This window comes from Adiantum capillus-veneris, chromosome 2 (assembly GCF_014529385.1).
Source record: "Adiantum capillus-veneris isolate H3 chromosome 2, ASM1452938v2, whole genome shotgun sequence".
Lineage (NCBI taxonomy): Eukaryota > Viridiplantae > Streptophyta > Polypodiopsida > Polypodiales > Pteridaceae > Adiantum > Adiantum capillus-veneris.
In genome coordinates, this window is record NC_140932.1 from 116255191 (window position 1) to 116377844 (window position 122654).

The 122654-nt window shown below is 42.8% G+C and overlaps 1 protein-coding gene, 1 long non-coding RNA gene and 1 pseudogene across 7 annotated transcripts; 1 reads left to right on the top strand and 2 right to left on the bottom strand.

Moving 5' to 3' along the window:
- The first annotated feature begins 11618 nt into the window (after positions 1–11618).
- LOC147463436 (uncharacterized) lies at positions 11619–79497 on the top strand. Of its 5 annotated transcripts, XR_015185137.1 has the most exons (5): positions 11619–11969; positions 21514–21667; positions 21820–21864; positions 52526–52719; positions 53212–53226. It is a non-coding gene; the product is annotated as an uncharacterized LOC147463436 (long non-coding RNA). The 5 variants fall into 5 exon arrangements; XR_015185136.1 differs by lacking the exons at positions 52526–52719; positions 53212–53226 and adding an exon at positions 78843–78995 and having other exon boundaries at positions 11650–11969; XR_015185138.1 differs by lacking the exons at positions 52526–52719; positions 53212–53226 and adding an exon at positions 75052–75069 and having other exon boundaries at positions 11650–11969.
- LOC147463437 (uncharacterized) lies at positions 11978–79144 on the bottom strand. 2 transcript variants are annotated; one of them, XM_086488825.1, is made up of 22 exons: positions 78914–79144; positions 78706–78774; positions 78333–78470; positions 77674–77791; positions 77451–77533; positions 77290–77385; positions 76672–76840; positions 76442–76584; positions 53924–54010; positions 53619–53804; positions 53252–53419; positions 21693–21813; positions 21541–21610; positions 21189–21276; positions 20943–21063; positions 15777–15970; positions 15610–15709; positions 15367–15519; positions 15027–15129; positions 14305–14466; positions 14019–14164; positions 11978–12519 (listed from the first exon to the last, which is right to left on the bottom strand). In XM_086488825.1, the coding sequence occupies exons 1-22, from the start codon at positions 79142–79144 to the stop codon at positions 12305–12307; spliced, it is 2961 nt and encodes a 986-aa protein (XP_086344951.1). In that variant the 3' UTR covers positions 11978–12304. The 2 variants fall into 2 exon arrangements, with proteins under 2 accessions (XP_086344951.1, XP_086344956.1); XM_086488830.1 differs by lacking the exon at positions 11978–12519 and adding an exon at positions 12959–13860.
- A 2778-nt stretch (positions 79498–82275) lies between the features above and the next one.
- On the bottom strand, positions 82276–119263 carry LOC147463438 (uncharacterized; annotated as a pseudogene).
- Between the last annotated feature and the right edge of the window lie 3391 nt (positions 119264–122654).

Consider the following 122654-nt stretch of genomic DNA (forward strand, 5'->3'; position numbering starts at 1 on the left):
TGCTGCTCGCTTTCTTGGGCGGAGGACAGGCAGTCTGGCTGTGGTTGTGTCCATCTTTTCATTGGGCACAGGCCAAGCTGCCTGTCCTCTGTCCAATAAATTTTTTTTCTGTTACGATCGTCGCTATGCCCGTCGCTACAGTCATCGCTAAGATCGTCAGAATATGCGTCGATTAAAGTACCTTTCGACGCGCATATCGACGCATATAGTGACGATTTCGTAGGGATGCGTATATCGACGGGCATAGCGACGGAATGCGTCGATATGAGCGTCGAAGGTCCCCTTTTTTGTTGTAGTGGTTCAACCAAGCAAACCACATCTTGATAGGGGAATATATACTTGGGGGGACACCCATAAATATGTTAATATAGCATGTGATTAACATACATAAGGGTACCAACAAAGGAGGTTTACACATATTGAGATTAGGAAAAGCTCAAGGAAAAGGATGTTTTTGGCCTGCCCAAAGGGCAAAGGCTATAGAGATCACTTCTCTTTTTGCTGACTAAAATAGGAATAAAATTCAGTTGTATTTTTAAGTTTTTTTTTTAAAAAAAAACTGCTGATTGGTTGAAATAAGATAGTGGACACTCATTAAAATGAATAGTGTGTACATCCAATGATGAACATGTCTTGAGGTTTGAAATACGGAATGAATGCTACTAGTGACTTTAGGGATACATCATACCAGCTGATTTTTATTCATAAAATGGTTCAGTAGTGAGAGGTTGAAAAGGTAAGTATTATAGTTGGCTCCCCAAATTAAAAAGCTTGAAGCCGGTGACTAGTAAAAGGATGGATGAGGGCCTAGGCTCCTTTCTCTCTCTAGACACACGTGGTGGACATTTTCGCTTGAAATCTCTCTCTCTTTCTCTCTTTCGGCCGAGCTCTCATGCGTTCACAACAATTCAGTCCCTCTCCCCTCTCGGATTTATGACTCGATAGGTGGCGTGCGATGGTGGTAGGAGGGAAGAAGAATGAAACTATTCCCAGCACTGGTGAGTAGGGGATGGTGATGATAAGGTCTGCAGAGAAATTGAGGGGAATCTCTTGCGTCAGCGCCCTTACGTCCTTCTCTCTCTCTCAATCATATGCCTAACCGCTGCGCTCTCATGTCTCTTTTCTCTTGCCCATGCGCCTATTCACCTAAGAAGGGTCAGATTTCTAGTCAGGGTTGTTGTTGGCAAGAGATCGGGGGATCTCTTCACCTACGAAGGGTGGGATTGCTAATTGGGGACTGCGGCCGGCGAGAAGACTAACAGTTGCAGCACTAGTGAGGGAGGGGAAGTGTCCTGCGAAGGGGAGGGGGAGAGGGGTAGACTCCAGACGCAGGAAGGGTCATGGTGTAGAGGAGATTGGTTGGAGCTTGCAGACAAAGTAAGAGGGAATCTAGACACTTAAATGATTTTTTTAAAAAGTCTTCCTACTGAGTGGTGCTATTTTCATTTGGCGGAGGGCTCGTGCCGAGTTTCTATTCTTGGAGCAACCATGGAGCATCTGCATTGTAGGGTTTTTGCACTTTGCGAGTGGTTTCAACCCTCCTGGCCCCTTGCTCAGCGTGCGGTCTCCGACTAGTGTTGGGGTGAGACTCGTACTCTTATCTTTTTACGTGTCCTGCTTTCATTCTCTTGCACTTCTGAGTACTTGCAGTTTGATTTCATCTATGCAAGATCACTGTTGTTTTGGCTTGTGGCTTTCCTCAACAGTGCTCAATTTCTCTTGGTTCTTGGTTTTCCATGCTCGCTTGGTTGGATTTTTAGTAATGTTGCGTTTGTGGATTTTTCTGAGGAGCTTTGGTGTTTCTGTTGTGTACGTGGAGTGGAGCAACCCCTGATGGGCTTGCTATGCTGGGGTTGTCACTGCTACACGTGACATCATTAATGAAGTGTTTCCAGGATCTTTGATGTGCACCACTGCTTGTGGGAGCCACGGTTATGCGCTGCATATTGGGTGATTGTTGGCTGCATTTCAAAAAAAGGGGTGCTGTCTCTGATGGTCTTGCTGGCCTGGGGTTCACGTTGTGTTTTAAAGAAGACCTTCTAGGGCATGTGCAGACGAGATCAACAGGTGCCGCCCCTGATGAGCTTGCTACCCTGGGTTTTGGGTTCTATGCTTCAAAGAAGCTCTTCTAGGGCGTGTTCAGACAAAATGTATTTGTAGATACGCTTTTCTTCATGGTTGCCTCTACGAACCACTGCTTTTACGAGAGCATTATGCTGTGCATATCGCTTAATTGTTGGTGCGCCCTGAATTCTGAGCTCGGAAAACAATTTGGACACTCCCTTAACCTCGAGGTAGCTCACTATCTCATCTCTGAACATCAGCAGGCCTCGAGAGCTCCAGCCTCCAAACCTGTATGAACTGCAACATAGAGATGTTAGGGATATCTTTGCTCAACACACCCAGCTATTATTTCATGCTAGTCCATCCTCCTATCCATGACATTGACAAGGAGGATAGTAAGCCACACAATGACATGGTTGCTGGCAATCTCGGGGTTGGGGGGTGTAGTGCATATCTCTATGGGGACATTAATGTTGCTGCAAAAAGTAGATGTGCCATGGCATAGCCTTTGTGTTGTTGAATCCACTTTTCCCCCTTTCTTAAAGGTCTTTACATGGCCAAGAAAGGCTTTCATTCTCTTAACCTGCTGTAGTGTCAAGCAGACTGCATTTCGCTTCTCGGTCTTGTTTGTGACCATGTTGGGCTGTGTAGGGTCTTTATTTACACAAGTTTTAGTATAGTTATGGGTAAAAGCTTCAAATTTTGATTACTTGGCGAATTTCAAGTTTGCCCTTATTTTAACCGGTTAAGAAAAATGTATTTTTCTATCGTAATGACCAAGTGTTACTTTAATTTTTTGGATGATGAATCACTTGTGCTAATGTTTGATTTTGTTGGTTTTTATCTGTTGCAAAACCTTTCCAAGTTGCAACTCGTCTGTTGACTTGTATACGAGATTGCTATCTTGGGATTTTTTATATGCTCTCGATTTGGGTGTTTGAATTTTGCACTCGGTTAATGTCTCTTTTGCTTTGCAATGGTGGGAGTATCGTCGGTTAGCTTGTGAGATGCGATTAAGCACTCAATTAGTCGTAGGTATGACGACTTATTGTTTGAGAGGGTTTTGCAATGATAAATATAATGGCGGCCTATTTCATTGACACTTGTGTTGTTAAGGCATTTTGCATCATTTATTCAAGTAGATCACTTCTTTGGGGATCAAATTAATTTTTATTTTTAAAAGTCTTCTAGATTGTCCACGGACTCACTACAGATGTTTGAGATAATGTCACTAAGTATTGCTTTTGGGAAAAAAAAACAAAAAAAACACTATTTTACTTCATTGATGTAAAAATTGTATTGTCCTTATTTGACTTTAAGTTTCATATTTAAATTGTATTGAATTGTAGGAAGTTTTGAAATTTGAAGGGTATTTTGGAAATTCCACAAATAAGAGGGGTAAGAATAACTATTGATGGGATTAAAAAATCCATCATCGTGTTGTTTTGGTGAGACTCGTAAAATGGCAATTAAAGGAGGAGACTGTGATGCAAAGATACATTAATGATTTTATACATTAATCCCCTATAACCCTATAAGGGGATAAAATTCTTGACTGCCTACAACTTACATGCATTCTTGTAAAAGCTTTTCAATTTTATAGTCAAAAGCTATCTTCCAGTTGAAGAATATTTAATATTGTAGCTAGAGTCTGAGAATTATCATTGTGAATTAAACAAAGAAATGAAAATAGCAATGAAAGGTTGAGCTCCGGCTAGCATACCTCCAAGGGGCAGGCCTTGTGATTTATCACTTGTTTACATGGAAAATATACAATTATGGGGTTTGAAAAATAGGCCTTGAACACATGTGATACGTAGTGCTTACATATAGTGACACCCCCCCCCCCCCCACGGGGCTATCGCCCATATAGAAGAGATTAAAGGCATAGGAAACAATTCTTGATGAAGAGCAAGAACACAAAGAGCAATAGAAAACAGACAAAAAGAAAAGGTGAGCCGACTCATAGAAAAGATAAAGGTACATAAAATGATCCCTATAGACCGAAAACATGAGGGGCAGATAAGTAAAGCAATGGAAGAATTGCCACAATAACCAAGAGGCCACAACAAAACATTGATAAGAAGAATCTCTAAAATAAGTTGTGAAAGAGAGCACTCATTCGGCTCATGCAGTAGCTCATCAAGAAGAGTTAAGAAAGATACAACATGTCATGGCCATAGAACTAAAAATGAAAGGCTACAAAATCTATAAGAAGAGAGAGAGAGAGAGAGAGAGAGAGAGAGAGAGAGAGAAACGAAAGGAAGACATTGCACAATAGAATAAAGATGTGATAGTAGGACACCAACAAAAAATAGAGAAGAGTTGAAGGCCAAGCAATAATGATTGCAAAGGTGGAGAATCTCCACGAAGATGAAGGTAAACATGACAAAGAGACAACTAAGGAGCATTAATCCAATGATTAGGGAGAAATGGAGATTTTAACATCCCAATCATGAAGAACTTTTCATGAAAATTAGCTTCCATCTTTCTAGAAGTATTTTCCATCTTAAATTGGCCATTACCCGTGGGAAAATAAAAGAGGACAAGTGAAGTTGACTAAAATGCTTATAGACTAGCTCGGTCAAAGGCTTAGGATCAAGGGAGAGAAGTTTATCAAAGAGCAAGGATAAATTTTGTTTAGATATCTTAGTCAAAGGTACAAATCAACTAGCCTCGATCAAAGATACAAGACAAAGAAGATTATCCAGAGCAATTATAGGAGTCTAAAACTAGAAACTAGATGTGTTAATTTCAAGTAATTAAAATTACTTATTAGACTCCAAGTATGAAGCCTGGGAACCCTTAGGATAAAGTTATAACTCAGCAAAGTTAGTCTAAATTTAGTAGCTTTTGGGACCAATTTTGTGGTACCTCCAAAGCAGAGTGCTAAGGTTTTGTGCAAGAGGTGAAATTTCCTCTAAATTTAGTAGGTCTAAATTTAGTGGATTTTGAGACCAGCTTCGTGTTACCTCCAAAGCTATGTGCTAAGGTTTCTCACAAGAGGTGAAGTTTTAAAAGCCCAAGGGTAAGTTTAACTTTTAATGGAGTTTGTCCTAATTTAGCAGGTCCTAGATTAGTACATAAACTCTAGCCTGAATCAACTTCATAAAGCCTCCAATGGATAGTGCAAAGGTCTTGCATCCAAGCCGATAAAACTAAACGTAAGTCTATGGTTTTTAATTAATGCAAGGGAAAATTAAAACTCTAAGGTTAGACCATCCTTACCAAGAAAATCCGGTCCTCATTAAGTTGTCAGTTTTAATTATGTAATTCTTTTTAAGTTATATGCATGATTTAATATTCTAATGTGTGTAAATGGTGTAATGAAATCATCTCGACACAATCTAAAGTTCTCCTCTAAAGAATCCTCTAGAAGGAAAGCTCTCCTTTCATAATTGAATTCCACTGTGTTTGTAAGAAAATACTAGATTCTCTGACATTGGTATCAGAGCCAAGGTTTCTCTTTTCTTGCCTAAGAAGAGGGTTCCTTGAGTAATTTATTAAAAGTTGGAGTTGTTCATTGAAATAGGGTAAGTGGAACCGGGATTTATTATCTCGGTCGGCATGCCTATTTGCAGGGTACTAGGGACACCATCAAGAACATACCAATGGCTTAACCATTATTGAGATGTTAGCAAGCTTGATAGGATAGCTTAGCACAATTAAACCCACTCCACTCCTCTTTGCAAGTAACAATATCCTAGGCCATGAGTGTAGATACTTGAGTGCTTATTTTTTCTAGGGTTAAGAGGAGTAGTAGCGAAGGTTTTGGAAGTGTCAGGGAAAGAGCTAGCATACACATGAAAGGAACTCTAAATATGACACAACATACTCAAGAGAATATAATTAATATTGACAACTTGGATTTAGCATAGGGTGTAACTATTGATGATGGTCAAAGAGGTGCTATCTTGTTGGCAAGCTTCAAGAAGCTATGGAGAACCCTACTTTACAAGTAGAGGCTCAAAACCGAATACAAACCCTTCAAGTTTCTCCAAGTACCCCAGAAGAGAGAGTTCCTACGAGGCCTCCTAGTGAAACCTCTAAAAGAGGAATCTCTTTAGGTAACGAAGAGGAGATATTGGAAGGACCTCAAAGGCAAAATGTTTGAGAAGAAAAAGTGTGTCAAGAATCTAAGGGAGAGGTATAAAAGTGACAACCCCATTACCTCTAAAAGTGATGCGGCCTTAAGAAGACGGTGGGCAAGGCGATCACCCAACCGTCCCAAGAAGAAGAGGAGTTTGTCAAGCACTCCCTCTATTGTCAATCCCAAGAAGGGAGAAAAAAACACAAGAAGGAGGAAGTAGAGAAAGCAGTTACTATCCTCTTGTTCTTCTTCTTGTTCCTCTTCATTGTCTCATCATCTTCCAAAAAGGAGAGCAATGACTAGCTAGCCATGTGAGCAAAGAGAAGAGGTAAACAGAGGAGCTATGCGGCATAGAAGAGATCACGTAATCTTAAAAAGTTCAAGGAAGGAGGAAAGAACATCATTTTCCTTACCTATGATGGAACCTTCGAAGCAATTGATAAAGTGTTGCCTTCTCTCTAAAAATTTGATGTGGCCTTTGGAGATGAAGATTTCTAAGAATCTTCAAAGCTCCAAAATGTCTCTATCCATTTCCAAAATTCAGGCCATCAATGGTGGGCAAGCCTACGTGCTCAAGATCCAAAGACATGGAAAGCCTTGAGGATTGCTATTATGAAGCAATTCCTTGCAAGCGATGCCAAAGATGAAGTCCTCACAAAATGACAATGCTACCTTACGAGTCTATTCAAAAGAATGTGGATAACTTTTTAGGAGTTACATTTTCAAAGCCACTATCTACAAAACAATAGAGTTTCTAGAACAAAAGCAACAGTTTTGTGCTGGCCCATCTGAAGAGATGAGTGAGTATGTCAACTTACAAAGACCCAAAACTATCTTGGTAGTCATATATCACACTATGATCACCTCGAGGATTTTCCAGTAGTGAATAAGAAGGGGCCCATGGCTATAGAAGCTAAGGAAAAAATTGAGCAAAAGGGAAGAACAACACGATGCAAAATTTTCCCAAGGCTTATAATAACAACAACAACAACAAAGAAAAGGCGAAGGACAAAGGCTACAAAGGTAAAAGCAAACTTTCACTTGAAGAGGTAGAGCGTTATCGTAAAGATAACATGTGCTTCAAGTGTGGGGAGAAAGGATATGTTTCCCAGATATGCCCTAAGAGAAGTGGACATAATGAGCCTCCTAGATCTACCATGGTGGAAGCTCTTAAAGAGGAAGGCCATTGCAAAGGAGCACCACTACCTTATGCTTGGGGAGAAGTAAGAGAGCATGATGCTTCCATACTTTTTGATCATGGATTCACGACTTTATCCTTGCTGAGAGTGAAGATATTGGTAGAGTTGGCCTATTAAACAAAGATATGCATCTAAAGTCATAGCCACCTCTTCAATACTCCAAGGAACAATTTCTCTATCAAACGATGAAGATAAGGGTTTGAAGGACAAAGTGAACGTGCTAGATACGGCTCTAATTTAGGTCTAGACATGGACGAAATTGGCAACACAAATGGAGATAGAAGTCTTTGAAAAAGAAAGGAAGTCCAAAATTGACTTAGACAAAGGACACATGAAGAGTATTGGTAAAAGGAACAACATATTGGGAAGAGTTTAGATGTTCACACAAGAATTCCTTGCAGCCCAAAGAAAATGACATGCCACCATCAGTAATAGAGACCCCTCGGTATCTAATAAAAGGCAAGATATAAAGACAATTTGATTGGGAAGCCAAACAATTGAGAGCATTTTAGATTTTTCTACGAATTCCCTCCTACACATTGGCATTCATGGAGATACACCTAGAGAGGAGATGGGATTGGCTCAAAAAACACCAAGATGCAAAGTACATATGTTATAAATCTTCGAGGGAGCTCCATAGAGATTTCATACCTTATTATAGAAGATGCTCATGGTATGGCCATGAATAAGATTTGATATCCAATCGACATGTTTCATACTTGGCATTGGTGGGTTGTAGATAGAAGAATGATTACAGTTGGGTGATTGGCGAATCGTGAGTAGAGCTAGATTTTGTGCCCTTCTCTCTTATGCAAAAGAGTGGACTTGCCATAGCTAGTCCTAGGTTTGTTAGCCTCACATTAACAAATATAATCATTTGGGTGAGCTCAATTAGAGGTATGCTCCATTAGTGACAACCCTCCATCAAGGACAATTAGGCATAGGCTTAACACTAGTATCGGAAAAAAATCAAATACTCTTATCATATGTATGTGTTTGTAGAAGTCTTTACTTCAGTCCAAACCTAACACCACACTTTATGTGGGAAAAATAAGAAACACTTTCAACTCTTGAGTATATGGTCATGAGGAGATCTCAAAGCCAAAGGAATGCTCAATTTGACAAAAAACACCAGATATTGCTAAGTGTCTTAAGTATGGAGCCTGATTTACCCCTTGTAATTTTCTATATTAAAATTGCACATTTGTAGGGTCCCCGTTACGAGGAGAAGCCATCGTGCGTGAAGAAAAATCACTCGTCAAAATATTCCATTTTTGTCGGAATATTATGGCCGGACGAAGGTCGAAAAACGGCCTGTCGTTTGGCCGGTTGGCTAGTGGTCGGTAGTCAATGGCCGGTGGCTGAATTCAATGGCTGGTGGTCGATTTCAAAGGCGGACTTGTCTTCTCAAGGGCGGCCACACATGGGCAGACTGGAGAGTCCGAATCGGACTTATCTACACAAGGGTGGTTACACATGGCTGCCTCTCATGAGAGAGGGCAACCCTTTTGGCCTATAAAAGGAGGCCATTTCTACACACATTTTGGAGTGTGAAGGTGATGTAACAAGGTGGGTGTGATGTGGTGAGAGTGAAGCAAGGTGGGAGCTCTATTAAGGGTATACTCTCTTTGTAACCTACTTCTTGTTTGAAGTACTAAAGCCATTGAATGATTGCTTTCCCGTGGATGTAGCCCACATTGGGTGAACCACGTATATCGTGTGCTCTCTCTCTCTCTCTCTCTCTCTCTCTCTCTCTCTCTCTCTCTCTACTTTATAATCTCTCATGTGTGAAAATTTGTCTCTCTCCATTAAGTAAACTACTCAATTATCTACTTAGCTACGTCATATTTCCTAACAAGGTGAACCCCATTTCACACAAGGTACAAGAATCACCACACAACGAGTCTATTTTTCTTGTAAACAAAAGTGAGTTTTTGTCCAAAGTCCATGGTTGATGTAGGCCCAAAAATTATTTTTGAACAAAAAAGTGCATTTCTCGCATTCTAGTGACCTAGCATCGATGTTTCTATGCAGACACCTATCATTACCTTTATAAATGCTTCCACTTTACACACTTTGGCACTTTACTTTCATGGTCAAGTATAGAAAACATCAAAATCAACAAAACATGTCTCCCTAACACAATTTAGAGCACACATATGAAGTACAAAAACGACACGAGTGAAAAAACAAGCTTCCACAATGTGGCCTTCCCTATGGCATATAAACCTATCAAGTTGGCATTGAATTGGAATCGTAAGCTTATATTTGAACCTAAGCTTGAAATGTACCATGTTTTTTAAGTGAAATTTAGTAATTTGAAGACAACATAGTATTAACTCAAAATGACTTCGAGTCTGGTAAAATGAAAATTTCCAAAACTAAAAAAAGAGGAGTTACAGAGAACTCTATAAACACACTCAAAATTGCCTTTTGATTACAAAAGACAATTCCAAAATATTCATCAAAATGTGAATTTTACTACCAAATTAGCACAGAGAATTTTCTATGAATAGGCTATAGCTTCTAATACATAGACTTTTCATTTCTATAACAACACCTTCATGTGTTTTAGGATGATCCAATGCCGATTTCATGAAAACTGGCCAAAAACAACACATGTTTTTTTTTGCTCGAGGTTAGGGTCCAAAATGTTACTCAAAACCAACTATGAGGGTAAAATCAGTAGCCCAAAAAAATTCCAAGTTTTTTTCAAGTCATAAGTTAGCTTTGTGGATATACAACACTTTAGAACCTCCTCAATATCTCAAGCAATAATTCTAGGAAGTTCCCAAGTTAAGAGGACACAAAAGTGTCCAAGGACATATAAGTTTCTTGTTACCAATCTAGTGTTAAAACTTTTTGCAGATATAAACACATCATATTTGCTCTCTTGAAAAGGATACAAGTATGATCTCTAAACTTTTTCTACATGGTTATAGGGTAATTTAATCTATAAATTGTGCATAAGAGAATTGTAAAGCAAACCTTCATCTATAAGAATTACAAAAATAGGTACTTTCCTAGTTTAAATTTAAGGTAGATCTCTTTCACTACAATGGATAAAAACATGAGCAAGTCAATTCACGATTGACAGACACATATTTTGGGAAATTTATAATTCTTATGGTATTTTGGGAATTATCACAAAATACGAGGGTGATTTACCCTTTTAATTAAAGGTCCTTCATCAAGAATAGTTCATATTAAAATTAGCCCTTAAGCAATAGTTTATATTGGAATTAGAAGGATAAAATGAGAAGGGGTACTTAAGAAGGATTTGCTTTTCAAAAGAGCATTATAATTGGGAAAAAATTACCAAAACACCCTTGTAATAGTGAGAATCCTCAAAATACCCCTCAAATTTCAACAATTCCCAATATACCCCTGATATTTGGCCAAGATTTCTCATAATGCCCTTCAATTTGTCCAAAATTCCCAAAATACCCATCATTGGCCTCACAAACATCATTCATCATTTTTGGACACAAATGCCTATTTGTGAGCTCATTGGTGAATACTTTTGCCTAAATCACTTAAAGATAGATCTCAATTGTCATAAAGATTAGGTTGTTTACCCCAAACCAAACTACGGTGTGCGGACGTGGAAGCCGACCGTCACAAAGCTATTCATCGTGAAAAAAGGGTAGTGGACGTAAGGATGGGTTATTGCAATTGCCAACCCAATGTTGGGCAAAGATTGAGCCGCTACCAGACTCCAAAACGCTCAAAAGGAAGATTTGAACCGATAGGCTACGAGGAATTGCTGACAATTGATTCAGTTTTTTACGCTAGAAATCTTAACTGTGTGTAATGCCTAGCCACACGTCCCAAAAAGTGAATGGCAAGCACACATCTTGTGTGTGTCCAACCTAAGAATGTGCAAACAGTGGGGCAAATCCATCCCAAAATGATTAAAGGCTATATTGGGGATTTTTGGATATTTTTGAAATTTCCGCAAAGCTTAGGGATTTTTTGGGTACCCCTCTAATTTGTGGAAATTCCCAAGATACCCCTCAAATTTCAAAAATTCCCAATATGCCCCTCATATTTTGTCATAAATTCCCAAAATGCCCTTCAAATTTTCCAAATTCCCAAAATACCCTTCGTTGTGAGAGTAAATTTATCCAAAGATTAAAAAATTTGTAGCTTTTCATAAGAAGATTGACTGTCTATCAATACAAGATACTAAAACTAGAATTTGAGCTGGTTATGTAGGCTTTGGAGATGAATTGTTTCATTATTTTTAGACATAATTGTCTTTTTTTTGGGAGGTAATTTGTGACAAATAACATGCTAAGCACTAAAAAAACAATTCTCCGTTGTCAAAAAAGAATAAAGATTAGGAATTTTTGAAATTTGAGAGGGATATTTTGAGAATTTCCACAAATTAGAGGGGTATTTTGGTAATTTTCCCTTTTCCTAATGATGGGTAGTAGTTGGGTGCTGCTGAAGTGAGAGGAGTAAAGAGTTACGTGGATTGCACTCCTCGTTGCGGCGTGTCTTCCAGGAAAGCTCGAGGTTCAACAGTTGCTTCGCAGTGCGGCAACTTTGGTGACTGCTACATGGCTTCTCCCAATCTTTCTGACTTGGCCTCCTCTCAACGACCCACCAAGGTGTTCCATCATTACATCCCTAATTTAGACTTTGTTGCATGCCCATCTTTCAAAGGAACTTTCTTTTTTGCTTTTTGAGAGAGAGAGAGAGAGAGAGAGAGAGAGAGAGAGAGAGGGAGGGAGTGTTCTGTTGAAAAGAGACAACTCAAGGGTCATGATTCAAGCATATAATAGAACAACATGGCATCTTGTTATGTATTCATTGTCTGCTACCAATATTGTATTTTGTGTCAACAAGGGGCGGCTATCGGAAACTTATTGTAAGATAGAACACAACCTAACAGAGAATGCTACATATTTCCAAATGGATGCGTTCTTTGCTGCTCAATCATCATCTATTGTGTCATGTAATCATCACTACCGATGTTGATGCTCTCATATATATGATGTATGCTTAAGAGAGAAGTTTTTGAGACAGGCCTTTGTGATGTGTGGAGCTCAAGAGTGCAAGTTTCATCTCTCCAACTGATTAGGCAACCCTTTACATCCTCTAGTCTGAACTTGTTGACAAGAGCTATGTTTGTGTGCTTGTCCACAAGCATCCACTCACCTGGCAGAAATTCATTACAACAAGTAGATTTGATTAGCAAGATATGTGTTAATGATAATCAAAAGTAAGACAATTCACATTATTTTTATGATCGTCCAAAGTTGAGTACTTGTTTCGAAGTTCCAATCAAGTTAGCTTTTCTAACCTTTTCTGCCTAAGCGTTTCCTAAGGGCATTTTAAGTAAGTAATAATTTGCTTTTATCCATTTTTTGGGGGGTTTGTCTAGAATTAAATGAGGTTATTTAGTTTGTTTTTTTTTTCTGTCTGTTTTCTTGTGTGCCTTGCTTTCGTGTTTTTGTTAGTGTTTTAGCCTTTCTTACAATTCGTAATTTTCCGACCTTATGAAGGTATGCATTCTAGAAAACCTGTAGCAAGCATTTTCCAAACCTTCTATGCTTGGCATAAGTGAGATTTGTTCAATTTTCCAAACACGGACACAAAAAGAGAACTGACAGCATTGATTTTGTTGTGTTACAAATAAACTACCAAGGTCCAATAGTGAGCATGAGGTTTTTGCTTTGATGATTTTCGGGTCATCTATTTTCTTCACATTGAGCATAAATTGAAAACTTTCTAAACTTCGGGCTTGCCACTCCATCATGTATAAAGAGAGCCAGAGTACAGCTGTTGGAGCTTAACTATATAATGAGTCTTAGCATGGAAACTGGTGTAGAGAGAATTCGTTGCAACTTTAAATTCTATCAATGCCAACGTTTCCACATTTGCACAATGGGTCATCTCCTCCATTGCTGTACTTCCTCAAACATGTTTTTGATTTTATGTGGTTCTTGCATGTGCATCGATTTGGCATTTTGGCATGACTTTCTATAACCCTTAGTACTGATTTCATGCCACATTGACACATGGCAAGAGGCCATAACCTACAGGCTCTACCTAATTAATTGTGTCTAAACTAGAGTCTAGCACCATACACGTTGTGTCAAAATTCATAGTTGAAAGGGAATGGCCATTTTCAGGCTTCCGTTCCCCATTCCATGTATTTGACATGAGTATCGATAACAGGGAATCACAATTCATGCTCGTTTATGTTCCCTGACCAAGGTTCCAATTTTCCGTTTATGGTAACTATGGTGTCAAGGTCCTGCTGTATCTTCCTTGGATGTGATGCTGAGAATTGTTTACCTCTGTCCTTTGACCTGCAATAGTCTTACTCTGTTCGCGACCCGCTCGATATATTGGCTCAAGGAAGGCATTGTTTTAATGTCATCCGGGTATGTTATGGACAGAATTTATCCGCTGTTCCTGAGTAATGGGAACAAGTGTGAACTGGAAGAGGGCGGTTGCAAGCCCAATTCAGTGGCATTGAAGTGGACTAATGGCCTGCCCAAGTCAAAAGCCCACAGGGTTTAAGTGTGGCCAGTAGGCTTACAATCTCAAATGTGAATCTCATGAAAGACTTTCTAGTTGGGACCTGCCAATCCTAGAAACTTTATGGAAGATTAATATGTGAGTGCTACGGGTAAAGCATTTATACTTACCATTCGGCAGCTCGTCACCATGAAGAAGAAGCTCCTCAGGTCTTCTATGAATGCTTTGTGGGTTACCATTTACGGCAATGAAAGAAACAAACGTCTTGTCAGGATGACGGATGTGAAATGTGGGATGGACACGGAGGAAGACAACCCTGCAATTATTGCCACAAGGTAATGTCAATGCTCATTTAGTGCTAAAACCTTGTTAATTGTGCATACCCCCTTACTTGTTCCCTTAAATTCATAGTACCATTTTGGTCTCCGTAGCAAATGTACTAGATCTTGTCAATACCTGGAGAAGCCGCCTGAGCCTATCATATTGGAGTTGGCTCTTATACAAGAGCTAATGTGGATTGAATTTTGAGATCCACCGAGTAAGGCTAGACTTCGCTGCAGCTCTAGTCCACCACCAATATCTCCTGTCATAACAAGGCTCTCCTGGGCATCACCATTCCTACAATATCAACATTAGCATTGTGACAATGTCATCCTTAACCTCAGCACAAAATGCCATTATAACAATGTGGACATGCATCACTTTGCCATACAACTTTTTGAGAGAACTAAATTCAGATTTAAGGTGAAAAAAAAATGTTACAAAAGACCTCAAAGGAAGGGAAAGAGGTCATCCCATCCATACAATTTTTCTGCTTGGAGGGTGCACCTCCAGAAATGTTAGTGTACCACATGCATTCAAAAGTAGGGGCATAGTCACAAGGGACGCGTGCCGACTCCTGAGGACTGGGGACGGGGCTCAAACGGATTTTTAGTGTAAAAAAGAGGGCGGGACGGCAAGTGGGGACAGGAAGCCCAAAAATGGGCGTCCCCTGTGACTATGAGTAGGGGTATTTCAACTTATAAAATTTATTTTATTTTACATTATTCTACTCACAAAAGGGGGGTTTTAATCAAAAATTAGAAACACTGGTAAGTTTAATAGGAAAAAGGGGTCTTTCTATTGCTTACAATCAGTAAGTACAGGGGTTTTTTTAATACAACTTTTACGACACTTACTTCAAAACATGGTACTCTTCAAAGCAACCAGGAGACTGATATTCTGTTCCACTAGACTCCACATAGCCTGGCAGATCCCCTTTGCTGCATAGCCAGTCTATGCCTGCAAATGACAATGAGATTCAATCAAAAGTATCGTGAAAACCATTATGTTTTATGTGTGTTGGGAGTAATGGAAAGATTCCTTATCAGTGAGGAAGCTTTTAATAGAAAATGCAGCCAAGGCCTTCCATCCATTAACAATTGCATCAGAGTGGTTCAGCAATTGGGTGGGCAATGGATCTTCCATCCTTCAACAATTGCGTCTAGTGCTGCAAGTAGAGTGGTTCATCAAATGTACCTGTAGGCAAATGAATCATGGATTTGAGGCGCCCACCATTCCAAGGAGCCACTTCGACCTTCCAATCAAATGCTTTAAGGGTGACCATTGTCCTTGGAGTTTCCGCACCATTAATGCCATTAGAAAACTTAGCAATTTCCTCTGAAATGGCAGCTGAAACCAACTTTCTTCTTCATTATGCCAACAGTGAAGATAGCTTTGCGAGCATGCACCAGAACAAATATATACAAAAGACAAGCTTACAATTTCTCTTTTTTTGCCCTTCAGCTACGAGATTTTGAATATCAGAGGGTTTCGGTAATTTGAATTTAAGCTCTTCCCCATCAACACCAGACAAGACCACCTGAGAGTTTCATTGGAGTAAATATACACTGCTTCTGTCATGAAGAATGCAGAGCAGGGTGGCTCACCTTTGCTCTGTCTCCTAGCAAAAGATGTACACTAAGAGCACGCTTTGGCCTCCTTAGCTGACCATTTTTTTGATGCACTCTAACACGCACTTCGTCACCATGCAAAGAAGCTTTGTATGATGTGAGCAAATACTTTCCTCTCTGATACTCAAAACCATCACCCTCATCTTCATAAAGCAATCCTTCAGCCTGACCTGAATAGAAAGGATCATCATTTTGAGTTATTCAAACCATTATATTCTCCCAAAAGATTGTGGTACTTATTGCTGATCAAATGCTAGATTTTTCATTTGACAGGAATCATACCTTGTTAAATTCACAAAAGCCGATACTTGAGAAAGAGCCAATATACATTTAACGAGTGAAGTTTCCATTATATAAAGAAATATCGCCAGGGGTGCCTTTCTTAATAGCCATTATTTTTCCGAGAGGAACTCCGCCTCTCATCTCTTCCCGTGAAGGTGAAAATGTCTCCATATGAAGGGTGTTTTTAAGCTCACGTCTTTCAAGTTTTGCAATTCTGTCAAGAGTTGCCAACCTGTTTCAACGGATGGTTATGTTGTCTTTTGGATTATTACCATGAGTCTATTCTCAAAGGTGGCAGCGGTAGATGCAATGCAGACAAGAACTGGCTCGTGATCCGGTCGACACCTCGATTCTGATCTAGAACACTTGCAATGTCACATACATGAACAAGGCACTTGTGGAGAAGAGAGAGAGTGAAGGAGAGACAGGACACCTGAGAGAGAGAGAGAGAGAGAGAGAGAGAGAGAGAGAGAGAGAGAGAGAGAGATCTGGGAAAGGATCTCCATGTTGATAACAAGCTGCTCATACAAGTGACCAAGGGTGGTCCGGCGTAGATCTGACATGCCCAATGGATAGACCCGAGGTACACACAACTGCGACTACTACTGACACTGTCAAACTGCTCTTGCACATGGGACCACCGGCACAGTCTCAAGATGGACATCCAACCCAAAGATGCTCCTCCTCTTGACACCGACTTAGATCTGGAGAGAGATCTGCATCCCTCAAGGCTAGCCACTGTATGGCTGCCCACTAGAGCGCGGTACATCTCTCCTAGGTCTGCATTATCGACGGGGTGCTCTACCTCTGCCTGAGATCGCATAGGCAAGGGGTGTCCTAAAGAGAAACGCAAGGCTGGATCTGCTGCCCACACACGCAAGCTATGCCAAAAACGCTAGGCTGCATCCCACCAAAAACGCTAGGGGACCAACATGGGGAAAACTATTAGACTTACACCACTCTGCTGCTTCACAGGTTTAGGGCATGCATGTACGGCTAGTGTGCCTCCAAGATGACCACCCTTTGCATATGCATATAGGCTGCACTGTCTGACCGACCACTTCTGGGCCGGCTGCCCACCTTGTCCGGGCGCCCTCATATTTCATTTATCTCTTGTTGGGTCGTGGGGAATTTTTTCAGGCTTTTCTCTACCTCCCCTTGGGCACCTATTTATGGGGCCAGGGGGTTACCCACTTCCACACTATCTGGTCATTGTGTATTGGGTCTTCTGCTCATGGTAGTCATGGGGGGCTGATCGCCCCCTCTTCACCATATCTTGTGTTTGTGGTCTCTCTCTCTCTCTCTCTCTCTCTCTCTCTCTCTCTCTCTCTCTCTCTCTCTCTCTCTCTCTCTCTCTTGCTGATGATATTGTGTTGATCTCCGACTCTCCGGAGGGGATGCAACGTCACTTGGATGCTTTGAATAGGTTTGCTCAAGAAAGTGGTTTGTCAGTCAACCTTGGTAAAACCAAGGTCATGGTATTTAATACCACCCCACAGTGGATCAGGAGGTCAGCGCCAGCATTCACATACGGCCAGGAGATTGTGGAGTATACAGATGCGTACACTTACCTCGGAGTGGTTTTTAGTGGGCCAGCATTTTCATTGAGGAGGGCAGCAGAGACTAGACTGACCATCAACCTTGGTAAAACCAAGGTCATGGTATTTAATACCACCCCACAGTGGATCAGGAGGTCAGCGCCAGCATTCACATACGGCCAGGAGATTGTGGAGTATACAAGTGCGTACACTTACCTCGGAGTGGTTTTTAGTGGGCCAGCATTTTCATTGAGGAGGGCAGCAGAGACTAGACTGACCAGAGCCCATGCAGCATTGGGTAGATTGGAAAGGATGTGTTCACAGGTTCAGTTTCAGGAGCCTCGGACGAAGCTCTGGCTCTTTGACACTCTGGTGGCTTCTGCATTGCTTTATGGAGCTGAGATTTGGGGACCTTCATTAGATCATCACGGGAGGACAGGCCGCAATGATGGATGGGGGGACATGGAGAAGCCTGTGGTCTCTATGATCTCGCGGCTCATTAGAGCCAAGGCCTCAGTACCACATGCTATTGTTCGAGCAGAGCTAGCTGCCCCCCGACTAGTGGTTGAGGCGCTCACCAGATCGGTCTCCTTCATACACCGCATGTGGGAACTTCCCAGAGACAGATATGCCGGCCTTGCACTTGAGTCCTCTCGACAGTTAGCCATGCAGGGAGATACAACATGTTGGTATGGGGAGATGACATCATGGTTTCAGGCGCATGGGTTCAGCATAGACAGATTGCCTCCCTTCCAGTACTCATTGGATGCACCCTCTCTGACTCTTACACAGTTCGAGATCACAGGACTTGACTCAGCTAGACACCAGGAGGACATGGATACAGCTAGCACAGGAGCTGGGCACGAAGATGGCTTTCTACAGAGAGCATCTCCTCCATCTTACGGTTGATGGTTTTGTGACGAGGCCAAGATACATGGACACCCACTTGTCTCATGGGATACGATGTGCTATCGGCCTGATACGTACATCTTCACACCAGCTGCGGATCGAGACTGGGAGATACAGCGGAGTACCAGCAGAGGCCAGGACATGCCCCCTGTGTGACATCGAGCCTGAGACAGAGTTGCACTACACATGCCACTGCCCCGTCTACTACGAGATACGAGGCCGCTTCCATTGCTTGTTCAGAGAGGGCTTTGGACCATTCTCCAGAGTCATGCAATACGAGGATTAGAGATGCTTGGGTTTGTTTTTGCTCGAGCTACGCAGACACAGAGAGAGCCTGATGAGAGGAGAGGCTAGCCAGTCCCAGAGACAGATCACAGATTTCTTTAGAGCTGCCACTGGACACTCGGAAGAGTTACTACCACAACAGAGCTCGTCGTCTCACACCAGAGGCACACTGATCGACCGAGCGACTGAGCTGGGAAGATCGAGACGCCCACGACTACGGAGGACTACACAGCATCGGCGGAGGTTGCATCAGAGGATTTGGATCACTTTGGCTCGACATGCACGACGCTCGGTCAGACTACTGACCATGGAGGAGATTGATGAGATCCGCCAACGACCGATGCTGGATCTCTTGTGATCTAGCTATCCCAGCTAGCTGCTGTTCACACATAGTAGTTTAGGATTCCATAGTATTTTATTGTGACATTTGTCATTCATTTTTGTCATTGTTGTCATCTTGTTACTCTGACTCCGACTTTGTATCAGATCCACCACATTGTAACTTTCTGGTCTCATAGGTCACTTTGGCCTTTTGAAGACGTTAATATAACATTTCATTTCATTTCTCTCTCTCTCTCTCTCTCTCTCTCTCTCTCTCTCTCTCTCTCTTTCTCTTCTCCGCACGCGCACTCTCACAAAAACACCACGCCGCATTTGTGGCAAAAGGGTGCCCTACTGGGCTGAACTGCATACCAAGGAGAGACCCCCCAATGCCCATATATAGGGCCAACTATAAGCTGCCCGACCCAGCCTCTGAGCTCCACGATTAGGGAAAAAAAACCTTAAAAATAGGGGGAACACCCAAAAGTGGAAGCTACTGGCCCAAAGGGCCTTGGGACAGCAAGGGAAAAAAAAGCCAATGCGAGAGGAGCCTAGGCCCTATAAGGCCATGGAACAAAGCCAAACCCTGAGCTAAACATGGCTAAACACAACCCGACATGAGAAAACAACCTCACAATGGCTAGGCACAGCCACAAAACAGCCCTCACTCCGTAACATCCGTCCCATGGAGAGATTGGGACCAATTGGATGAAGAATCCAGAGAGATGCCTGAACTCTAAACTTCTATACCTTGCAATTTTCTTTATAAGAGAATCTAGATTTTCCTAGATTAATCTCAGGGTATGGTGAGGTCGTATAAGCAGACATGCATTTTAAATATTATGAAGTTGTCCTCTGAGTTGCGACTGTAAACCCCTGACCATGTATTAGGATTGTCAATATGCAACCAAGTAAATAGTAAGTTTCCTTTTGACCGGAGTTTTGTTAGGTTCTTTGATGAATGAATGATCATATCTGACACTTCCGAAAATGAAAATCTGCAACATCCTACCTACTTCTAGCTTTAGAATTATTGGAATATGGTCCTCTTAATAAATTGATAAGAATGTAAAACAGCAATCATGGCCCCACGATCTTAGGGTATTGACACCTAGTTTTTCCAAGCTTAATGTTAGAGCTTCTGCATAGCCCTTAGGCTCATAGCTGAACAAAAGGTAAACCTCTCATTAAGTTCTTCAGTGTGCAACACCCTTGGACCACTGTGGTCTTGCCTTTTGCAAGAGATGTGGGTGATGTGTGCAGTGAGCTAAAAACCTGAGTAGGTTCAAAAACATACAATGAAAGCTAATAATAGATACCCTTGTCATCTGATTAACTGGGAAGATTAGGGTGATCTTTTGTGCAATTAGGGCATCAAACTTTTTTAAAACAATTTTGCAAGCTGTGCCTTGAGTCTCTGGTATTTGTGTGCACGCCCGAGGTCATTTTTCATATGTTTTTAGGCCCTTTAACCTTAGACCTAAGTTGCCTTAAGTCACAAGGTAATCTGTAGATGTTTTGTATATTTTTTAAGAGTTTTTCGAAAAACAAACTGTGCTTATCCAAACCGTACATATAATTTGAAATACACTGTATTTTTCCGTACGAAACCATACCGTTCTTTACGGTGTGAATGTACGTTGACAACTATAAACTGTAAGGGAAAGACCTGAATATATTGAGTTGAAAGACATTCAATTGATGAGGAAAATAAATATGTAAATGTTGTTGTGCTTGTCATCGAGTGAACAAAGAGAGTGTCAAGTGAAGAGTAAAGACAGAGGAAAATGGATGTGTAAAGAATTACCCTTGTCATCCAGTGCAACTAGGAGACTCAACTCGTTAGATATGAGCATCTCATCAGTATTGCACACAACCGGCCCCGTGGGAATGATTGAACCACCCTTCAAGTAAAGAGATGGCAAGTCCTGTTGTAAGAAAATTCTGTCTGTTTTCAGCTTTAACATTTATTATGTCAATTTTTAAGCTCTCAGCAAAAGACCATGCAATATAGTTAAAGATGTAGCAACACATTCAATTCTTGATCTCATACCTCATGGCTATCATCAAAGTCAAATTCAATCCAGATTCCAGTAGGCAATATTGTAGTCTTTGTATTGGAGCCTCTGTCCTTGTCCTTGCTGTTATGCAAACCCAACAATATACAAAATAGAACTGACTGTCTAGGTATTTTAGAATAAGATTTTTTTTGATTGGGAAAGCTAGCACATGAGATCAATTGGTAAAATTATGCATTATAGTATTTGGGAAGGAGTATTTCTGGGCAGTTCTCTAAAGCATCATGTTGAGATGGCTCGATTTGAATCCATCGAGTCGTGTCTCTGTATTGATTCTGTTTCTATGAATCTTTCTGGCAGGATGCATCTATGAGAGAGAAAATTTACCTAAGGCTTACAAGCATTGGACCCAAAAGAAAGCTGTCATCCACTTTACGAAGCTTCGTATCTGCTGGACCTACTCAGGGCAATACTTGAATTAACTTCATGAGTTTTGCATTGTAGCATTGTTGAGGTACATATATTCTGTAAACAGTTACCAGCAAAAAATAAAGGGCTCATGACAAGCTCTCCTTTTGTGTGAGCATTGTAGAAGAGTGTATATAGGTGAGGTAAAATCCTGTATCTTCTTTCTAATGCTAATCGACATACTTTCTCACACTGCAGAACACAAATCTGATGAAAATATGATCCCGATCGATCCTTTAACAAGTATGTGGTCTTGAAAATTGGAGAAATCTCTCTCTCTCTCTCTCTCTCTCTCTCTCTCTCTCTCTCTCTCACACACACACACACACACACACACACACACACACTCTTTTTTTTTGTAAATCAATTTGATTAATTTACTAGTGGGAAACCTCAAAGCGAGGAAAACCCACCAAAAAGATCATGTACAAGGGAAGGAAGAAGTGTTCGGCTGTACAAAAGGTCTAAAAGCATTCATAGGAAAGCTGATATATCTCTACGGTGATATCACCAACTTCCAAGGCGAACCGTAAAGATTGCGTAAGAGCAAGCTTGAAGAACGGGAAGGGATCTGCATGAATGCGATGGAACATATAGCCACTACGCTGTCGCCATAGGGTCCAGTAAGCCCAAAATCTGACCCACATGAAGAAGATCGCAAAGCGCTACAATGCCGGTGAGAAAATGCCAAATGCCCAAAACCGTTTATGGAAAACCGTCGTGGGAAAACGGAGCCGCATGCACGCCGATACGTGGCGAAGGAAATCTCGAGTAATGCAACAATCCCACAAGAAGTGACAAACATCCTCTTTCACAGTCAAGCAACAGACACAAGAAGGGCGGATATGGTGCGTCCTAAGAAAAGTGCCCATCGGGAGCACACCAAGCAAACAACGCCGAAGAAACAACCGCTCCTTCAAAGGCAAATGGCTTTTCCACAAAGCAGATAAAAGCTTCCTCCACCATCACCATCTGGCAAAGGTGAAATGGGTAAAAAATTAGCCAGCATTTGCTGCATTTCTCTCCAGAAGTGACGGTAATGCATGCCCAATCCAAATCGGCGAGCGGCTAAGGGAAACTCCAAAGTGAGTTCAATTGCATCCACCACCCGAATGCCGCGGCAAGAGAGGAAGTACGCCTGGCGAGGCGAGCGGTCAACCAAAGTAAGAGAGAAAGCCGGGCTCCAATGAAGACTCTCCAGATGAACCAAAGAAGACACCTAGACGATTATGGCCAAAGGTTTTGGGATACTTTTCTACTAGTTTCATCCTTCAAGAAAATTACCTTTAAGCAACAACTTGAGCGGTTTTGTTGCGGTTTGCCCGAGGTACGGCAACCCGTTTGCAAAAGAAGGTGGAGTCCAGCCAACGACTCATGGGTCATGCGAAGCGGGGATTTGGTATGCGCACCGGCACACTGACGTACCCAACGGACAGGCCAGTGTCTTCTCAAGAAGAAGGGGAAGCAACAAAAGAAGCAACCAATCGGCACTAGACTGTCAATCGAGTAGCGAGCTAAGTACCATAAAGAGGGCAAATGTTATGGATGTGGGAAACAAGGGCACGTTCTTGCCAAGCACCCTAACAAAGTATCCAATGATCAAGCCGAGGATAAGCTAGAGAGTTCCAAAGCGCGACAGAGGAGCGAGCAAAGAAAGGAAAGACAAAGACGCAATTGGTTATGGACTTTATGGGGACCGACCCAGAACAGATCGATGAAAGTATGGAGCTCTGTATCCTCTGCCTCTACTGAGTGCCCAATGATTTTCTTTTATAGTTTCTTAGCAATTCACCTTACCTACTTTTCCAACAAGAGTCACTTATTAATAAATAAGTGAAAAATGTGTACTTTGGCGAAAAGGGTTCTATGCTCTAGAAAATGCTCATGCTGAAATATCTGTACTCTGCAAGAGAGGGTATGCAACTATGACCGGCGTTGACATGCACGTCCTGCTAGAGGCTCACAATGTGCCAAGCTAGGTCCTACGCTAAGATTGACGCTAGACTATGGCAGAAGCATGTCCACGTGGTGCAAGTAAAGTGCGCACGTGACATCTCCCCATGACGAAGGGATCCAACTTGCAGATGTTGGCCGAGGGGCCTAAACCCTAAGAAGAACAAGTAACAGAAGAAGAAGTCCTACCAACTTATGGGGACCCCGTCCGATGGGGCCCCAAGTGACATAAAATATTAAAATAAAGCAGGACCCACACACACAGAAAAGGGCTGGTGGAGCAGTTGATGACGTAGCAGCTGTACAGAAATCCCAAAAATTGCGCTGACATGATGACGTGGTAGACTGTACGGATTTTCGCGTTTTACGCTGACTGCTGTATGGAATTCCGTGATTTACGCTGGCAGCTTTTTGGCATTGCTTTTGGACCAGAAGCTTTGGAGTTTGAAGGCTTTTCATGTAAACTGCTTTTGGGGCCTAGGGCCTTTAAATATGTGCTAAGGGCTCATTCTCTAGCATGCTTCCTAGAGAAGGTGCAGAGTCTGGAGTACCGGCTTGTACTGTGTTGATGCAATATAAAGAAATACCGGAAGGGGCGCCAAGGTTTGGGGCCAATACTCTTTGGGGTGGAATTCCGCCACTCTGTGTCGCGTGTCGTCTCTCTCTTTCAGTTCAGTTTTGTTATCGAAGTGCTAAAAGTTATTGACGTGCTAAAAGTCTGTTCAGTCTGTTCTTTTCTATTGGCACATGGTGCCCGTCTTGTGACAAGTACAGTGGTGATAGCACCGGTTCGCTATTCTGGCTGTACATTTTGCGATGTGTCAGAAAGCACGCTCTCTTCTAGGTAGCAGGCAAAGTCCCATGTTCCTCTTCTCCCCTACCTTTTGCTGCCACGAAGACATGAACATAGATTGTAGTCATGGATTTTGTTTTATGTCATACCTTGCAAGCTATTCAGACTTGGGCAAGTTGCATTCCATCATGCATTGCTATTGGCAGACTTGCACAGAGTATGGAAGCCATACAATGGCTACATATAGAGGAATGTTACTATTTACCGCTGGTTCTTTCTATTGACCATACTACCCGGATCCCTCGCACCATGCGAGTATGGTTGGAGTCAGCAATAGTTTCCACACCACAATGCTCTTCAGAGTCCTAACTACCTTGGTTCTTGATTTCTAATTGCTCGCTCCTGTGGACAACTCCTGCGCCCACTACCACATGACGAGGATGCACTTCCATTAGCTCTTGCTCCACAGCTTCGGCCAAAGATCCTAGGGGCTCGACATTGATCTTCAGCCTTGTAGCTGTTGACATGGTTGATGTATGCCTTTGAGGTTTCAGGCTCACCTTTGTTTATCACATTGGTTTACATATTATCCTTGGAATGTCAATGGATTGCATCACACTAGCATCAATGGCCCAAGACAAAATTTGCTTCGTAGAGATTTGTGCTCTCATGTAGATCGGGATGTGGATATACTTCTTGTATAGAAGCACAAGCTATGTATGGACATTTATTATTGATGTGGCAAGTTGTTACCTAGGGATTCCCACACATTTTTGGAAAATGAGATTGGCCAACAGTATTCTAGCAGTGGTCTATGCATTCTATGGGATCCGGTTTGGCGTGATTGTGTGCGAGACCATGGTATACTGGTACATGGTGGAGCTATGTGGATCACTCTAGAGATGGATGACTCTCTAGATTGTGCGATGTCTATCTATGCCTCTACTTTAGTTTAAGAGAGAGCTGGATAGGTTTTGGCAGCAGATTGTGAATATATTGCCTATTGTGGATTCGTGGGTTGTTGGAGATGATTTCAACAATGTAGAGACCTCTGAGGACTGACGAGTTGTTCAACCTCCTCCTCTACCATTTGTGGCACCATACAAGAGATGCTTGGGGCAGATTCCTTTTTGCAGCTTCTGGTGTAGATGCTTGTTATATCCCACCTGTGACTCACACTCCACAGTCTTTGTAGTTTTCGTGGGGTTTCAAAAAGGAGTCAAGTCGTTTGCTAGAGCGACTAGATAGATTTTACATTGGCTCTTGGGCAACATCTCATGGTGGGACAATCATGATTTTGCTTGCTTCTGTGCTCTCTCATCATGCCTCAGTGTCTTTGCATTTGAGATTCGAGATTTCCTTTGTCACAAATTGCTTACGTGTCAAGTCACTGAAGACCGACTGGGTTAGGCCTCCCCGAGCCTAACCCTAGCCAACCTGCAGATCCCGGCCGGGGGGGGGGCTAAACCCTGGCAAAAGCAGAAGTCTTTACCAATTTACAGATCCTCGTCGAGTGGCTCAATTATTAAAGAAGGGTTAGGATTAAAATCTTAATTGCCAGCTGACTTATGGGACCCCGTCTGATGGAGCGTGTTATGGACGCGTCTCAAGCTAGAAGAGAGCGAGAGGAGGCGCAACACTTATTCTTGATTACAAGATGTAATACTTGGTTAGGAGAACTTGATTACAAAACTTGGATTACAAAGCTTGACTTACAAGACAAGACTTGATAACAAGACAACCAAAGACCTCTTTTTAATGTAAGGACTAAGGAGGTTAAGATCTTTCTAGGTTCTTCCTTTTAAGAAGGTTAGGACCTTCTAGGTTGTTTCTTCTAAGGAGCTTAGAAACTTCTAGGTTCTTCCTTCTAGAACCTTCTAGGGATGATCAAGCGATGACATAAGCTATGACGTAAGCAATTGATGCAAGCGATGACATAAGTAATGATGCAAGCGATGACATAAGCAATAATGCAAGCCAACTTCTAGAACCTTCCAAAGAACTCTTCAATCTTCTAGAATCTTCCAAAACTTTCTTGTAGGAAACTCAAGAAGATTGACTCTCAAGAATCCGTGACATTACCCCCCTCTAGGGACGCATTCCACGAGGAGCGGTGGTGTTCGTATCGATTGGCTTGGTTTCCATGGATGTTGTTGGTGGAACTCATGAAGATTAGATGTTGGTTCCCATGTTCTCTCGCTAGCATCATATCCTTTCCAGTGTACAAGATATTGCAGCCTACCCCGTGAAATTCGAGAATCAAGTACTTTCTCGACTTCATAATCTTCTTGCCCATCGATCTGAACAGGAGGAGGGGGATGCTGGGTTCTTTGGGGATTGTTGGATGTGCGACAAGGCTCTAGAACAAAGATATGAAAGACTGGATGAATCTTCATGGATTGGGGCAATTGGACGATAGGTGACGGGAATGACTTGGCCTAGAATCTTGAATCATCTAAGCCTCTTGTAATCTAGCTTTTGGCAAGGACGAGAGGAGCGTAGATCATGACAGAAGCCATACTTTATCTCCCACTTTGTATGTTGGATGCCGCATCTGATGCTGGTTAACATTACTCTTGTATTTCTCTTTAGCTTCTTTTATGTGCATCCTCAAATCCTCATGATTTTGGATAATTGTAGAGCAAGGTTTATAGCAGCTGAGTTCTTCACTTGACGATTCACATAGATATCCATTTTGGGATGCTGACCATGGTTGGCAAAGAATGGGGTGTGGCAAGTAGAAGCATAGACAATGTTATTGTAAGAAAACGCTACCAATGATAGTAGATGCACCCAATTATCTTGATGATTATCAACGCAGGATCAAAATGTACGTACAGAACGTATTCGTACCGTACGGATGTTGTGTACGGATCTGTAACGTACGGAACGATTCGTACGTTGCAGTTTTTTTAAATAAATTTTGGCCAACTCTATTGCGTGGCTGAGGGTTTCGCTCAAACCTTGCGAGCAAATTTTTGGCCACAATTTGTAGACGTGTGTAACCAAGGTGCAGAGATTGTTTATTGCAGAGAAACAACAGGTTGCAAAGAGCTCTGTGTAGGTAACTACTCTCTCTCTCCTCTCTCTCTCTCTCTCTCTCTCTCTCTCTTCTCCGAGTTCCTCCTGTAGGCTCTCTCTCTCTCTCTCTCTCTCTCTCTCTCTCTCTCTCTCTCTCTCTCTCTCTCTTACTCGTGTCTGTCTTGCTGCTTGCGAAAGAATCTCCATGCCTAAGCCATGCAACCCATATTAGAAGGAGCATACCAATGTCATCCACATTATCAACACTCCAAGCCAAGCGGGTTCCGGTACGATGGCAATGCAAGTATTGCAATTCTCAGCTCACGAGTACAATTTCTCGTGTTGTCAAGCACTTGACAGGCATTGGCACGACCAATAATTGTGGAGGGTGCAAAAAGGTACTAGGGACAAGCTGATTGCAAATAATTATCCGGAAGTACCAACACTAAAAGAAAATACAGGTGGACAACACACACAGGATGCTCTTCATGATGCTCTTATTGGGGATTTTGGTGGTTCATCTTCCGAGGTTCAAGAGGAGCAGCCCACTGCTGGTTCTAGTAGAAAGAGGCCTCAAGTTGTGCAGGAGGAGGATGAAGGTTATATGGATGCACGTAGACAAAGCACCTTGCCTTCGCGTGTGAACTCTCTTTCTTGGGTGAAGGAGCGTCAAAAGGTTATTGAGATAGAGATTGCTCGCACTCTCATTGAGTGCAACATCTCCTTCAATGTTTTAAGGACTGAGCAATGGAAGAGGATGATCCGAGCTATAGCTGATGTTGGCCACAGATTCATGGTCAGGGGTGGAGTATAGGAAGATGCGCACTACAGTGCTTGATGAGCAGAAGGCTTTGATAGATAAGGACTTGTTCCCGGTCAAGGCAGGTTGGGAGCAGTTTGGGTGCACCATCATATCGGATGGCTGGAGTGACGTTCATAGGCGGTGTCAGGAGTTTTTTGGAGCAAGGGATTGTGCATATGAACATATACATGCATGGTGCATCAAATAAAGGTTTGCCCATTTTCCATAGCCAGGTGGTTACGTGGGACCCACATGTGTACAGGTAGGACACCATGTACATAGTGCATCGATTTTCACTATTACCAGTACTAATGTGTTTCTTCTACAATAATGAGGAGTTGGTAGCGCTAAAAACTTCTCGAGAAAACTATCCGCGGGCCGACGACATGAGGTAAGCAGGTGCGTCAGATGGCATCGAGTGGCGTCAGGAGGTTGAACGGGGTCAATACTTGCACGCGGAGAAGTATGGACATGACGTGGGTGTTTTCTTGTGATACTTATGCAGAAAGGTCATCATGAGGACCACTTTTTGGGGCCACTTCACGTGGTTGCGGGATGCATTATTTGGAAAAACTGAGTGCTAGGTGTGCGGATGATGCAAAAAGGTGACAACTATGCACTGCGAGGTCAGTTTTTGGCCTGTTCAGGGTCCGTTTGAGGTCATCTAAAAGGCCAAGGGTGCCCAACTAATAAAGCTAAGTGTGGGAACTGAAAAAACTGAGAGAAGACCAGAAAAAACGTGAAGAAGAGAGGAGGAACAGCCGTAGGTGTGTTTTTGGGGTTTTTGGAGCCTGTTTTGGCCGTAAACTTCTCATCCGAGGTCGGATTTGAGCACTTTGATATTGTAGACTGGGGTTTTGTGCCGTTCCAGACACGATGGCGCTGTCCATTTTGCCAAATTCCTCACTCTTTTTCTGTTGTTTTTGCTGTGTAAGTTTCTCCTATAAGCGAAACTTCTGCTCCAATTTATGATTGTATCTGGTATCTTTTACCCATATTGTGTGAGCTATTTGCCCCATTGGTGTTGGCCCAAGCTCAATTGTATTTAAACATCAGAAATTCTCCTCTTTTGAGCTGAGTTTTTTTTTTGTGTGTGTGTGTGTGTGTGTGTGTGTGTGTGTCTGTATGGAGTGGACAAGTGGACAGTCGCTCTCCTCTCACTCCAGAGGTGTGTTCCCTGTCTCGGCCAGGTGTGTTGTGTGAGCCGAGTGGTGCCCCATAGTGTGTGTATCTTCCCAAGAGTGTGTCGGGTCGTTATAGAGGCGTTCTGTGTGTTTCCATCCCGCTCACATTCTTTTGGCGCCCCCACGGAGGATCTTCTTTGAGTACTTTCTACTTCGAGCTTCAAGCTTCGAGATTCAAGATTACAGGTTGAAGACTACAAATTACAGATTACAGGTTACAGGTACAAGTGATTCACACGGGTACAGGTAGCTGGAGTACAGTGATATACTAGCAGTGGTGTCACTTGCAGTTGTTGTGGGTATGCATCATTTGGTGCTTGTTTGAGCGCATTGTCTGCTGGATTGTATGTTACTTGTGGAAACTGCCATTGTACGCATTTGTGGAGCCATACTTGGTTGTATTTGGCAATCCCAGCCATTTCTGAGACTTGGTCTGGAAGATAGTCATTTTTGAGACTTGACTATACGCGATTTGCATTAGCCTTCGTGTGAGGGTCGATAGCGTGAGGTTTTTATTGAGCTGGGGGATTCTCAAATGTGGAGATCCTTTCAGTGATACAGGTAGCTAGAGCACCCTTTTCGTGACCTCGCCATAGGCTATGTACTAGTGAGTCCTATTTGATGCTCGGGTTCTATTGTTGACAGTTTATGCATATATATACAGTCTATATTTTGGGTTCCTATTGCTCTACTTCTGGGGAAACTTTGTCAAAATTTTTCCAAGTTATGATGGCTGGTTTCTTGGTCTTTTGAGCCATTTATGTTGTTATGTTGCTGAAATTTTGGCAAAATCAGAGGTTAAGTCAGGTGTGCCTTCTTGGGAGCTTCATGGTTGGCTTTAATGGATGATCAAAATGGCTCTCAATTCACTCCTTTTCATTTAACTCAAAGAATCCAGATAAATGTTCATGTGTCCAGGAAGATCTTTTTCCAGCTGCGCATAGTAGTCTTTATGTTCGGGCCAAGAAGATTGAGAGAGATCCTGGAATGTCCTTTGCCTGTTGTAATTCCAATGATTAACTATGAAAACTCATTTGATGTGCATGTGTTTGTCCTTATCTAAAGTTTAGCTCCATTGAAGTTTCTGGGGATTGGGTAGTGAGAAGTTTTGGGTTCTTGCACGTGTGTTCGAAGGGGTTCTTAAAGCATTATAACTTGGGTAGCCATGGCTTTCTCTTATCTGGAGTTTCATGGAAGAAGTGATGAAGATGTGGAAGAATTTTTGGAAAAGATGGAGGTTGCCTGCATTAGCAACCAGATTCATGACCCTGCGCAAATGTTACGCCTTCCCCAAATTTGTTTGAAGAGTGATGCACGAGTTTGGTCTAAAGCATTTAAAGAGGAGTTACGTGTGGCTGATCCACCTGTAAGGTTGAGTTGGGACAATCTACGACATGGGTTGGAAGTGGAGTTTGTGAAGATAGAAGATCCTGACAAAGTGTGGCAAGAAGTACAGGCTTTGGTGCAAAAGGAAGGTGAGCCAGTAGATGCGTACATACGTAAGTTTTCATTGGCATGGGAGCGAATGTGCAAGGCCTTAGCACCACAGGTACCCCCGCCTGACATGATGAAGAAGGACAGGTTCTTGGCTGGTCTTTGGGAGAATATACGTTGGAGAGTGGAGCTAAAGAAGCCTAGGACATATGAAGATGCACTAGAGGTAGCAAGGAACAAAGAGTGGAAGCTGAGGAAAATGAGCCAGTTAGGGGTGGAGTCTTTGCCCATGAGGTCTGAATTTCAGCCTATGGACTCTTTACAAGGTCGCATGCCAGGGGTCCATCACGAACCAGTGGTTCCTGTTACTACTCAGGTTATGCCAGCAGTGGTCACTACAGCAGTGCAAGATGATGGGCTAAGGCAAGACATGAGGCAAATGGTAGATTTAATGAAGAATCTCAGCCTAAACATGTTAGGTCAAGTGGGAAATAATCGAGGTCGAGGGAGGTTTGCAAATCAGCCAAGAGGTGAAGAAAGGCCTAGGAATGGTGTTTGGACAAAGCAATGGTAGGTTTTGGAAGCAGACGCCCGCATGTTACAATTGTGGAGAGTTGGGTCACATCAGCCCGCAATGTGATAAGCCACCAAGGATGGGGGGAGACATGTATCCATTGCCAAGACAGGTGTTAACTAGGTCAAATGATTATGGCATCGAAATTAAGGGAGATGAAGGAACCAGTGGATTAACCCAAGAGGAAAAGGGAAAGACAAAAGTGCTAAGTGAGTCACTTTGGAGAAGGCATCAAAGCTAGAGGATACATTAGTGATGCCTATTGGGAAGTGGACCACAGAGGATAAGGAAGGAAGAAGTGCCCTAGGTCCTAGTAAGAAGAAAGGAAAGAGCCATGAAGGCGAGGATGTCAAGGCCAAGAGGAAAAGGAGATCTCGTCGAAAGTTTCATGTTTCAGATTTTCCACTAGGGGATGGGCAATTAAGCTATGACTTGAAGGAGGAACTGACGAGCAGGAAGGTAGATGTTACTTTTGGGCAGCTTATAGAGATGGTGCCTAAGCTAAAGCGACAGTGGAAGAAGATGGTTAACCCAATGGAGAAAGAGCCAAAGAGAGGTTCAGTAAAGGTGTTGGCAATGGATGAGCTACCAGACATTTGTCCAATAGTAGATGTGTGGCGTAAAAGGAAAAATTTGGGACAAGGTTATGTGGATGGCAGAGCCCAAATATGCGTCATAACACACTCATGCGTTGAGAAGATGGGTCTCACAGTGGCTGGGGTGTTAGGTTTTCGGATCAAATTGGCAAACCATCAGAAAGTAAAATGCTTGGGTGTTGTAAAGAGCTTAGAAGTGGAGGCATATGATGCAAAGGCAATGGTTGATTTTCATGTGATGCCAGCAGGGTTGGGAGCATATCCTATTATACTGAGCAGACCATGGTTATGTGCAGTGGGAGTTGTTCAAGATTGGCGACATGGTACGATTAGCCTCTATGGAAAGACAGGTACCAAGAAGCTTTATAATATGGACACAAGGAAACGATTAGAGGAGCTTTATGAAGATAAGGATGAGTCTAGTGATGAAGACTCTTCCACGGTGACAGATGAGGACAATGATAGCACTACCAGCAGTGATGAGGATGGTGATGTTGCATTTCTTTTTATGGACAAAGAAATCCGGGAGTTTGGTTTAGTTGCATTTGCGAATGAGGTTGAAGATGAAAGTGAAGGGCCTTATGAAGTGATTGAAGGGCTGATGAAAACCAAGGTTGAGTTGTCAAAGAAGCAGGAATTGTTGACACAAATGATCAGTGGAGACCTCTCAGCTATGGAGAAGGATATATATTTGCACATGTTGGCTAGTTTTCCTGATTTGTTCGTTACTTCATATGAAGAGATCAGAGGGTTCAAGGGCGAAGAGATGCATATAGAGCTGAAAGGAGGTGCTAAGCCAGTGCGGCAAAGGCTAAGAAGGATGGATCAAGAGCAAATGGAAGCCTTGCCAGAAGAGGTGGACAAGTTATTGAAGGCAGGGTTCATAGTCCCTGTGGAGACCACAGAATGGGTGAGTCCAGTTGTAGTCAGTCCAAAGAAGGATGGGAAGTGGAGAATTTTTGTAGATTTTAAACCCTTAAACGCGGCCACTAAGAAGAACCCATATCCTCTTCCATTCATCGATCAGATCTTGGATTCAGTGGCAGGTTATGAGAGGTAGAGTGTGTGTGATGGTTTTTCAGGCTATTTTCAATTGAAGATTGCTCTTAAAGACCGCACAAAGACCACTTTTATTACGCCATGGGGCTGCTATTGCTACACAGTATTGCCATTTGGGTTGTCAAATGGACCTTCCTTCTATCAAGAGAGAGCAAATTGGGTGTTGGAACCATTCATTGGTAGTTGTGTTAAAGCTTTTATGGATGACTTCTGTGTTTATAGCAGTAGGGCTGAACACCATGAGAAGCTGCAGATGGTATTGGCTCGATATGATGAATGTGGAGGACAACTAAATCCAACGAAATGTCATCTAGCACAGCCAAGGGTGAAGTTATTGGGCCACATGGTGTCAGAAAATGGCATTGAGGCTGGTCCAGACAAGGTTAAGTCTATTATTCTTCTTCCATCCATAGTTACCAGGAACGGGAAACCGGAACGGGAAACCGGAACGGGAACGCCGAACAAAATGCCATTCCCTGTTACGGGTACTCACGTTTGAAACACGGAACGAGGATTCGGAACCGGAACTTGGAATGGGAACGGGGAACGGAGACCTGAAAACGGCCATTCCCTGTTACTATGCTTCCATCACCTACGAGTACGAAGCAATTGGCAACCTTTATACACAAAGTGAAGTACATGGCAAGGTTTATTCCATTGTCTTCTCAGATTCTTTATCCATTACAACAAGTGGCAAAGCATGATCCATTACAATGGGATGACAAGTGTGAAGAAGTGTTTCAAGAGGTGAAAGAGGTGTTAGGGGGGTTGTTAGCCATGCAGGCTCCTGATTGGGAGAAAGTGTTTTATGTAAATCCATCAGTAGGGGATGATGCCATTGGAGCCATGCTATTGCAAAAGGGGAAGGGCAGCCATTATATGAGGCCAGTGTATTGTGCAAGATGAGTGAAGTTGGTAGAGGAGAGAAAGTTCTCGGAAGTAGAGCTAGTGATGGCGAGTGTAATATTTGCTTGTCGACGATTTCGTCATTACTTGCTACCACGGCCTTTTGTTTTCTTGACGAGTTATGCCTTTTTGCCAGAGTTAATTAATGGTACTAGCATGTCAAATGTGGTGAAGAAATGGGTAATTGAGCTGCAAGAGTTTGAGTTCTCTTTTCTAGTGGAAGATAGTACAAGGGCTACCCTAGCTGATTTGTTGACCTACAAGGAGAATCCCCTTATTGTTAAGGAAGAGGTGGTGAGAAAGGTAGTTGAAGAAGTGCCACAGATCAGCAATGCACATGTGTTGTTCTTTGATGGTTCATACAGAAAGAGCCATGATGCAACTTCAGGGGGTATAGCACTTTATGATCCAGAGGGGAAGCTAGTATGCAAGAGAGGGTTCAAATTGGATGCTCATAGTAACAATGAGACTGAATATGGTACTCTGGAAGCCGGATTACACATTTGTTTGAAGCATGGGGTTCGAAGGTTGAGCATAAAAGGTGATGCCTTGTTAGTGGTGAAGCAAGTGCTGGGTGTGTGGAAGAGCAAGAACACCTCATTGAAGGAAATGTGTTTCAGAATTAAAGGCCTGTTAAAAAAGTTCGAAGCATGGAGCATCAGACACATTGAACGTGCTCTAAATGGAGAGGCACATGAAGTAGCTCAAGGCATGATTGGGGAGCTATTTGTGTTGAGGATCACTTTACCTCTTTATCATGGCCGGGAAAGTTTGGCTCAAGAAGAGGAGTTTTTGCTAACAGGAATCATTCCAAAGGAGATTCAGAAGTCTAAGAAGTATGGCTTTGTGCGTAGAGCATACAGGTACAAATTGATTGGTGATGTCTTATACATGAAAGGGGCTGATCTCGTGTTGAGACGTGTACCTTGGCGGGAGGAGCTTTACAGAGTGTTGGAAGAGAATCATGAAGGCGCATGTGGTGTCCATTTTTCTCTAAAGATCACCTTGCATAAGATTTTGCAAGAGGGGTATGTATGGCCTAGTTTGCACAAGGATGTTCACCATTGGTGTAGGTCTTGCAATAGGTGTCAAGCATTTGGGAAGAGAGTGTTGAAGCCAAAGCTACGAAAAACCATTATGGCGTGATGTGTTTGAAAAGTGGGGGATTGATGCAATAGGCCCGTTACCTATCACAAGCAGGGGCAAAAGCTATATCTTGACGGCAGTGGACTATCTCTCTAGATGGGCAGAGGCTATAGCAGTAAAACAGATCACTACAAAGGATGTGGCAAAATTTGTGTATGATGAAATATGTTGCAAGTTTGGGGTGCCATTAGAGCTACTTTCAGATAAGGGGCCAGGATTTAGAGCTAAACTGCTAGACTTCTTATGCACAAAGATGAAGATTAGGCACCAGCATACCACCCCTTATTACCCGCAGTGTAATGGCTTAAATGAAAGATTCAATGGTGAGTTGGTACAAATTATTTCTAAAGTGACAGAGCACCAAGGAAAGAATTGGGATTTGGAATTGCCTAGTGCATTATGGGCTTACCGTACTTCGGTGAAGACAGGTACAGGGTTTACTCCATTTCATTTGGTGTATGGAAAGGAAGCACTATTGCCTGTGGAGGTAGAGTTGCCTGCGGTCAAGATGTTAGAGAAGTTGCTTGGGCCGCCTAGTGATGCATTCAAAGAGAGGCTCTTGCAGTTACAAGAGGTCCAGTTGGATAGGATGAGCGCATTGGAGCATTATGGGCAGATGCAGGATAAGGCTTTGGCAAAGATAAATGAAAAGGTCAAAAGTAAGGGTATCAAGAAACATGACTTGGTTTTGCGCTACAACAGTAAGCTGGACAACACCTTCCAAAAGAAGTTTCAAATTAAGTGGGAAGGCCCTTTCAAGGTAGTGGAGTGTTTTCCAAATGGCACATATCAGCTGGCTAACCTGGATGGTGTTCTACATAAGTCAAGGGTAAATGGATTGCGTCTTAAATTGTATCATGCTAGATTGATGATGGTGGAGCAAGATGAGCTGTCTGTGGATCAAGCAGTGTTGGTGAGGGTTGAGGAGACCTGTGATGCGGCGAGTCTCATATCTCTCTTTGCTGCTGCTGATCATGAATGATCTAGCAGGCTAGGGGATGGGCAAATTATGTCAAGAGTTTTTTGGAGCAAGGGATTGCGCATATGAACATATACATGCATGGTGCATCAAATAAAGGTTTGCCCATTTTCCATAGCCGGGTGGTTACGTGGGGCCCACATGTGTATAGGTAGGACACCATGTACATAGTGCATCGATTTTCACTATTACCAGTACCAGTGTGTTTCTTCTACAATAATGAGGAGTTGGTAGCGCTAAAAACTTCTCGAGAAAGCTATCCGCGGGCCAATGACATGAGGTAAGCAGGTGCGTCAGATGGCATCTAGTGGTGTCAGGAGGCTGAACGGGGTCAATACTTGCACGTGGATAAGTACAGACACGACGTGGGTGTTTGCTTGTGCTAATTATGTAGAGAGGTCATCATGAGGACCACTTTTTGGGGCCACTTCACGTGGTTGCGAGACGCATTATTGGAAAAAGCTGAGTGCCAGGTGTGTGGATGATGCAAAAAGGTGACAACTATGCACTGCGAGGTCAGTTTTTGGCCTGTTCAGGGTCCGTTTGAGGTCATCTAAAAGGCCAAGGGTGCCCAACTAATAAAGCTAAGTGTGGGAACTGAAAAAACAGAGAGAAGACCAGAAAAAACGTGGAGAAGAGAGGAGGAACAGTCGCAGGTGTGCTTTTGGGGTTTTTGAAGCCTGTTTTGGCCGTAAACTACTTATCCGAGGTCGGATTTGAGCACTTTGATATTGTAAACTGGGGTTTTGGGCCGTTCTGGACGCGATGGCGCTGTCCATTTTGCCAAATTCCTCACTCTTTTTCTGTTGTTTTTGCTGTGTAAGTTTCTCCTATGAGCGAAACTTCTGCTCCAATTTGTGATTGTATCTGGTATCTTTTACCCATATTGTGTGAGCTATTTGCCCCATTGGTGTTGGCCCAAGCTCAATTGTATTTAAACATCAGAAACTCTCCTCTTTTGAGCTGAGTTTTTTGGGTGTGTGTGTGTGTGTGTGTGTCTGTATGGAGTGGGTAAGTGGACAGTCGCTCTCCTCTCACTCCAGAGGTGTGTTTCCTGTCTCGGCCAGGTGTGTTGTGTGAGCCGAGTGGTGCCCCATAGTGTGTGTGTGTATCTTCCTAAGAGTGTGTGTGGGGTCGTTATAGAGGCGTTCTGTGTGTTTCCATCCCGCTCACAGCGGCACATCATTAATATTCTTGTGTTGTCTTGTCTTGGCACATACTTCTTACGCGCTGTGGATGCAAGGTAGGCCGGAGATCACGTCACAGGTGAGTTTATCTTTGGGCACATCAAGAAAGCTATTGAGGAGATTAGGCCAGAGAATGTGATACATGTTGTGATTGAAAACGCCTCAAATTGTAAGCTTATGGGTGAAATGGTCGAGGCAGCTTACCCTCGGATTTCTTGGACTCCATGTGTTGCGCATTGTCTTGACTTACTTATGGAGGCTATAGGCAAGTTGCCTTGGGTATTGCCTATTGTTACAGGTGCCACTAAGATGACCACCTTTTTCCGAAAAAAACATAAAGCTTTAGCTATCTTCAGGAGCCACAATACACTTGACATGGTGCGACCCTCGAAGACCAGGTTTGCTTATATATATTTAGTGTTACAGATACTCTTCAAATTGAGGGATCCACTTCTTCAGACATTCATGGACCCGAAGTGGAGATTGATGCACCACTCGCAAACGGAGCCCACTAAATACATACAGCGACGAGTGCTCGATGAGTCCTTTTGGACACAGGTTCAGAGTTTGACAGTGGCATTGCAGCCAGTGTATGTGCTTCTACACTAAGCAGGAGGGGACTTTCGAAGAGGATGAAATGTTATGGGCATCTGAATGTTCAAACGATCATTGTATTGTTTGATTTTGGAAGTTCCCAAGATATCATAAGTGAATCTCTTGTGAAAAGTGTACGTCTTCAAACTTCTCTATCCCCACCCTCTGTCACGAGGACGTGGCAGTTATTAACCATGTCACAGAGATGTGGCAACTGCTAACCTTGGTTGTTGGTTTCTTTCCAATGGGGTTTATTTTATTTGTTTTGAGACCCTCTGTTTGAAGTAGCAAACGGTCGGACATTGTATGGCCAATGTGAACGGTAGATTCACCCGCAGACGGGCAGTGGTCGGCACTGGAATTCGAATGGTAAGAGGATGTCTAGGCTCAGAGCAAGATCATATAGGTCCCCCCGTCGCACTTAGCAAGTTGGTGGATACTAGGAAGTGAACTCAATTAAGGCGTAAAGTCAAGGTGGGACTACCAACAAAAAGTATCCGACAGTTGGGCCACATTGCATTTTTGGATGCGGTCCCAATGAGGATAGATGGTCAGAAGACCAGTGGGAGCCCAACAGAAGCATCTCCTAAAATTTAGGGAACTGCTATTTTGGGCCGTGAAATGTGTTCGCGTCATTACCTCCGGTATGACTAGGGGAACATTTTATAACTCTGCCGTGAAGTCAACTGGGCAACCGGTCAGGATATTTTTAAGCGGCAAACCCGAAACGGGAAAATGCTTGAAAATGCGCCAAGTGTCACATTTTCGTGAACTTTCCTCTTGCAGAAAAATGGGCGCTGATTTTTAAGCTGGGAGAGGCCTCATTTGCAACTTGTCACAGGTTAAGAGCTATGGAGTGCTTCCTTTCCCTCTCATGTACAGTGTGGTGCTAGGAGTGATGCCCTGCACACTACACACTGCTCTCTCTCTCCCCTACGTGCAGTTATGTGATGCCCCACAAGAGGGCTACTCATTTGACTGATGTACAGTTGTGTGGGTTCATGCTTTTGTGCTGAGGCAAGAGCCTCCTTGAGCAGGAACAGGGGTAGCTAACTGCTGCTCCAAAGCAGGCACTGGTGAGGGTCATAACCTCATCGTACAAGTGCAAAATCAGCGCTGTGTGTGCGCTGTAAATTCACTGTTTTTCAGCCGTACGGACGCCAGGATCATTGGGAATCGTGCCCCACTGGAAAAGGACAGTTAGGGGACTGTTTGGGGCTGAAAACAGGGCAAAAACCAGTAAATACAGCGTGCTGAATTTACTGTTTTTGGACAGGAATCAGAGGGTATACGACAGGGCAAGCGAGTTCCAGCAGGCGAATTGGTTTCGCGCAAGTTTTGGGGCTGTTATGCTGCCGAAATTTGGCCAAATCAAATGGTATCTAGGTGGATACACGTGAAGGATTCCCAGGACCTTACCTTGTAGTTTACCCTCCTAAAGAATAAAGAAATACCGAAAGGGGCGCCAATTTTGGGGCCTACAGGTTGTCGGCGTCTGCTCGGAGCATTCTAGCTTCCGAGCCGTGTGTGTGATCAAGTGTTAATTCCCGTTACAGGTCTCCTTTGCAAAGTGCTCTGTGTGTGTGTATAAAGTAAAGAATTTCGGGTGAAAGCCAACGCCTACCGCCCTACTGGCCGGTTTCATGGTTCCGTCGCAGGGATATCAATCACTTTTTCCTCAAAGAGTGAGCCTGGATTGTTCAGGGTAAAGACACACAGTGCAAGAACGCGGGGATTACACTATGGCCGACAAGGGGAAGGGAATTATGGAAGAGGGTTCCTCTTCAAAAGACAGGCAGGAGATTCCTATGGTTTTTGAGATTGGCGAGAGCTCACGGCCACGTCAGTCTGTACCTCCTGTCAACGTGAATGTCCCTCCAGTAGTACAGGGCTTTATGACAGGGCAACTTGAGGATGATGCGTTTAAGACTCAGTTAGTTGCCGCGGTGAATGTCTTTTCGCAGCTGGTGCAAAATCCGAGGTTTATGGAATTCTTGCAAGCGCCACCAGTGCAACAACAAAATAGGCAACCTACGCCGCGTACGGAGCTTGTTGAAGCTCAAGCCCAGGTACTTCATGAGGCTCAGGAGGAAAGGGAACACTCGCATGTTGCGGAGTCGGGGGCTCCAAAGCAGGTTCCTCCCGTGCTTGAACAGGTGGCTAGAACGCCTATTCCACAGGTTATGCCAGTTCAGCCCGCCACCTTTCAAAGCCAGCATGCTGTCTTGAATGGACAGGGAGCTGGATACCAAGCTATGCACTCAGTTTTTCCACCACCCACGGTACATCCTGGGTATTTCGGGGGTGGATCAGTGTTCCAAAGTATGGCTGGTTATGCGTCTGGAAGTCAGCCGTACATGCCAGGAACAGTGTTCGGGGGTATGCAAGGCATCATGCCAAACCCCATGTATGGTACTATCGGCATGCAACAAGGTTTCCAAGGCAACCAGGGCCAGTTTGGGGTGCCACAGGGTCATTTTGGCATGGCTGGTTTTTCTGGACAGCAGCCAGATATCGCACCTCTGACGCAAAATGTGAATGGCCAACACGTGCCGATCATGCCAAGTACAGTGCCCATGTTGCAAACCATTCCGTATGACAACTTGGGGGCACTAGAGAAGCCGAAGGCTTACAAAGAAGATGGTGCAGCGGTAAAGTTCAGTACCTTCAGTGGTTTCGAGGATAAGACAAAGGCACTCACTTTCCTCCAGCAGTTTGATACAGCTTATGCGGGAGGGAATTTTACAGAGGCCTCGAAGGTCAGGAAAGCTGCCACTTTCTTAAAGGACAATGCGCTTACATGGTTGACGACATTGTTAATGCAAGGACAGGCACCCGCCACTTGGGTTTACTTCAAGCAAATGTTTGCATCTGCTTGGCTATCAAATGAATTTGAAGCCGATGTCCTGACAGATTGGCACCAGCTTACGGCAGCTTCGTGCAAGAGCTTGCTGGAGTACAATAGGAGGTTTTGTAAAGCGTTACTCTCAGTGACCTCCTACAGATTTGTGCCACTGACAGAGCAGATATAGAAGTATTGTTGTGGGCTGCCTAAAGGGCTTCACGATTACTGTACAAAGAATAGAGTGGCTACCCTTACTCAGCTTATGGAAGTTGCGAACAATGGTCTTGCCTTGTTGAAAGGAGAGGACAGTGGATTTCCGAGCAGTGACAAAGGAGGGCAGCAAAAGAAAAATTCAGCGAAGAAGCCCTTTGTGAAAACGGCTCCTGATGCGTCACAGGGCTCAGAACAGGCCACCAAAGACAAGGATTCAACTGAGACTTCTGGAGCGCAGGCAAAGAAACAGAAAAGGAAGCCTTTTGTGCGCAAGTCGCTCGAGGAAAAGAAGGTCCTAATGGCTGAGAACAAATGCTTTATATGCGAGCAGCCTGGTCATATTTCTATCAATTGTCCACAAAGGAAAAGGCCAGCTGACTCAGAGGATAAAGAAGATCGAAAAGGCAAGAAGCCAAAACCCACGGCAGGTTTAGTGCCAGACATGGTGGGTGACAGGCCCAGCACAGATGCCAGTGAGTTATGCAGGGCATCGGGTAAAGTTAGGGATCAGACGGCACTCATCTTCTTTGATCCAGGTGCCAAAGCCAACTTTATCTCACCAAAGTTAGCTATGAAGCTGGGCATCAGAGCTGAAGAGATGGGGTACACCGCAGAGGCAGGGTTGGCATGTCCTGGCCACTCAGAGTGTGTTACTCCCATCATTGGAAAACTGCGTCTGCATATTCAGTCGTATGTGGACACTGAAGAGTTTTACATCATGCCGCTGGAAGGTTGTGACGCCTTGTTGGGGATCCCGTGGATGTTCCGAGTGCATGGAGTCTTGGATGCCTACAACAAAAAGATCACTGTACAGCATAGGGGCAAAACTCACATCTTGGATGTAAAGCTTAAAGGAGAGTCAGTCCCTATTGTATCTGCTTCTGCTATCACTTCTGTCATAAAGAATCATCTTTCTGTGTACTTGATTTTTGCACGTGATGTCTCAGATAGGGATCAGTCAAATTTATCTGTGTTAGATAAAGAAAGGTCAGCATTTTTGCAAAAGTTTAGTGACTGTTTTTCTGATTCATTACCGTCGCAATTGCCGCCAGAGAGACCTGAGGACCATCGGATAGATTTGGTGCCAGGGTGTAGCCCACCAAATAAACCTCCCTACAGGGTTAGTGCGGCGCAACAGAAAGAGATTATGGGCCAAGTTGAGGAGTTATTAGAGAAGGGGCTGATTCAGCCTAGTTCTTCACCCTTTTGCTCCCCAGTGCTCCTAGTGCAGAAGAAGGATGGCTCATGGCGCATGTGTATTGATTACCGTGCGTTGAATAAGAATACCATCAAGAATAGGTTTCCTATTCCTCGCATTGATGATATTCTCGATCGTTTAGAGGGTGCTGCAATTTTCAGCAGGATAGACCTTAAGAGTGGGTACCATCAGATTCATATAAGGCCAGAGGATGTGTACAAGACTGCGTTTAGAACGACATTTGGTCTTTATGAGTTTCTAGTGATGCCGTTTGGGCTAACAAATGCTCCTGCCACGTTCAACAGAATGATGGACCGGATTTTCCGCTCGCATCAACAGTTTGTTGGAACATTCTTCGATGACATGATTGTGTATTCGAAGAATGAAGAGGAGCATAGGCGTCACTTGATCATTGTGTTCGAAGAGCTGCGCAGTCACAGGTTACTTGTCAATCCTAAGAAAAGTGAATTCTTCCTTGAAGAGATCCACTTTCTGGGCCACATAGTCTCAAAGGATGGTGTTAGAATGGATCCCGCAAAGGTCGAAGCTATCAAGACATGGCCAGACTTGAAGACTGTGCACGATGTCAGAAGCTTCTTGGGATTGTGTTCCTACTATAGAAGGTTTATCAGAAATTTTGCAGAGATAGCATCGCCTCTTCACGCATTGCAAAAGAAAGAGGTCACTTTCAGATGGACCCAAAAAGAGATTTCAGCTTTTAGTCTCTTAAAGGAAAAGTTGACTTCAGATCCAGTTATTGTTTTGCCAGATCTCAGGAAGTCATTTGTGGTCCAGTGTGACGCATGTGGCAGTAGCATCGGAGCAGTGCTAATGCAAGATGGACGGGTAGTAGCCTATGAAAGCCGAATTTTGCGAGGGCCAGAGAGGACTATATGCAAGTCTATGAGAAAGAGCTCTTGGCCGTGATTCATGCGCTTTCTAGCTGGAAGCACTACCTCTTAGGTGCTGATTTTGTTGTCCAAACAGATCATCAGACCTTGCGATACTTCTTGACACAGTCAAAGTTATCCGAAAAGCATATGCGATGGGCAAACATTCTTTCCATGTTCCACTTCCAGATTATGCATGTGGAAGGCAAGAAGAATGTTGTGGCTAATGCGTTATCAAGAAAGCCACAAATTTCAGCTGTGTCAATTCCTTATCATCATGAGTTAGATGACATGAAGGAACAGTATACTGCTGATGAAGATTTTGCAAGGATCTTTGAACAGTTACAAGAGGGGCAACATCACGAGCACTACCTCCTCAGAGATGGTTTTATGATGATGCATGGCAGACTTTGTGTCACTAGGCCACTGCGACATAAGGTCATGGAAGAGAGTCATGTCCCACCGTATGCAGGGCATCGTGGCATTGATGCGACAGTTAAAGCGGTAGAGACGTTCTTCTATTGGCCTACCTTGAGGAGAGATGTGGATGCCTTTGTGCGAGCATGCATAGTTTGCCAAAAGGTCAAGTTTGACAGGCAAAAGGCACAGGGTTGTTACAACCACTGCCGATTCCGGATAAGCCATGGGAAAGCATTGCTATGGACTTTATCTTTGATCTTCCAAGAACGCCAACAGGGAATGATGGTATATGGACCATTATCTGCAGGTTCAGCAAGCAGGCCCATTTTATCCCTGTCAGGAAGAAGATAAAATCTGATCAGATGGCATGCTTGTTCATGTACAATGTGTTTAAGTACCATGGTATGCCACAATCGATTATCAGTGATCGTGATCCTCGCATGACCAGTTTGTTCTGGAGAGGATTGTTTGAGAACATGGGCACTACGCTCAAGTTTTCGTCTTCGTTTCATCCACAAACTGATGGACAGTCAGAAGAGGCCAATTCTACCGTCTTAGATCTGCTGAAATGCTATGTGTCAGATAATAAGGGCAAGTGGGAACAGTATTTGCCTATGCTTGAGTATGCGTACAATAATACGGTGCATTCGTCTACTGGGAAAGCACCTTTTGAAATTGTTGAAGGCGGCAAAAATGTTCCTCCCATTTTGCATACGAAGGACAAGATCTTTGAGGCAGATCGATATGTTGAGAACATGGATGAGATGTATAAGAAAATTAAAGTTGCCTTGGAGAAGACTCAGGCAAAGCAAAAAAAGGCTGCTGATCGTCACCGTCGTGAATTGTTGTTATCACCTGGTGATTGGGTTCTGCTAAGGTTCGAAAAGGCAAGGTTAAAGAAGATGAAGGGCAAGGAACGGCTGTTTCCTAAGCTCAGCATGCGTTACTATGGGCCTTTTCAAGTGCTTGACAAGATCAGCGATGTGGCTTACAGGCTGAAACTGCCTGATGCGTGGAAGATTCATAATGCGTTTCACGTGAGTCTTCTAAGACCCTTCGTGGGTGATGTGCCAGAAGATATGCCAGTTGAGGATCAGCCAGAAGTTGAGGAACTTGATGAGATCCTGGTACCTGAGCAAGTTTTGGCACATAAGGACAGAAAAGTTAAAGGACAAGTTGCAAGACGCTATTTGGTGAAGTTCAAGAACTATCCGCCTATGGATGCAAAGTGGATGGAAGAGCATGAACTGTCGGAGTCACCAAATGTATTGCAGCTTTACCTTGAAGCCTTTGGGTTACAGCCTACTTATGCCCCAACCCAACGTGTGCAAAGGAGGGGTAATGATAGAGCTAGTACATCAAATGTACATATGAGTTCAGTGTCATAGATGGAAATGGCAAAAGTATGAAGGCCTCATTAAGTCATTTGTATCTATGTATGTTACGACCTTTCTTGCGGATACATGCGATGATAAAAGAGTGTTAATAGCACAAGATCATCAATGGCGTGTATTTATGGTATGCAATCGAGCACGTTTGCGATTTCAAGAGGGGGGTATGTCACGAGGGCGTGGCAATTATTAACCATGTCACAGAGATGTGGCAACTGCTAACCTTGGTTGTTGGTTTCTTTCCAATGGGGTTTATTTTATTTGTTTTGAGACCCTCTGTTTGAAGTAGCAAACGGTCGGACATTGTATGGCCAATGTGAACGGTAGATTCACCCGCAGACGGGCAGTGGTCGGCACTGGAATTCGAATGGTAAGAGGATGTCTAGGCTCAGAGCAAGATCATATAGGTCCCCCCGTCGCACTTAGCAAGTTGGTGGATACTAGGAAGTGAACTCAATTAAGGCGTAAAGTCAAGGTGGGACTACCAACAAAAAGTATCCGACAGTTGGGCCACATTGCATTTTTGGATGCGGTCCCAATGAGGATAGATGGTCAGAAGACCAGTGGGAGCCCAACAGAAGCATCTCCTAAAATTTAGGGAACTGCTATTTTGGGCCGTGAAATGTGTTCGCGTCATTACCTCCGGTATGACTAGGGGAACATTTTATAACTCTGCCGTGAAGTCAACTGGGCAACCGGTCAGGATATTTTTAAGCGACAAACCCGAAACGGGAAAATGCTTGAAAATGCGCCAAGTGTCACATTTTCGTGAACTTTCCTCTTGCAGAAAAATGGGCGCTGATTTTTAAGCTGGGAGAGGCCTCATTTGCAACCTGTCACAGGTTAAGAGCTATGGAGTGCTTCCTTTCCCTCTCATGTACAGTGTGGTGCTAGGAGTGATGCCCTGCACACTACACACTGCTCTCTCTCTCCCCTACGTGCAGTTATGTGATGCCCCACAAGAGGGCTACTCATTTGACTGATGTACAGTTGTGTGGGTTCATGCTTTTGTGCTGAGGCAAGAGCCTCCTTGAGCAGGAACAGGGGTAGCTAACTGCTGCTCCAAAGCAGGCACTGGTGAGGGTCATAACCTCATCGTACAGGTGCAAAATCAGCGCTGTGTGTGCGCTGTAAATTCACTGTTTTTCAGCCCCACGGACGCCAGGATCATTGGGAATCGTGCCCCACTGGAAAAGGACAGTTAGGGGACTGTTTGGGGCTGAAAACAGGGCAAAAACCAGTAAATACAGCGTGCTGAATTTACTGTTTTTGGACAGGAATCAGAGGGTATACGACAGGGCAAGCGAGTTCCAGCAGGCGAATTGGTTTCGCGCAAGTTTTGGGGCTGTTATGCTGCCGAAATTTGGCCAAATCAAATGGTATCTAGGTGGATACACGTGAAGGATTCCCAGGACCTTACCTTGTAGTTTACCCTCCTAAAGAATAAAGAAATACCGAAAGGGGCGCCAATTTTGGGGCCTACAAGTTGTCGGCGTCTGCTCGGAGCATTCTAGGTTCCGAGCTGTGTGTGTGATCAAGTGTTAATTCCCGTTACAGGTCTCCTTTGCAAAGTGCTCTGTGTGTGTGTATAAAGTAAAGAATTTCGGGTGAAAGCCAACGCCTACCGCCCTACGGGCCGGTTTCACCCTCCTTGTGCAGGGGTTCTTTGAAGGTATGGACGCTTCGATCTTGCAAGAATGTGATGATGTAAAATTAATTATTCAACAAACACAATTCACTCGTCGCTTTGTAGTCTCTAAAGTTGTAGGATGTGATATCATTTTGGGCATTAAGTGGTAGGTTCAAGCCCATTATTGATTGGGAGAAGCTCACATTTCTTATCAAAGATAACGTGTCGCAACCTGTCCTCATTTGAGGCGAGAGCAGTACTCCCTCTCCCTCTCATCTCTCACGTCCAAGAAAACAAAGAGCTACGTAGAGGCGCTCAAGAGACGGTCATTCTATGTCAACCCCACATCAAGGAACTTGGGTATTCCCGAGAGGTATAGAGAAGGTTTTGTCAAGGTCAATTATATACTTTCCCAGGATCATCATTCCCCTACACACTATCCCCATCGACCTATGGACATTGTCTCCGACCAATTGCATGACACAAAACATGTAGCCAAAACCTAGGTAAATTCTTGTTTAAGAGGCTTTGCCCTCCCAAGATACGGATAAAGAGAAGCCAAAACCCAGGTAAATTCTTGTTTAAGAGGCTTTGCCCTCCCAAGATACGGTCTTTAGGGTTACCAATTCTCTTTGTTTGTAAGAACCCAAACTCATTTCAATTTTGTGTGGATTTCAAGGCAGTGTAGAAAAGGATGCTTAAATTTCGGAAATCGAGATCTCACAGGGCTGTTCCTTTGGAGCATCCATCTACAGGAGGCACAACAAGTTTTCACAGTGGACTTGACGAGTTGCCACCACAAGGATGGACTTCCAATGTCACGTGACGCAATTAACCCTATGTGTACGTAGACAAGCTACTTCATGACATGGGTTCAATTCAATTCAATTCAGTTCAGTTAGCTTAGGAAGTGTTATGGCACTTTTGTGAGTCTGCTCGCAGACCGTGCATGTCCAGGCACTTAGCATATCCTTCGGTTGCACACAACATGATCATCAGATTTTAGTGAGAACCCATCAGGAGCATTTTTACAATGCATAGACATATTTTCCCTATTTTAGCCAATTTTCACTTATTATTTTTAAGTGACTTTTGTTGGGAACTAGGTAGGGCAATTTTTTATAAGCAAGTACATAAGAAACCTAGCGCTAGCACTTTCTGGCAGAAGAGGCAGCAGCGACCTGACATCCACCAGTGCACCTTCTCAAGCAAGACCCCCCCGGCAAGAAGACTCAGCGTTTTCAGCCATCAACAAGAAGAGCCAGCGTTTTCCTTCCATTGCAGATCAGCCCTAGCGTTTTGCATTTGCAGGACAACCTGGCGAAAGCAGGACCATAGACCCTCTAGCATTTTTGCTGCAAACCCCAATTCAGCCCTAGCGTTTTTTATTTGCAGATCAGCCCCTAGCGTTTTGTAGATTCATCGCGACAAGATCATCAAAAACGTCAGCGTTTTCAGTTTTCAGCATAGACACACCGCAGTAGTAGTCCCAAACCTCATAGATCTCACCTTCCCGCAGCAAATCCTCGCCGCACAGTCAGATCCATCGAAGTTTGCAGTTTCAGCCAGGGAAAGGCAGATTTCAGCATCTGCGTTTTCAGCGCATCGTCGTCGTGTCGTTGTCATTGCCGTCCTCATCGACATAGAGTCAGAATTTAGCAGATAAAGATTTGCAGATTTCAGCCATTAGCGTTTTCAGATTTCAGTCCGTCTCGTCGTCGTCGTCCTCATCGTCGGCAAGTCCAAAGCGTTGTAGAGATTTGTGCAATCAATAGTAGACCGCTCTCGCCATAGAGAGTGGGGCCTTCGGAGGAGGGTTTGACAACATTCTGCTGTCGTATTCTTCTCTCTCTCTATCTCTCAGTCTCAGCACCAAGGTTGCTTTTTCCCACCTTATGTCGATTGGCCAGCCGTAAAGTGCACGGTCCGCTCTCAATGAGTGAAAAGAGAAACAAGGGGTGCGCCCGCGGAAAAGAGAAGAGCTCGGGTAAAGAGAAGATCCTTCTCTAACATAGATTGCAAGCTAAAGAAGAACCTCAAGACCCTCAAGAACCTCAAGAACCAAGACCCACAAGAACCCAAGTTCCTCGTGAACTAAAGAACCCAAGACTTCAGTGTATGGTCATTACCCGAAGCGGAATGGATACTACGTTGGAATATCAAGAGTTCCGATTTGGACGAAAGGAGAAGCTAACTCCTTGATCAAAACAGCCCAAAGGAGAAGCTAACTCCTTGATCAAAAGAGCAGAAAGGAGAAGCTAACTCCTTGATCAAAACAACCAAAAGGAGAAGCTAACTCCTTGATCAAAAGAGCAGAAAGGAGAAGCTAACTCCTCAATAAAAAGAGCAAACTGATTGTTCCTCGGAATGTCCTTCGGAAATGTTTGAGCTAACTTGAGTTGTTTTGCAGATATGCTGTAATCGTGGACGATTACTCTCTTTCAAGAAGGGGAGATGTAACAAACTGCTGACGTGTCAAAGCCTAAAGAATAGAGCCAACTTACAGATGACGTGGATGCTCGAGAGCAAAAACCCTAACCCTAATTTTTGTCAAAAACCCTAACTATTGAAACCCTAATTTTGGAAACCCTAACCCTAAAACCTGCAAACCCTAATTCTAGAAACCCTAAGAAGAACAAGTAACAGAAAAAGAAGTCCTACCAACTTATGGGGACCCCGTTCAATGGGGCCCCAAGTGACATAAAGGCATTAAAAATAAAGCAGAACACGCTCAAAAGACTTTGCACATCAAAATATGATGATGTGGCACCTGTACGGACGTTGCGAAATTCGCGGCGGATTTTTAGGGAAATCCCGAAATTTTAGGAAAGTGATTTTTTGGGGTCAGCTTTTCATATTTGATGCTTTTAGGCTTTGGGCTTTTAAATATGAGCCTTGGGGACCCTCTCTGGCACTTTTTAGCGCGCAGATTGCAGAGCAGGTGCTCCTCGGATGTTGTACTTTGCGAATCAGTAGTAATATAAAGAAATACCGAAAAGGCGCGCCAAGGTTTGGGGCCAATACTCTCTGTTGTGGAATTCCGCCACTCCGTGTCGCGGTCGTTTCTCTCTCTTTCAGTTCGGTTGTTATTGAAGTGCTAAAAGTTTGTTCAGTCTGGTTCTTTTCTATTGGCACGTGGTGCCCGTCTTGTGACAGCCCTACCTAAGCCTAAGGAAATTCATAAGACAATTTTCAGCCCTTTAAAGAGAGTCAAGGACTAAGCGATCCATCATCAGATGCACTAGCGCTAGAGAAAGGAGAGCCAGTGTTTTGATGCAAATCAGCCTAGCGTTTATGGACAGGGCAGATCAGCCAGCGTTTTCAGCCAATTAGCCCTAGCACTAGCATCCAACAACATATCAGTTCAGCATTTTCAGTTTTCAGCCTGTTCCATCGCTAGAACTCGGCTCGGAATTGCATTCGTGCGTCTCCCGTTGCAGTCCGGTACTTCCGCAACCCATTGGGCCTCTCCTCGGCCATTCCCTCACCGGCATCAAGTGCTCCATTGCTGTCCATTATCGGCATCATCGAGATCTGTGTTTTCAGCCCTGCTTCATGCAAGAGATCTGCTTCATGCAACAGATCTGCTGCGTTTTACGCTTCAAATACGTTTTTGCAGCCAGCTTTCAACCCTTTCATTTCTCTCACATCGGGAGCGCAAATCAGCCCCATATCTACCCCTTGGTGGCCATCCGCAATCCCACATTGAGAAGGATCCAAAGGTGCATCAAATCAGCGCCAGAGGTGCCTCGTCTTGAGGAGTTATCACGACAACAATCATCATTCGAGTCGGTAGAGTCTGCACTCGAGGTATTGCATTTGCGTACATTTACGCAATCTAAACCAAATACCACCTCGGCAATGGTGTGGGGGGACCCTTGAGAGGGTTGGGACCGACCCCATTGGATGTCATTCTCCTCTTCTCTTTCTTTCTCTTCCCTCTACAAATCTCTACTGTTCTCTCTCGTTTCCTCTCTTTAGGGAAAGGTAAAAGAACCATCATTCAAGCTAAAAGGAATCATTAATGCAAGGAAAAGAAGTAAAGTATTTGTGGAAGTGTAAAACCTAGATCTTCACCATTTCAATTCGGCTGCACCTGACATTAGAATATAGATCGGGCACTCTACAAATGATCCCACAACTGCAGGTCACGAGTTGGACTTCTATCACTACGATATGCAGCATCACTCTCTTCACCATGTGGAAGGCTCAATGTGCTCACATTCTGGGTTCACAGTCTTCCCCTACTTCCACAATTTTGACAACCATTTGGATTGAGTTGTTGCATACTCTTCGTAGTCAGTTGGATACTTCAGTTGGCTCCTCCAAGGCAGCGGAGCAGTGTAGATGCACCTTTCTTCACACATGGGCGAGATCATCAGTTCTTTTCAGTCGAGACCATGCCCACATGACCTAGCATTATGAACCTCCCTAGTGGTTCATTTTACACTCATCGTACATGCCACCTTGACGTTTACATAGCCTTCACATTGTTATCTCGCTTTTGTACTTACGCAGGGTGATAGGCCATTGAGCATCTCTAGAGGTCCCTTTTGTACACAGAATACAGCCCCTTTTCTGAGAGAGAGAGAGAGAGAGAGAGAGAGAGAGAGAGAGAGAGAGAGAGAGAGAGAGAGAAATGAAATGAAATGAAATGTTATATTAACGTCTTCAAAAGGCCAAAGTGACCTATGAGACCAGAAAGTTACAAGGTGGTGGATCTGATACAAAGTCAGAGTAACAAAATAACAACAATACAAAACAAAGATATATACTATGGGATCCTAGATTGGTCGATGTGAACTAAGCAAAAAAAGGGCGGCTTGCTGGGATAGCTGAATCACTGGAGATCTAGCATCGGTCGTTGGCGGATCTCATCAATCTCCTCCACGGTTAGTAGTTTGACCGAGCATCGTGCATGCCTGGCCAAAGTGCTCCAAATCTTCTGACGTAGCCTCCGTCGATGCTGTGTAGTCCTCCGCAGTCGTGGGCGCCTGGATTTCCCAAGTTCAGTCGCTCGGTCGATCAATGTGCCTCTGGTGTGAGACGAGAGGGAGCTCTGCTGTGGGAGTGGCTCCTGCGGCGACTGTCCCATGTCTGCTCTGAAGAAGTCTGTGATCCGTCTTTGAGACTGGCTAGCCTCGCCACTCATTAGGCTATCTCTGTGTCTGCGCAGCTTGAGCAAGAACAAACCCAGGCATCTCTGGTCCTCGTATCCCATGACTCTTGAGAGTGGTCCAAAACCCTCTCTGAACAAGCAATGGAAGCGGCCTCGTATCTCGTAGTAGACGGGGCAGCGGCATGTGTAGTGCAACTCTGTCTCAGGCTCCATGTCACACAAGGGGCATGTCCTGGCCTCTGTTGGTACTCCGCTGTATCTCCCAGTCTCAATCTGCAGCTGGTGAGAAGATGTGCGTAACTGGCCAATAGCACATCGTATCCCATGAGACAAGTGGGTGTCCATGTATCTGGGTCTCATCACAAAACCATCCTCCGTAAGCTGGAGAAGATGGTCTCTGTAGAAAGCCATCTTCGTGCCCAATTCGTGTGCTGGCTGTATCCATGTCCTCCTGGTGTCTAGCTGGGTCAGGTCTTGGCGGATGAGCTTGGGGATCTCCGAGTGTGTAAGAGTGAGAGATGGTGCATCCAATGAGTACTGGAATGGTGGCAGCCTGTCTATGCTGAACCCATGCGCCTGAAACCATGATGCCATCTCCCCATACCAGCATGCTGTATCTCCTTGCATGGCTAACTGTCGAGAGGACTCAAGTGCAATGCGAGCATATCTGTCTCTAGGAAGTTCCCATGTGCAGTTTATGAAGGAGACTAGCGCCTCAACCACTAGTGGGGGGGCCACTAGCTCTGCTCGGATCACCTCTAGAATCATGAAAGTTTTTGAAAAGGCGGTGACAGCTGAAGCCATCACAGAAGAAAAACAAAAGAGAGAGAGAGAAGGCATTTGCACAAGACTTCCCTTATTTTTTATGTTTTCATAATCGTGGGCATAAACTAGATGAGAAATTGACATGAGGGAGCAATTCTCTAGTTAAAGGCTTGTAAGTTCACGTATGGCTTTGGGATTTTCTCAGGTCATGAATACCTTCAGGACTGGTAGCCTGGGCCTAGTTCAAGATTCTCAAGTAGTATATCACGAGTTGAGGGTTAGAGTTGTGACTCATCTAACACTTGTATTCAATTTGACATATTTTCTATGATCGTTGAGCCCTACATCTCTTTGTGATCTTCTCACAAAAAAATGTATGCAGATGATGGTGACTTTCAGGTGTGTTTGTTGGACTTTCCTGGTGTGCTTTGGACTTTCTACGTGGTGATATAAATCTTTTGTGCTACTTATCAATCTATGTCAATTCCTGTTTTTTGCATGGACAAGTTTTTTGTGGCTTTTTGTGTTCAAGTAGGACAGCTTGTGTCTGCCTAGGGTTGGCTTTCAATACCTCATGACAACTGCCCTCACATTCCATTGTCTCAGTGTACTATTTGTTGTCTTGAGTCGACAAATTTCAGATATCCATGTTTGGTTTTCTCTTCCACTTCAAACCTTCCCCTGACATTAAACTCTGTTTCATCAGTTCTATCCCTCTGTTTCGTTATAAGAGAGCCGGGAAGATTAAACGGACTGTGCGATTGCTCCTTTTTTCAAAAGTTTTCATTACTGTGTTCAAGAAGAGGATATTGCCAGTGTTTCAAAGCAGCAAGCTGTTTAATATTCAAGAGATCCCTATTTAATCAGAACTCAATTAATGTATCTATGCAGAATATAAAAGCAGCAGATGGTGTAGAAAAGTTCGTGTCACCTCAGCTCCAAAGGACCAAGGCTCATGGTCTGTCGTTCCTTTCTCTGAATGCCCTCGGGAGAATGGGAACATTGCACCAATTCCCATCCAACGGGCAAAGAGTTTTGGTGTTGCATCACCAATAAAGCCACCAATATCAGGGCCAGAAAATGGCTGTCCACTGAGGCCCTACACGTAACAATCATGATATCTCTTCTGAGATTGTTGAAAGCTTTAAAAAAGTCATTCAGAAGGAAAATCATCAAAAATCAAGAGAGAAGCAACTTTCAGTTTGTGTATAGGCTTGCCATATCCCCAAATAACAGCCTAAGTGAGGTATTTGAATACCAGTGGCGACAGTCTAGAGGGGTGATGGGTTTTTGCTTACCAAATTTAATGCCATTGGAACACTTATACAGAGATGTTCCCAGCTTGAAGTATTGTCCCCTGTCCATGTAGCTGCGTATCTTTGGCTACCAACAAATCCTGCTCTTGTTAGTACAAATGGTCGCCTTTTAGGATCTGCAAGGAGCATCCCCTCGTAAGTAGACCTTGCCATTAACATGCCATACACCTGTTTCAAACCATTTCAACAGCCATCGAGCCTGAATGGTATGAGCAGTAGCCGATGACATTGTACCATGAACAAAAAGACCCTGGCACTTGCTAATGAAATAGAAACATATTGTGTACATTGTGATAATGTGAATGGGCTTGAGAACCCCCAAGCTCAGCATCTCCTCTGTGGATGTTGGTCTCAGGCATAGTTTTTGTCAATGTCTGCAAAAGATTAAGGACTCTCTCTCTCTCTCTCTCTCTCTCTCTCTCTCTCTCTCTCACACACACACACACACAAAAGAGAATGGATGATGCACTTGCTGCGTTTGAATCCTGATTGAAAATGTTAAATTGCATAAATGAAAAAAGATGCTTTGATTGAAGATCTCAAAAGACTTGCGGCATGCAGAAGTATCTTGATATGGAACAATCCAGGACTGTACAATGGATCCCCAATAACAAGAAGAAATAGAAGAGCTAAAGTCACATGTAGAGAACGGATTAAGGCATGGACTGCTGTGGTAGAAAGCATGAGCAAAACACTAAATGGATACAAGTGGCTAAAAAGCAATAAGCTAGTCCCTCAACCTCCTTCTCCTAGTATCATAAATGATCCATTGGAGGAAGAGAAGAGATGGAAAATGCGCTTTGAATGAATGAGTTGGTGATGGAAAGAGGACAAGTTGGCTTTATGCAATACGGTGAGAAGATAAGGTTTCCTTGCATGGAGAGTGGGGAAGGGTGCATCAAAGGAGATACCACGTAAATAAAGGTTTGCTAATTTATGGTAAAAGAGAGAATCTCTCTCACATCAGCATGCCTTGGAAGCAAGAAAATATACTTGGGAGGGAAATCTCACACATGCTCAAGTAGCACATAGGAATAACGACGCATATCATTATTCCTGAGGCAAAAAATCTGTTGTTTATAGAGATGGCAGATCCTCATTGCCAAGTAGCATAGTGCATGACGGTGCGTGACCTATAGGACCATGCTAAGATTTGCGCATGGAACTTTAATGAGTCAATGTGATTAGATATAGCATGTATGTGCATTTGAGGAGACTTCCAAAAGCAGAGATATTGTTTTGTATTTGGAAACTAATGAGTGTAAAGGTGAGGACCTTGCGCACAGTCTCAGGGTATAGATGGAATTAATGTCTACAAAAGAAGCTCGTGAGGATATTAGTAGTAGATCAAGAGGTGTTGCCATGCTTTACAAGGAGGAATTGCAAAGGTATTGTTCTATATTCAGAAACTCATGAGTGCAAGATGAGGGCCTTGCCCACAGTCCCAGGATAAAGATGGAATCAATGTCTAGGAAAGAAGGTAGTGAGGATACTACTAGAGGATCAAGAGGGGTTGATATGCTCTACAAGGAGGAGTTACATCTTATTAAAGAAGTAGTACGAAGGGATGAGCATGCTCATCATATGTGGATCAGAGTTTAAACATGGGATTGTCGCCTCTATATATTGCCGTAACGTTGTGCCTTCTATTTTTGAATATGCTAGCCCAAATGGGTAATCGCCTTTTACGACCCAATGTTGTGGAGTACTGCTTCTTGTCAGGTTGTCATTTTTAATACATTAGAAGAGGAATTCCGTAAGCATGACCGTGCAAATCTTGGCATCGAGAGAGTTTCCGAGGATTCTAGTAGATACACAAGATATGGTAAATACCTCCTAGAGATGGGAGACTACTTTGCACAAGTATAACGTCCAAGGGTCCTCTCTCTGTAGTGCTCTCAAGCTAATCTGCCACAAAAGACGCCCTGGCCAAAAGCATACAAGCCAAAATCTCTTGCTCCAAAAGCTAGCACCCAAAGGGCTGCTCGTAAATTGCGGAAATCCGTACATCAGCATGTTCCCTGATTTCCAAGCTGTCCATACAACTGGCTACGTGAGGGTTTTTTGCTTGTTGCTTTATTTAAGGGTTTTAGGTCCCTCAGCCACTCTTTGTATGTCATGAGAGGTTAGGTTTAGAAGCCTAACCCCTTTTGGCCTCTTGGCCAAAATCTACAAGTTGATAAAGACTTCTTCTGCTTCTTTTATTAAGTTTTAGGCCCGTCCGCCGGGTTCTGTCAGTTAGGCCATGCCATGTCATTAATTTGTGACATAGCCCCCTCTTGAAAGAATTGTAATCACCCTCGATTATGCCTGCAAAAACAGACATAAGACAAAAACTAGTTCAATAGAGTCAATAGACACTCACTCTAAGTACTGACGTACTAGACCATACATATCCAGCACTTGCACAAAGACGATAGTCACTGAATATTCACATCACTATCCACGTTGAGATCTCATATGAGAATCATGATCATCATAACTTATTTAGCAATCACATCCAAAATTTGATGATCTTTTCACGGATGTCTTGATCTATTAAATCTTATTACTATCACATTCACATCACCCTTTAGGTGACTAAGATAAAATGCGTATACTTGACAAGCCACAGGGTTCTACATGTTTTGGTAGAATTGACATGAAAAGTGGCTATTATCAGAGCAGAAATATGTACAAGAGCGCGTTCAGGACATCCTTTGGATGGTACGAGTATTTGGTGATGCCTTTTGGTCTCACATGCTTTGCAACGTTCAACAAGAGGATGGATAGGATTTTTAGAGAGAACATGTCTTTTGTGGGCACCTTTTTCGATGACATCATCGTGTTCTCCAAGAGTGAAGCCGAACACAAGCACCAGATCTTCAGGTTTTTCAAGCACTACGACAACATAGATTGATGGTCTCAACGGGGAAAAGGGCAAGTTTTTGTTGCCAGAAATACACTTTTTGAGATACATCGTCTCCGCAAAAGGTGTAAATATGGACCCTACTAAAATAGAAACCATCAAGGATTGGCAAGATTTGAAAAATTTACATGAAGCTCGAAGCTTCTTGGACTTATGTTTGTATTACACATGGTTCATTAAAAAGTTTGCGGAGATTGCTTCTCCCTTACACATTTTGAATCAGAAAGGGGTTCCCTTTTGCTTGGGGACCATCAGAAATTGCCTTAGTCTGCGGGATTCAAGATTCTTAAGGAAAAATTGACAATTGGTCTTGTATTGATTTTACAAGATCTACGGAAACAATTTGAGGTTTACAATGATGCTTGTGGATGCTGTTTGAGGCAGGTCTTAATGTAAGAGGGCCATGTTGTAGCCAATGAGAGTAGAATGTTTTCTAGACTAGAACAGGTTGCACAGATCTACGAGGAGCTGTTAGCAGTGATATATGCTCTGACTCAATGAAGACATTTCCTACTCGAAGCCGATTTTACAGTGTTTGCAGATCATCATAGTCTCACGCATTTCTTGTGAAACAGCTTTCGGATAAATAAATGAGATGGGCTAACATTTTGTCACAGTTCCAATGCCAAATTGTTCATGTTATGGAAAAGAAGGATTCGGTGGTAGACATGTTGTCTCCAAAGCCACAGATATCGGCCATTTCGGCTACACATCATCAAAATGTTGAAGATGTGATTGATCAGTACGCTCCAGATCCAGATTTCGCAAACATCTTTGACCGTCTACAAAGTGGGGAGACAATTGCAGGCTATGCTCTAAAGGAAGGTTATATAATGTGAAAGACCATGCTGTGTCACACATGGATTGAGGACAAGGTGTTGACAGAGTGCCATAATCTACTTTTTGCTGGGCATAGAGGCATTGAGAGTACCTTGAAAGGTGTGGAACAGTATTTCTGCTAGCCTCGGCTCAAAAAGGAAGTGGATGAGTTTGTATGCACTTGTTTGGTGAGTTAGAAGATCAAGTTTGATAGACAAGGCATCAGGTCGATTACAACCTCTACCTATTTCTCACCAACCTTGGAAGAGTATAGCAATGGACTTTATCTTCAATCTCCCATGATGGCATTTGGACAGGCATCGATCGATCCAGCAAACAAGCTTACTTTATTCGGGTAAAGAAGATAGTGAAGACCGATCATTTGGCCAAATTGTTTGTCTCACAGATTTTTAGATTACATGATATGCCTGAATCTATCGCGTCAGATAGAGATCTTTGATTTACGAGTTTGTTTTGAAGAGCCAATATGGAAGAATATAGGCACACGACTTAAATTCTCATCCTCATTTCATCCATAGACAGATGGGCACTCAGAGATAGCCAATTCAGTGGTTTTAGACCTATTAAAGTCGTATATTTTTTATCAAAAGACTTAGTGAAATAAGTTTTTGCCTTTGGTGGAGTTTTCTTACAACAACACAATTCATACGTCTATTGGGAAGGCGCCATTTGAGATCCTCGAGGGTGTCAGGATGGTTCCAACCATTCTGAGCACCAAGGATAAGATTTTTTAAGCAAATTCGTATACACAAGGATCTGGACACTGCTTTTGCCAAGGTAAGGGAGGCTTTGGAGAAGGCTGAAGTACTGCATAAGAAGGCAGCAGACAAGTATCAATGTGACTTGCAGTTAAAGGAAAATTATTGGGTGCTGAGAAAGCACGTTTACAGAAGCGGAAGGGTAAGGAGAGGCTTTTTCAAAATCTAAGTATGAGATACTATAGACCCTTCGAGATACAGGAAAAGATAAATGATGTATCCTTCAGACTGAAGTTACCAGATACTTGGAAAATTCACAATGCATTTCATTCAAAGGTGAAGTACTAGTGGACAGGGAGCTAGACAAGCTTCCAAAAGTGGAAGAGATACTCATTCTAGAACAGGTCTTGGCTCACAAGGAAAGAAAAGTGAAAGGCAACTCGACACAACGATATTTAATCAAGTTCAAGAATTATCAGGCTCTCAGAGGACTCGGTGGACCCTCCTCAGATACTAGAGCTTGATCTTGAGGCTTTTGGTTTAGCACCGACTATTCTAAAGGTTACCGATGAATCAGTAAGTTGAATCTGGGTGGTGTGGGCTGCACAAGAGGGGAGTTACTTCACTCCTTTGTCATAGGTTACCTCAATGGGAATAAAGTCACTGATTTCTTTTAAGAATTTAGGGATACTGATAGGTTGACAACATTTTCTCAAATGAATTATGTACATTTGAAATGGAATTCCTAAATCATGTTACATGTGCTCGCTTATGTGTGTATTGTTTGAGCACGCGTCGGAAAGATGAAATGATTGCATCGATTCTAGGTTTTGGAAACCTATTCCTAATGGTGATTTCGTTGAGAGCTCAGTAGTCAATGCACATTCCCCAAGATCGATCTTTCTTTAATACTAGAAGCACTGATGAACAATAACTTGATGTACTGGGCTGGATTAAACCCTTTTCAAGAAGTTTTTTGACTTGGCTCATAATTTCCTCATTCTAGGCTCTTTTTACTTTGTAATTTGGCCGGTTCGGTGGCGTGCTGCTAGGAATCAAATGAATCGTATGATCTTCAATTTGATCAGGAGAGGTAGCTCTCCAAGCAACCCCTAAGAGAAACAGTCGGATTAAGGTTGCAAAAATTCTTGTTGTTCTTTATCTAAGTCTGACATGTTTGACTTCTTAGTTTCATTGAGTTCATTTCAAATCGAGTAAACAAAGAGACTAGAGTTATCTAATTTTGAAACGGCTGAAGCCAATCAGACTCGCCGTTTAATTTTACGTCAAGAATAATTTCCTTACCGTTGTTATTCTTCAACATGGATTTGCTTGCCCGATAATCGACCATGATGTCGTTCTTATGGTATAAAGGGATCCCTAAAAAGACGTCACACCCCTCCAGAGGCATGATCTAAAACTCCTCATGCCCAAAAAACCCTAGCAATGCAACTAAAGTTTACCTATGACAGGTGTAATGGGCACATCTCGCCTTGGTACTGCTAGAACTGCCTCCATCAGTGGTCCCATTTCTTCTGGTGTGATTCGAAGTTGAGCCGCCAATTTAGTTGAGATGAAGTTGGCCTTGGGTCTTTTATTGAAGAAAATAAGGACTTCCTAATCACGTACTTTGCCCCACGCTCTGAAGAGCTCCATACTCGTCTATCTGTGATGGGTTTGTCCCCACAAAATCCAGATCTAGTCGTACCTTTGTCTTCCCTTTCTTTGCATGCTCCTCAACCACTATGGAACTCTTTGGTTTGTCCTTTGCTTATCGTTTGACACTTTGTTAGGACACTTCGCAAGAATGTGCCCCTTGCTCTCCACAACCATAACACTTACCCTCTTTGTAGTACTCAGCACGTTGCTCGACTGACAATTTTAGACCGGTTGGTTTCTTCTTCTGTTGCTTACCATTGAACGAAGTTTTCCTCTTTTGAGCGGACATTCGCCTATCCTAAGGGTCCGTGAGTGTACCGGCATGCGTACCAAATTCCTATTTAGCGAGGCCCATAAGTCTTTCAATGGAGTCCAACTTCTTTTGCAGGCAATATAGCCGTATCTCTTTGGTGTGAAGTGCAACAAAATTGCTCAACTTGTTGTTTGAAGGTAATTTTCTTTGAAGGTAATTTTCTTCAAGGAAGATGCTGGTAGAAAAGTATCCCAAACTCTCTATGAACAATCGTCCAAGGTGTCTTCTTTGGTCATCCTCATTTGACTCCAAGCTGAAATGACATTCTCTTTGTATTCTTCTTAGCAAGACAGACGTTGTTAGCGTGCAAACAAGAAGGAAAACAAGAACCTCTATAGCCTTGCACACACCACACCGATGGAAGGAAACACCATAAAACTTTCGAAAAACACTTATGCCGAACACCTGTAAAGTTGGGCGGGAAAGAGCCTTAACCCAAATCATGATTAAAATTGCCCAAATCTATATCCTCATATGTCTCAACATTGTCTCCCTCCATTGATAACATTTCATTTGTCACAATTGTCATCAAACGCGCCAGATACTTGTTCAATATATAACCATTAACACGATATTTATGCTGTGCACCACCCAAATCAGCCAACTGATATATGCCATTATCAAATTTATTCACAACAGTAAAAGGACCCTCCCATTTGATTTGAAACTTCTTTTTAAAGGTATTCTCCAACTTACTATTGTATCGCAACACCAAATCACCATTTTCAATTTTCTTATCCTCCACATATTCATTGGCTTTTAGTTGAGTCTTTTTTGACAATTCCTCATAGTCACTCAAAGCTAAAACTCTATCCAAATGCAAGCATTGTAAATCCAATAACCTTTTCTCCCATGCATTTGTTTGCTCTTCATCTTCCAATGACAACAATTTGAGAGCAGGAATTTCCACTTCAATTGGCAATAAAGCTTCTTTGCCATAAACCAAGTGGTAAGGGGACAATCCTGTGCTCGTTTTGATAGCAATTCTGTAGGCCCATAACGCACAAGGCAACTCTGAATCCCAAGTCTTCTCATGTGTTTGAGTCATCTTTGTCAAGATCTTTACCAACTCTCCATTGAATCTTTCATTAAGACCATTGCATTGTGGATAATAGGGAGAACTGTATCTATGATGTATATTGAGCTTTTCGCATAAGAAATCAAACAGCTCTCCTCTAAATCCTGGTCCTCTATCAGAAAGTAGCTCTAGTGGCACACCAAATTTGCAACATATGTACTCATAAACAAATTTCTTCATCTCTTTACTGGTAATTTGTTTGACAGCCTTGGCTTCTGCCCATCGTGATAAATAATCCATTGTTGTCAAGATATAAAGCATTTCTTTTGCTAGTCATAGAGAAGGGTCCAATGGCATCAAGACCCCATTTCTCAAACGCGTCAAAAGCTAGAATTGTCTTTCGCAATTCAGACTTCAAAATTCTCTTTCCCATCCTTTGGCAAGGCAAACATGACTTGCACCAATCATTAACATCCCGTTGAATACTTGGCCATATATAACCTTCTTGCAAGACCTTATGCAATATGATCTTCATAGCAAAATGGCCTCCACAAGATCCCTCGCACACGACGCAAAACCAAATCACCTCCTTTCATTTAAAGCACATCATCAAGCATTTTGTATTTCCTAGCTTTCCTTATGAACGCATACTTTTTGGAAGATGGTAAACCTTAAGGTAAAACACCTGTTAATAGAAAATCCACTTCCTTTGATACGATTTCCCTCCCATGATATAAAGAAGCATTTGCCTTTATCACAAACACACAAGTGATATCTCTTGGGCAGCATCATGAGCTTCTTCATTTTGAGAACTCTCAATATGTTGCAAACTCCATGCTTCGAGATTTTTGAGCAACGCTTTCACTTTGAAGCATAAATTCTTCAGTTTAAGGTTCTTATTCTTCCATACTCCAAACACTTGCTTCACAATCAACAAAGCATCTCCTTTAATTTGCAAGCGTTTAATTCCCAATTGTAAGCAAATATGCAAACCACCTTCAAGAACCATGTATTCTGCTTCATTGTTACTTTTGGCATCAAGTTTCAGCCCTTGCTTCCTCATAAGCTTCCCTTGTGCATCATAAATAACAATGCCTCCTGAAGCAGCATTATGACTTCTTCGATAAAAACCATCAAAATATAATAGTGAAGCATTAGAGATGGCAAGAGTCTCGACTTTCTTTTTCCGCACCACCTCTTCTTTGACCAAAACCGGAGTATACTTTTAAGTGAGAAGATCTGCTAGGGTAGCCCGAGTACTTTCCTCCACTAAAAAGGTGAACTGAAACTCCTGAAGGTCAATAACCTACTTTATCAGTGTTTTTGATATATTTGAATTATTGAACAGCTGGGGAAGCAATGAATAACTGGTGAGAAAGGTAAATGACATTTGCAGCAAATAGTGTCTGAATCGTTTGCAAGCATAAACCATACTAGTCATCACCAATTCAATTTCAGAAAAATCCCTTTCACGAGGGGTCTTCACTCTGCTAGCATAATGAATAGGCTTCATATACTGAGATTCCTTCCCCCTTTGCAATAACATAGCTTCGATAGCATCATCTCCTACTGATGGGTTAACATAAAACTCCTTTTCCCAATCAGGAGCCTACATAATGGGAAGCATACTCAAAACCTTTTTAACTTGGTCAAAAACATCGTCACAGTCACGAGACGACTCCAAGGGATCATTCTTAATTGCAATGGATACAACAACTGTGATGCCAAAGGTATGAAACGAAACAGATATTTAACTTTGTGTACGAAAGTGGCCGACTGTCTGGTATCTTTTGGAGATGACAGTAACAACAAAGCCTCCACTTTCTCTGGATCTGCTTCAATCCCATTTTCTGAAATTACATCCCCAAGAAGCTTCACCCGTGGCTGTGCCAAATGACATTTTTTAGGGTTTAGCTGACCCCACATTCATCATATCTTGCAAAAGTCATTTCAAGCTTTTGAACATGCTCTTTTCTTGAGCTGTATACACAGAAATCATCTATGAATCCTTTGACAAACTTCCCAGGGAACAGGGTAAGGACCCAATCTACTTTTCTTTCAAAGGCTCCTGGCCCATTTATCAACACAAAAGGAAGGCAATAAAAGCAAAAACAACCGCATGGCGTGATAAAAGTAGTCTTTTTCCGGTCTTCAGGAGCAAGGAAGTATCATGAATACCCATCACAGACACTGTATCTTTCAAAACCACCACTGCATCTAATAATTGATCAATAAAAGGCAAAGGGTAAGAATCTTTCTTGGTCACCGCATTTAGTGGCTTATAATCAACACAAACTCTCCAACGCCCATCTTTCTTTGGGGTGATTACTACAGGGCTCACCCATTCAGCATTATCCACTAGCACAATGAACCCTGCATCCAAAAGATTATCCACTTCTTCCTTTAAGGCATTCATCTGCTCCTTGCCCATCCTCCATAACTTCTGTCTGATTGGTTTTGCCCCTTCAACTAACTCGATCTTCACAGGATCCCCAACAAAACTCTTTATTTCCTGATATGAGGTAATGAAAAGATTTGGAAACCCGTCCAACATTGCTAAGTACTCCTTTCTCTCTCCTTGCGTCAAATCAGTACGCAACATATTTTGGATCAACTCTTTCTTCACTGGCAATTCCTGTTTTGGTTGCATCAAATCTTCCAGTTGTTCTAAACGACTTGAAGCATTTATATTCCCTGATATCTGCAACACCTCACTAATTTCTTTATGTTCCTCACCCAACAACAAGAATGACACTTCACCCTCATTACTGGAACTTGAAGTGGTGCTACTTCCTGAGTCTTCAGAACTATCATCACTGGTAGTTTCGGACTCAACATTCTCACTTACATCTTCAAGTGCCATAGGTTGTTTGGTAGTCATATCAAACACTTTCTTTTCACCCTTCTTGCCATGCACATCGATTGTGCCCTTGCCCCAATCTTGCACGACACGAATAGCTCTCAACCAAGGTCGTTCCAGAATGAGAGGAAAGGCTCCCAGACAGGTGGCATAACATGAAAGTTCACCATAACCTTCACGTTAAAGACTTCAACTTCCAAAATTTTTATCATCCCCAAACATTTCACCTTGGCATGGTTTGCTAGTCGAATCCGAAACCCAGAGCTTCCGCATGTAATGAGACCCAGTCTCTCAACACATGACTGTGTGATCACACACACTTGAGCACCTTCATCAATGTAGACTTCTCCCATGCCCACACCTTTGTGCCAAGCGTTCACCACAGGACAGATGTCGGGTAACTCTCCCACAAATAACACTCTGACATGTCCATGCTTCGACTCTTTTTCTGGATTCACTAATGACTTCCACTGCCTTTTAAGTTTGGGCACCATATTCATCAACTGTCCAAAAGTACAATTTACTTTCCTCCCAATCAGGTCTTCCTTTAAACTATAAGCTTTTGGCCTTCTCCCAAAGGCAAATCTGCCACTTCAAATCGTCTACGAGGCTTTCTCTTTCTCTTGGCTGTCGCATCTTCACCCTCTTTCTCCTTCCCTTTCTTTCTGCTAGGCCCTGGTGCTGCATAGCCTTCCCTCTCTCTTTTGCCTACTCGCAACACATCTGCGTCTTTCTTTTCTACCCGCACAATACCCACATGACCACCAGAGCTCGAGGCTTGATTTTCCTGTTCAGCACCTTGGTCTCCCCGTATATCCAATGCATAATCATTAGCCCTGTTGGGAATCTGCTAAGGAAGTGGGAACATATCACCTCCCATCCTTGTTGGCTTTGAACAATAAGTGCTGATGTGACCAAGCTCACCACAATTATAACAAGTAGGAATGAACCTCCTATGCGGCTCAAAACCACCCTGTCCACGACCCGCATTAGCATTAGGATGAGCTTCACATGCCTGAGCTATCCCTCTACCACAACCGAAACCACGACCACCTCCTCCAAGAACACTAAGTCGCAATTCTTGCATCATGATCATCATGTCTTACATATTTCGTCGTAACTGTTGGGTATTAGCAGCCCTTTGAATAGGCTGGCCTCCAGTTTCTGCCTGATTCTGCTCCTTTTAGCCACCATTATTTTGTACAGGGACCGCTTTTTCATATTCATTAAGTCTTTGAGCCTTCCATTCTTTCTCTCTGGCGATAGCGACTGCCTCCTCGAAGGTGACGAGTCTTTTTAGTTCAACTTTGAACGTCAGACTTTCTGTTAAGTTGGCCACAAAACGGTCCTTCTTTAATATGGATGGAGGGATTTCATTGCCCAAAGCCCGGGCCCATTTATCCCATAAACGGGTGAACTGCATGACAAAATTATCAACATTTTGATTAGCCCTCGAAGTGTACCCCAGAATTTCATGCCAAACTTCATCAAGTACTTCGATGGATCGGTATTGTGCCAGGAAAGCTTGCTTCACACGATTGTAGTCCAAAACCACCCCTAGATTTTGTGTCTGCATCAACTCCTCAAAATTGTGTAACCAAACTTTTGCCTCATTCTGTAAACTATATTGCAGCAGCCGCAACAATACAACTCGGTCTAGTATCTTTTGTAGTAAGCAATTGACTTCCAACTTTTCAATAAACGTCTGTGCATTTTCATTAGACAATCCATGAAACTATGGAAACTTGTCTACCATGTTTGATTGCCACAAAAACACTTACATGTGACGTCGAAAACTCAAGGGATGTCGATGGATTGCTCCAATACCTAATCCACCTCACACTGGGTAACCCGGCCCCCAGTGCTTGGCTTCACAAAACCTCACGACCCTCCAAAGGCTGCAATCCAATTATACGACCGCCTCAAGTGCTGTCCACAATTTGCACATACATAGGCAATTGTCCATAAGGACCCACATCCCATTTACATTCACTGCGTACAGAATAGACATTTTTCACAGCAGTTGAAGCATAGGAGCACTTACTCCTCCGTGGGGGCACCAAGACGATGTTAGCGTGCAAACAAGAAGGAAAACAAGAACCACTATAGCCTTGCACACACCACACCGTCGAAAAGAAACACCATAAAGCTACGGAAAACACCTATGCCAAACACCTGTAAAATCAGGACGGGAAACAGTCCTAACTCAAACCATGATTAAAATTGCTGAAAACCAAGACCATAATGATGAAGCTCGTGTCGTGTAGACCTCCGTAGAGTATCCATATGCTTGATTCCGACAATAGACGAGAGAGTTACAAGCTTTCGAAGTTTGGGTATCTCTCAAAATCTCCGAAAAAGCTAGTCTCTGTTAGGAAAAAGGGTGTGCAGGGATTCCCAAAAAGACGTCACACCCCTCTAGAGGCATGATGTAATAGTCCTCATGCCCTAAAAACCCTAGCAATGCAACTAAAGTTTCCCTATGAGACAGGTGTAATGGACACATCTCGCCTTGATACTGCTGGAATTGCCTCCATCAATGATCCCATTTCTTGTGGTGTGATTCGAAGTCGAGCCACCAATTCAGTCGAGATGAAGTTTGCCTTGGCTCTTCCATTGAAGAAAATAAGGACTTCCTAATACTTTGCCCCACGCTCTGAAGAGCTGCATACTCTCGTTTATCTGTGATGGGTTTGTTCCCACAAAATCCAGATCTAGTCGTACCTTTGTCTTCCCTTTCTTTGCATGCTCCTCAACCATCATGGAACTCTCTGGTTTGTCCTCTGCTTATTATTTGATGCTTTGTTAGGACACTTCGCAAGAATGTGCCCCCTTCTTTCCACAACCATAACACTTCCCTCTATGTAGTACTCAGCACGTTGCTCGACTGACAATTTTAGACCGGTTGGTTTCTTCTTCTGTTGCTTACCATTGAACGAAGTTTTCCTCTTTTGAGCGGACACTGGCCTGTCAAAAGGGTCCGTAAGTGTGCCGACATGCGTACCAAGTTCCTGTTTAGCGAGGCCCATAAGTCTTTCAATGGAGTCCAACTTCTTTTACAGGCAATATAGACGTATCTCTTTAATGTAAACTGCAACAAAACTACTCAATGAAGGTAATTCTCTTCAAGGAAGACGCTGGTAGAAAAGTATCCCAAAGTCTCTAGCAACAATCGTCCAAGGTGTCTTCTTTGGTCATCCTTATTTGACTCCAAGCTGTAATGACATTCTCTTTGTATTCTTCTGTAAGCAAGATAGACGTTGTTAGCGTGCAAACAAGAAGGAAAACAAGAATCTCTATAGCCTTGCACACACCACACCGTTGGAAGGAAACACCATAAAACTTTCGGAAAACACCTATGCTGAACACCTGTAAAGTCGGGCGGGAAAGAGCCTTAACCCAAATCATGATTAAAATTGCTGAAAACCAAGACCATAAAGATGAAGCTTGTGTCGTGTAGACCTCTGTAGAGTGTCCATATGCATGGTTCCGACAATAGACAAGAGAGTTACAAGCTTTCGAAGTTTGGGTATCTCTCAAAAGCTCCAAAAAAGCTAGTCTCTGTTAGGAAAAAGGGTGTGCAGGGAATTGCAGCTATTAAAAAGGGGGATTTTTTGGCTCTAATCCTAAAGGATTTTCTCTCTGCTCTTAGCCCACACGGCTTTCTCCTTGGGCACCTTTTAATTGGTCCAATTTTGGTCTTTTTTGGGTGAAAAATGAGTTGTCGATGACCATTTGACCAAGGAATTGGGTGGGGGCAAGTGTCCGGGGACCAAAAAAGTGGCCAAGTGCCTGTCCAGGCAATGGTAACTCACAAAATGCGCCATCTCCTTCCCCATGAGCCCACGAGCCCCCATAGACAAGCCTTGAGAGAGCTCCTTTCACCTTTGATACACCATAATGGCACCCAAAGTTCCCTATGTACCCTCCACTTTCCCCTTTCCTCTTCCCATGTGGGATTACTTCCATGCCACATGGCAACTCTCCCTAATCTTCCCAACTTTCCCAAAAATTCCCAGCTTCTCCCAAAGCATGAGAGGACTTCTCGGACAATTTTCCTCAAGGCATACCTTGTTGCTCCGGTCACTGAATGACGCACCGTTACACACGGCTCGAAGCTCATCACCTCGGCTATCTCCAGAAATATAAAACTTCAACATTTCTAATTTTAGACCCCCAAGTTGGCCTAGTTTCCCTTCTCGTATGCACCTGCAATCACCTTCTAAGTTGAGACAGTCCGCTTCAGATGCTCATAACTCATGATGTACAAGTTCGATTCACAAGCTATAAAGCACGGCTAAAAATACTTATTAAAAACCATATTTTGGAGTTTCGAACAACCCAAAACATTAGCATTCAAGCTTGGCAAAATCACACCTTTATACATGAATGTTTACAAGGCCACTTCCAAAACTTGCAAGGCTATGTACACATATATACATGAGGCTAGTGGGCAAGCTTTTTGGCATGACTTAGTGACTTCATGCTTATCCAAAAAATGCTTGACAACGTGAAGACGTGGTTGAATTCTAACCCCTTTGTAGGCGCTTCCTTGCACAACAGTAGGGTCGACCACCATGTTTGGGCATTCCCTTTTAGACATGATGACGCTCTTCGTACTTTAGAATGTTCGAAAAAACGTCCTCTGGAAAAGATATTGTCAACCCGCTATATAAATGCAAGAGCTCTGTGAATGTCCTTATAGCCTAAAAAAGTGTCAAACTTGAGTGCTTGCCCACCCTCTTTAAAATCCTTGTTCTTCCCACCTTTCTTCTCTCCAGATGGTCATACTGGTTCAAAAGGTACCAGTGTCTCCGCTGCTTTCCGAACATGGACTCATCTGAATCAGAACTATCAGAGGACAAGGTGTCCTCATCAAAACTGTCAAGAGTTTCCAATGCTTCCAAGATTTCTTATGGGATTTGCTCTTCTTGCTCTTTTGAGTCTCTCTCCCCTTCCAGTGCTTCCCATCCTCCTTGCTAGAGTCGGAGGAAGAGGAACTCTCCGAGCTGTGAGAAAGAGAAGATGAACTAGGGTCATCCGCGAAGCGCACACGCTTCTTGGATTTACCGGAGGTTCTAGCAGGAGCTAGCCTCTTTCGGAGGAAATGGAAGCAGAGTATGGCTCTGTTTTGCAAAGTGACCTCGACAGGATGGAGTTTCAGCATCGACTGCAAGTTGACAAGTGTGCTAATTAGATGCTCAAGTACTCCAAGTCCACGGTATGCAAACTTTTTGAAGAAGAATTGATGGGTCATGTAAAACGGGGTTTTTGCGATACAGTCGGGAACTTTGACTTACCCCACGGATGAGATTTTGACTCAGAGAACCCAACAGACCTTTCACAATGAAAGTAGAAATAGAAAGAGTTCCCAGAACAAAGAAAAGAATAATACACGTCCCAGACAGACTCTTAGAGAAAAGGCTATCTATCTCAAAGAGGGAAAGTGTTTTGGTTGCGGAAATTTGGACACATCTCTGCAAAGGGCCCTAAAGAGGCACATCAAGAACAGACTGAAGACAGGCCAAAGAGTTCTAGAGCAGCAGAGGAATGTGGCAGAAAGGGCAGATGAAAACAAAACTGGTACCAGATTGCGTGGGTCCCGAACCGAATCAAATGGACGAAAGTACAAACTTTGCCGCACCTAGGGCAAAGTGAAAGAACAAGAAGCCCTCATTTTCTTTGATGGAGGAGCCAAGGCCAACTTCTTTTCTCTTTTGGATTGGCGGCTCGATTTGGAATTACACCCGACAGGCTGAGGCCACAGGCAGAGGCAGTTCTGGCGGCACCCGGACGGGATGTTGCCATTACACCAATCATTGGCAAACTTCGTTTGCAATGTCAGGGGTGTTTAGGGCATGAGGACTTCTACGTAATGACCTTAGGAGGTTGTGACGTCCTCCTTGAAATCCCTTGGTACCACAAGAACAACGCCGTGGTTGACTATCGGGCTGAGAAAGCGACTTTAACAAATGAAGGGCACAGAGGTTGTACTTGATGAAATTCAGCTTCTTTACTCGATTTTTTGGAGAGAACTGAATGACGATCGAAGGTCGAATATGTTTTGAGCTTGATAAAGAACGCCAAGATTTTCTCCACACTCATGCCGATTGCTTTTCTGAGGGCCTGCCAGACGAGTTGTCACCATCTTGAGGATCATACCATTGATCTGATACCTGGAAGCACATCACCGAACCGGCCACCTTACCGTGTGAGCTAAGCCGAGAATGAAGAGATTATGAACCAAGTGAAATACCTCTTGGAAAAGGGTCTTATCCAGCCGAGTACAGCACCTGACTGCTCTTCGATGTTGTTGGTTTTGAAGAAAGACGGATCTTGGAGAATGTGCATTGATTTTAGAGCTCTCAATAAAATCACCATGAAGAACAGATTTCCGATTCCGAGGATCGATGATATTCTTGATAGACTACATGGATCCTCTTGTTCAACAGGATCGATTTGAAAAGCGGATATTATCAGATCCGAATCGCGCCAGGAGATGTCTACAAGACAACTTTTCGAGCGAGCTTCAGTTTAACTGAATTTGATGCCTTTTGGCCTTACTAATGCTCCAACGACTTTTAACCGAATGATGGCCAGGATTTTCAGAGAGTACAGATCTTTTGTGGGCACTTTCGTTGATGACATTATTGTCTTCTCCAAGGATGAGGCAGAACATAGAGAACATCTGCTACAAGTCTTTCAGGCATTACGAGATCACAAGTTGGTGATTAATGCAAAGAAAAGTGATTTTTTCCTACCCAAGATACACTTTTTGGGACACATCGTTTCAACAGCAGGAGTGCAAATGGACCCGGCCAAGATAGAGACTGAAACCGGCCCGTGGGACGGTAGGCTTTGGCTCTCACCCGAAATTCTTTACTTTACTTTAGACACACAGAGAGAGAGAGTACTTTGCAAGAGGAACCTGCGACGGGAATTAATACTTAAGTAGACACACCGCTCGGAAGCTAGAATGCTCCCGACAACCTATAGGCCCCAAAATTGGCACCCCTTTCTGTATTTCTTTATTCTTTAAGAGGGTAACTTACAAAGAAGAGTCCCGGGAATTCTTTACCTGTATCCAGCTAGAGACCACATGTTTTGGCAAAATTTCGGCTACATAACAGCCCCAAAACTTGCCCGAAACCAATTCCCTTGCTAGAACTCACTTCCACTGGCATAAACCCTCTGATTCCTGCCCCAAAACAGTAAATTCAGCACGCTGTATTTACTGGTTTTTCATCTGCTTTCAGCCCTAAACAGTCCCCGAACTGTTGTCTAACAGTGGGGCACGGTTCCCAATGATTCTGGCATCATGGCGGCTGCAAAACAGTCCAAAAACAGCGCATACACAACACTGAAAACGCACCTGTTTGGGGAGGTTATGACCCTCACCGGTGCCTGCTTTGGAGTAGCAGCTACTCCTGTTCCTGCTCAAGGAGGCTCTTGCCTCGGCACAAAAGCATGAAACCACACAGCTGTACATCAGTCAAATGAAAAGCCCTCTTGTGGAGCATCACATAACTACACGTAGGGGGGAGAGAGAGCAATGTGTAGTGTGCAGGTCATCACTCCTAGCACCACACTGTACATAGAGAGGAAAGCAAGCACTCCATAGCTCTTAACCATAGCTCTTAACCTGTGAGACAGGTTCTCAATGAAGCATCTCCCCAACATAAATCGAGCGCCCCCTCTTCTGCGCTTGACCTCTGTAATGCATCTGTCAACAAATAGATTCAAAAGGGGAAGATTTCCATGGCTGCCAAAACCTGCGTATCGCTGAAAACTCAACAAAACAGCCCTGTAAACACGCATCTAATGCCTTCCAATGCTGAAAATGAGCTCCTTGGTCCTAGGTAAAGTCATGGGAAGCTAAAATGGAGAGAAAATGGCTGAAAATCAGAGTTAGCAGCCTCCAAAACTGATCCAAAAAGTCAATTACGAGTTTTGTTCTCCCAGACTTAGTAAATTGGCCCGCATTGGGCTTCCTGCTTAAAAATCTCTCAACTAGTGCATCAGCTGACTTAGCGGCAGAGTAATAAAATGTTCCTCTTGTCATTCTGAAGCTAATGACGCGAACAGATTTTATGGCCCAAAATAGCATTTCCCTAAATTTTAGGAGATGCTTTTGTTAGGCTCTCAGTGGTCTTATGACCATCTATCCCCATTGGGACCGCATCCAAAAATGCAATGTGGCCCAGCTGTCGGGTACTTTCCTTTGGTGACCCCACCTTGGCATTGTGCCTTTATTGAGTTCACTTCCTAGTATCCACCAACTTGCTAAGTGCAACGGAGGGAGCTACATGATCTTGAACTGAGCCTAGACATCATCTTACTATACGAATTCTAGTGCCGACCAACTTCCCGTCTGCGGGTGAAACTACCGTTCACATTGGCCATACAATGTCCGACCATTTGCAACTTCAAAAAGAGGGTCTCAAAAATAAAACAAAAATCATTGACAAGAAATCAACAACTAAGGTTAGCAGCTGCCACGTCCTCGTAACAGAGACTATCCGTAATTGGCTCGATTTGAAGAATGTCCATGAAGTTAGAATCTTAGGCCGGTTCATTAGAAAGTTTGTAGAGGTTGCTTCCCCTTTGCATGTCTTGACACAGAAAGGAATCCCTTTCTCGTGGGGACCCACAGAGGTTGTCGCCTTTCAGACATTGAAAGACAAATTGACTACAGGACCAGTTTTGACTTTGCCGGATTTGCAAAAGTCATTTGACGTATATTGTGATGCTTGTGGTCGTAGTCTGGGTGCGGTCGTAATGCAAGAAAACCATGTCATTGCCTTCTCAAGGCCGGAATTGAAGGCACAGATATATGAGAAAGAGCTTTTGGCGGTTATCCATGCTTTTACTCAGTGGCGACATTACCTACTCGAAGCCGATTTTAGGGTCTTCACAGATCACCAGAGTTTACGCTACTTCTAGTCACAGAAGCAGCTATCGGAAAAGCAGATGCGGTGGACGAACATCTTGTCACAGTTTCACTTCTAGATTGTCCATGTACAAGGACAGAAGAATTTGGTGGCAGATGCTTTGTCCCGAAAGCCGTTGGTTCTGGCTATTTCCGCGATACATCATAGAAGCTTCGAGGATATGATCGATCAATATGCCACAGATATAGATTTTGCAGATATTTTCACTCGGATACGGAATGGGGAAGTAGTAGCGGGATATTCCATTCGCGATAGCTACTTGATGAAGAAAACGATGTTGTGCGTTACACAGCCGTTGAGGGAAAAGGTTTTAACCGAATGCCACTATCCACCATTTACGTGTCACCACGGCATTGCTACCACCTTGAAAGGTATGGAGAGATACTTCTTTCGACAGAGACTCAAGAAGGACGTGGATGATTTTGTACGCAGTTGCTTGGTATGCCAGAAGGTCAAGTTTGACAGGCATAAAGCACAGGAATTGTTACAGCCTTTACCCATACCCACCGTACCCTGGGAAAGTATTGCAATGGATTTTATTTTTGATCTCCCACGAACACAGAGTAGGCACGATGGTATATGGACTGTTATTGACAGATTTAGCAAGCAAGCTCATTTCATTCCAGTGAAGAAGACAGTCAAGCCGGATCACTTAGCGAGACTGTTCACATTGCCCAGATATTCAGATTAAATGGCATGCCTGAGTCAATTTTCTCCGACAGAGACCCTAGATTCACGAGTTTGTTTTGGAAGGCTATTTGGGAGAACATTGGCACACGGTTGCAGTTCTCGTCATCTTTCCACCTGCAGACAGATGGGCAATCTGAGATTGCAAATTCAATCGTACTGAATTTGTTGAAGTCTTCTTTGTTGGATCAGAGGAGTACATGAGAAAAGGTTTTTACTTTTGGTGGAATATGCCTACAATAACACGATCAACTCTTTGATAGGGAAGGTGCCATTTGAGACTATTGAAGGTGCTACGAAGGTTTCACCCTTCCTAAGCATGAAAAATAAGATTTCTTTTGAAGCCGACCAGTTCACGAGGGACTTGGACTTGGTCCGGAAGGCTTTGGAGAAATCTCCGAAAAGATAGGAAAAAGGCAACAGATCGACGTCGCGATTTGAAATTAAAGGAGAACGATTGGGTGCTCTTACATTTTGAGAAGGCACGCCTGGGAACAAAAAAGGGAAAGGAGCAGCTTTTTTCAAAGCTTAGCATGAGATGCTATGGACCTTTCCGGATTTCCATAAAGATAAACGATGTCTCCTTTAGACTGAAGCTGCCCGATACTTGGAGGATTCACAATGCTTTTCATGTGAGTCTCCTGAAGCCTTTTAAAGGCGATGTGCCCGATGATGGGGAGCCATATGAGCAACCCATGATGGGGAGCCATATGAGCAACCCGAAGTGGAGAAAAACGAGGAGATACTCGTTACAGAACAGATTTTGGCACATAAAGATAGAAAGGTAAAAGGTAAAATGATAAGGCGGTTCTTGGTTAAATTCAAAAACTATCCCCCATTGGATACGAAGTGGATGGAGCAGGATGACCTGGCAGATACTCCTTAGATTATGAATCTTTACCTTGAAGCATTTGGTTTAGCATAGTCTATTCCAAATTGAACCCCGAACTCAGCTGGGCGGAATTTGGTGCAGCGGGTATGCACAAGAGGGGAGTTGCTCCACTCCTTTGTCAACAAATTGCCCCAATTTTTGATACTAAAGTCACTGATGTCTCTTTTGAGTTTCAGGGATACTGTGAGCTGACAGTATTCTGTTGTATGACTTTATGAACTGAAATTCCCGATACTGATTTGTACTTGACTTGTTTAAGTGTAGGAACTGATAGACGAAATGAATGCGGTCTGAAAGATCTCGATAGACATGATTGCAATAAGAATTAGTTAATCGGGCATCTATGAGGTCCCTAGTGAATCTAGATGCGATTGCTAAATACGTTGCCGATTGCGATTGCTAAATACATTGCCGATTAATCATGGTCTGAGATTGGAATGATTGTCGAACGTGATTTGTCATGTGATGTCCTGTGATGTCTTGTGATGTGACTGTTGATTGGTACATGTGCTAGATGTGTTTTCCTAGTGCCTCGGTACTAACAATCAGTGTCTGCTAAGACAGTTTATGGCCTCTGTCTGTTTTGCAGGTGTAATCGAGGGCGATTACAATGCTTTCAAGAGGGGGGTATGTCACAAACTGGTGACGTGGCATGGCCCTGGACATGGGGCAGCAGAGCATACACACATTCCCCAGCTGGCAGCACCAAAAAATGTGAGGACAGGCTGACGTGGCAGTCCCGAAAATTTTGTTGACAAACAGTACGACAGTCCCGCTTTTTGCGCTGTAGTGCTGACGTGGCAAAGCTGTACGGAATTCCGCTTTTTGCGCTGCTGTACAGAAATACCATATTTACTTTGGCTGATTTTTGGGAAGCTTTTGGGAAAAGTTGCTTTATTTTAAGCCTATTTTAAGGGATTGCTTTATTTTAAGTGGAGAAGCTTTTGATTTTGAAGCGTTTGGGGCTCTGCTTTTAGCATCCCTTGTAACCTTTATAAAGAGCCCAAGGGAGCTCCCTCTGCAGAGCATCTAGACGCAGAGTCTAAGAGCGAGCACCCGCAGGAGTTGTACTTTGCTCGAAGTAGTGTACCGAAAGGGGCGCCAGTCTTTGGGGCCAATACCTCTTGGCACGGAATACCGTCGAGCCGTGTCGAATCAATTGTGAACTGTCTTGAAGTGAATTTGTGTTGTGTTGCGGTAGAATCTTGACTTGGAGTGTCCAAGTTTGTTACAAATGCGCGCGCGCGCGCGCACACACACACACACACACACACACAGAGAGAGACCAAAACGCTGGTACTCAGCCAATCTGCAACACGATACAAGGGGGGTGGGAGGTCCCTATCTAGGGATCTTCCCTCTGTTCTACTCAACATACCCCATGACCCATAAATGGTCGGTGTGCCATGTGGCACATTCATGCCACATCAACACAGAGTGACACAAGGCTGAAAACGCGGATATAGAGACTCTGATGCCATAAATGCCCGGGAAGAGTAGTCTCGTCTCTAACCAGCCTACCAAGCGGGCACATACATGGCTCAATTTGCCAGGACAAGTACATCTACCTCGTATAAAGCCAGGAAACAGCCCTCACTGGCTAATCTGCTTACTGGAGATACCAGAGACACCACCAGATGAGATGAAACTCTAATAGGTTAGTGTCGAGAGACTACAGCCAGATTACAGAGAGAGGTAGTGACAGGGAGCACCGCACACCAATAGGCACATATTACTTTTCTATGTCTTGTAAGGTGAAGACGAGAGTGTATCTAGCCCAGCTTGAACAGGAGCTACTAGTTTTTTTGGAGTCAGGAGTCCAGAGAAGCATGGCGACTCTTCTAGGAGCAGCAAGCTCCTACACCCCTTACATGTGAAGAAAAAAGGTGAAAGTATTTGACTAGTCTATATACAGTGATGTGTATTTAGGTTGGAATATATCTAGTATTAAAAAGGTTCTATACTAGCAAGAAGCAAACCTTGAAGACTGCCGGCTCATTCATATCATTCCAAATGCCATCAACACCATTCAAAACAAACTTGCTAACCAAATCAGACCACCATTTGCGCGTCTCTGAAGAAGTATAGTCTGGGAAGACACACAAGCCTGGCCATACATGTCCTAACAAAAAAAACATGAGAAATAAATGAGAATCACAACCGTACAAATATTTGTAAGTTATTAACTTGATGCTTCAGGAGTGCTCACCTACGTAAGCTTCCGTAGAGGATGATAGTATCCATACATTCTGAGAACACCCACTATCATACACAGAATACCCTGGCTCTGCTTTTATCCCAGGGTCAATCATCCACACAGCTTTGAAGCCTTTTGAATGTAGTTCCTTAGCTAAATTTTTCGGAGAAGAAAAATTTTCCTGTTTTTTTGGCAACAAAATCTCTATCATCTCTGTGCCCCTCTCTCTCATTCATTGCTTCTACTACTTCACAACTAAGTTCCTTAAGTGAGCATATAACATGATTATGGCTTTACAATAATGGTGTTTACCCAAATATGAACCTTTGCACATACTAAAATAGATTATTTCCTCACATTCAATGAGCTCAAATGGCACTTAGCTGTTCATAACTTATTTTCTCAATCTAGTTTTAAAAGCAGATGCTGTTATCTTTCTAAGCCCTTGGTCACCTTTCAAACAGGCCACTTTCTTTATCATAAAGTGGGAGATGAATCAAGGTAACCATAGCATCTCAGAGCATGTTGAGTCTTTTGTTCCTTTTTGCAATGGCAAAACCTCTGTTTTTTTTGCAAAATTGCATGCATTCAGATGAACAGCCTTTTTTTTTAGAGTAACGAAACACTTACAGGATGAAAAGTGAAACATCTAAACTCATCCATGTAATCAATGTCCATCCATAGCACATCACAAGGTATTTGTCGCTCCCGCAAAGTCTCAGCAACCTGCTTAAACATCAGAATTTTATTAACTGACGCATTGTAAGTCTAATGCCAGCTTGCAACATCACCTCTAAAACTCTCGAATCTGGCTCATAACTATATCTACATTGATGGTATCCAAGGCTCCACTTCGGAGGCATACTGATTGTGCCTGCATTCAAAACATAAAGAGGTATCCATCCAACATCCTCAATGCTTCAGAGGCTTAAATTTGAGAAAGAAGGCCTGTTGAGCCATGTTTCGAAAGAAGTCCAGAGAAAGCTAGTTATAAGGTTGAGCTTTCATATGTACCAATGGCTCTAGAAAAGGTTGCCATCACTGTTGCTGGTGAAGGAAATGGCCCAAACATTATCAGTGGATATGGAGCTTCTGCAGCAAAATGGATGAGTGATTCTTTTTGCAAATCAACCTGGCACATAAAGATTGAATATTAGCAGCCAGGTAGGACTATGAAGTGCTAGGCCTTTGATTGCACAACACTCTTGTTCAAGTTTGCCTACACATACATGGGACCTCATAGTTACTAGGAACAGGAAATCGGAACGCGGAACCCTGTTATTACTCATGTCTAAAATACAAAATGGAGAATCTGAGCAGGGAACGGAAGTCTGAAAATGGCCATTCCGGTTGCAAATAATTATGGCAAAGCGATATTTTCTCCATTTTGTTAAACCAATGGATTTATTTGAGGGTCACAGTAAACAATATCGCGGTTAGAACCCATGTAAGCATCCTTCTCAAAATGTAGAGAAATGGTGATGGGCGCAGCTTAAAATTTAAAATGTACATCAGATGGATGATTTTAACAGGTAATTTCATTCCTTCTATATAAAATGAGTGGATTTGTTACCATAGATGGATTGATCACTGTACATACAGGTGTGTGCGTGGAGAGAGAATCTAGATAGATAGAGCTTGTTTCACTTACCTATTTAGTCTGAGGGGGATACCTCGCATTTCCGAGTTGTATCTGCAAGCACACCAAGCGCCTGTCCATCAGGTAAAACTGCTAGCACCCACGGATGTGACTGATAGAGTGGTGTTGTAGTTGATCCATAGCCCCAAGCATCAGTGTTCCATGTATGTACCTAGGGAAAGCACAAATTATTGGTTCCATTACATGCCATATTATACATGTCAGGAACCCATCCAGTCAAGGTCTGAAAAGGGTAGCTTGACATGCATCTACAGATTTTCTTAAGGAATGTTAGTCCATCCCAAAGCTTAATCAACTTCGAATCAAAACAACATCCTGTCTTTAATTAAATCAAACTAAAGGAAACCAAAACACTAGTTCACATTGCAAAGAGTGATTGATCTTACCCTCTGGCCCGTTCGCTCTAATGGTCCCCCTACTTCACCGGTTCCATAAAATGATGTGCCCTTAGGTAACTGCAGAATTAAACAGCATATTTTTCTTATTTTTTCGCCATCATTCTGAACCCTTGTTTCCAATGTAGATTAACCGCTTTCAAGCTCTCATATATAGATACACTACTGAAGAAACAAAATCGGTTCATTTCGCCTCTACCTGGATGGTCATGATCTGCATTTCTTGGTGGCATGTGCAATGAGGGAGATACTGAGGTACACCGCTTGGCTCTTCACTGACATTTTCTAACGGTGTGTCTCTTTGCTTGGGATGCATGAAGGAGATGGAGGGCCATGCCGCTTCTCTTGCTTCTGGGGATGCATCGAATCGAAAAACCCTCTCTTCAAATATACACATCCAGACACATGGTGCCTCTGAAAGCGCCTCCATGATCTAGCAGGCGCCCTCATTTACACCCTGCCTCACTGCTTGCTATAGTTTTGATCAGTTATTGATCCACTTGTTGCTGCTACATACTTTTGAGAGCGAAACATTTGTTTTGCTTGAGGTCAACATGGAATAACCTGCAATGTTCTGCACTAAAGATGATGGTGATCTTAGTGAATCTGTAAATGATGGATTTCATGGCTATGCATGAATCACAACCCTACATTGTAGACATGAGCTTATTACATTTCTGATCTGGTGATTGATTTAGTACATTGAATCACTTCCCTTTAATTATGTATTCGTTCGATTGATCGAATGCCGCGCACTCCGAATTTAATGAATGCAGTCATTAATTAAGGTGCATTGTTCTGTTTTTTTGGTAATACTTTTCCAATTCGTTTAAATGGAGCAGAATGAGCTTTCATAGCATACAAAACATGCTTTCTAAGTTTTGAAGAACTTGCCTGGGCTGCACTGTCCTTGTAACCCAGCTCTCTCTCTCTCTCTCTCTCTCTCTCTCTCTCTCTCCGTGAGCGTTGAGGAGGAGATGTAGAACTATGCGCAAGCAGGTGTAAGCGGGACGAGCTATGGCGTACTTTAAATGCAGGAGATCTCTCTCTCTCTCTCTCTCTCTCTCTTACACACGCACAGAGGCGCACACCCGAACGCACACAACACACGATAGGGCGTCGCACGCAGGAGTTGCGCTCTCACACAAACGAGCGGGAAGTGCGAGGAGCCGGCAAAGTGGTTTGGTGGCACAACACAGCAGCAGCATTATTGCATGAGCTCACTTGCACCTGCGTTACAGCCCTCAAAGACAGGAGAACTCAGAGCGCCCTCGGGCCTTGACTCTCCCAGCGAGAGAGAGAGAGAGAGAGAGAGATTTTCACACATGAGAGATTTGACCATCACCACCACGTGCTTCACCATCCCCTCGGTTTCCTAAGAGCTTCATCCCATTGGGTGGAGTACTAGTCACGTTGGCATTCTAAATGAAATGGACCCATGTGAGGCTCTTCTTGAAACACTCTTTTGCAAACTAAAATATCAACTAGTTTGCCTCGATTGCTTCACTCTGCATATCATAAGAATTCAAAAAGCGATAGTAGCGTGGCTTTTACCTCATGGCATAGCTTGCTCTAATGGGTCAATAACATCTTTTCTCAATGCTTTTACCTCATGGCATAGCTTGCTTTGATAGCTCGATAACATCTTATCTTGACGCTTTCGCTAAAATCTCTACAACCTTGCAAGACGAATGAAATGCCTTGGCAAATGTATGGAGGAGAAATTTTTCACATTATAATTTTTAAAGATAGAGAGATGCATTTTGTGCATTCCAATGTTTGTGCCCAGTAAAAAAAAATCATGCGTACAATACATGTATGGTGTGGAGTTCGCACTGTTCTCCACATTCATAATAACGTCGTAGGGTATGTGTCCTTCCCCCGCCACTTTTATCCCCTCCAGTGTTGAAGGTGGACTTATACATGATGTGGGGTTGTATCATTCTAAATTGCCATGCTGTGGTGTGCTCTACATGTGTCTCTTCCTTAGGCATCACAAAAGTTCTTCAATCCTTATCACAATTGTTTCAATGAAGATGATGTAAATTCATCGCTTTAATGCATACATGATGAAATTTTTATTCTAAGTACGTTTGAGAGCACATAAAGGAATTTGAAAGAAGTGTACCTTTGATATTGGTCATATGCATCGAAGCACAACCTTGGATGGATCAACTACAAATCCTTCCTTTCGTTGTTTGACCACCTTGCCATTAGTATGTGTTTTGCTGATATACCACATCAAAGCACAAACTTGTATGATTTGACTCATAAATCTTCCATCACTATTGCACCACCTACCTACTAGTTTGTCGTCAATCTCTTCTCCTTAGTTATAAAGCTATTCTCAAGCTAAGCAAGAACTATACTATATCGAATTTAACCTTTTCTCGACTTGAAGCAGTGTTTGTTCATCAAATGGTTCAATAGCAACAACAAAAGATCTTAGCATTCCAAAGGTTTAAGGCACAATTGTTCATAGCATTTCATGCTATGAACAAACGTTAGGGGTTTCCTTATCTCATTCTGTTGGCTCTTTACTTTGCAAAGTCTTTAGAAATGGGCGTGATGACAAGTGAATTTAACCCAAACTTGGAAATATAGACATTTTGCTTAACAAAACCTTGATCTACTACATCAAAGATTCCATCAATGGTTAATTAAAGATGCCTCTGCAATGTTGGTTGCAACCACCACTTTCCTCGCTCATGGAGATGCTAGGTCAAAAATTCTAGTCTACATTTCACTAAGAAGGGCACTATAAATTGGGAGTATAATCAGATCTAGAACGTTGGGACTCAAACCCTTCTCTCTCATACAAGATCTGGCAAATTATATCAATTTCTCATTGTCCTCTTAAAAAGAGAAAGATATCACATGTTGACTCAATTATAACGCATATGCATAACAATAGTAAGTGCAACATCTAGATAGTCACTCGCCGGTTGCTTTGCAAATTTAATCTCAACTAGAAATGTCCCTTCTTATAATAGTCAAAATGGTGCAATAAAAAAAGTACCCAAAAAACTCTGTCAGTGTTAAGTGTAACAAAGGTAACTATAAGACACAATATCTTTCTCCTACCTTACAAGTTTATTTGACATTCCAAAGAGGACATTAGTGTGTATTGTTCTTTCATGTGCTTCATCAAGCACGATAATAAAATGCGTTGAAAGTTGGCTATCCACAAGCATTTCTCTCAAAAAGCATTCCATCTGTCATATACTTGGTTGTGGTGTCAGGCCTCGTGCGATCCTCAAACCTAATTGCGTGACCAACCTTTTCACCAAGCCTAATGAAAAGAAGCTCTTTGGATGAGGAATTAATCCTCTGGTATGAATTATCCTTCAATAGGTCGAAAAGGGCCTTTTGGGGTTATCATGACAGAGGAGGATGGTAACAACTCTTCTAGGTGACCACTAAAGAGAATAATTCATGGGAAGCTAATCAACTAACTATAGTCCTAGGGAATTGGATGTGAGGGAACACCCCAATGATGATGCTAATGGATACGACTATTGTATCAAGACGAAGGTGCTAAATGGGAGCTTGAAATTGAGCTCAATGAGGATGAGCTGTGCTTCTTAAGAGAGAAAACAAGGTACTCCATTGATGTGTCACCTGCAAAAGATGTAAAAAATCCAGATGGTTCACGTCAGAGAGTTGCAATGACACAATTCACTTTAGCCAAAGAGAGGAAAATATTTGCAAGAGTACCAGCAAAGGAGCACACTTGATTCCCAAAGGATTTGAAGGGTATTTGGGAAGATCCCATGCCAAGAACAAGAGAGCAACATCTCGCTTGAGAACATCATGGTGTAGGACTCTTGGAGTGGAACAAGGATGCATTTGATAAGGCACCCACATTTGACCAGCGAACAAAGCTATTAAAATAGGAGCGAAGACAAAGTCTTCCCATTTACAAGCTGAAAAATGTGCTTGTCCATGACAACCAAAGTTTAATAATGATCGGATTAACTGGTTCACAAAAAAAAAAGCACATGTACAAAATATTTAGGAGAGGTAGGGTAGACAACTAAGGAAAGATTGGGTGCACACAACCTCAAAGAATGGTTGCAATATCTATAGCAAAGAGGTGTGCATTCTAAGGGGAGGCTAATATTTCCATAGAGATAACTGTAGACAGTGTATAGAGAGGTGGATGCAAAGCCAAACACAGTAGCTCTCTCTCTCTCTCTCTCTCTCTCTCTCTCTCACACACACACACACACACACACACACACACACACACACACACACACACACACACACACACACACATGTGCAATGCGTGATGTTGACAAGAAGGGTCCAATACACCAAGGGCAAAGGGTTGGTTAACACTTGATAGAACACAATCCCCCTTGCTTGCATTACTACCTTGTATAGGTTATTATTGCTGGTCAACCCCAATCCCAACTTTAGCTTCTGCCCTTGTAAGAGACAATCACTTGGTTGCTCAAAGTTCAAACCTCTCCCAAATGGATGCATTTCTGCTATCAAATATAACCAAATTGCCATTGCTATGCATTTCCATTATATCCACATTGCTCAAGGACAACGCCATTCTTCAGTAGATATCTGCAAGAGCCAATCTCTTGTTCTCGTCCACATGTAGCTTGGCAAGGGATCTTGCTTGCTGCTGGAGAGGGTTTGTGGTAATGAGAGTTCATACGGGAACAAGGAAGGGGATACCGCCATTGCTGCTGGTATGCTAGACGCCCAAGCACATGGAGAGGGAGATGTGGGAGGGGGGTGACGAGAGGGTTTGAAACAAGCTGATGGATTTGGAAGGGGAACCTCCTATCCAACACCCATGGGATTTGCATGATCATCCTACACTTCCGACTAGGCTATGGCATTACCCTATTGAAGGAGAAGCCTTTGGAGCCGGATGAGAAGGCAGAGGACTAAGATTAATGGAGGCAAATAGGGAGAGGTCAGTGGAGAAGGTCCAAAGAGATGGGAGAGAGAGTCTTTGCTTTGCTGCAGCATGAATGTGATGAGTTCAAATGGTAGGAGCATGACAAATGCAGCGACGCCTCTCTTCTACCATGGCATGCTATATTTAGGCTACAAAAGTGTTGTTGTTTCCTACTTTGCACTAATTTTTTCTCCGCCTTTAACACTAGGCTGGTAATCTAACAAGACATAAAAGCGCCCGTTCAAGGATTTGATAAAAACCTTGAACCAAACTCATATGAAATCCATTCTTTTTGAAAAATCCTTTCTTGTGCCTGAAGTTAAGATACCACTATTCATGGGAAAAAGAAGCAAATTTGAAAATTCCTCACTATTTGGTCATGGTAAGTCTCCAAAGTTGATGTACCATAGCATTTTACTCAACAAAATTTTTTTTGCAATCAATTTCATACTAAGAAGGCTGATGATGTTTCTAGACTATGTCATAATTTTTCCCATTAACTTCAGTGATTTAGTGATCATACCATGCTATTCTTTTAGCCTCACATTTTGTTTTGGGAAAAAGAACAAGGTCCAAAAAAAGTTGTATTTTTTCCATTCTGTTGACATCTCATCAAAGATTATACAACCACCCTTGGTGGTGCAGCTAAGTGCATGTTTTCTTCAGTCTCCATGGGCCTTTACATTCATAAATAGTCGTGGACCGCTTCATAAACATAAAGTTTTTTCCAGCATTGGCAAATTTGTGTATAATACAAAAGTACTAAAATAAAGAACATGAAAAGATTGGGCTCCACGTTTTGATATTTTCAATCCCCTAGAGAATGCTCAATATATAGGCAAATTTAGAGATCATGATTAAATATGGATTTAAGCTACAACGCTTTCATAGTTGCATGTTGAAATTAGCAATACTATGAAGATTAAAGTTGGTAATGTAGAATGACCCTAATTCCTAATGGAATTAGAAATTAAAACGGCTTCAAAAAAATTAAAAGGTATTCCTAATTTAAAGATTTCCTCAACAACAACAAAAGCATTGCACTAGTCTATAGCATGCCATAACGGGCACAATGACGAAACACATAGATTTGCAACAGTATCGATTGGACGTGAGAAAGATGAATACAACATTGAGAGAGAGAGAGAGAGAGAGAGAGAGAGAGAGAGAGAGAGAGAGAGAGAGAGAGAGAGAGAGAGAGAGAGAGAGAGAAAGGACACTTTAAAGAGAAGAAAACTCTAAAGGGAAAATAAGAAACACAAATGGACCAATGGAAAGTAGACCACCTTTTTATATGGACACAAAAGGAATTAGGAAATTTCGGAGGTCATTTGGAGGGCCTTCTAAGAAAATGTATTTTTCGCACTCTCTCTCTAGAAAATATGGAGAATAATAGAGGTGGGTCTGTCATGGTAAAAGTTTGAAAAGTGTACTTTAAGTAGATTCTTTACCCTTTTGAACATTCGTCCGTAATGATTGAGGGATACATCTTCTTTTCAGATGCATTGAATGAACCTCGTCAACATGGAGGGAACGAGGCTAACATGGAGGGACGAAGCCGCAACAACTATTCACTTTTCATTAAACCTACACCTTTGGCTAATGGTGCACTCCCCAAATGGCACAAATGTTACGCAGAAACGAGCCAAATATCACCTTCACATTGATTTGGACAACAAGTACCAACCATTGATTGAGCGGAGTAAAACAAACACACATATACCTCCCGCATCCATAGACACTTTCAGAGCTCAGGGAGCTAAACACATAGATATCTGGACGAGAGGCTCTCTCTATCCTAAGAATCCAATGACTAATGCGTCTCCAACATTTGTCAATCCTACAAGCTAATTGACCTTTGCTGGTGATGGAGAAAACGACCTTCTGGGTTATTGTAAATCTCTTACAAGGCAAGCTGAAACTTATAAGGGCATTCTCCAAGCTAAAAAATGTGAGATTGTTCATCTTTCACTTTTGCATTCTACAGATCATGTTACCATTTTGCAACACAAAACAGAGGTACAGGAACTAAAAGGAAAGGTACGAAGTTGTCAAATGAAGGACACGATCTTGGGTGGTTGTATCCGAAAGAAGAAATTGCGCAATCTTAAAACATTGCAGGTTGCATCCGGAGGTCTCAAGAAAAGAATCCGAGCATTAAGGTGATGCTTCTTGGTTGACTAAATAGTCTTAGTTAAGTAAATTTTTTGTTATTCTAGTTATGCATTGTTTTCATGTGTCTAAATAGTGTTAGTTAAGTAAATTTTCTGTTATTTACTTATGCATTGTCTTCATTTAGAGATTCAATCTATCCTGACAAGGAAAACATTGACCCCAAAGCCAATATAGGAAAAGAGATTGAAGCCACTTATAATTAAAAGCCTTGCAGCAGATATAGTACATGACAAGAAGTTTAAGGTCCTACAGCGAAATGTAGTGGACCGCTTTATTTCAGAGAACTCAGTGCCTGCAAAAGAGATACAAGGCACAATTCACTTGGTGTAAGCAAAAGAGGATATTCGGCTATACATAAATATGTCTCATCCATGTTTGTTAAGAAGGGAATAAAGTCCAAACTTTTACCATCAGCCTCAAGTGTTTGGAAAGAGAGGCTTCAGCTTAACGACGCACATGGAGAATATCTTGGACAGTCGTTTCATATTAAAGCAACTTACAGTGGCCATGGAGCAAACATAGCATATGATGAGTTGAATAATATTTTTATGGACCTGCAGATGTTGCAGAAGAGAATGGTGGAGTTTTACAACATCACATTTGAAGAGTCACGAGGGGTATTACATTTTGTGTTGAAACTGGATGAGTGTGAGCTTGTTAAAGACAAGAAGCTAGAGCATGTTCAATCAGAATCTAACATATGGTGGCTTGGTGCTTTTGAGGTAAGCGAGATTCTCAGCTGAGCTCAAATGTTCACATCTACTTAAGTCTCATTTATTTTGTGTTGCAGGTAAAGAAAGAAGATCATGACATTCTATATTGGGTGTTCCATCAAACTAATGTTCCAGAGGTGATTGATCGACAGACTAACCAGGGAGAGGTACTACATTTAGATGGAAGGGGAGACTTTCAAGTTCAGTGGCATCTTGCAGGTGACCTCAAAACATTAAAGTGCATGTATAATTGTGGAATGGGTGCAATGGCAAAGTCGCCGTGTTTGTTCTGTATGGAGCCTGCAAAGGTCATGGACCCAAAGTGGTGGAGAAAAGCTCCAACACGTCACATTGAGGACCCTGCTTTTCGATCGGTTTTGAAAATGCCACTTGTGAATGTCCACATCTGTACAATGCATGCCCTTTGTAGAATTGTGGAGAAATTGGTCTACTTATATATCGGGTTTGCTTGGAAAATTAAGAACTCAGTAGAGCGACAGGTGGCCTTGCAGTGCTTAGAATTGGTATTGTCGGATATGGGGCTTGATGGTGGTAATGTGAAAATCTAGCGGGATGAAAAGAGATGAACTGCTGAGAAGGATGTCCCATGCAAACCATCCATCGGTGGGGTGAAGGCACGGAGGTTTTTATCTAAACCCCAAGGAATATGAGATCCGAAGCTAACAAAGCATGGAAAAATATATAAAACATCTTATGTTAGCAAGGTAGAGTATCAGAGTTGGAAAAAGCTACATATTGCAGTCAAAGATCAAAAACCGACTACTCGTAACGCGAATGCTGAGGTTTGGCGATCGATAGACATGCTATTTTTGATGTGCGACAAAGATGACTGGTCAAAAGGTGATATGAAAAAGTTCAAGGAGAATCTCAACCTTCTCAAGAAATCATTCAAGACAGCATGGACAGACACCCAGATTACTCACTACATGGTATTATTGTGTATTTGATTCTCTTTTATGTGTAACTATGTGAGTGTAAAACATTCTAAGTAATCTGTTTTCATATACAGCACATCATTTTCAATCATTTACCATATTTTATACAAAAGTATGGGAACCCGGCCATATGGAATACCCAAGGGATGGAAAAGTCTCATTACATGGCCAGAAATGCCTATTTCAGGTACACACGACATGGCGGCTCTCGAATCAAGGCTAACAATTTGAGAGAACTATTTGAATGGTTCTATCGTAGAACCATTCATCGAATTGCAGGCAAAGGAAGTCTTGGCCTCTTCAGCAACAGCACAAGCCATCATACATTTACAACAAACAAAATTAAAAGATCAATGGCATACAACAACTCCTGTGCTCGTGAAGGTCAACGAAGGTGGATAGTGACAATGGTGTATGTGAACCACAAGTAGAGAAAGATACTCTAAGTGGATGACATTATACAAAATTTCAATATTTCTGTAATACATGCTCTTAATACAATTGCTACTTGAAGTGTATCAAGATTTTGAAGGTTCAATTTTTTTTTTTTGGCACATCACCCTTGTAATGAATCATGAGATGTTTGCCATACTCTAAAAGTTCATCCGGGTTTTGTCTGCCAAGAGCTAGTGCCATTGCTGTGTAAGTGTAGTAATACGCCGCCCGACCACCTGTATAGCCCGGGAAATAACCAAAACAATCTCTGGCAAACACTTTGTCCACAAGAATGACTTTATCTGCACTTTTGGGCAGCACGGGTCCACCCAAGAAGCGTGATAGTGTCTTTAACGTGTAAGTTGATGTTGTACCCTCTTGTGACATTCCATTGTGAAAAACTATTATCGGTGCCTCGCAAAGTTTTGAAAGGTACTGTGCTAGGGCCGCATCCCTTCCACGATACACTCGAGTCCGCCGTCGAAGGAAGTCATCCTTGTCAGGAATCCAAGACTGCACATATCATGTCTGAGTAAGTGACACACACACACACACACACACACACACACACAGAGTTACCATGAAGCTCTCATCCTGCAAAAAGAGGTTTTTCTGCCACAAGTCCACAGACGTAGTTGACTCCTGACCTGAATGGTTAAACCAATCCTCCACTTCTTTGTGACTTGTTGATGGTCTTAGGCTTTGTCTTATTGTTTGGAAGGTGGCTTCATTTGGTAGTGTCTCCTTGTATTTTTCAGCTTTCTCAAAGCAACTTCGGAGGCATTCCATTGGATTGTTGGATGTTTCCATTGCCTCATCATCGCTACTATCCTCTGAAACAAATCCACTCCTCTCCTCTTGGATTCCGGAAATGATAGCCAGGGAGAAGTCCTCCCTTAAATAAAAGATGCTTTGCACATCATGTAAAAAGATATAGGTCCTGTCTCCAATTCTGAACTCAAGCACAACAGGCAACATCATCTGAGCATGCTTCTCAGTGAAGTTACTGACATCCAAGGGTAGTTTGATTTCTGTTGTTTTCACAGAGAGAATCTTTCTTCTTTGAACTTCAATTGCCTCAACCTCAAGGTCGATTGTATCTTCAACCTTCTCGACTTCTTGTATGTGTGTTGTCTCCTCGTATTCTTCGTCTGGTGCTGCGTCCTGCTCCTCTATCACCTCATCAGGATTCTGCATGAGGAATCCAAACAGGCTGTTCAGGTAAATCATAAAGCCAAAGGATTCCTGAATAAGTTTGCACTCTTTTTGGTGCAAAGGGCAAGGTGAATGTCGGCAAGCATGTGGTAATTCCCTATACTTATTCAGTCCCTGTCCTTTGCCACCGCAATCATTTAAATGAACCACAGCCATATTGGGCAGAACAACCCTCCCTACCTGCACCGTAAGTTCAAATTGATCTCTGTAGCGCCACATTTTGGGTTAAACATAGAATGAAATAGATCATATTTGTCCCCAGCACCACACGATGCTGCAAAATCGAACAGCCTCTCATCAAATACAGCTGGCTCTTCTAGAGAAGGCACATCCTCTTTGGCTTTACCTTTACTTGCACAAGGACTGCTTGCTGGGAGATGTGCAACATCTGAGAAGTATATATTCCTCTTTCTTGTATTTTTCTTGACAAGTACTGTAGAGGGTGAGGGAACCTTGTAGGGTGAGGGATCCTCTTGGCTAGCTCACCTCTCTGACTCATCTTCACAGATTGACTCTTCTTGATCAAAGTCCTGACAAAAGTCAACAGTTCTTTTGGCAGAAGCGCTAAGCAACTGAGCCTGTAAAGGTTGGAATCCTGGCACAAGCTCTGGGTCCGATTTTAGTCTCTTCTGCCTACTGGACCTTAATCCTATTCATCAGGAATCAATGTCAAGTCTTTGTTTTTATCTCTCTCTCTCTCTCTCTCTATCTCTCTCTCTCCAAAACACACACACACACACACACAAACTCTCTCTCTCTCTCTCTCTCCTCTCTCTCTCTCTCTCTCTCTCTATGTCTCTATAAAGCACAACAAAACACACACACACACACAAAATCTCTCTCTCTCTCTCTCTCTCTCTCTCTCTGTGTGTGTGTGCCTCTCCACAGCACTAAAGGCACGCGTAAGGAACTTCCAAAGAGTACTTGGTTGTCTCCGCGCGCCTTTAGTACAACCTCTCCACAGTACTAAAGGCACGCGTAGGGACTTCCAAAGAGTACTTGGTTGTCTCCGCGCGCCTTTAGTACACACACACACACACACACACACACACAGAGTCTGTGTGTGTCCCTATGTCTGTGTGTGTGCGTGTGTTCAATAGTATAGATTTGTTTGTTTCCACACACACACACACACACACACTACTAGCTATTGTTAGAAAGAGAGAGAGAGAGAGAGAGAGAGAGAGAGAGAGTGAAAGAGATGATCTTTTGTGGGGGGAGTTTGCAGAAACTCCAGGGGAGGCGTCTGCTCCATTGCGCTCTCTCTCTTTCTCTCTCTCCCTCCCTCTCTCTCTATCTCTCTCTCTCTCTCTCTCTCTCTCTATCTCTCTCTCTCTCTCTCTCTCTCTCTCTCTCTCTCTCTCTCTCTCTCTCTCTCTCTCTCTCTCTCTCTCTCTCTCTCTCTCTCTCTCTCTCTCTCTCTCTCTCTCTCTCTCTCTCTCTCTCTCTCTCTCTCTCTCTCTCTCTCTGTGACAGTAATAAGGCTCCCTCTCTCTCTCTCTCTCTCTCTCTCTCTCTCTCTCTCTCTCTCTCTCTCTCTCTCTCTCTCTCTCTCTCTCTCTCTCTCTCTCTAGACAGGTATAACCGTTAACACCCGACGGCGCCCCACGTGTTCATTAAAATAGAATCTCCATGAAATGATGCTGCACGTTCGATCATTTAATGCGGCGCGATTGGTTAGTGAGTGACACCTAAAAAGTATGAGAGAGAAAGAGAGACACCGAGAGAGTGAGAGAAGGAGATTGTGAGAGTGCATCTGCGTCTGCGTCTGCGAGACAGAGAGAAGGTGAAAAAGAGACTACGTCTGCGTCTTCTACCAAGGTTTGGCCTTCTCTCTCTCTCTCTCTCTCAAAGGTCTCCCTGTGCCCCTCTCTCTCTCTATCACCCTCTCTCTTTCTCAAAGGTCTCTCTCTCTCTCTCTCTCTCTCTCTCTCTCTCTCTCTCTCTCTCTCTCTTTCTCTCTCTCTATACTAAAGGCGCGTGGAGACAGCCAACTACTCTTTGGATGTCTCTACGCGCGCCTTTAGTACTGTGGAGAGGCAAAGAGAATGAGTGAGAGACAGGGAGAGAGAGAGAGAGAGTGTGTGTGTGTGTGTTTTGGTCTGCTTTGGGGAGAGAGAGAGAGAGAGAGACACTATAACATATGCGCGGTATTATCGCTTACATTATCGCAAAAAAACAAACAAACTTGAAATATAAAAATTCCCGTCTGCGGAAAATACTGCGGCAAAGTTTGCGGTAATGGTCTAGCGGTAACTTCTGCGGTAATGGCTGCGGCAATATTTCCGCGAACATTACCACGCCTTTTGCTGCACAGATACCCGCAAACATTACCGCGACAGAGTTATCGCGAGCATTACCGCGACGGGATTTATTATAAAAAAACAGATGACCGTTTGGATTGTCCTTTGTAGGACCATCCAAAAGGTCATCTATTTTTTAATTTATTTTAGTTGTTTTACAAAATTATTATTAATTACAACAAAATATCACAATTGGACAATACATTGAGCCAAAAAAAGATTGATAATTTCATTTACATAAGTGGAATTACAATTGGGGGAGGTATTGAGCCAAAAAATGATAGGTATTGCATTTACATAAAGGGCAAAAAAAGCCCGCGTGTACAAAATAGAGTATGGTCATGTGGGATAGGACAAACGAGGCCCGCGTATACAAAATAGAGGATGCTCATGGGGGAGTTGGCGGCATTTCACGTGGAACTCCTTGACTCTGCAAAACCATAAAAAAGAAACAATTAACACTTTGTTATTTAATATTTGATATAAAATCAACAATTTGATTATTTAGATAAGATTAAACTTACATGTTGCAGACTCCTGCACGCATTTTCGAACTCCTCTCGAGAGATCATTTGATTTTCAAACAACCAACACCAAGTTTGATACTCGGTATGGTTCTCTCTATATCTCTGCACATCTCTGGTCGGGCGACTCATGGTAATGTTATACTGACAAAAAATAGCAACCAATTAATTAAATGAAAAACATTAGATTTTTTACAATAAAACTAATATTTTTACTTACATATTTATCTTTCCAAGCCGTTTTTCCTCCCGAACCATAATGCGTAGGAGTCTGATGGGATCTGGCCTCAACTTGACGCATATACATCCTCGCACCCGTTGCCCTTTCGTCCTCTTTCTCGCCCATAGCGGTCTCCCACTCCACATCATGGACATTTCCTGGCCGATAGCTATGCTCTGGAGACTCCATTGTCTTCTTTGCCGCTCTCCTCACACTAGATTTTTTGTTCTTCAGAAATGTTTTGACATGCTCTTGCAACCATTGCCTTGAGAATTGTTGCCCCTCAGGGTTGGGGAAACGCATGTGCATGGTTGTCTCTATATATGTGAGGTTGTAGGGATCTTGCTGATCAAATTTGAGAAAACAATTGATATATGTGGAGTGGATTAATTGGTTGACGTGTGTGCGGAATCTCCTGCCCTGCGCTGTCCCAAGATCCACCATACCTCCTCTATGAACATGGTAGTATAACCCGCGAGCATCTGGTGAAGGCATGTCATGCTCCTCATCTTCTGCTGGAGCAGGGAGCGGTGGTTGTGGAGGAGAATCTGTAGTACTTCCCCCCCCCCCCCCCCCCCCCCCCCCCCCCCCCCCCCCCCAAAACAACAACTAGCACCGCTCCCTCGTCGAGATCGACTGGCGCTAGCTGCCCTGACGCTGACTGCCAGAAGAGCGCCGACGTGAATCTGGGGCAGAAGGTGGGATAGGTGATGGATAGGTGGATGCCCGTGGCGTCGCACCCAACGGCGTCGGACCCTGGGGCGTTGGACCCTGTGAAGGAAAAGTTGAACCTGGAGCTGTAGCTGGAAAACTCTGTAGGTATGGAGTGCCACCAGTCGGAGTAGAGACCTCTGATAATCCAAAAGCTGCTAGCTGCGCCGGTGAATAGCGCTGTGTAAGGGTCTGCTGTGAACCTAACCACTCATCCCGAAGACGCAATGCCCTCTCCACATCTGGATCGGTCACAGGTATGGCAGTGGACCCACCTAGAGCGTCCCGAAGCCAATCGAACCTTGATGATGACTGCTGAGGCGACGGCTGTGAATGATAGGCAGAGAGAGCGTCGGGATATGACATCCCGTCTGCCATGAAATCCTCAATGCTGCGAAAGCGTGGTGTGGAAGAAGAAAACATGGTCTGCATTTATTACGACAAAGATTAAACTAGGGTATAAAATTTGAATATATGATTAACACTAGAATGGTAACAGGACACTTTTATGTCCTTGGACACTTTTGTGTCCTGTTAAGTGACCATTTTACTTGACTTATTTGAAGAGTATGAAAATGAATTTCTAGGTGCTATATATCCACAAAGTTGCCTTATGAGCTAAAAAAAACTTAGCATTTTTTTTTTTAGTATCGATCTCACCATTAACCTTACTTTTGCACAACATTTTTGAACCTAAATTGTATGAAAAAACGGGTCCTGTTTTTGGCTTTTTTTCAATTTTTGGCAACTATACCACTCTAAACTTCATGTTTGTGAGGTTTAGATGGCTAGAGGTTAGGCCTTCATAGTTCTCAACATGTTTTGATGCTTGTAGGGAGAGCTAAGTGTTAAAATTGAAAGTTATGACCAATTTACAAGAATTGTATAATCCTGTTTTTTTGCCAAAATTAGCACTTTTATGATTTTTTTGCTGGCTTTCTTGATATCCAAATTCAATTTTGATTGTGTAAGTGTAATGTATAACATAAATCTAATTTTCCTTGAGTTTTGGGGGACCTAATATGCTATATAGCATAGTATATGATGATGGTTGAGTTTTTTGATTGCTGAAGAATACGATACATTTTAGAGTAGCAAGTATAACTTTCTCAATATTGCTATTTTCTTAGGCCAATTGTGTGTATTTTGTAGGTAATGACCATATCTAATCAAAGACTACAAACTTGGCTAGATATTGAGTAGTTTCTATGGGTTTCTAGAGGTCATAATGCTAAACCCAGTTTTTTCATGTTTGCTGTATTTAGCACTTTATCATTGCCCCCAAGGTTCTAATTGTAAGAGATCCATTATCCTTTTGACATGCTCCATGGCTCCTTTTGAATCCAGAGGCCCAAAGGGAACTAAGAAAACATGTATATAGTATCTGTATTGAGAGTGACTATAGAAACTTTGATGATAGGTCCGCAGAATGGCAAAAATGCAACTTTTTTGTACTTATTTTTTTTCCCAAAAAACAATTAGAGAGGTAAAAGCAACCATGTGTTTTGGTCACCAACCTATTGAAGTTAACGGGGCATTTTATCTCATGTCCTACAAAAATCTCCACTCTTATTTATATGCAATCAACCGTAAGAAATTGCTGTTTTGGGCAAAATGCACTGGTCCATCAACTTTGGAGGATTGTAGTGACCAAGGGATGAGAAAAATTACAAGTTTCTCATTTTTTCCATATGTAGTAGTTATTGAACTATAAACTCATGAAAGGATTTTTCAAAATGAGTGGATCTACTGATAGTCGTTTTTCGACTATTCAAAATTATCATAGTGAGCTACCTCACCCTACCAAAATCACCTAAACACTATGGCTATTCTTACCTTTTCATTGTACATAGGCGTGTGTGCGTTAGGGGGCTTTTCCCATATCTTCTTAAAACCCTAAGCTAGCTAGTCATTGGGCTAGTTGAGCCAAAAATAAATAAATAAAATCAAAAAAATATAATATATTATGGCCCATTTGTGTGTAAATATTGCATTGTATATATGGCCTAAATTTAAGGGTTTTTATAATTATTTTTTTATTTTATTTAAATATTTATACTTAGGTGTGTGTTTTATTAAACCTGTGTATGCCTTCTTTCATCCTCTTACACCATAAGGATATTTTTTGCCAATGTGTACATACTCTAACCTCATTTTTAAAAAAATACAAATCACCCCCACATTTTCACCCTCACTCTCGTGAAAACAAAAATTGATTTCTACTCTCTTAGTCACATTTATTATTTTATTTACTTGCATGCCTTTTCCTCTTTCACCCAAAATAATACAAAGAGGGACCATATCATATGATTCCAATATCTTTCCATATCCATAATTTTTTCATATTTTTTTATTTTTTAATTTCTCATTATTTTAACACCATGTGCTCATTGAGCTAAAATCCATGAATAGTCCATACACTAGTCCCACCATGTATATATTGCTTTATTCACCAATAATCCTCCTCCATGCATGTGTAAAGGGCAACTTGGATGCTTTGTATTATGATATGACAAAGGAGGGGCTCACTCTTGGATGCATTGTACAAATTCAACAAAGGAGGGGGCCACTAAAAGACTTTTGCAGACATAAAAAACAGGCTTCTTGGTGAGAATTTTGGCACCCATCTCCACTCCAAATTTGGAGCAGTGGTCAAAAGAGAAAATGTGGAACAAAAGCTGAATACTCACCTCAAAAATTTTGGTAATTTTTGAAGCAACCACCGGTGAGCTATGATTTTTTGAGTGAACCCCAGTCTGCCCACTTTTCTCACAAGTAGCCCATAGTCTTCTCTCACCTCTTTCCGCACTTCTACACACACACACCCACACACACACACACACACACACTCCTCTCAATCCCTCACTCAAACCTTCACCTTCAATGGTTTCCCTCACCTTCTTCACCATTAACCTCCCCACTTACTCCCATAGCTCTCATATGAGCTCTCCATGTACATACACCATCTCTATGCCTCTCTCTATTATCTCCAAAGTACAATTCCATCTTACCCCTTATATATATACATAAATTTAGCATGTGTACCATGCTTAACCTCTGCAAATCAAGAGATCTCATCAATGGAATTACCATTTTCATCGCGATAATCAACCTTGGCTGCGGTGGCGTAAAGAAGAGAAGATGAAGAAGAAGATCGATAGTCATTTTGAGAACCTACACAAGTAAGCCAAAAAATTCTTCAAGCTTCACCATCACAAGGATTTCCTCACTTCATTTAACCATCTTACTTCAACCATCCACCTCATTCTACCCATTGTAAATTCATCATTAACTTTCTAGTGATTACTAACACTAACCACTAACATACTAACACAAAATAGCCATTGACCTAACCATAAAAGACACCTCATCTCAAGACATGTGCATAGTAACTCTCTCTCTCTCTCTCTCTCTCTCTCTCTCTCTCTCTCTCTCTCCCTCCTTCCTTAAAACTCTACTTTCACCTTATCTACCATCAATAATGCTCTCTTTTGAGCCCACATCCATGACTCAAGCAGACAAAGAAGGCCCGCAAAGTTTTGATATTCAGAAAAAATCATAACCCTGATTTGTTAGCTTGAAAATTAGGATTTCCAATAATCTTAATGAGGGGTCTCCAACCTATAAATAGGCCCCTCTCCTTCTTGTAAAACAACCTCCAAGATCTCACATAGCACCCCAACACTCTATGCGTGAGGAGAGACTTAGGTGTAGCAACCACTTTGTGAGCTTCACTCTTGGTGTGAGAGAAGCTTTCAAGCTACACATTGCAAGTGAGAGAGCGTGAGTTCAAAATCTCAAAATCACTATTGTATATGTTCCTCCATCATCAATAAGTTGAGGTTTGGTGCATCAAAGGCGTGATTCGACGTTCAAATCTTCGTCCTTCCATTTGTGCAATACGGTTTGGTGAATTCAAGGTGACTTGTGTATTTTGAGTTTTTATCGGTTGATCTTGATTTTAGAAAGTGTTTTAGTGTGTTTTTCATTGCCAATCTTGTGTCCATTGTAAGAGGGTATTGTGGTGAGACGTCTCCCACACCCTAAGACAGTGTGTGTGTGTGTTTTGGCAATGTTTAGCAATCACTAAGCATTGAGTGAGTTTTGTACAAGTTCTACGATAGCATCATAACGAACCATCTCTATTTACAAGTCACAAATAAGGTATTATGTAAGATCCTTTCCTCTCTCTCTTCCCTTTGCTCTAGCTCTCTGGTCCATTTTATGTGTGTCTTGGTGTGAGGTTGCTTGTGTGTGTTGTGTGGTGCATCTTCTTGGTTGTGCCAAAATCTCTCTTGCGTCCTAGTTCACTCTCTAACTAGGTGGTGCCCAGCCCCAATTGAGCAGCACGGGAACCTTGAGGTGTGTTTAGAGGTCGCCTCTCTTGTTGCCCGCCCCGGACCGCCTCACTACTATGGTTTTGGAATTTTTTCCCAAAACTCTGAAAGGACACTTTTATGTCCTGTTAGGTTACCATTCTAGTGTTTAAAATTTACACATTGATTTTTTTCAAACATTGGATTCTTTAACATTGGATTCTCTATAGTATCCAATGTGGAAAGAATCCAATGTGTGTCTACAACCTATAAAAGAGTCTTGCAAAGCCTTGAGTGCTAATAAGATATTATTGTGTGTATTGACTAATAAGAGATTATTGTGTTTATGATTAGTGTGACTGATTGCGCGATCACTTGGACGGTCATTGAGGCCTAATACGTCACCTACGACTTAATCATGGAGGTATGTTTCTGTTTTTGTGTTGATTGTTGTTTAATTTAACATAATTAGTGTGTGTTTTAGTGTTGGCTTGTTTAATTGGCTTGTGCACACACTAATTAGTGTGTGTTAACATACACTAATTAGTGTGTGCATTGGCTTGTGTAATTGTCTTGTGCACACACTAATTAGTGTGTGCATTGGCTTGTGCACACACTAATTAGTGTGTTTTTACATACACTAATTAGTGTGTGCATTAGATTGTGCACACACTAATTAGTGTGTGCATTGGCTTGTGTAATTGGACTATGCATTGGCCAATTCCATTGGTCAATGCACACACTAATCACACACTAAATAGTGTGTGTATTGGCCAATCCAATTGGCTTGTACACACACTAATCACACACTAAATAATGTGTATATTGGCCAATCCAATTGACCAATGCACACACTAATCCCAAACTAATGCACACACTAATTAGTGTGTGAATTGGCCAATCCCATTGACCAATGCACACACTAATCACACACTAATTAGTGTGTACAATGACCAATCACATTGGCCAATGCACACACTAATAACACACTACTTAGTGTGTGCATTGACCAATCACATTGGCCAATGCACACACTAATCACACACTAATTAGTGTGTGCATGGCCAATCCCAAATTTAACATATTAGATTATGCAAGTAATAAATTTAACAAATTTGACAAATCTAACAAGTTTAGATTTTGCAAGTAACTAACAATTAACAAATTTAAGTTTTGGTGTGTCTTTACTTACGCTAATTAGTGTAAGTAAAGACACACTAATTAGTGTGTGCATTAGAATAATTCACACACTAATTAGTATGTGTAAAAAACACATGCACTAATTAGTGTGTAAAGAACGTACACGTGCACTAATTAGTGTGTGTAATTAGTGTGTGTGTATGCATGTGTGTGTATGAGTGTATGCATGTGTGTATGCGTGTGAAAAACTCAAAAAACATAACAACAGAACTTACATAAAATTGAAGCGCTTGTTGGGAGAGGGTAGGAGAGTGGAAGAGTAGAGATGGTGGAGAGCAGAAGAGTAGAGATAGAGGAAGAGCTCAAGGTTGTGAGGTTTGCGCTCTCGGCTTCTGTGGAGAAGACGATGAAATTCGAATTTTAGGGCTTTGATCTTCGCGGGGCACGCGGGTGCCCCTATTTATAAAAAAATTTGAAATTTGATTTTCCGCTCCTATTACCGCGAGTATTACCACGTGGCTTACCGTAATCATTACCGTGTCTATTATCGCAACACAAATTCGGGCCATATAAACAGATGGCCACGTTCTGACATTATTACTATTGATCCTCAAAATCTATTGGTACTATGTTTTTTATAAAATATATATAAAATGAAAGTATTCCTAGTACTTTGAAAATGACATTTTTACCTAAAAGTTTAATTTTTACTTTTTACTGATATTTTATTAACATTCTTTGGTAATTTGATTTTAATTAGTGTATGTAATTTATTAATGTAGGTTGCTTGGGATGATTTTGGCCCGTCCACTGAACCGGATAGATCACGGTGGTTGGCCGAGCGATTACCATGCCCATGCGTGCGGTGCAAATGCGCCATTGCTCGACTTCGACGGATATGCTTGAGCCATGTAGAAGATTATGGACTATGGGACGATCCTCGCAAGCGTGCAAGGATGGAAACAAACGATCCGCGAATTGTAGCGGCTATTGACGTCACCCCTCATTGGCGTGTGGTTGGTGGAGAAGGGGAAAGGAGGGTGGAAGAGCGCATGTGCCAAGAATCCATTAGAGAGGGAGGAAGCACATCAAATCAGCCAAGTACTGTTGATCCCTCTTATTCGAGTGACCACATCCCATCTCCTTACGTGGATGCAGAAGACGACCATTTGCATAGAATGGTTGAGGATCTTTTTGCACGAGAGGAGCATGAACCAGAGTGTGCATGCGAAGAATCTTCCGAGCAAACGAGGAGTGAGCTACTCGATTCGGCACACACCGCACTATATGATAGATGCTCTTACTCCATTTTAAGGGCATCTCTCGAAGTCCTTAACCTTCAGGAGATGTTTGGATGGAGCAATGCTGGTGTCGACGCACTTTTGAGGTATGTATACAGATTGTGAAGGATGCTTGTGGAGTGCATAAATTAGCTTCTAATGTACTTTCTTCTTGTGATAGATTGCTAGGAAAGATGCTGCCAGCTGGCAATCACATGCCAGAGAACAGACGAAAAGCCCGCGAAGTGGTGACTGCATTAGGGATGGATTATGATCGCATTCATGCTTGCGTGAACGATTGTGTGCTCTTTCGTAATGAGCATGTCGATTGTGACACATGTCAATCGTGCGGGGAGCCTAGGTTCAAAGAAGGAATGCAGAGCAACAGAATTCCACGTAAAGTTTTGAGGCCTTTTCCACTCATCCCTCACATCCAACACACGTTTAGATCGTAGGGTACGAGCGAGCTTTTGAGTTGGCATGCAAAAAATCGCTCCACAGATGGTATTATGAGAGTGCCAGCTGACTCACCAGCGTGGAAGCACATAGAGGATACATGGCCAGAGTTCAAGGATGAGCCTCGTCACTTGAGGATTGGGTTAGCTAGTGATGGAGTGAATCCATTTGGGCACCGCTCTACTTCATGGAGCACTTGGCCGGTGGTTGTTGTAAACTACAATATTCGATCCGCCTTGGGAGGCAACAAAAAAGGGAAACATTTTACTATCACTTCTCATTCCAGGAAAGCACAAGGTAAAAAACATGGATGTATATCTGCAGCCTCTTATTGATGAGCTTCAAGAACTATGGAGAGGCATAGATGTCATTGACATTTCACGGCCACCATGAGACCGCAAAGTCGTCATCAAGTGCATCCTCATGTGGACCATGCATGATTACCCAGGATTTGGAGAGGTATCTGGTAAGTATGTACATGTTAATTGTACTCTTTGCTTTAGGTTTATCGTCTCATGTGTAACGTTTGTTTACCTCTTGGCAGGATTGGCAACATCTGGACATAGTGCGTGTCCCACTTGTGGCCCTTCCCTTGTGACAGAGAGACCTCCTCTTCTTGGGAAGGTGATCTATCCCAACAACCATCGCTTCCTACCTCCTTCACATCGTAGATATGCTCCCCCTATCAATGGAGTGCAGCCATTCCATTGGAACATGGCTAATTGGGCGAGGCATTGGGAGGAGCATCATGGTACCTCACCGCCTCCCAATGGGTTGCCAAAGGGTATGTTGAGGTACTCAATCTTCTTGTCGCTCCCCTATTGGACTTCGTTGAAAATTCAGTACTTATTAGACCCTATGCATGTATTCAAAAATGTTGGGCAAGCTATATGGGATCACATAATTGGCAAGAAGGATTCATTGGGTGCTAGGGAAGATTTAAGAGCCATTAGACGTCTCCCCCCTTCAGCCACGCCCCGCATGGGGGAGCGGGGAAAGATGATTCTCCCAAAAGCACCGTGGATAATGTCAAAGGCAGACCAAGAGCGGACAAAGCAAGTTATTGCATCCATCAGAACTCCAACGGGATATATGCGGTCACTCAAAGGTTCTTTCACAAAAACCAAAAAGGGTGGCTCCACTCAATTGTATGGATTGAAATCCCATGATTGGCATAAAATGCTTCAGGTAAGAGTAGAACAGTTTGTGGTGTCTATGTAGGTTGACATTCACTAAGATGTTTTATTGCTTGTAGTTTGTACTTCCCATAATTATTAGTGGTTATGGGGACACTAAGGTGAAGGCTGCAATATTCAAAGTGGGTGAGATTGTGAGGTAATGGGTTTTTTTCAAGTACTATATCATGTTGTGCATGCACGAACTTTGGAATTTTTTTTCATCTACTATATAGCGTTTGCCTTGTAGATTTGTGAGCTCCAAGGAGATAGAAGTAGAAGCCATACCAGTAGCCCATCAGCTCGCAGTAGAGGCAGTGTGTGCTATTGAGGATGCATTCCCACGTACAATCCTTGTTAGCCAAATACACCTATTGAGGAGATTACCATTTGTGGGGTGGTTCACTCTAAATGGATGTTCTTCTTGGAGAGATTCTTGAAGACTTTAAAGGATTTTGTTAGATTGAAGTCACAACCGGAGGTATGCAAAATAAATACAATATAGATAGCATTTATACGCTATGGAGTTACTAATAAAAATATGTGGTTTTAATGTTTTCAGGCGAGCATGGTAGAAGGTTGGGTAGTGCGAGAGGCATTTGTGTATGTCTCATAGTATCTCATCACAGTGGATCCATCATTGCCTCGTCTGTGGAGTGAAGAAGAGGATCCTAGGAAGCACTCAACCATTCCCAGTGGAAAAGGCTCACTCTTGGTCATGGATAGAGAGTTTCATGACATAGTCAACAACTACTCTTTACTCAATGCCACTATCATGACCAAATGGGTCAATATGTACTTGGAAGCCCGCGCAGCTAGAGAAAGGGATAGAGATGCATGGAAGAGGTCCCATGGAGGTAGACGTGCACCTCCTTTTCCTAAAGAGCTTGCAAAATATCCTGACTTGATTCAAGTAGAGTGGATCCATAATGCCATGACCAATGCCAAAGCACAAGGAGAACAAATAAGCCCTAAAGAATGGGAGTATGCGCGAGGATGCTTGCGCAAGGTGAGTGTGTATATGTTATGTATGCATGTATGCAAATCACTTAATGAAATGCGATGTAACCTCTTATGCATTGTGATTGTAGGGTCTCATTTTCAACTCCATTTGGTCCGAAGGCCGACATTTTCGCACCCGCAAGATAGATGAGCGTCGGACCACTAATGATTGTGGCATGATGGGAAACTTTGACACAACAACAGATGAGGTCAGATATTGTGGTACTATAGAGAGAATAGTCAAAGTGGATTTCAGATCTTTTCACAAATTCCTCTTTGAGTGTCGATGGTTTGCGGGTGAGGTCAGAAGACATGAAAATGGGCTCATTATGGTGGATTCCACCCAATTCCATCGGGAAAAAACTGACAACTTGGTGTATCCTAGTAGTTGCGAGCAGGTAATTTAGGCTATGTGCAATTAACTTAAATTAAAAATTTAAGTTATGTATATCAGCTTATTCTTAGTGTGTGACGTACAGGTCTTTTATGTGCCATGTATATATCAAAGAAGACTTTGGTATGTCATTCCAGTCACGCCACGGGGTAGATCTATCTTTGCAGAGACGGACATTGAGCCAGTAATTGATCCCATCATACCATCACCACAAGATGCAGAGGAAGATGTAGTAGAAGTTGAAGAAGGTCAGCCAAGCCTTGCAAATAGTCATCTTGAGGAGGAGGAAGAGGGAGAAAGCGATGATGATTCTACAAGAGGTGATGGAGAGGAGGAAGAATCTCTAAATTTGTTTATTGATTTGAATACTATGGGTCTAAATATGGATCCTAGTGCTTGTAGTGATCTTATACAAGATGAGAATTAATAAAACTCTCCATTCTTTCACTTGGTGTAGTATATGATTAATTTGCAAATGTTTCGTTATGTGCTTATGAATAGTATTTGGTTTTGTTGTGAGTTCAATGATTTATGTATAGAATTTTTAGAGTGAAAGAGAGATTAAGTGAAGTGAGCAAGCATTCTGGAGAGTGTAGGAGTTGTATTGGATTTAAATGGAAACCCACGGGAGAGGGAGGGGGAAGGGGTTCCAGCCTGTCTTAGCGGTAATGTGAGCGGCAATAATCGCGGAAATTTACGCGGTAATATTTGCGGTGAAGTGCCGCTTCAGTATCAAAAGGATTCTCTCTCCTCATTTTAAATTCCTCTCTCTTGTTTTGCGGTAATGGCCCGCGGTAAACACCACGATCTCTCATAGAGAGAGAGAGAGAGAGAGAGAGAGAGAGAGAGAGAGAGAGAGAGAGAGAGAGAGAGAGAGAGAGAGAGAGAGAGAGAGAGAGTTTGTGTGTGTGTGTGTGTGTTATAGGGAGAGGGAGAAATATGTGGAGACAGGGGGGGAAGGGGAGAGAGAGAGAGAGAGAGAGAGAGAGAGAGAGAGAGATACTCTTCTATTTGTATACAGTGGAATGGCTAGAACAAAGGCCACTGCAAGAAAGGGGGGCAAGGGACCAAGGTTAGCAGCTAAGGCAAGTAGCAAATCTGCAACCCCAAAGAAGAGACCTGGAAAACCAAGTAAGATTTTGAAAGGTCCAAGGATGAAGAAGTTACAGAGCTGCATGGGACTTTTCAGATAAATCAGGAAGGCGCAGAAATGTGTTGATTTGTGCATACCAAAGCTACCCTTCTAGAGGATGGTGAGGTCCATTTGTGAGGAAGCGACTTGGGGCACTAAAAGGTGGAAAGTGGTTGCACTGATGGCTCTACAGGAAGCAGTAGAGGACTTACTGCTTGAATACTTCAGTGACATGACCATTGTAGCAGCCCATGCCCATAGGGTGTCTGTAATGGACAAAGACAGCGAGACACTAAAAAGGGTAAGGTGGAGGTATGACAAACTTTTGGTACCCAATGACTGCAAGGATAAGAAAATGAGGGAAATTTTTTTATACCCCCCTGAACTATTGCCACAAGTCATAGTTGTAGATGTCACACATGATGTTAATACATGAGCAAGGGTAGAGACGGTTGCTCGCCAAATAGAAGACATAAGGGAAGCAGAACTTAAGGAGAAAACGAAAGCAGCAGTGGAGTCCCATAGGCAAAGGGAATGCAATGTGACCCGATCCATAGATGCCAGCAAGAAAGATACTCTACTTTCAATGAAGGATGGTTTGGTTGCAAAGATACCATTTATAGATGGAGCCAGAAAGCTAGCTCTGGATACAGTGGACGTTAATATATTGCTGGATCTAGATGCTCAGATATCAAATACAATTATCTACGTTTGTCTTAAGTAAGTTTTAATATTTTGCTAACTTTGAAAACTCAAATGATAGGTGTACTAAATCAGGTACACTCCTTGAAGTTTGATCAAAAGTCAACTTCCACCGCACACCCACACAGAGGCGTTTCTTCTTGATCCACAAATGTCTATGATTATTAGACAAAAGAACAGTCCATCTGGCACATTCAAAAGTTGGTTTCTCCACTCTGCTATGCTGGAAGTAACTGTCATCATCTTTCCTTATGAGAACAACCATCACTGGAGTATCATATGCCTTGATGTTGACCAACCAGCAGTGTGGGTGTTCAATTCAATAAAAGGAACCCACCCTGAAATTAGGTTGTAAGTGTTATGTATCAGAAAGTGTTTCTTATGGATATCCATGTAAATTTGAAAGCCTCAAGCTAACATCCTGATACTCCTTTATGCAGTTGTGTAAAGAGATTATTGCTTGCTTATGGCAAGCTATGTGGAAGGTACGAACTATACAAGGCCCCAATCAAAGATGTGTCTGTACCAAATCAAACCGATGCAACTTCTTGCGGCTGGAGATGTCTTCTCCATGCAGAATATGTCCTGCAAAGCTACTTTGCATTACAACCTTTCATGACTAAGGTAACCATTTGGCAATGCATTCAGTCACTTCTCACTGTGTGGTCTTTCAATTTTGCAGAGTGCTGTGGAAAACTACACATATGATTATTTGCAAAGATATCAGGCAAGTCTAATACAACACCTGCTCACTATGTCGAACCCCAGAGAAGCTGAAGATAGCTGCTTGGACGACCGCACAATCTATATGACAATACGTGACGAGCCACCAACACAAGCCCCTGCATCAGACACAGTGGAACCACAACGGGCCGAGGGGGTCATACCAGCCAAAAATGAAAGGGCGGAGGATGCAGAAAGGCCAAACGAGGATATGCAAGGTGCTAGTGTACAAGCAGAGGGGCTTATGGAGGAGACAATGAAAGAGGCAAGTACGCCAGTAGAGGAGACAAAAAAGACCATGGAGGAAATCCTGGATGAGGCAAGCCAGTCTCAGGAGGAGCCCCAAATGCAAGCAAGCATGGATGAGGAAAGCAGGCCTATGGATGAGGCAATCCGGCCAATGGAGGAGCCCCAAAAGGATATGGATGAGGCAAGCCCGCCAACGGAGGGTGAGGAAAAGACCTTGGAGGAAACCCTGGATGAGGCAGAAAGAGCCATGGAGGAGACCCTTGATGAAGATGAGAACGATGACTACGACGACGAAGCAAAAGCAGAGGATAGCAACAACGACAACAACACTATAGAGACCCAGTATGGACCCTTGCTACCTGTAGATACGGTTGTTCCGGTAATGCCTATTCAAGTATGGCAAAATATGTTCAGCTTCTAACTACTTATATGTACTTGTCAACTTTTGCAGAGGTTGATTATCTTGGACATCAATGGATTGCTGCTGATGCGTGTGCCTCTGGGTATAACAGACACCTACAATTAGGATTTGCAAACATTTCGGATGGGTACTTCTCGAGTTGTGGTTCGTCCAGGAACAAAAGAATTTATTTAGTTTCTTCGTCCGCAGTTCATAGTTGCCGTATGGTCTTCAATGTAAAGGCAAAACTTGTTGCCACTAGTTAGAATATTTTGCGGTGTATCTGGTGCTGATACGGCAGATTTTGCCTTTTTGTATGATCAGAGAATATGCGTTACCATCGAGGGCCACTACCACCCTAAAAAACCCAACTTACATCTTTTGTACAAACCGCGCGTTCAGCCAAATCGATGTACCCTTTGGTGAAAATAATACACTACTGATTGATGATACTCCTGAAAAGGGAGACCTAAATCAACTAGGAACAACTATCTCACCACCCTCTTTTGAAGGGCATACCTTTGATTTTTACCTTGAAGACATTTTGATTCCATACTTACAATTTACAAAAATTGTATCTCAGTCCATTGTTTACGGACGAGTTTGTACGTTCTAATGAATTAAGATGACTCTTCTATCATGTCTTTGTGTTGCCTTACATTGAGAGAGAGAGAGAGAGAGAGAGAGAGAGAGAGAGAGAGATGTGGTAATGGCTAAAGAAATGTATTTCAAAAACACTTATATTCACAGATCACAATTGACAAATGAGTTCAAAAAAACTTCATGTATTGAAAGTCACTCATATACACTTGGGTTCACAAGAATCTCTGTTACATTGACACTATTTCAACGTGACCATCCAACTCTTTGCACAAAATATCTTTCTCCCTACGCCGCATCAGCTTACGGCTAGCTAGGAAAAAAGAAATCCATGTCCATCGACTTTTCAATTATGTCATGCCGCAACTGTAGAAGACTACATAGCTCCCTTATTGTAACCACCAACATTAGGCCATGCTCTTTATCAAACACTTCCACATTCACAACACGATTATCTTCCAAACCTGCAGAAACGTAGTCCATAGGAATGTACTTACCTCTGAGCATTTGTGATCGCATATACCAAAAGGAGACTAACAGTGATTGGCTTGCAATCATGTACTTGACAACTAGAGTGTCAAGCACGACCTCACACCGTATGCCAATCTCTTCCTTTACATACCATCCCCTATCAAGAAGTTTGTCACAGGATGACTGCTGAAATGACTTGCACATGAACATAGTTTTCATAACACGTATATTGTAGTTATGAAACAACTCTATGAACAATGCAGCAGGACAAAAGTTTGCAATTCTAACCAGTTTGGTGGGAATAGAGCTACGTAGAGACCTCTGTATATCCTTGTAGAGCTTACTTCGCATTGCCTCCACCATTCTTCCCTCAGGAACTGGCCAGTCCACAGTGTTCCAGTCGGTTGGTAGAGGCACTTTCACCAACATGCCATACTTATTCGATCCCTAGGCAGAGTTGGTAGAAGTGGTCATAGAAAAATATTCCTTCATTAGCCAAGATTTTGTTGTTTCTCCCTGAATACTGTAGAGAACCAATGTGGGCATGAACGACAAGGAAGAGGCCTATTATGCACTCCACAGGCTCCCATTGCTCATAAGAAGAGGGATGAACATCTGCAAAATATATAACAAGAGTTAAACTAAGAGTATCAATAAGTGAAAATGACAAATCTATTGTAGTTGAGTAGCTTTGGAATGAATAGCAAATGGCCCATCATAGCAGTAATGGAGTCCACATGGTCACAGAGGCAGGCTCTTGAGTGTGACCCACACTGTGCAATAGTCCACAAACTCTTCGTTCAGACAGAACTCAGGCGTCCATGGCATTGCATACTCAAAGTAGGATGCCCCCCAAATACCTCATCTAATAACCAGACGCTGAACAGTTTGCTCGGAGGCACACTGCTACATAGAAGTCTTTGCCCATCGCTATAAAATAACAAATCACATTACTATCATTAGTCGCCATTGTTGTCCACTCCAGCCTTGGGTTGACATTCGACGGCCCATAAAATAGAGGACCACCGAGTGAGCACAACAGGACTCTAAGCTCGTTAACGCTCACTCAGGGTTGAAGTCGACCTCCTCAACCTTGTTGTGACTGAGTATGATCAGAATCTCCTTAGCTAGGGTATGAACACCAAAAAAAGATGGTTTTAAATTTTTTTCAAGATTGGAAACGTTTGCACTGGCTTCATTGGCTCTTTTCTTGCCCTTCTCTATGGACACAAAGTTTGCACCCATGTTGAGTGGAGTATTGGGCTACTAGGATCCAGTATTTCCTATGTAGATGAGCTTCAAGCATATCCACATTGGGATCATGTCGTAGAAAGAGGTGACAACCCCCCCTCACACCTTCAAATGCCACAGCTAAAAAGCAAGATGATGATGTCATTGAAATATGTGGCTCTTTTCACTTTTTCTTTTTCTTTTTAGCCTTGTGAAAGGGACGTGTTGCCAACCAATACCAAGCCCAAAAAACCGCTGCCTGACCCAAGGTCACAAACCAACAAGTGATTCTAAATGCCAAAAAGCACCGTGATGCTTGCGAAGGCGCTGAGATCGCTATCACATCCAAGCTGAGAACCGATTATAATCGCCACCATGAAGCGCGAAGCAAGGAAAACCTAAGACCACCATCAAGCCCAGTACCGCGAGCAAAGCAGGAACTACCAACCAGAGGTCAAGGCGGGGGAGCCACTAGACTGCAGTTTGCCTCACGCCCTCACTGACACCCTAAGCTCAGCTAAGCCCGCTCCTCGTGCTCGCTCCTTGCTGCTTTCAGTATCCATGCCTCATGCTCAGACAGCCTGAGCTACTCCATTGCTAAGCGACCCTACTCCGTCAAGGTCGTGGGTCAGGTGGCTCGTCATCCTGACCGTCCATCCGGCCTCCATTGCTGTACATAACTACCACTACCGTGGGGACTGTTGGATGCATGACAACTCAGCACTCAGAAATGCAAAGGCAAAGTTGACAAACTGTTCGCCAATATACTGAGTACTCAGAATCTTTGACTGCCTCCTCCAATCATTGCGGATGATTGCTTGACAACTCAGGGCTCCGAATTAATCATCTGTCTGCTCCAATGATTGCAATGCAAGTCAGCGCAAGTAATAAAACATACCACAATTGTGCTTTGACCAACAACCTTCCTCCACCTCAGCACTAGGCAGCGACCTCCTGACTGACGCAGGCAGTGGGACTGAGGTTTACAATCCTGGAGGCCGCGTATCACTGTCATCTGCCTCTGTCACATGCCTATTCCCCCCCCCCCCCCCCCCCCCCCCCGCGACTCTTGATGGCCGAGAATGGTCACCTGGTGACCATTCCCTGCAATGCCTGCTCCCCCATGGCTCCCGGCTGCATGTGACCTCGTGGGTGCAGTGATGGTCCCGGTTGCATGTGACCTCGTGGGTGCAGTGACCTCGTGGCGACCGGAGCCATGGGGGAGCAGGCATTGCAGGGAATGGTCACCAGGTGACCATTCCCTACACCATCACTCTTCGGACGCCAATTCAGTCTCACTTTGAGAGAGTGTGAATTTTAACACTATTGCGTCACTGAGCCACAAAAGTGGCTCATGCCAGTTTTTAGTAGTTTGAGGATAACTTCTATAAAACTTCACATGAACTTCTTGATCATGCATTTTAGATGCTTACATAGCTTTGTGACACAAAATTAAATTAAAAAATTGAAAATATAAAAATCACTTTCTTTCAAAAATAGCGATTTTCATGTAGAAGTGCATGTTCTTCTCTCCATGATGGATGTATGCCAGTTGCTGCAGATTCACATGTGTGGTATTTTGATAGAGGTGCTAAAAAGAACATTACCTCTCATTGATTTGCAGTCTCACATGTCAACAGATTTATGCATAGCCCAGGGTCTAAACATCGATAGGCTCTCAAGAGGGTGTTTGCTACTTGAGTGGCACTTTACATCTTGGCTTGTTTTATCCCAAGGGGGATCATTGCCGTAGATTTAATTACATGCCTTTTTGGACTTAGATTGGGTTGATTGTTATGACACACGAGTGCCCACGAGTGTTTTTTATTTCATGCTCGATAGTTCATGCATATTGTGGCTAATGAAGAAGCAACCTATTGTGGACACTTCCACTTGTGAGGCTGAGTATAGGGAAATCTTCACATCTACGGTTGAGTGTGTATGGCTCAGACGCCTTATGGATGATTTGGCTGTTAGATAGGACACTGCCAACATCACCTACACTAATAGTCAGAGTGCATAGGCAGTTGTGAGGAACCCAATTTTCCATGTTTGCACAAAGCACATTGAGGTGCATTACAACTATGTTAAAGAGAGACTCTCAACAAGAGAGATTAACTTGTCTTATGTGCCAACATAGGACAAGTGTGCATATATTTTCACAAAGGCATTGTCGCATGAGAATTTAGAAGCTTTTTGCAAAGCTTTGGGCTTACTCCCCTTTGTGGTCTGATCACGCTCTGAGGGGATGGCACTTCCCTATACTCTATGTCATTCACCGCATCACTCCTAGGGAGGATTTGTTACCATACATATGTGGTAGTGATGTGTGTGAACATACTTAGGACCGCCATGACATTTTTCCCCTTACTAGGAGGTTTTTTTTCCCGTGCATTGTATATACATCCACCATTCTTGGTTCTAGGGATAATCTATCTTTCCATTGTGCACTAAGCAATACTACTCTCTATTGTGTGCCTTGAGATTCTTCTTCTTCTCCAAGCTGTGTGTGTTTCCTTACAACCCTATTTCCAACAAAGTGTGAGATCCTTAATTGAATTTTGGAGCATCTAGCAACACTCGGAATACTTGATAGAACCTTGAGTGAGGAGCAACATGTGCAAGCAACTCTATTAGCGAATATCTGCAACACATTGGAAATTCTTAATTAAGCAGCCCTCAAACAAAGATGGGATGTTTCTTAAGAAAAGTACTTTGGAAATGTGGATGAAATCATTTGAAGACTTGCCCATGGCTAAGGCGGTAAGGGTTATGTAGGTCTTGGCAAAGCCATCCTTATATAGGGCAAGGTCTAGTGTCCAAGCTACCTCAGATCATGGTCCTATCTTAACCTCATTGGTGGCATGTGGGAAGCAACAACATGGCAACTCCATATCTAAGGAGTTGAAGGAACTAGTTTATTCCTTTTGAAATCCAAGTCAGATCCAAGATGTTTGTAGAAAAACATTGGGGAGGCACAACCACAACAAACACTCTATTCATATACTCGATGAGCCACATGTATACCAATTGTGCTTTTCTAAGGACATAGAGGAGATGATATTTAGCATAGTTGTTTCTATTGATCACACATGATATATTATAACTACCTTGTGTTTGCTATTGCTACCATATTCCCCATTAATTATTAGCATATACAATATGCTCAATAACATGAAAGCCATGGTAACTAGCATATACACTATAATTGGCCTTATATGCCATACTAGCCAGCATATGGGCCATGATAAGTAGCATACATGCCATGGTTACTAGGATACATACCATGATTACTAGAGTAAAGTCCATGGTTTATAGCATATGGGCTATGCTATCTAGTATGCATCCCAACTAAGTAGTATATACATTATGCTTAGTAGCTTACATACCATGCTAACTAGCATATGGGCCATTCTTGGTAGCATACATGCCATGCTTAGTAGCATACACTCCATGATTAATAGCATATGAGCTATGCTAGCTAGCATACACTCCATGCTAACTAGCTATTGTTCATGCTTGATAGCCTACATGCCATGCTCAGTAGCAAATGGGCCATGCTTGGTAGCATACACTCCATGCTAACTAGCATATTGTTCATGCTTGATAGCCTACAGTCCATGTGAACTAACATATGGGCCATGCATGCTTACTTGCATACACATGTATGCTTACTAGCATGCACTCCATGCTAACTAGCATTATTGACCATGGTAACTAGCACACACGCCATGCTAACTGGCATATTGTTTACTTCCTACTAAATGGCATACATGAAGGGTTCAATTCAATGTTTATGTAGCTGATGTCATATCTTAAGGCATGTGCGGTTCTAATTATTGGACTTGATTATTTACAGGTTGAGTTGTTTTGCAGATTCAAAGCCCTCCAGAGTGCAAAATTTACTTGCATTCTTTTGAGTATTTAAATCCTTTCTTCATCCGTCGGCTGAAGGATATATATACATGTTGCTATGAATATCATATGAAGATGTATTTTTTGAAATATTGACTCAATCACATGCATTCCCAAAATTTTGGCCTCCATGTTGGCAAATGTAGATGTGATTGTCATATTTGTGTTAAAGATGGTTCTAGTGGTGTATGCTCCTTTGTAGTACATACTTTCATTGGCATCACCCAACTATGGGAGTCAGTGGTCTGTTCAAAGCAAGAGGAGGAGACCTTCCATAATAGATTGTGCTTGATAGGGCAATAGATTGTGCTTGATAGGAGACCTTCCATAATAGATTGTGCTTGATAGGGCAATGCAAAAATTGTAGAGTCAAGAAAATGGTTTGCTATCCTCTAGAGAAAAGAAAGGAAGGGTTGTCCCATTACAGTAAAGGTATTTGCATATGTGGAGAGTAAAGACAAGCAAGGTAACACAAGGAAGGGGAATGATCTTCTAAACAAGGAAATGTGAACATGGGAGTTCTTGCACTTTTAAAATCCACACTGAGAATTTTCATTACTCACAACTATGTTGCTTGTTGGCAATCATAGTAGTTTAAAGAGTGTATGTGTATTCATAGCTTCCTTGATGAGATGGTTGTATCTGTGATCAACTTTGCAGAGAACTACTCCTTCAAATAGCATAATGCAATCCTGTCTATGCATTGGCATTCCACTCAAGTTACAATACTTATTCACAAAACCTATATTAAGAAGGCTGGCAACATCATCAAAACTATCTATACCTATATTAGGAAGGCTAGTGACATCATTAGAAATGTCCACTTTTTCATTTTAGATCATAGAGTTCATGATACCTTATCTATTGAAGGAGTAAGGCATATCAATCAAATCACTAGGTGTGGTCAGATGGTCCTGCTTCAATTGAATGCATGCAATCCTTTCTACTTTGTAGCTAGGTATGCAGGTATGATAAATGAGCCATTTCTTCTCAGCATCGGGACATGGCAAGAGAGAACATGATGGATCAAGGACTGTGGTGAAGAGAACGCTAACTCACAAATAGTTAAAGGCAGGTAGTCTTTCATTAAAGTGTGCCTCTAACACGGTTGCTTATTATAAAGCCAACCTATCTGAGGGTGCGGATGCTTGTTATGATTAAAAATAGAGAGACATTGTGTGTGTTGATCTTTGGGAGGTCAAAGTAGGAGAGATGGATGGGGAGGTAAAATGGAACTGTCTGTGAATGAATGGATTGTAGGCATACTTGTGTGCAACGAAGATGGAGAGAGTGCAAGAGAGAGAGAGGGGGAAAGCACAACACATGGATGTGGGGTGGAGCTCCCAAATCTCATTGTATGAGCACATGTGAGAATAAGTGAGAGCTCCTTATTCTTTATACAAGGAGATAAATGTGGGCGATCGGACAGTGGCTGACGGTCACGGGCAAAGCATGGTGAGGCACACCGCCTTTACCTAACATTCTCCCACTAAAGGTTGTGTGCCGATAACACTACAACACTAAATGAAGATATCGATGCGCCTATATCGACGGCCATGCCTTTCCACGCGTATATCGACGACATTAGCGGGCGTCGCTATACGCGTCGCAATGTGCGTCGATATACGCGTGGAAAGGCTTTATTTGCCACGCGTATATCGACGCCAAAAAAATTGGGGGAAAAAAGCGAAACCCGTGCGCAGGGGCCATTTTCGCATGCTCGGGTCTTGGCTGAAACCTGCTGCGTAGGTATTATGTCCATCTCCACCCTCCCTAACCCCTCTCTCTCTCTCTCTACCTCTACATCGTGTGTGTGTGTGTGTGTGTGTGTGTGTGTGTGTGTGTGTGTAGGAAAAAGAGAGAGAGAGAGAGAGAGAGAGAGAGAGAGAGAGAGAGAGAGAGAGAGAGAGAGAGAGAGAGAGAGAGAGAGCGGTGTGTGTGTGTGTAGGAAAGAGAGAGAGAGAGAGAGGTGTGTGTGTGTGTAGGAGAGAGAGAGAGAGAGAGAGAGAGAGAGAGAGAGAGAGAAATGTGTGTGTGTGTGTGTGTGTGTAGGAAAGAGAGAGAGAGAGAGAGAGAGAGAGAGAGAGAGAGAGAGAGAGAGAGAGAGAGAGAGAAATGTGTGTGTGTGTGTGTGTAGGTAATCAAAGAGAGAGAGAGAGAGAGAGAGAGAGAGAGAGAGAGAATTAATGTATGCTTAGGAAATTAAAACTAAAGAAAAAAAATTAAAGAGAGAAATGAAATGAAATGTTATATTAACGTCTTCGAAAGGCCAAAGTGACCTATGAGACATGAGACAAGAAAGTTACAATGTGATGGATCTGATACAAAGTCAGAGTAAGAAGATGACAAAATAAAATATTATGGAATCCTAAACTGTTGGGTGTGGACTAAACGGCTAAACGAGCTAGTTCGGATAGGTAGATCTCCTCCATGGTCAGTACTCTGACCGGACGTTGTACATGTCGAGCCAAAGTGACCTAGCTAGATCCTCTGATGCAACCTATGTCGATGTTGTGTAGTCCTCCGCAGTTGTGGGCGTGTAGATCTCCCTAGATCAGTCGCTCGTTCGATCATTAGAGAGATAGGGAAGTAGAGAGAGAGAGAGAGAGAGAGAGAGAGAGAGAGAGAGAGAGAGAGAGAGAGAGAGAGAGAGAGAGAGAGAGAGAGGAAATAGAGAGATTGACAAAGAGAGTTATATATATATATATATATATATATATATATATATATATATATATATATATATATATATATATATATATAGAGAGAGAGAGAGAGAGAGAGAGAGAGAGAGAGAGAGAGAGAGAGAGATAGGGAAGTGAAGCTCCAGGAGTTATGGCAGAGAAATAGGAAAATAGAGAAATAGAGAGAGATAGGAAAATAGAGAAAGAGAGATAGCGAGAGCGAGATCGAGAGAGAAAGAGAGATAGCGAGAGCGAGATCGAGAGAGAAAGAACAAGAGATAGAGTACGTAGACAGAGAAGAAACTATGGAACTAAAAGAGGCAAAGGGATTTTGCCTGCTACATGCATTGCCATGTACACCTAAGAGTGCACGTATGTGTCTACCCATATAGGATTTGACCAATAAAGACGAGATTTTGACCCGGTGGTCCTGATCTCCGTACACCTCTGGACCGAGGTGTACGGAGATTGGGCAAGACTAGAGAATGCGAGGTAGTTTACATTGTGAGGAGTATATATATATATATATATATATATATTAAAACAACATTCATAATCATTGTAGATGGCAACGTCATCAACTAACATGGAGGAAAAGATTGCATGCTCGTGCACGCTCTGCAAGTATCAAATCCTGCGCAAGCGTAGGATATGTAATGAGCATGTGCACAAGTACGGAGAGTGTGCTAAAGAAACCGTACAGAATCTGCGATACGACTCCTACGGAACGAGCATTGATTTCCGCAACATAGCACCTACATCTGAGAGAGAGAGAGAGAGAGAAAAAAGATTATGCGTGAAGGTTCGACCAATATAGAGCCACGGATGGAAGCAGAAAAGGGCTTACAGACAGAAGACGACGGCATGGAGGAGATGTTGGATGCCTTCTTCCAGACAAGCGAGGAGAACGCGAACGAAGCAGCACCAGAAGCCGTGCGCCTATCTCCTGAAGACATGTTGAGAAAGTTGACACGTCAACCAATCTATGAAGGCGCCAAAATATCTGTGCTTCGTACTTGTCTGGCGTTTTTGAATCTTCAGTTAGTGTACGGGTGGTCAGATGCAAGCGTCACTGCTTTATTTAGGTACGTAATTTACAAAAGAGATTTTCCGATTGCAACGGTGATGTGCTCGAAGAGCTTTAATTTTAATTTAATGTGGCTTAAACAGGTTATTGCGGGAGCAACTTCTCCCGGCTGGCAATGAAATGCCCCCCTCCAGGCCAGACGCAAAGCAACTTCTGGCCTCAGTTGGCTTGGACTACAACAAGATTCATGCATGTCCAAATGATTGCATTCTTTTTTGCAATGAATTCATAGATTGTCTGTCGTGTCCTAAGTGCGGAGCAATGCGCTACAAACAAGATGCAGTTGGCGAGACAGTGCCAGCTAAAGTGTTGCGGAATTTCCCTATTATTCCTAGAATAAAAATCATGTTTCGTTGTGGTTCCATTGAAAAGTTGATGCGGTGGCATTCTACGAATAGATCCACTGACGCAACATTTAGGGTTCCCGCTGATTCGAAGGCTTGGAGGCACATTGAAGATACATGGCCACATTTTAAGAGTGAACCACGCAATTTTCGTTTGGGCATGGAAATGGATGGAGTCAATCCATTTGGCTTGAGAAGCTCGTCATGGAGCACTTGGCCTGTGTGCCTTATCAATTACAACCTCCCGTCGTGGCTTGCTATCAAGAAGGGTCATTTGATTTTAAGCTTGATTGTACCTGGTAAGTTCAAAGAAAAAAACATGGATGTTTATCTAGCTCCACTAGTTGACGATCTCCAGGAGTTATGGCATGGGATCGACATAGCAGATGCGGTTGAACCAGTAGGACAATAGCATGCAAGGATCCATAGACTTCTTATGTGGACTATGCATGATTGGCCAGGATACTGAGAAGCTTCTGGTAATGGTTATTGATTTACAAAATTCTCGCTATTCGCAAGCCCTTTGCCTTGGCCTGATTCATGCTTTGATATATGTAGGAATAACAACTTCGGGATACAATGCATGTCCAATTTGCGGGCAGTCTTTGGATGTGCGCTATTCTAACTCTCTTCGAAAGACAATTTATCAAGGCCACCACCGTTATCTTCCAGATGGCCATCACTTGCGCGAAGGCCATCTTGGTCGCGTCGAATGTCATCCTATGCATGTACAAGAGTGGCGTCGCCGATGGGAGCAACATGAGGGGCAACCTGTTCCAGGAATGAAACGTTTGTCCATTCTCCATACGTTGCCGTACTGGGGTGATCTACTAATTAACCATTTGCTGGATCCAATGCATATATTCAAGAATGTGGGAGAGCTTCTCTGGAAGACAATCATGGGAATGAAAGACAATCGAGCTTCCCGAGATGATTTGCAGTCGGTTGGAAAGATGCCAGAGCTGTGGCCTTTCACCAATGCAGCTGGTCAAACAAAACTTCCAAGAAAAGGAAAAAGTCACTTACATAGTGGAGACCATCCTGAGAGAGTACCAGCCTGCTCCGGGTTCTTCCGTTGTTTCGGCGCAGTGGATCAAGGGTGTTGCACGGGACACCATCAAACATCGACGAGATGCAGCTCGGAAGGCTTTCAGGACCGGCTCGCCGAAGCCTTCGGGCATCCCACACGAGACGTGGCTGCAGATCAACGAGGATGATCGGACAGCGGCCATGCGGTTCAGACAGCAACGTGAGGCCGCGCAGGTACGACAGATGACTAGGGGGACATCTCATCTTGGCAGCGGAGGCTTCGACACCTTTCGCTATGAGTTTGTGAGTTTCTAATCCAATCTTAACTATGACGTTTTTTAAAACGCGATGAATCATGTATTCTTATTACTTTGATTTTTGTATAAACATAGAATCTTGCGATGCATCGAGCTCCATCACGCGAGGAGGAGTCAGATGGATATCGCAGAGGTATCTATGAAGTACTGAATGATCTTGAAGCTTCAGGAGAGCCTGTAGACTGGGAGGCCTTATAGTCTCGCTGATCGCTTGAGGTGAGACGTTAATATGTATGAGTTGATTTAATTAAGTCAGTATATGTGAAGTAATATCAATACTAATTTTGTGAGTTGTCCTATGCGCAGGTTGCGATGCCTAGTCATTAGTGGACCAGATTTCATCTATATGCTTTGTGAGACACAGACACGCTTCTATGTCTCTTTTTTGTACAAATAGTTAGTGTTCAGACAGTTATTGTTTCCCTTATGGTTATGATTATTGTCATTGTCATTGTATAGACAATTATTGTTTCTCTTTCTGGTTATGCTTATGGTTATTGTTAATTTTGTTTATGGTTATGGTTATCTGCATTATGGTTTTGATCAAAGTGGTTATAGCCGGTTATGGTTTTAAGTTATGGTTTTAATTTATGGTTATGCTTTTAAGTTATGGCTATGCTTTTCAGTTGGTACGGTTGTCTTTCATTGGCCTTAAATCTCATGTGAGATCCTACATGGATAGCATGTAGGAGGCGTATACATGATATGGTTTTTTAAAAAAAGTTTATGTAAAAACAAATGGAACTCTACCGAAATTTTTGCGCTCGGGAGCATGGTTGATATTTTGGTGCTGCTCGCTTTCTTGGGCAGAGGGCAGGAAGTCTGGCTGTGGCTGTGTCCATCTTTTAACTGGGCACACGCCAGGCTACCTGCCCTCTGTCCAAGAAAAATGTTTTTTGCTATGGTCATCGCTATGTGCTTCGCTATTCGCGTCGCTAATAGCGACTGGTTTCACAGCGACACGGATAGCGATGCGCATAGCGATGGGCAGCGTCGATATCTATGTCGATAACACGTTTTTTTGTTGTAGTGTAAGTGGCTAGAAGACTAGCCTACAACTAGTATATACAAGAGGGAGAGAAGACGACTCTCAACCTATGCTCACTAGCTCACTCCATACATGTGAGTGCATGCTATAGTGGAAATGCAACATGCATACCACTAGGGCTAGAGCCACGATGACACTCCTGATGTAGGTATCGAGTGACGGCCTGCATGGCTCCACATTGCACAATGACAGTGTCAGTCATAGCACAACTGACAACTCCCACTGCAAATGCACCAACCGCATACGCAAGATCAGGTCTCGAGACCAAAAGGTCAGACATGAGAGACCCAAAAGCCGTTGAAAGTTGCATTATGTGTGCCAACCTATCCATATCAACAGCAACCTCAGTGCCATATGCATCCTCATCCAGAACCACCTGACTATGCATCACCATGTCAGCATCGTCTGACAAAGGCATATCTGTTGAGAATGACTGCAAAATTAAAAAAACATCACCACTGCAATCACATACAGCTGTTTGAAGGACATTGTCGCCCTCAAATGTATCAGACGCATCATAGAACAATGCATCGGTCTCTGGATCAATTGATGTCACCTTAACTAATGACTGACCAAGTTGTGCATCCATAGAGATACCATTGTCTACGTAAACGTGACCACAAGACAAATACACAACCTGCTCTTCACGCAGCACATCTACAAAAGAGACATGCCTCATCTCTCGCTCCAAACATGGCTCCAAATACACAGAGACTACACCGCCTCGTGTGTCAAAAATATGCAAAGGGTATACCAGACCACTCCTAGCACCTTTGGCTATCACCAATGATCCCCTATGCATCTGAAATGACCACTCTCCAAGCAATACACAGTTTCTACTACTGTACAATTGACGCACTAAAATGAGACTTTGGTTGAGTCCTGGTACACATAACGTACATCTCACAGTGTAAGCAATGCACCGCTAGGTAAAGACATGCATACATCTCCAGTACCCTCTATGTCATATGTTGAACCATCAGCAAACTACACACAACCAAGTCTCTCACTTGAGAAAGAGCAAAACAAATCAGGACGAGGCGTCACGTGGAAAACTACATGCTTGTCTAGTAGAAAACGAGTAGACAATGTGCTATCCCAAGACACAAGTAGTAGTCTGAAGGCAAGCTAGACTCAAAAGTGACATGTCCGTTACATGCATACTCTCTAGCATCTGTCCTCATAGTAGCACCATGCATCTGCCTCTTTCGTTGCCTCATACGCCTGAAGGAACGACGCCTAATATGCCCATCGTGGTCGCAGTGCTAACATGTCAGTCGCCATCGTGAGCGAGAACCGCCTCTAACCTAAAGCATCTCCATATCCATGCCAAAAATATAGCAAACAATGCTCGAGATCACAAGACTCTCCCACCCAAGAGTAAACCACTGTCTCAAGCAAAGAAGGTGAGCAAACGGTCAAGCTCACTAGCCTCTGCAATATGCATACATATCTGGCAAAATTTTGGCAGTCTCCTCTGTAGCTGGAGCAAAAAACTCAATAGTAAATCACAATGGAGACAACAACAAATGCCCAAATGGCCAATCTGAGAATGTACTCGTCCGAAATCACCTCACAAAGTCATACACTGAGCCAAACACCCCTAGCCGGAGTATTACTCAACGGCGCCACAAATGACATACATATGTGAGTGAAAAACTGATGCCAAAATGTGTCAATGAATGAAGAATGTGCCAGAAAACCGTAGCATACACAACCTGTGTAAAAGTGCGAGTTAAAATTCAACCACTGTCTAGAGTAGCAAGAACTGTCCTTGTAGAGTAACACAGGCTCGTGTATGATTGAAACATATGGCTATAAATCAGCCCCAAAATCAGCTCTCAAATAATTGAAGAAACAGGTCATAACTGCATCCTAAATTAGCTTACATTTGAGCCATACATAGGTAGGTAATGGAAGGTTCTGACGCATATATAGCGTGTTCATTACTCCCTTGACCATTCACAAACGGTTCCTGTCCAGCTAAAGCAAGCTGCTTTGGATCATTGGACACCGCTAGTTGCTCAACCACATGGGCTTTCCCTCGAGCATCATGAGTCCTCTGCGCATTGGAAATCTCCTTTTCCTGGAGAACAGCAGGGGGGCCATAGGGCATCCCTGCTTAATAGAACTTTTGACCTCAAAAGAGCCCACAATTCTATCGTTGAATAGGAGATGTGATTGGCTTCAAAACCCAGTACACTTACCAGACAACATAGGTGCGGCCCAAAGCCCAAAGCTTCCATGATGGCTTCTATATATGTCCATGTTATTCTATCATAAGCCTTATCCAGCAGGTCCAACTGTAATAGTACACACTCTTGCTTTGTGACAGTTGCATACTCGATGCCCACCATTGCTGCCAAGATATTATCATAAACGGACAGCTCACAAATGATCTCGGGGGATTCACTATGTGTAAAACTACCATATCACGTGCGTTCAAGACATATTTGTAAAACCCCTTATATGTGAATTTTGTTAATAATATAATGTACTCTTTTCTTTTAAAATCTGTAAGTTTTTTCTAGATTTGAAAAAATAATATCCTTCTGAATATAAATTTCTGTAAGTTTCAAGAACTTTAAATACCCTTCTGTTGAACTCATGTGATAGGTTACATTTTTATTAGGTGACCTTCCCGGGCAAATGATCCTCAAACCTGCCTGTAAGCCTGTGAATGTGAGAGCTAAGATCAATCACAAACTATGGCAAGTAAACTCCAGCCACTATCCCACAAAAGCATACACAAAGCAAAATCTCAAGACACCTGTTGTGTCGTAGCCAGTATGCAAGACAAAACACTGCAAAAGATGTCCTCAACTGCAAATGGCAACACCTGTGGGAGTACTAGACTCAACGTGTAGCTGGGAGTCAAAACTGGAAGATCCAAATGGCCGAGAACTCACAGCTCAAGACAAAGAATGCAGAGCGAAACATGCCCGCGATGCACCACCCAAAAGGAAAAACACTACACACAAATCTTGAGTGCTACAAGCAATCACAATCTCGATCGCACCAATGATGCACATAAAACGGCTACAAAACCAATAGCCAAAGTGATTGCACTTTCAAAACCATGAGCAACCAAAGTGCATCAAACCGCACTCCAAATGCATGCGCCAATCTCCACGCTTTTTTGCATACATCATTGCAAACACCTGCAAATCTAGTACACAAATACCTGCTCTACCTGTGACTGCCAAAAAACATGCTCGAGGTATACATTGCCGAGCTCAAACTACAATCACATGAGTCTCCATGAGCATCAAACCACATAATGCCTCCCATATGTGAGCAAACTTGTAGCCAATACCACTCTCAATCCGAGAGCAAACCATGTGTGGAATCCTCGACACACAATAAACAGCTGCTGCTGCTGAAATTTTAGAGGTCAAAATCAGTCCAAATGGACATCACCATTACGTTCAGAGCATGTCAAAACCTCAGGTTACACCCTAACCTTGCATAAATCGCATTCCATATGCAAAAGTTACACAAAAAACACTGTTTTGGAGCCCGAAAAATGATCTACGATATGAAAATCTACATTCTTCCTGCAAGTATGGCTGCAAAAAAGCATACACACTTGCAATACACCCTCCTCTCAAGCTTGGGAATGTCCCTCAAGCTTCCATGAGTATAGATCTGGTGGTTACTCACCAACAGCTGCTACGACCACAACGCTACGGATCCGCATCTACGTCGCCTCCTCGACCAAGCTCTGATACCAATTGTGAAGGAATGGATTGTAGGCATGCAAGTGTGCAGCGAAGATGGAGAGAGGGAGAGAGAGCATGACACAGGGATGTGGGGTAGAGCTTCCAAATCTCATTGTATGAGCACAATGTGAGAATAAGTGAGAGCTCCTTATTCTGTGTATGTATAAAGAATAAGGAGATAAAAATGGGCGGCCGGACACTGGCCGGAGGTCACGGGAAAAACATGATGAGGCACACCGTCTTTACCTAACATTGTCAACCTATCCCAAATTTAGGACTTTGCATGGCATCCGTGGCTATACCCCTCAAGATTCTGTAGCACTAGCCACTAGACATTTGGCTTGTTTT

What these genes read in the sequence shown, in the direction of transcription:
- LOC147463437 (XM_086488825.1), bottom strand. Translation starts at nt 79,144, where the DNA reads ATGGAGGCGCTTTCAGAGGCACCATGTGTCTGGATGTGTATATTTGAA. An exon ending in AACCTTTTCTAGAGCCATTG is followed by an intron (nt 77,534 to 77,673) that starts GTACATATGAAA and finishes TTTTGAATGCAG; the next exon opens with GCACAATCAGTATGCCTCCG. An exon ending in CTTGGTCCTTTGGAGCTGAG is followed by an intron (nt 21,814 to 53,251) that starts GTGACACGAACT and finishes TGTGTTCTGCAG; the next exon opens with TGTGAGAAAGTATGTCGATT.